The sequence below is a fragment of the Anabas testudineus genome, chromosome 2 (assembly GCF_900324465.2).
Source record: "Anabas testudineus chromosome 2, fAnaTes1.2, whole genome shotgun sequence".
Taxonomy (NCBI): Eukaryota; Metazoa; Chordata; class Actinopteri; order Anabantiformes; family Anabantidae; genus Anabas; species Anabas testudineus.
In genome coordinates, this window is record NC_046611.1 from 32,068,648 (window position 1) to 32,190,543 (window position 121,896).

The 121,896-nt window shown below is 40.3% G+C and overlaps 2 protein-coding genes across 6 annotated transcripts; one reads left to right on the top strand and one right to left on the bottom strand.

Annotated features, from left to right (window-relative positions):
- Window positions 1-19,503: 19,503 nt before the first annotated feature.
- Window positions 19,504-36,552, bottom strand: rnpc3 (RNA-binding region (RNP1, RRM) containing 3). Its single transcript, XM_026364273.1, has 16 exons — window positions 36,496-36,552; window positions 35,811-35,967; window positions 35,658-35,705; window positions 35,381-35,490; window positions 35,148-35,243; window positions 31,443-31,554; window positions 29,490-29,558; window positions 28,474-28,616; window positions 28,154-28,279; window positions 27,629-27,777; window positions 24,936-25,121; window positions 23,238-23,332; window positions 22,936-22,994; window positions 21,368-21,500; window positions 19,877-19,954; window positions 19,504-19,741 (listed from the first exon to the last, which is right to left on the bottom strand). The coding sequence occupies exons 2-15, from the start codon at window positions 35,961-35,963 to the stop codon at window positions 19,886-19,888; spliced, it is 1,548 nt and encodes a 515-aa protein (XP_026220058.1). The 5' UTR covers window positions 35,964-35,967; window positions 36,496-36,552; the 3' UTR covers window positions 19,504-19,741; window positions 19,877-19,885.
- Window positions 36,553-50,287: 13,735 nt separating this feature from the next.
- Window positions 50,288-119,557, top strand: col11a1a (collagen, type XI, alpha 1a). Of its 5 annotated transcripts, none has more exons than XM_026363695.1 (67): window positions 50,288-50,635; window positions 55,898-56,062; window positions 56,383-56,596; window positions 61,082-61,244; window positions 66,444-66,569; window positions 67,889-67,981; window positions 69,223-69,321; window positions 70,706-70,990; window positions 72,915-72,980; window positions 73,248-73,289; window positions 73,396-73,458; window positions 74,873-74,947; window positions 75,086-75,169; window positions 76,106-76,162; window positions 77,316-77,369; window positions 77,485-77,538; window positions 78,187-78,240; window positions 78,344-78,397; window positions 79,123-79,176; window positions 79,559-79,603; window positions 79,802-79,855; window positions 79,939-79,983; window positions 80,566-80,619; window positions 81,288-81,332; window positions 81,509-81,562; window positions 82,706-82,750; window positions 83,261-83,314; window positions 83,435-83,479; window positions 84,875-84,928; window positions 85,057-85,164; window positions 86,011-86,064; window positions 87,363-87,416; window positions 88,383-88,427; window positions 88,591-88,644; window positions 88,846-88,890; window positions 90,727-90,780; window positions 91,341-91,394; window positions 93,636-93,689; window positions 94,024-94,131; window positions 95,686-95,775; window positions 96,968-97,021; window positions 98,859-98,966; window positions 99,048-99,155; window positions 99,385-99,438; window positions 99,565-99,618; window positions 100,275-100,382; window positions 102,499-102,552; window positions 102,656-102,709; window positions 102,860-102,913; window positions 103,435-103,488; window positions 105,911-106,018; window positions 106,394-106,447; window positions 106,547-106,600; window positions 107,574-107,627; window positions 110,002-110,055; window positions 111,302-111,409; window positions 111,636-111,689; window positions 112,108-112,161; window positions 112,794-112,901; window positions 113,936-113,989; window positions 114,085-114,120; window positions 114,213-114,266; window positions 114,368-114,614; window positions 114,860-114,972; window positions 115,380-115,448; window positions 117,744-117,977; window positions 118,116-119,557. In XM_026363695.1, the coding sequence occupies exons 1-67, from the start codon at window positions 50,521-50,523 to the stop codon at window positions 118,260-118,262; spliced, it is 5,436 nt and encodes a 1,811-aa protein (XP_026219480.1). In that variant the 5' UTR covers window positions 50,288-50,520; the 3' UTR covers window positions 118,263-119,557. The 5 variants fall into 5 exon arrangements, with proteins under 5 accessions (XP_026219480.1, XP_026219483.1, XP_026219481.1 ...); XM_026363698.1 differs by lacking the exon at window positions 67,889-67,981 and adding an exon at window positions 68,818-69,003; XM_026363696.1 differs by having other exon boundaries at window positions 55,901-56,062.
- The last annotated feature ends 2,339 nt before the right edge of the window (window positions 119,558-121,896 follow it).

The following is a 121,896-nucleotide window of genomic DNA, read 5'->3' on the forward strand; positions in this document are numbered from 1 at the left end:
TGAGCTGGTCTTTGAATTGCAACCTTCTGCCTTCCCTACTGAACGTGCCAAAGTAGCATATGTTTTGTCTCTTCTCACCGGGCGGGCTCGACGGTGGGGAACCGCCGAGTGGGCTCGCCGAGCTGACTGTTGTGGTTCTTTTCGGGAGTTTGGGCTGGAGTTGACCAGAATTTTTGATCCTGCTAATCCTGCTGTTGAGGCCTCTCATTCTCTGCTCTCATTAACCCAAGGATCTAGATCTGCCATTGATTACATTATAGACTTTCAGACCGCGGCTGCTGACAGTGGTTGGAATGAGGCAGCCCTAATGGACGCTTTCTACCGGGGTCTGTCGGATCGCATTAAAGATGCCTTGACCACCCACGACCCATCCACAGATCTCCAGAGTCTCATGGATCTCGTCACCCGTCTGGACGGGCGGTTCCGGGAACGCCAACTCGAGCGGAACCGTTCCTCTCGTCCCTCCCGACCTACCATCACGCCATCTCATCCCTCGTCATGGCGGACACCTGAGCCTAAGCTGTCTCCTAGCCCTTCAAGGGAGGAACCGGAACCCATGCAGCTGGGTCGATCTCGCTTGACTCCTGAGGAAAGAGAGAGACGCTTCAGAGGTAACCTTTGCCTCTACTGCGGAGCTTCTGGTCACAAGGCACTTTCCTGTCCACTAAAAGGTCGGGCTCAGCACGATTCGGGAGGTCGTTGCTGAGCCACTCCATGGCCTCTCCCTCATCTTCTCGCTCCTTGGTTCAAGCCTCACTGTCTTATAAGCTCACCTCACTTCAGGTCCCAGTGTTCATAGATTCTGGTTCAGATGCTAACTTCGTCGACTGGAAGTTAATTCAAGACCATAATATACCTACTGCCACATTACCTCAGCCTCTTCAGGTTCAGTCCCTTAATGACCGGCTATTACATCATGTCACTTTGCAAACTGCACCCCTTACTCTCACAATAGACAACCATGTGGAGACAGTAGAATTCTTTGTGATCCGGTCTCCCCATCACCCTGTTGTTCTTGGTATCCCTTGGCTCACTACACATAACCCCCAGGTAGATTGGTCTTCGGGTCAGATTGTGGGTTGGTCCTCCCGGTGCTCTTCCGAGTGTCTCAGGTCGGCCGTTCCAGAGCTACACTTGCCTTGCCAACCACCTGAGTCATTTCCTGATCTGTCCAGGGTCCCAGTTGAGTATTTGGACCTTAAAGCAGTCTTTAGTAAGTCTAGGGCCACCTCTTTACCTCCTCATCGGCCATACGACTGCACCATAGACTTACTCCCCGGTACCACTCCTCCTAGGGGCAGGCTGTACCCACTCTCGCCTCCGGAACAGAAAGCCATGGCCTCCTACATATCAGAATCTCTTGCAGCCGGCCTGATTCGTCCGTCTTCCTCTCCAGCCGGAGCAGGATTCTTTTTTGTTGGTAAGAAGGACGGGGGCCTTCGGCCCTGCATAGACTTTCGTGGTCTCAATGAGATAACTGTTAAGAACCGTTATCCTCTCCCTCTCTTGTCCTCTGCCTTTGAACCCTTACAGGATGCCAAGATCTTTACCAAACTGGATCTGCGCAACGCCTATCATTTGGTGCGAATCCGAGAGGGGGATGAATGGAAGACAGCCTTCAACACACCGTCTGGCCACTATGAATACCTGGTGATGCCGTTTGGGCTGTCCAATGCTCCTGCCGTGTTTCAGAACTTGGTCAATGATGTGCTGGGAGATATGCTGAATAAATTTGTCTTTGTTTATCTTGACGACATTCTGATTTTCTCCCCTTCTGAGACCGAGCATTCGTCCCATGTCAGGGCAGTTCTCCTTCGCCTCTTGCAGAACAACCTTTTTGTCAAGGCAGAGAAATGCCTATTTCATGTCCCTACGGTATCCTTCCTCGGGTTCATCATCTCAGCGGGCCAGGTCCAGATGGATCCCACTAAGGTCCAAGCAGTAGCCTCGTGGCCTACCCCTGAGAACCGTAAACAGGTCCAACGGTTCCTTGGATTCGCAAACTTCTATAGAAAGTTCATACGCAACTTCAGTACCATAGCAGCACCTCTCCACCGCATCACCTCCGCCAAAGTTCGCTTCACTTGGAGTCCAGAAGCCCAGCAAGCATTTCAGTCGCTCAAGGATAGCTTCTGTTCCGCTCCCATCCTCACTCTCCCAGATCCCAAGCTCCAGTTTATTCTGGAGGTAGATGCCTCTGACACTGGGGCAGGAGCGGTCCTCTCACAACGTTCTGTCTCAGACCAGAGGTTACACCCCTGCGCCTTTTTCTCCAGACGGTTAACACCAGCAGAACGTAATTACAGCATTGGAGATCGAGAGCTTCTCGCAGTGAAACTTGCTTTGGAGGAATGGAGACATTGGCTAGAGGGGGCCAGTCAGCCTTTCCAGGTTCTGACTGATCACAAGAACTTGGAATACCTTCGAACTGCTAAGAGGCTTAATCCCAGACAAGCTAGATGGGCTCTCTTCTTTGACCGTTTTCAGTTCTCCTTGTCCTATCTTCCAGGTACCAAGAACAGCAAGGCTGATGCGCTCTCCAGGCTGCACAATCCCAGCACCATGACAGAAGAACCTGCCTTTGTCCTCCCTCATTCAGCTCGTCTCGGGGCAGCCAGGCTGGACATCGAACAAGAGGTATTGGATGTTCTGAGGTCTGCACCAGGTCCCTCATCCTGTCCTGAGGGGAGGCTGTTCGTCCCTGAAGCCCTCAGGGCTAAGATCTTGCAGTGGGGTCATGCTTCTCGCCTCTTTTGTCACCCAGGGGCTGCTAGGACCTGCTTTGTCGTGCAACGTAGGTTTTGGTGGCCTACCCTGCGGGCAGATGTCAGAGAGTACGTCGCGGCCTGTCCTGACTGTGCCCAGAATAAACCCTCCAACAGACGTCCTGCTGGTTTGCTTCGCCCCCTTCCTGTTCCACTCCGCCCATGGACACACATCTCTGTGGACTTTGTTACTGGCCTGCCACCCTCCAAGGGCATGACGACCGTTCTCACTATCGTGGACCGTTTCTCCAAGATGGTTCACTTCGTCCCACTTCCCAAGCTCCCCTCTGCCAAGGAAACAGCTCAAGCACTCCTCCAACACGTGTTCCGCCTACACGGCCTCCCCCGCGATGTGGTCTCGGACCGTGGTCCTCAGTTTGTGGCGCGATTCTGGACAGAGTTTTGTCGCCTCCTGGGCATCTCTGTAAGCCCCTCCTCTGGCTTCCATCCTCAGACGAACGGCCAGACCGAGAGGTTGAACCAACAGCTGGAGACGGCACTGAGACTGCTCTGTGGTCGGGATCCTTCCCTGTGGTCTGAGAATCTGGTCTGGGCGGAATACGCCCACAATTCCCTTCCCTCCTCTGCTACCGGACGGCCTCCATTCGAAGTCGTCTATGGGTATCTACCCCCCGTGTTCCCGAGCCTGGACCCTGAGACCCTGGTACCTTCAGCTTCTGCTCTAGTCAGGAGATGTCACCGAGCCTGGCGGCGTGCCCGATTTGTCCTCCTTCGCTCTGTCCGTAGTTACGAGAAGTGGGCTAATAAACGCCGTGCTGCTGCCCCCCTGTATCAACCTGGTCAGAAGGTTTGGCTCTCCGCCAAGGACCTACCCCTCCGGACTGAGTGTCGCAAATTGGCGCCTCGCTTCGTTGGCCCCTTCCCTGTCTCCAAGGTGGTGAATCCAGTGGCGGTCCGCCTGCAACTCCCTCGGGCTCTGCGTGTTCACCCGACCTTCCATGTCTCCCGTCTGAAGCCAGCACTCTCCAGTCGGTTCGTGCCCGCCTCCGGTCCCCCTCCGCCCGCCCGGTTCGTCGGCGGTGGTCCGGTCTACTCTGTCCGGCGCATTCTGCGGTCCCGGCGGCGGGGGCGTGGTTTGCAGTATCTGGTTGACTGGGAGGGCTATGGTCCGGAGGAGCGCTCCTGGGTTCCGGCCCGTCATATCCTTGACCCTGCCTTGATCTCCGCCTTCCGCCGTTCCCTCCCTGGCCAGCCTGGGGGACGTCGGGGGCCGTCCGTTCCGGGAGGGGTACTGTCATGATCCTACAGGGCTTCCTGTCCTGCTTTTAGTTTTGTGGCTGACTTCCTGTTTTTCTTTCCTGTTGCTGGCAGCTTGATTCTCATTATCCAATCACTTCCAGCTGTGTTCATTGTTTTCACCTGGTGCCAGCTCCCTTTATATTCTGACTCTTCCCCTGAGAGAGCTGCCAGATTGTCCTGACCCTGTGTTTGACTTTCCAGCGTTTCTAGTTATCTTGTTTGCATCTGTTACAGACCGGACCGTATTTTCGACCCTGAGTTTTGCCTGCCCCTTTGAAAGACTGTGACTTGATTCTCTTTGCCTTTTCTGGTTTTGGACCCCTGCTCTCGTTTGGACCTGCTCTCCAGCTCTTGCCCCTGTCTATAGTACTGTCTGAGGACGCCTGTTGTGAGTACCGGATCTCCCTCTTTTGTATATGGATTGTGGATGACTGTGAATACTGGACGTGTACCTTATATATCTGTGGGATTTCTCTCTGGCTTTCTCCTGGATTGTTTGTATGTTGTGTGCACACGAAGAGGAGGACCTAATCCACCCAGCTACACCACACTGCCCGGCTAACGTCTCCACTGACCCACCATTGCTCCCTACCCCTGCCTCATCATCAGTTCTCCTCTCTTTATCCATAGATCCACGCACTCTGGCTACCCGGTTCCTGCAATCAGACTCCAACCAATACATTCATAATCTATAATAAAGAGCTTGTTCAACCAACGAAGTCTTGTACTGGCATTTTAATTGGGTTCAACATCCCTCGTGGCGGGTGGTTTCACTCGCCGCTGACAATTGTAGTTGATTGCTTTAAGTTTGCATCACTCAAAACAATATGTAAATTAATTAACTCTAACTTACTAACTCTACAATACAAACAAAGATAGTAAAGCCACAATGTTGCTAATCAAGTAAAGATAACTAATGTCTGCATGTTAAGAAATCTATTAGAATTTACAGTGTAGCATAGATACACAGCCTGACATCTTTATGCAATTGAAATGTCACATATAAAAATGCATTTTTAGGCTGTCGAGCCTAGTATCGCCTTAACTCTTAGCAGCAATGATTTTATAAATTTCTTTACAAATAAAATCAGAAGTATTAGAGAAAAAATGTATCAGATCCTCCTTGCATGCAGCATGGATGGTCTCATTTGTACAACTAGATTCTAGATTTATTTGTAAGACCACGCTCGTACTTAGACTGCTTCCTCCCCGTGGATCATTCTGAATTAATTTCAGTAATTAATTCCTCTAAACCATCAACATGTCTCTTAGACCCCATCCCGACTAGACTCCTCAAGGATGTCTTACCTTTGATCAGTACGTCCATATTAGATCAGATCAATCTGTCTTTACAAATAGGCTACATACCACAGACTTTTAAGGTTGCTGTAGTCAAGCCCCTACTCAAAAAGCCTACTCTGGACTCAGGGGTCTTAGCGAATTATAGACCAATATCCAATCTGCCCTTTATCTCTAAAATCCTTGAAAAGATAGTTTCTAAGCAATTGTATGACCACCTGCACAGCTATAACTTGTATGAAGATTTCCAGTCAGGATTTCCTCTGGCCTGAATGTCCTCCAATTTCCTAAATCTCCTAAATCCAGACAAGACAGAGGTTATTTAGTTTGGGCCTAAAAATCTCAGATACACTACGTCTAATCACATTCTCACACTTGATGACTTAGTATTGGCCTCAAGTAATACTTTAAGAAATCTCTGAGTTATCTTTGACCAGGATATCTCCTTCACTTCATACATGAAAGAAATCTCCAGAACTGCCTTTTTCCACCTGAGAAACATTGTTAAAATTAGGAGCATCCTGTCCCAAAGTGATGCTGAAAAACTAGCCCATGCATTTGTTACTTCCAGACTGGACTATTGTAATTCATTATTAATAGGATGCCCTAATAACTCATTAAAAAGCCTCCAGTTAATCCAAAATGCTGCAGCCAGAGTTCTGACTGGAATTAGCAAGAGAGATCATATTTCTCTCCCACGTTAGCTTCTCTCCATTGGCTCTCTGTAAAATCCAGAATTGAATTTAAAATTCTTCTCACTTATAAATCCCTTAATAATCAGGCTCCATCTTATCTTAAAGACCTCATAGTTTCATATTTTCCCAGCAGAACTCTCTGTTCTCAGGCTGCAGGTTTACTTGTGGTTCCTAGAGTTTCCAAATGTAGAATGGGAGGCAGAGCCTTTAGCTATCAAGCTCCTCTCCTGTGGAACCAACTCCCAGTTCCGGTTCAGGAGGCAGACACCCTCTCTACATTTAAGACTAGACTTAAAACTTTCCTTTTTTTATAAAACTTATAGTTAGAGATGGATCAGGTGACTCTGAACCATCTCTTAGTTCTGCTGATATAGGTTATTGTGCTGGGGGACCTCTGTCTCCCTGTCTCTGTACTTTTCTGCAGGTATCCTCGGCCTGGAGCTGTACATCTCCAGAATCCAGTTGACCTGTCCAGTGTTCTTGCTGCTTGTTGTTATTTTTGTTGCCTGCTGTTCTTGTCTCTCTTCTCTTTCCACTCACCCCAACCGGTCGAGGCAGATGGCCGCCCACTATGAACCTGGTTCTGCTGGAGGTTTCTTCCTCTAAAGGGAGTTTTTCCTCTCCACTGGTGCCTAAAGCTTTGCTCAAATGGGATTGTTGGGTTTTCTATATCATTTCTTGTATAAATATACTCTGTAAGGTCTTAAACCTTACACTGTAAAGTGCCTTGAGATAACCTCTGTTGTGAATTGGCGCTATAAAACTAAAACTGAATTAAATTGAATTGAATTTTCATTTAGGGAGTGAGGCAACATTTCTTTTAATATCTTGACTTCAGATAGGTGAACAGATTATAGAAACAGTATAAAAATAGTATAGTATAGTAAAAATAGTACATCTATAAAGAATAATTACCCAAACCCTTGGTGCCTAAGATGCAGCTGCCTGTCCACAAAGAATTTCCCCAAAGGGATTAATATAATATCAATTATATCATTATTATTATTATTATTATTATTATTATTACAATCCTCCACATACCTCATTGAGCCAAGCATTTGCTATCTGGCTGTGCCTCTTTTTTCATGTCAGTTTTGATAAGAGACCAGTGGAATAGATTACGCTTTTCAGAGGTCTCAGGGGGCCAGCTTGGCTCCTGTTAGAATTCATTTAGTGAGATAGCCTCCATGGATAATCCTTGTTTTCAGAGGCCTGCATTTCTGACAGGTCATTATTGTACATCACACTGGGACCAACAGCAGAGAGCAGCACATCATAAGCAGTGTCTATGCACATACACACACACACACACACACACACATGCTATCAAACATGCTAAACAGCAGGTGAGAAATATCCGCTCGTCTGATGTGTCAGTAGTTCTCCTGCCTTAGCTCTCCATGATCATTACTGTAGCTTCCCAGACTCAGGGCCAAGGAGAGGACTCCCACCACCACGTAGATACAAGGAATGAGCAGAATGCTTGATGGACAGACCCGAAGCCTGCATTTAACTAATAGAAAATGTATGTCACTATCAAAGGAGCAAGAAAGTGGGGGACGGGGTCTCTTTCTCTCTCTCTCTCTCTCTCTCTCTCTCTATCTATCTATCTATCTATCTCTCTTACACACACACACACACACACACACACACACACACACACACACAGTCAGTACCCAAATTTCAGATAAGCAGTTACATACTTACGTCTTACTGTCTCTTACGTTAACTTTTTTTGTTTGTAACAGGATCACACACTGTTTTGGGGTAGACTATTGTGTTGGTCAGCGCTGTGTAGCAAGATAGCGCATATCTCTGCTGCGGATGAGGGTTTACTGAAAACGAGAAATAAATCAGAAGAAGCCAGCCTTTCTGCTGGGAGACAAGTTTTAAGTAAAAAAAGTAGAGTTGGCTATGAACTATTTCAGTTTCAGGTGTTTTTTAGGATTATTTTAGATGTTCTAATTTCATTATGACATATGTTAGACTAATATCAAGTGTATCTTGGATAGAAAATGTGGCAAATGCAGCTATGGGAACAGGTGGAGGGTTTATCTTTAGTGTCAACCATAGCTCTTTTCACATTTATCTTATTGTTGACCTGTGAAGTCTTTATTTAAGCAAACAGAATCCAAGTGTCTGGTATGAGTAGGATGTCCTTTTCCAACCTGCGTACTCTTTGTGAGAGTGTATTTGGTCACAAGCTTGAAATTAAAGGCCTAAAAAGAGAATCAAAACTCTGGCCTTTTTCCTCATCATCCTCCATCCAAAATGAGAACAGACTTCCAGAACGCAAATGTTAGAACCATATGTTTAGCACCGATTCCCACAACCCACTTGTCCTTCGTGTTATCTGAGCACCTGCTGAGTAACTGGCAGTCAGCGATGTGTTTGTTATAAAAAGAGGGCAAGATAGATTAGATAGTGTTATCTGTCTGCCTTTCACTGAAGCGCTATTATGAAATACAGTTGCAAACAAAGGTTTATATGATTGTAGGACATACATCAGTAATTAAAGAAAACATTGACATGGCCACTGTTCTATGTGTTGGTCAATCTGATCCTGTCACACCAGCACAGTTTATGTTTATGGAGTTGCAGCTACCAGGTGTAGTCAACCATGGTCACTAACCGGACATAAAGAGACAAATAAAAAAAAAACCTCTAGAACTTTCAGTACCACTGAATCAATAATTTGTCATTGCCTTGACAGTAATGTTCAAGATGAGTCTACGTATACATATTTTATTGGCTATATACCTTATGCCAATCAAATTATGTATTAATGGAATGTGAAAAGAAAAAACAACATAGACAATACAATTTGACATGGTATGACCAAAAAATACTAGGATTATGCACTCAGTTGTCAGTTTATGGGTTAGTTACAGTACACCTAGCTAGAACTAATACAACAATCTAATGCAGCGAATCCAACAGTGCTTTCTAGACAGTCTGCTTTCCACTACTGACTATCTAATAAAGCCTATATAAAATGTAATAAATATTCGTTGTATTAGTCCTCTGGGTACTCTGGCTCTTATCTAAAGACATGCATGTTAGATTAACTGATGTGAGTGTAAATGTTGGTGTGTCTCTGTATGTCAGCCGTGTGATAGACTGGCAACCTGTCCAAGGTATACCTCAACTCTCACCCAATGACAGCTGGGATTAGCTTCAGCACCCCCTGCGCCCCTAGACAGGAAAAGTGATTTAAAATAATTGATGGATGGATCATCGTATTAGATACAGGTATGAATACATGACACCAGTGAGGCATCTGGAATTGTATTCCTACTAAGACAACATCTCACAAAATAATGATTTCTGATCACTGAAGGCTGTCTCTAACACATAAACACTTCTATCACTCAGTAAATACGTTTCCGTGATAAATGATTTCAGACACAGACACAAACAGGAGCTTAAGGTCTTCATGAAATTGAGCCTCTGAGAAATGGCCAGATGGCTGTTTACTTTTCAGCATTGCAAAATGAATCGCAATTACTCTCGGAGAGGCAGAAAAGAGGGGCTTGCAATAGAGCCAAACACGACTTCACTTGCCCTTTCATAAACTCATATGATTGAGGCTTTGACAAAGACCTAACCTAGCTGTCAGACAGCTGACTGGCAGACAGGCTTTGCTGGAGAGAATGCTTTACCTCCCCAAACTGAGACAGCAGACGGCTCATTGCATCCCTGAAGTCATGTGCAACTGGTCCTCCCCACACTGTGTTGCTTTGCTGGCTAGAGCTCCTAAATAATGAAACAGCAAGGAAGCAGGCTCTACTATGTGGAAGCACAATGGGAGTGTGTGCACGCAAGACCCTGAGTAGTATTAATAAATGACCTGACTGCCATTAAGGAGCATTAGAGGAGAATTTCCAGAGCTAATATTCACAGCTAATTAGTGAGTTCTAGCCGACTGTCTATCAAAACCGTGACAACAGAGCAGAATTACAAAGAGCTGCCATGGGAATGAGTGGGTATCTGGATGGGAGCAATGTAAACAAGTGAGAAATTGTTGATGATGAGGTTCCTGACTACTGAGGGACTATTCCCTGACAGTGCAGAGAATTAAGCATGAAGAAAGGGCACTGTCCCGCTGTGTCACTGAGTACACATCCAGGAGCTGAGGTGCCTGTTGAATGTTGAAACGAGTCCAGACGGTCAACCAGTGAGACTCTTTCTGCAAGGTCACTGCTTCTGAACCTTCCTGGTAATTATTCTTGATACAGGGATTAATATGTAATTCAGGGCGTTGGTCTGGATGACTCTTTTGTTATTAACTTTGCTACAGCAGGAAAACCTTTCAGGAATATTTCAATTCAGTGATTACTTTTGGCCTAGCTGCTGATTGCAAACTGTGCAGGTAGGTTTACTCACCACATTGATTTCCTTGCCAATATTGAGGAGAGAGCTCCCAAGACATATCACCCTGCTGTCTCTGCTATACTCTCTGTAAATCTTATTAGAGATGGAAGCTCCTTCCCTGCACGATACTGAGAAGTGCACAAGGTTAAAAGAAGAGACAAGTTTGACTGAAGTTGAAAAGATGGAGTCTTCAACTTATTTGTGCAATGAGAAGGATTATTACACACTGATTGAAAACATGTATGATGATCCGTATCATGTTAGTAGTACAGTAGGGTAGGGCTAGTGCTTCACTTCAACGCCCAGGTAGTGCTGTGGACACTCACTGTTCACAATATTTTTTTTATTGATATTTTATAGGTAAATGTATTTCTTTATAGAAATGTATATTTATTATTTATATTTCTTTATAGAACACATTTTATTGTATTTAGCTATAGTGGCCGAAAATACTGCCGTAACATTGACATTTGTGGATGGTACTTTCTAACCTCTTCACTAAATTTGAGAATGTACTACAACAGAGGTTAGTTAGAGAAACACCAAGCAACACTATATAACCTTCTGTTCTCTCTTAGTTTGTTGATTTGGTTTTAAGGCCTTCAGTAAATATACATTGTTGTTTATAGTTTGGGGGGTTCAAAAACTACAATTGAGTATTAAGGCCTGTGATGTGAATATAGCCTTCGAGGCTACTGGGTGAACATGGGTTAGGGTTAGGGGATGAGGTGGAGCGTCAATACTGGTACATTTAATACATTTGCCAAGTGTCCAGAAACAGCACTATAAACAAATGTTCATGTTTGCAACCATAAAACTTTTGTTTTTGTGGACCCTGAGCGCCCATTGTAAGAAAAGTAATAGTACTTCTACATATGGGTTACTGTATGTTTGGGCATTTGCACATTTTGTACAATTGTACCTATTGTACAACCCTAGCTTGTACTATAACAACATTCCCCAAAACAAGCCAAGGACAGTGTGCAAAATGCGATCCATAACCACACACATGCACACACCAACTGCTGAGTCAGGTCCCTGTTGGGTGTTAGCTAATGATACCAGCTCATGGTAGATAGATAGCCAGGCTTCAGAGGCGAAGGCCAGTCTGGCCATATTAAAAGCACAACAATGTCGCCATAGCGCTGTTTGGCATGCTGCTCGGCCTCTGTGCGTTAGTCACATAGAGTCACCCGGGGAATACTTCCTACCTCTACTGATCACCGGCCTGCACCTCCTGGCCCTGAGAAATCAACAGCCAGGATTTATAGATTTACCTTAGATTGGCTGTCCCGCATTTGTACCCCCATAAATACTTTTACAGCTTTGCTAATGCCACTTTTGGGAATAAACAAGGTTACGGTGGACAAGATGAGGCTGAGATTTAGTTGGCAACTCGGACAGCGCAGATCAGAGCAATGAGAAAGGAGGTGTAATGTCAGGACAGAGAGAAAGGGACTCGCATTGAGGATGAACACTTTATAGCAATGCAGAGTCGAGCTTTTACATACTGATACAGGCTTTACAGGACTGTGCAATAACTTGTCCTCTCATCATAGTCACTGCATGACTTGTGACAGTAGGTGTCTCACCATCAGAAAAAGCTGAAGTAAAGATGAAGACATCACTCCATTTGCACTAAAGAAACTCCATCTATAAGGCTCCTAATGTAAACAAGCTAAATATACAATCAAGATTAATAAATAAACTTCCTGGCTTAAGTAAGACTGATGACCTTGGTCATATTTCTCATCAAAGTCATTATAGATAAATTATTCAAGCACATTACTTGCCTTCAGTTTTAAATGCTACTCATTCAGACAACTTCATGAAAGTTGCAAGGTTTAAATGCATGAAATATGCATGGTCAAGCCATCATCCTCTTTATAATGAATAAGCATACCTTAGAATTGACACATTTGCTCTGGGAGAGACTTGTAAGACTGACAACCATATATATGCTCCAGAGTTGACTAAGCACTGTGTGTCTGCCCATTATTTGCCCCTCCAAAGTCAGCAGAAGCTCACAATTAACTTAGTGAGGGAGACACCAGCAGTTTATACTGGGTTCAGTTCAAACAGAGGTCAACAGGAGGGTCACTGTCACTGGTCCATGTATATAGCACAATCTAGTTTGTATTGACAAAAAGCTTGTTTAGACTCTAAAAAGATAAATTTTATAAGAATCATAATATTCATAAGAATACCAATAAATGTCTCACCTGCTCACCAAAGCAGCTACAAAAGAACTATGTACATTTGCAACAGTTTTTCTTGCAGCAGCTTTTGGGCTTGTCATTGATTCTATGTCAGTCACCTCAAATCAGGGGAAGATGTAAGAGAGGAAGGGGAGGCAGCTGTTGCCCTCTGCCATCCCTCTCCTGCCCTTTCCTAACCCAACTGATCAGTTCCTGATCAGTTTTATTGAACATAACATGGCAGATCAGACCTGCACAACGATCTGGAGTAATTTTGGACCACTCATCTTCACAAAACTGTTTCAGTGTAGCAATATTCTTGGGCTGTCTGATGTGAATCGCTCTCCTAAGGTCATGCCACAGCGTTTGAATCGGGTTGAGGCCAGGACTCTGACTGGGCCACTCCAGAAGGTGTATTTTATTCTGTTGAAGCTATTCTTTTGTTGAATTACTTGTATGCTTTGGATTATTGTCCTGTTGCATCACACATCCTCTGTGAAGCTTCAGTTGGTGACAGATGGTCTTACATTTTCCTGCAAAATGTCTTGATAAACTCTGGAATTCATTTTGCCATCAATGACAACAATCCGTCCCAGGTATTCTAAGATCAAAAACTTTACACGTTGTTGACTGCTTTTAGTACCGAATCATGTTGCCTTGTACTGTCTGAAGTCGCCTTGGCCACGTCCCCAAGAAGAGGTTCTTAACCTCATTTGGATCTACCTGGTTAAAAAATACTGATAAAAAATAATTAAATAAATACAACAACTACTTGCTATGGTAATGGGAAAAAAAAAATGTGAAAAACATGCACTGTGGCATTTACTCAGAGGAAGTCATTCACCTAGCTATGCTGGACACTCTGCCAAAACCTCATGCCACTGCATTTAAAACTTTCTAGGTCCACCACTGCCATTAAGGGACCCGTACTGTTAAGTTGGTCTCGATGTCATCAGAAAGGGCTGATACATGACTTAAAACAAGCAACAAACATCTAAGTCAAACATACAGAGATAAACACAAAAGAGTTTCAAACAGCGCTTACCGAACACTTACTGAATGCTGGTACTGAATGTTCATTTATTTACTGAACACACCAGTGGGGGCACACAAAGAGAGCAGGAATGGAGGCTGTGGGGGTAGCGACAGATGGCAAATTGAGGAATATTACATCCTGTACTGAAAAAAGAAAGACATAAGAAAAAGATGCACACCATCGAAAGAGGGGACAAGATGAAAAGCTTAAAGCTAAGGTAAAGTCTGAACTAAATGCTGTAGGTGTTAAAATGCTTCAGCGGATGCTCATCAGGTGCATCCCTGCTGCTCTTTTACTTTGATTTTTTTTCTTTGTTTTCATCTTTGCTGACTGCAGTCTAGAAAATAAAAGGTCACCATTTAAATAATACTAAAAGCCAGCACTAAAAGTCTTCAAATGGTTCAGAAGAAGATAAATTGTAATCAAATCCAGGAAATCTCACCACATTGCACCGGTCTTAACTTCTCCTCATTTGCTGACCATCAAAGTCAGTTGAGACTTTAAGGTTCTTCTAATGGCATAGCGATTTGACTCCTGGTTGCTTTGGACCACGTGTTTTGGTGTTCTTGGACTGTAGTGCTGTTATCCACTATCTGACAACAATTTCCTCAAGGGGATCACTAAAGTACAATAGGCCATTATTATAGAAACTCTGAAATAGAAGTGCTCCTTCATATCTGATCTCCCTAAGTGTTGCATGTTCTCTGCTCTAATGCAGGGCCGCTGACTGTGCTCAGAGTTTTAAAAAAAAGAAAACAGTCAGCTGGTTAAGAGGCCTTTTCTTACTGTGCCCCCTTCCTCTGGAACCAGACAGTCTGACTCTGTAAAGGTCTTTAAATCTAAATTGAAAACGTATTCATATGCCATAGCTTTTAACTAATGGCAGTGTTTGTACCTGTTACCCATCACTAGTTAGTGGGTTGGTTTTAGTCTCAAAGAATTCTTCTCAGATGTCTTATTGACAGTGTGGTCCATGTAATTCTGCAGATGAGATTATGTTTTTTACTCTGAAAATCACTGCATTTCTCAAAAGCACATACGCACAGGCTGCTTGCCTCTTCCTCTCCTTCTCCCTTCAGCACCAGGAAGTCATAACATAACATATTGTTTTGTTATTAAGTCTGTTGGATTATCTTTACTTTCTCATCTTTCCACTCACCCCAACCAGTAGTGGCAGATGCCCACCCACCTTAATCCTGGTTTCTTCCATTTGAGATGACTGTTGTGAATAGGTGCTATATAAATTACATATCTCATGGAAATGAACTGAAATAAACACAGTAGTAACAACACAGCAGTGTAATAAGGATTGTCTTTGTACAGCCAGGCTGGGATTTGCGAGCAGTGTTAACAGGACAAAGAAGGGTTAGGGTTAGGTGTCTTTATGATGTATGATGCTACATCTCCATCAGACTGCACTGGCCGCCAGTTGTTTGCCAAAAGACAAATATGAACAGAGACTCCATTCCCCACATTTGCTTAGATATGTATGCAAATGTAAGCTATGGCCCACCAGAGCTCTGTGCTCCCTGACAGCTCCAGCCCATCACTTGCTGCAAGTGATCTCTTCATTAATTCAGTCAGAGCAGGCAACCTCTGGTAACGCTGCTTCACTGTCAGTGTTAATTTCATTCAACAGCTCAATTTCCAGGAAGAATATGCAGCCACTCAGACCAAACGTGAGTTATTATTAACGCAAAAATGTTCAAAGATGTTTCCATTGAAGTGTTGACTTTACACAGCACTCATATCACTACAGTCCCAGTAGTGGCTACATCTCACTTATTTTATGAGCATCTGGATAGAGGTAAGATCACTGCCTTCCATGCGGGAGACTGGGGTTCAAAGCTGTGGTCTACCTGCAGCAGGGGTCCTTGGGCAATACCTCCCTAAGCTTACCCTGTACCTTGCAAGTCGCTTTGGATAAAAGCGTCTGCTAAATGTAATTTATATTTTGAGCTCACTGAGGAATAATCATCTGCTATAATAAGTTACTATCTGCTGGATGTTGTGGTGGTGAGAAAATGAATAAATCATCATAATCAAAAATGTGGACTTTGAATAAAAAAAACATGCATGTTAAAACAGGGATTAAAAAAACACCTTAGTTGCTTGTGTGTGTTTCTGGCACAAACATCAAGTGACTGAAATCTTTCCTCTGTCTGCACCAAATTACAAACAAATGTGTAGAGAAAGATTTTTTGATGAACAATATTAATATGTCTCAGATAAAAATTACACCTCGCTAAGCCTTCTAAAAACATGCTGTTTATGCCATCTATAAAAAATGGAGCATGAGTGTTGATAAATTAGACCTTCTGTTATTCGGTACATTTTGAGTCCAGCATGCAGTAGAAAACTAATCACACACCTTTGATTTGAGCCAGCAGAAGTCTCATATTCTCATCAACAAATGAATGAAAGCTGTTAAAACACCTTAGTTTTAGTAACTTTGATAAAATGATCCTGCTAACCAGCATGCCCAGAAGTAGAGTGTGTGCCTCACCACCCACCCATTTTTAATAAAAATTAAATGTAAAAAAGAATAATTATAAGAAATTAGATCAATTATGATTATAAAATATCATAAAATGTATCATTTGTAATATCCCTATGCAATAATACAATGACTACAATAAAGTATGGTACATTACTGCTTTCACTTACACTTTCCAACAGTTGCCATCCCTGCACTGGCATGAAAGCCAGGAAGAGTTTAGTGAACTCTGTCAGTGAATTTCTAACTCAGCCAACTTTATTTTCAATTGAGTGAAGAAATTAGATTTTCAATAATAAAGAATGAATGATTATGCCTTTTTTATTATTATTATTTATGATGATAATCCTTTGTTTTAGCTTGCTCCTTGTGCCAAATGTTCCACATTTTGTTGTAATCATAAGTATCTACAACATTCTCACTTTGGAAGTGAGGGGCACCAAGGGCGGCCTGTGCCACACCTGGCCACCCTGCTAGCCATAGCTCTGGGTATCATCTGTTTCATTCATGCTTCACAACCACAGGCTCATTCACTGCTGACCCATGACGTCCACAGGCGCATTCTGTCTGGTGATGCTGCCACAGGCTGCCTCAGCTGAACATTATATACAGTTGGAATGCAATTTGGTGAAACCTACAAAAAAAGATATGTTTCAAAGAAGCTTTAAACAGTTCAATAGAGCATAGTGAGGTCATTCTATTACTACACTGAGCACCCTCCTTCATTTCCTACCTCCTATGGAGATAAAGTCAATTTGTACAAAAAATCTAATGTGTGTTTGTAAAGCGGTCCTTGCTGCTTTCTGTAGCTGTGAAATTGTGTGGCTTTACCAACCAAAACCCAAACAACCCAGCAAACAGACTGCAGTGGGATGGGGAATGGACTGACTGACTGACGCAGTTCTTTACACTTGCTTGAGGAAGCATTAAAATTCAGATACAGTAGAAATAGAAAGTTACATTGCACCAGGCCAAAACAAAACCTTGACAATGCTGCACAGAAGCCCACAGGCAAATTCAAGATATAGGTGTCATCAGTGGAAGTGTCTGGAGATACCTTACTGCCTGAAGCGCTCTGACGTTGCCTTGAGTTTTGCTGGTAATAACAAGATTATGAGTAAACAAGGCACTGGGTTTGTACAATAACAGAAAAAAAAAGCCTGATTCATTAAGAGTGACCAGAAAAAGGGGCCACATCTTCTGGCCTGCAACATCTAATGTCCAGCACTGTGTGTATATATACCCATCCCATCCAGCAAAGAGACTGCACACCTGGTTGAACCCAAAATAAGAAACATATTATCATGATATTACTTCTGGGTAGGTGCAGTATTAAACAGAGATGGAGCCAGTGCAGAGGAAAGGCAGAACATACATCTCTATCTGCGTCCACTTAGAAAAGGTTATCTTTCAAATTGCTCAAATGTTACCTGATAAATGTCCTGGTAACTCTCAATATTTCCACTGTGGGTGGCACATTTGTCATCGTTGAGATGGCGGGCAGACTAGGGCACAGATGGGAACTCCTCCCTCACACTGGCGTTGAAGTATGAGCTGCAGGTTGAACCAGACGAGCACATGTGATTGATAACCTTGTGTGCCGGGACCTTAACCAGAGAGAGGCTGCAGCCAACAGCAAAGATCCACAAAAGTAAAATCAGGAGGATTTCACTCTTCACAGAAAACGGAGCTCATGAGATTTTGGAAAGCTATACCTGACTGCCTGGGTTGTTAATCTGTGCATTAAAGGTGCACGTCAGTAGCTTCATATTGTTTTAATATAAGATTGTCTTTTCAGAATACACAGTGCTGCATTTTAGTCCTGAAATTCCAATTAAAGGAAGTTGAGATAACTATGATAGATAATTATTAATTATGATTTTAGGTCAACTCATTGCAACATTCTCCAATTTACTTACTTACTCTTACTTTACTTTGGTAGGTGACAGCGAGGTGCGGAAATGTACAATTTTAACTAACTTCCAGAAACTTTCTCACTTTTCTAAGATGTAATAAAAACTGTTATTTGTGTTAATTAGCTTAAACGTTTATTTATACACAAGTTCAAAGAGAGATTTTCATTATTGTGACTGTACGCCTCAATTGTATTTTGTGGGCATGTGCTTGTCTGTGTCCTATTGAAAACATCGTGAAGAGGAGAAAGGGGACCACAGGTGTGTGAGTGTAAGAAACGAGGAGGTTCTCTGAGTCAGTGTGGATTGATACGTTTAGTAATGAATTGTATCTGCTGATGCCTAAATGCTTTCTATGTGAATTAGCTAGTTAGTTCACTCAAGCCATTAAGTGTTTTAAATGGTTCAAAGTTCTTGCTCGTCAGGCCGGTTGATGAAAACAGCCCCCCGCATGGAATCCAAATTGCAGTAGTTCCATTATCAGTCCATGAACCCCTACATTTTGGGTTGGTCTTGTGGGCACAGGGAGGCCATAGTCACAAAATAACTAAAATTTGAATTGAATTTGGCTAAACACGAAATAAAAAGCTCATTCAGCTCAGGGAAGCCTCAGCCGTTCTGATGCACAATGAGTTGATAATGTGGCATACTGTAGAGTAAAACGTATCACTGAAGTTAATTTATACCATGTTATTAAACGTGAACACTGTTTCACTCTCTGCATGTAGAGACCAAACAAGGAACACCACATATGAATGCTGTGCTTAAATGAATACCTTGATCAATAATTAAGTCAACTTTTATTTCTGTCTTGTGAGATTTAACAAGATACACTGTTCTTGTACTGGTTGCTGTTGCAGTGAGATCCAAAATGTAAGAACATTAGATAGCTCTCCCTTTGTTAATGCTCAGACATCAAACTTTTAATTTGATTTTCTAACTAATACTCTTCCATTATTACTTACACCTAAGAGGACAAAAGCTTATTTAATTTCTAAATCTCCAGATATGATGGCTGTAGTGAGGAGAATCTCACCCTGCAAGGTTTACTCTCTATAATCACACAGATGGGGCCAGCCAGGGATTGTAAAGGTAAGCTAACACAGTCCTAGCAATTTCCCACAGACTGTTTGGTTTGTTTGCTTGTCTCTTTAGGGCTGCGGTTTTCTTTCCACTGTGTTGACAGCCTACCATCTGCTGCAGAGCCAATCTAGATCTCATATACCTTCCCTCGGTCCGTATTTACTCGCCTGTCAGGACTATAAGTTTGGGACTAAAGATGATCAGTTTTGATAGTTTGGCTGAAGTGTACCAGCAAATTGTGGCATATGTTTTATGTTGACACAGAAAGGAGGCATGAACTTTTTTTAAATAAAATAATTTATTTGATAACAAAAGACGACGACGACAACATCTGATGACCATCACCTGAAATTCAGTCAAACAGGGGACAGAACATTGTAAAAACATGGTTAAAACTCCAACATAAGACATGTCTACATTGAAAAAAGGCATTTCTGAGAACAGTCCTTTAAAATCAGCTGAATCCAGGGCGAGGTGTTGTTTTCAACTCCTGCTGTGCTACAATAACTACAAATCAGCTGCCACCACTTTTTTTATTTATTTTTTTTTTCCAAAGGATATGTCAGATTAAGGATACAAATGGTTCTTGCAGGGCCACAAAATCAAGTCTTGGTATCTTGACTAAATGAAGTGTAAACACAAATGTAAAAGAAAACACCATTACAATAATAATTAGGCCTAATCTACACATAAGCACACACTGACATTGTAAAAACTTTATTTTCTTTTTTCAATATTCTCTAGTGCCTCACCCACCTGTTCATTTCAGCGCTGTTTTGGACCTCTCTTGCTGTCTGCATTGTCTTCTTTGGGCCTTGCAGATCTGGCAAATTGCTGTGAATTTGTAGTTAAGGTCTGTTGGCAGCAAAAACTGGGTTCAGCCTTCATCTGGTCACACTGCCAGATTTATATGAGTAGTACATGATAGTATTTTATGTTTTTCTTTCTTCTCGTAACATCACCAGAGAAACATACACGTAAACCAGAGCATCACTGAAGCCCAGGTCCAGCTGCACAGACTGATCACTTACATCGTACAATAGTCTACAGGCAGGGCTTTAAGCCAGAGGGACCATCTTCTTTGTGACACTTGCCAGCTCTGATGAATGTAATGTTGGCTTATAAATAAAAAGTAGACTGTATAAGAGTTCTTCCTGAGGATAGCTCAGCTCGTCAGTCACAGCTCCTGACAGTCACACAGGTGGATAAATTGCTCACTCATGTGACAGGTTAAGGAACAGGAGAGCAGCTTGATATGTCAGGCTGCTGTCTATTCATAAAACATACACTTTAAACTACTAACGTTTCGTGCAGGCTTACTTGATGCTCACAAATCTTTGTAGAGGGGCTATCTGAGGATTGGCAAGTGGCAATGAAAAAATCATTATAGGGAATGTCAACTGGGACCAGATGTCCTATGACGTGTACCAGAAAGAAACTTACTCGACTTTCTAATGCTCCTAGTAGAAGACAGCCTTTAGCTTTGATCACAGCACACATTCACCGTGGCATTGTTTTGATGAGCTTCTGCAATGTCCCAACATTTAGTCATGTATCTTCACTCCCTCTGCCCACAGTGAGGCTGCTGCAGTGTGTACAACCACTGCTCCTCAGACTGCGCTTTTTAAAACCATTGGATAAACAAACCAGGCAGAAACCTAATATGCAGTGTTCTAACTAACACAGCAACATGCAGGAAAACACCTTCATTTAATTCACACTGCCGACACCTCTGATCATTCCTTAAACTCAAACTAACATGATATTGCCAAGTCAACTGGTTACAGGATGCACAATAAAACACTTTTAAAATCAACAAGTTGAGAAACGTGTTGAGATGAGGAAGAGCAGGTGGTGTTTCAATGCTGCCAGAAATTAGTCATCAGCCTCCTGAAGGCACTAAGGGCCAAAGCCAACAACATCTGTGAAGGGGAGTGCTCATTTAATAAAGCATGGCTTTTTATGTTTGGTTACAAGTCATTCTGTGCATCGGCCAGTTCCACTATTTAATTTTCTTATTTGAATTACCTTGACATAATCTGTCATACCGGAAAGAGCATATTGAGGAGCATATTTATCAAAAGACAGCTCTCCTGCAGATTACCTGTTTGCTAGATTACTATTGCTGATAAATTAAAAATACTGCTAAAGTAAATACAATTTTACACAAGTCTGTGGGCAACTCCAACATAAAACCTGGATTTCCGCTACTTCTGTTTCATCTTGTGAGAGGGAATAAAAGGATACAACAACGAGCGGTTTGTCGTAGAGAACGTAGCCGTTGGTTTCCCGCAGGGCTTTCGCGGCACTCTGCTCACTGGGAAGCCCTATGAAGGCCTGCCCTTTCATCCGCCCCTCCTTCATTAACACAATGTCAAACCTAAGGAAGAAAGTAAAGCAGGGATCATTACTCCTCAGGCTTTGTAGTCTCGTTGCATCAACATAACACTGAGCCTATACAAAGTTATAAGAGTGATACATTGCCAGGAAATTCTAATTGCACTGGACAAAACTGTTTTAAGTCAGCCAACAATTGTCATTAAACATTTCCCTTTTCACACTATCAACGTAGGTATTCTAAGTTGTATTTCTTCTAAGATAGGACTCTTTGTCTGGCAGAGGTGCTTGTTTTTCACCGTGTTACATCAGCTCTTCTTTTAACAACACTACTAACAGTATTTGGGAATGGTAGAGACCAGCTGCTTCCGATTTTAAACTTATTCTTGCTTGTTTTACAATTTCAAGGCTCAACAGGTGAAAGGCTCCTATTTTTCACGTTATAATGTGCCAAATATTTTCAGTGGATGACAGTTCTAGCTGGCAGACAGACTAGTTTAGCACCAGGACTCTAACAGGTAAAGACTATGGTTTGGCATTGTGCTGCTAAAATGAGTAAGGGCTTCTCTGAAAAAGGCAGCATGTGGCTGGCAGCATATTTTGCTTCAAGACCTGTAGGTAACAATCAGTATTAATGGGGCCTTGACGTGTATGTATGTAGGTATGTGTATATGCGTGTACATGCATATGCACTTTCTGTACATGGTCTTTGCCTCTGAAACAAACTGTTCTAAACATGTGGCATGTCCGTCCTGGAAGAGGACATGCCTGTTGAAAGAGATTGTTTTTTGTTAGTTTTTCCTTATCCAACAGTCAGTATTCAACAGTCTAAGGACAATGTTGTCATTGTCATTTTTGAGCAGTTTGCCTAAAGCCCTCTGAGGCAAGGTTCACTTTTTTATTTTTGAATTTAATTTAATTTAATTTAACATTATTAAGCAGTTGAGGTTTTTGCTCTGTTTCATCAACATTTGTAATGTGCATCTGTCTATTCTCAGTCAGATGTAGGTTTTAAATGAGTATTTATCTTTTGCAGTAACCCAACTTTTTTGAAACAGGGTTGTATTTATTTGGATAGCACATAAAACATTCACTAATAAGCAGCCGAAATCCTCAAGCAGAAAAACAATTAAGAAACTGGTTTAAAATCTGGACAAACTGTGTTTCTGGCATTCTTGTTTATCACGTACATCTGTGTTCAGTGTCTGGCCTTCTCCTCACCATAGGTGTGGTTTGATGACTCAGGTGAAATATTAATTTCAAGTAGTGCTGATGCACAAACATAAAATGTCCCTCATGATCTCTGCTTATTAATAACACAACACGCAGTCAGCATGAATTACTAAAAATTCTCAAGAGGAAGTGACAAAGTGCTACAGTCAAAAATAGCTCAAGAAAAAAAAAAGATGGGGTGAAGGTGAAGCAGAACATGCCAGCGAGATATAAAGTCGAGATTGTATGGATTTTTGTTTACATACATGTTTCTCTCAGCTTCAGACAAAGGGTTGATATATCTCCCATAGATGTACCTCAGGTCCTGGAAGACAGATAAGGAAGATATATAAAAACTGTCAATACCTGAATATTAATGATAGGTATCTATGTATGCACAAATTGTTTTAATCTTGCTGAAAATGTCAAGTTTAATTTCAGAATTCACTTTAATGAAATCACTATAATACGCTCAATGAATAAATAACAATCTGTTATAAAAATCAAAAATTATATAAACCAAACAAATAAATGGGTGATAGGCATAAAGCTTCACAAATCCACCTACTTTCTCTTCCACTTGCTTTGCAATATTCTTCACGTACAGTCTGCAGGTTGGTTCACCCGGTTCATAATTTTTAAACACAGACATCCTTTTTATCTCTGTGTTAAAAGAGAGAATGAGAGAAGAAAAATGTTATGCAATGCGTATTTTAAAAACAAATACAGACAATTACAGAGATTCTTATACCTATATAAATTTAAATTCAAAGTTTTTAAGTTTCATTCAAGACATTTAAGACTGGGCCAGAGAGGCAGTAAGACGTAAAACATTGATTATTGATCTTGGCACCTATTTTTATGAAAGTTTATATACGAGTTAGACATGTCAGCTGCATGAACAAAATTTAAACCCTACCATGTGGCTTCATTATTTAGGTATGTTGAATTCTTTTTATAACACACAATGCTAGCTTGTAGTTATTTTGTTTATTAAATTTGAATCCTAGCATAAGCAAAATATTGACTTAGGTACTATAAGCCATGGATGGATCACTGAACAGGGCTACTGGGCATAGCCAGCTCCTAAAGAGCCAGAAGGCACCTGGGGTAATTTCCCACTGCAGTTAAGACTACAGTTAGGCTAAGTAGAAAATATTAAGCATCAATGTTCAAATTGTTTTTAGTATGGTCTACATGCCAACCAACACATCTACATAAATAGTGGCCAGTAATCACATTAATTCATTTAAATAGTGAGCCATTTTCCACCCTCATATAGATACTAAAATTACCAGCATGTAGGCTAGATACTAGAAGTATGGATTATAGTATACATATTTAACAGAGATGCTTCAGATAAAATAATACCCATTATTGAATCATGTCTAGAGATAAAATTCTATAATTAGGCCTATTAATTTTACTATCCATTCTATGTCCATCTTCAATACAGATTTCTATTTATTTTGGATCAACCAATCACAGCTTTTATAACAATGTGGTACACCTAGCAACAGGGTCAGCACACCCCATCACTGAGGTATACATTTCTCTCTTTTCCTTGCTTAGAGTTGCCCTGAGAGTTCTCCTAAACGTCTTGCTAGAAATCTCTAATCTTAAAAAAGCAATAATGACTGACATGTAAAATAATCACCATAACAAATAACAAATACAGTAGAGAGAGATGCAGAACAACTACAGTGAGACACAAAACAACCACAAAGAGACAGGAAAAAAGTACAGACAGATCCAAAACAACTACAAACAGACACAAAGCAACTGCGAAGATATGTACACTACCTATAAATAGAACATTACCACAAACCATTTATTTCTGCATCAAGCTGACATGAACCCATATTAACACTGATATGTAATATAATAATAATAATAATAATATATTTACATGTAATTATAAATCTAAACATATCATTAAATGTAGAGTGTCCTAGGAGTCAAATCATGGGCTGCTGTTATTCAGCTTGTACATGCTCCCTCTACAGTAGGTCAAATCATCAATGACCATACATGTTATTTAGATAACAATGTGTTTATTCCACCTAATTTAAAAAGCTCTTTTACCAAGTGACTATGATCCTTTAGACCCACTGCATTAATGCTTAGAATAATGAAATAGCCAAATTAAATTGAATTTCCTCTAATTCAATAAAGACAAAATCAAGAAGCTCCTGCATGATTCTAAAGCTATGGTCAGTTTTATTGCTGCCTGTGCCACTGTGCTGTCCATATAAATCATATTTACCATCTCTGGACAGCCGTCCTTTCTCTAGCTCCTTTCTGGAGATGACGTCTGAGGTGAGATCCTGCTCACTGTCGCTGTGTTCCTCTTGAGGCTGGGATGCTTGGATGCTGGGGTACAGCTTTCCAAAACCTTCAGAAATCTCCCTCTCATGACTGAGAGAGGAAGCAACCTCCCTCTCAGGTACTTCTAAGAAGACATAAAGGATGTTAAAAGACCAATTTAGTAGTACAACAACAACAACAAGAAATGCTGCCACTAGAATATGTTTTAGTTTTTCAGACATTCAGCTGTATTTAGTGGAAATCAGCTGAATGACAAAAAACATAAAACTCTCTCGCTAGCACGTATGCAAGATTTTAACAATAGCAGATAAATCAAACTGAATGTGTATAGCAAATTATCACTTCTACAACATGTATCCTTTTCAGTAAACTAAACCAGCTTGGAGAGTGGAAATAAATCCCCGTTAACAATTAATTTAATATATTGATAGTGACATTAAAACAGAATTTAAACTAAAGATTTCTTTGTTAACATTTATTATATTAAATTGAGGCTTTAATAAATACATAAAAACTTAATGATTAATTAAAAAAAATGTATTCAATTGATGAATAAATAATGTTAAAAGTGTAACAAAGAAGATCGTCCTACAAGCAAGCCACAAGCACATTCAGTCCACTCATGTTTTGCAAGCATGAATGTGACAGGCAGTAGGAAGGATAAGTTTGGTGGACTTTTGAGAAGCACTCACACACTTCGAAGCTGGAATTACTAAGAGCAGTAAGTCTGTACAAATCCAACGAGAGGAAAAAAAAAAAAAAAAACAACTTTTCATCCACATACGGTGTATGTGTAAGTGTAGGTGCACTGGAGCAAGAAGTGCTGGGGAGCTTTTCTGATACACTCTCAGCAGAGAACTAGATCACTGCTTTCAAAATTATCCCCTTCCTTATCTGTCCCCCACCTCCCCTTTTCATTCAAATAGCTTGTTTATCGGATCCTGCACCCCCTGCTTCCCCAAAACAAGACTAATCCAAAAAACTACCTGTCATAGTTTATCTTTCCCTTGCCTTTAGGTAATCTTTTGTGTTTGACTTTGAGATCTGTTTTATTTCTCGGAGAGTTGCCAGGGAGTGAAGTTGTAGCTAGAAAGAAGGGAGATAAGGGAAAGAGGGAAGTGCACAGCTGACAAGTAACACAGGCTGTGCCCCCAATGTCATTTCCTCATATAGATAATAGTAAAACCTTTATGGTGCCAGTTTCTGCTGTGATATAGCACTGTGTAACACTCAGTTCTTGCTGATCTATGCCGGTAAACACTAATGCATAACCTTGTGCTTAAAAAATGCACATTTAAAGCATTTAAATTCCTTTTATTTATTGTGTGAATTCTAGGAAACAATGTTACTAGGGTCTGAAATTAACACCAACATGCAAAGCACCATATTGCAAGTAGATCTTCTGTTTGACAAGTAAATCTCAGTATGTAAATGTCTGTAGCAAAATAATCATGTGATAAAACTCTAAAATGTCTCTACTTCCTTGAGTTCGAGTTCATGAACAGTACAGAGTAGGTCATCCACAAATCTTTACATGTAAGGCATTCAGGGAATGTTTAGGTCATTAGTCTTTTGCAAACATTAGGGGTCTGATTTATGAACATTCCAAATAGCGAGTAATAAATTGCTTGCGCAATCTTGAAAACAGCAGGTTTCTTTGGAGGGCGTTTTGTGGGTTATCTACTAAGAAAAACTGCATGATCAACAACAGGTGCAAACATAGCAGAGGCAACCATATTTAAATTAGTGTTTCGTGTGTTCTACTTGTTAGAAGCTACAGTATACTGGATGCAAGATATTTTGTCTTGGCAGGTATTGTATGTCTCCCCTTATTGTGATTATTTAAATTGAATAGCTCCAAACTTGGATCAGCGGACAGACAATATGTTTATTATTTTTTCTTCCATCCAAGTGTTAAACACACTTTATCTATGCATTCTTGTATTTCTCCTATGCTCTTCCTCAACCAAGTAACAGCAGCCATTTGTGCGCAAGCAGATTTCATCTATCTTTCAAACCTACAGATGCAATTCCCACCACCACACATTTGTTTTCAAATCACATTATGTGTATATTTGCATTTTTTCCTCACTCTATTTTGCACAATTGGGCAGAAATGCTCTAATCTGCATATTTATGAAGGGAAAAGTGCATTATTCATAGTGCGCACTATTTTTGCCCATTACAAAGATGTAGTCCTTAGTGTGCACCCTTAGTAGATCAGTTTGGGCCATTTTTTGCAAGTGTTATCAAATCTGCACTTTTTGGACCAAACCTTTAGTAAATCAGGTCCTAAATGTAAATTTTAGTAATCAAAACTTGAGTTGTATTCTGGCTTTTTAAATTTTTGTTTAAATATAATTATTTTTGTTTTTTATTTTTTATATTATTGATCAATATATTAGAATAATTTAGCTTAAAATTTTCTCTGTCCTCGTAAGTCTGTACAACCTACCTTATTATCTCAAATTACTCAAATCTATGTATCTGTGACACAAAAAAGCAACTTATTATTTTGGCTGTGAAAAGTCCTTGGCTGGTTAATTTACCTTGCAACTTGGCCAAAGGGCCAAAAAGGTGATTTTGGACCTTGTCTATCTTTATGTTAAAATAGAGAATTAGAGCTCTTACCTCTGTCTTCATCAGACTGCACCTCTTGACCTGGCCCACCTCTGACCACTACAGCCGCTACCTCTGGAACCGAAATGTGGAATTCAATTTTCCTTGGCCCAGCAGCCTGGGGCTGCTCAAACACATCGCAGGGGTGCAGCACAGGAGCACTAAGGACAGTACAGAAAATAATTACCTACCCACCCCAACAGCAGCCTCTAAAAAGCATCCACAATAAAGCTGGCTCCTGAGCGGCTTAAGGGTTGAAGATATTTGGTTGTAGTCAATCAGAGGTATATCTCAGTTGGCAAACATATAGCCAGGAGACAGAGAGGTGTGTGTATTTATAGTTTAGAAATAGAGTTTGTGGTCTGTCATTAAGGGACTGTGCACATGTTAGGTCCTGAAACAATAAGTCTCAAAGCCACACAAGGCTGTCTTTATGAGGAAGACTTATTGTCTGGAGGTTTTTTAGCTGCCTGTGAATACTGTCTCCAGATGAGCTATGCGTGAGCACTGTGACATGCATGAATGCCTTTGGTGTACCTCTGAGAGTCTGGTTTGGGAGCATAGAGTAGATCCTTGATCTTGGGCTTCTTTCTTTTTGAAGCTGTTTTTGGTCTCATGGGTCTCTTGCATGCTTGGTTGACCAGGCCCATCAGACGAGCTATCCTGAAATAAAGCAAGCATAGGGAATAAGGGAATAATGTCTACCTTGGACACAAAAAAAACTGTCCACCCACTGAAATTTAAAGACATTTCACTTTAAGCTACTTGTGTTTCCAGAAGCTGTATCGATAACACATTAGTACAGTGGCTCATTTATGCAAAGTTGAGTCATTTCTAATGAGTTATTGTCCCCTCACCTCTCTTTGTCTTCATCGTCTCCACTTTCATACTCTGACTCTTCTCCGCTGGACAGCTCCATCTCCTCTTCTGGTAAAGGGGGGTAGTGAGGAGGAAAAGGAGGGGGCATTGGCATGGGCGGTACAGGAGGCAAGAGCTCAAACTGCAGGAAACAACACAAGATGGCTTAGTTTGTAAAAACAAAATGATTTGCTGTTCATCTGTGGTACGATACATGCTAAACAATTATTAAATAAGATTCACTGGTTTATATCCGCCTGTAGTAATGATCGAATGTATGTATTTAAGCATGGATATGTGTAGAACCAACAGACAATGATTATTTACTATTACTTTTATTTATTTCTTATAGTTAAAGGAATCTGTCCTTAGCAAAAAGCTAAACCATGACCTACACCTACACCATAAAATGTTTTATCAGGCTGCTACTCACAATTATTTTCATCCTTGATAAATATGCTTGATTATTATTATTGTCCCATTTAACTGTCTGGTTTATGTAATGTTAAAGATGTGTTACAAGTACAATTTGGGGTTTCTGCTTGTAGTATGATTTTTAAAATGCAATTGTCAGAACTACTGCAGAATTATCTTCTAAAAATTAACTGGAGAACAAGTATTTTCTGTTCTAATATTTCATTGCAATATATGTACTGTAGATAAAGAATTATAGACAATATGTCTCTCTAGCAAACTTGTACTTTGCCTTCCTTCAGTACAAGGGACTTTGAAAATGGAGCAAAAGCAGCTTAACTTCAAAAGCTGACACATTGGAATGTAACACAATAAAAACACCGTTATCTAGTTTAAAGCATACTTTAAATATTCTATCATAAAATACATTGATTTCAAAAGATATAACAAAGAAAAACTCAGCCAGCATGAAATAACAGGTAATTTTTGACTCAAGTTGTGCATTAGAAGGGGTTTGTATATGTTGTGCATCAGAGGGTTAACATCAAATAACTTCTATGTAAACCAGCAACAAATATGCAGGTCTGTAAGAGAAGCTTACCATGGGAGGCCTGGCAGTGACTGGGCCAAATGGACATGGCAAATTCATCTTGTTCATCAGATGGAGTACCTGTAATAATTGGACATCTGATTATTAAAACAGGATAAGTGTTAGTTGTATCTGAGGATTCATACCATGAACTAGGTGGGAGCAGGTAATTGAAATATACTGCTGATCTCACACACAGTCTGCATATGTAAAACAGATTGCAATGCCTTTGCATTTTCATTTAAAAATACAAGGATCAAGGTGAGATTGAGGCTGAAGTGAGACACCAGCAGTGAGGCAGAGCATGAAGGCCTGTCCTCTGCAAAACACCAGCACCACCAAGATGCCAACACTGGAAGTAGCAACAGTGGGAATCCAGGCAACGCAGCTCCCAGGGAAATGTTAAACCCATAACTCATGCCTCCCACTTATGGTTTATTATTAATACTTGCTCCCCAAATTGAAATTTAAAAGGCAAATGTTTGCTGTTTGATCTTTAAGAGGTTGGATGCAGTGCAAAAACCTTTGGGACACTTATTCCAGAACTGTATTTCCATTTTGCAATATTAATCTAGAGGCTATAAATGCTGCAGCATTAGCATTAGCAAATTCCCAATGTCCAAAAAAATGAAACTATGAATACAGGGAGAACACAAAAAGACGCTTTAAAAGTATTGGAAAAGTGAGGCCAGTTCCTTTATTTTTGCTGTAAAGTGAAAAGTTTGACATCAAAAGATGATTAGAAGACGAAGGTTAACATTTCAGTATTTGTTTACAGATGTTGTTGTCTGGATCCAATACATAACTTAGAAGATAGCACCTTTTGTTGACCCTGCCCCAGAAGCAGCCATGACATTACCTCCACTGTGTTTCACCGAATAGCTCGTATGTTCAGGATCATGAGCAAATTTACATTTACATTTAGTAACTTGGCAGATTCTTTTATCCAAAGGCAGGGTAAGGGTAACAAGATGTTGGAGAAGGACCCACCTGTAGTAGGGGTTCTTATCCACGATCCAGCACTTCCCATCTCTCTTCAAATTTTACACTTTCCATAACTTTGGTAAAAGTTAATTTTGGTCTCATCAGTCTATAAAACTTTATAGGCTAATTTCTGTACTTTCCAGCCCGGCCTTCCTATTCTTTTTGCTAATGAGTAGTTGGCATCTTTTGGTGTCATCTGTACTTGTCTTCATGAAGTCTTCTGCAAACAATAGATTGTGATACCTTTCCTCCTGCCCTATGGAGGTTGTTGCAGATTTCACTAACAGTTGTTTTAGGGTCTTTCTTTACAGCTCTCACAATGTTTCTCTCGTCAACTGCTGTTGTCTTCTTTAGTCTGCCTGTTCGCATCTGTTACTGACTACACCAGTGGTTTCTTTCTTCTTTAGGGTATTCCAAATGATTGTACTGGCTTATGGCCAATGTTTGTGCAATGGCTCTGATTGATTTTTCCATCTTCTCTAAGCTTCACAATTGCTTGTTTTTCACCCATAGACAGCTCTCTGGTTTTCATGTTGGTTCTACCTCTAAACTATAAATGCAGGCAAAACCCAAATCTAAAACGGAGTGTAGACATTCACTTATTTATTGTTTGAATAATCAATGTAACATGACACACTTAAGCAACAAAACACACCAGTCAATCAAATGTTCCAAATACTTTTGCTTACATGAAAAATGGGTGGATTCAAATAAAAGGTGCTATCTTCCAAGTTGTGTATCGGATCCAGAAGTAAAAACCTCTAAATCAAAGCTGAAATGTTGATCTATTGTCTTGTATTTATCTTTTGATGTCAAACCCAAATCTTTTCAGTCTATAGCAAAAGTAAAGGAAATGGTCTCACTTTCCCAATATATTTGGAGGGAAGTGTACATAACACCCTAATGACCAACATCTGCATAAAAGGTGTGCAGGTTGTGGGTAAAAAATAGAATAGCATAAAAGAAGTTGTAGAAGCTCACCTGAACATAAAACTTTGGCACACTCATGAGGGCATGTGTTATATTTGTCAGAATGCCATTAGTAGGTGGTGGATATAAATATTTCAAAGTGGGATTTGATTGAAAGTTCAACCTGTAGGAGAGAGAGTGGAAGAAAAAGACAGAATTGGTTAAAAAGAAACTCTTCAGTTTGCAACTCACTGCTTTAAACACAATACCTCCTTCACTTAGCAGCTTACAAAATAATGCAGGCACATCAATATGATTCAGCCAGTAGGGGTATTCTTTATTCTCTATGACATGCATTCAGCCAACAAAATGTAAAATCCACTCATTAAGGGGCAGTGGGACCGGCATGTCATGTCAGCACCATACCTTGTCCTCATGTAATATTAACATTCAATTCAATTCCATTCCATTCAATGCAATTCAATTTATATGGTGCCAAAAGGTAAGGTTTAAGGACAGAATTATATAGGAAACCCAACAACCCTACTTGAGCAAGCACTCTCCCCACTTGAGGGGAGAGAAAAACTGGGCAGCCGGCAACAACAAAAAAAAAAAAAACTATTATAGTAAAAAGCAAGAATCTGCACAGTCCAAGAGGTAATTAATTAATCCATTGATTTGAAACAGTTCCAGCAATAGTTGACACACTGCTGTTTTACTTTACTTCTTCACAACCCCACAAAATGTTAGAGAGGCATTGAAAATGATCAGTCTCCTGGTTCTAAAGCATGGAAGATAAACATAAAACTATGAACTGCAGTGCTGCTAACGTTAGTCACCAGCGTGGTGTCCAACCCCTGGGAAGACAAGCCCCCAGCTAAAATATTTTATATAAAACATGTCAGATTGATATGGGCTTCAGAGAGAGTTATTCAATATCTTCTAGCAGGTCGACAAAGCAAAGTCTGTATAATTTATAACTGGCAGGTTAATGCAATAAAAGAACTGCTGCTCTGCTTAAAACATCAGTTTCTGGAGGAAACCATTGACAGCACTGCTTCGTTCTTTGATTCCAGAACACATTCTTATTTGAATAAAAATGTCTTTTGACGGTAGGCCAGCAGAATTTTCAACTACATGATATACATGACAAGAAAAATATTACACCTGAAAGGAATACAATTAGGATAGTGCATCCAAAATAAATCATATCAAGGACTTCCCACAAACAATGAGTGCAGTATTAATCCTGATTTATGCTACAAAGTCATATGTCAGGTAATTTCATGTATGTAGGTGAACACTACTAACTCTAAGTTTTATCAAGATCAGAAACACACCAACGGAAATTCTTCATCTCTTAATATAAAGGGAGGGAGAGTGGGTTTCTGTAACTGCAGCCCCATGGACTGTATGTCTTGGAGAGAGGCAATAAAAACCACCTGGTCCGACCAGCTGGTAGGACTGGTGACCTATCGGATGCTCAGTGGTGGCCTGACCATCAAACTAGACATGAGGCCGCTGATTGTCCAGACTGTGGCTCTCAGACTTTCACCCAGGTTTACTGTCAGCTGGCATCTGCACATACACACACTGACAGGACTCTGACCAAGTTTAAAGAGCACATGTCACATGAGCATATCTAATCTTAATTGCTTAAGCTCTAACTGGAGTGAATAATGACTTGTAAACAGTACATCATAATCTCTATGATTACCACACAAGTCAGGATGAGGACAAATAACAGAAAAAAAACATGAATGACATAGTTAGCCAGTTTGTTGGCTGTACAGGTGCTGGTCAGTTTATGTATTTCACTAATTCCATTCAAGAGTAGTATAGAAAACCCCAAATTCAGTATCTCAGAAAATTAGAATATTACTAAAGACCAAAACAAAGAAAGGATCTTTAGAAATCTTGGCCAACTGAAAAGTATGAATATGAAAAGTATGAGCATGTACAGCACTCAAAACTTAGTTGGGGCTCCTTTTGCCTGAATTACTGCAGCAATGCGGCGTGGCATGGAGTTGATCAGTCTGTGGCACTGCTCAGGTGTTATGAGAGCCCAGGTTGCTCTGGTAGTGGCCTTGAGCTCCTCTGCATTGTTGGGTCTGGCATATTGCATCTTCCTCTTCACAATACCCCATAGATTATCTATCTATCTATCTATCTATCTATCTATCTATCTATATACATTTTTTATTGTTTTTTTTAGGCGGGCATTGTTGCCCCTCTAGTTCACCTGTTAGTTTCATTAACACCAAAGCAGCTGAAACAGATTAACAACCCACTCTGCTACTTAACTGACTAGATTAATATCCCAGAAGTTTAACTGACCTAATGCTAAATTCTGAATAAGAAGTGCTCCTTTAATTTTTTAAAAACAAGTTTACATTTGGACATTTCTCATAATTTTGATTTTGTACTTCACCACAATGGATATGACATGAAATAACTGAGCTGTGTAGTGTAGACTATCGACATTAATTTAGGGAGTTAAAATTACTAGTTGTAATACTGTCACTGCCAGTAAAGAAAGTCATCATTTGGCTAAGAGGTAGCAAAAAAACAAAAAAGAAAACACTCAGAGGTTCAAACTGGTCTAATTTACTATTCAACATATGAACATTTGTTAGTTTATTAATAAAACTAATACGCCTGAATGTTGAGAAGACAGCCTAGTTAAAACAAACAACCTGTATGTACAACCTGATCATGATATCAGACTGAACTTATTTCATACTCAAATATATGTCTGGCAAATCAGAAAGCAAAGAGCAAAACTAAAAATACTTTGCAGACAACAGTAGAAATTACACATTAGCAGGATAATCAGGATCAGGAAGCTGCTTCTTAAAGGATTTCACTTTGCATAGCTAATAAACTGCCAGAACACAAGAGGCACATTCACAATTTCACCAAAAGGTGACAAGTTTGCATCCCTTGGCACTGGTGAGCTCAGAAACATCACCAGGCTTATAAGACCAAAGGAATTCCTTCCTTTGGAACAACATAACAAACATGTTTGAGAAGGACAGGATAGAAAAAGATCAACTTGCCCCGTGGGAAGAGAAGAGCATGGAGAAGAAATGGAACAGTTCATGATCCAAAGGAGGATAGGAGGCATAAGTGAGGTAGTATTGTGACATGGCCATGCGTGGCCTCCAAATGAACTGGTTCTTGGTTTTGTCACATCATTGGTAAATACACTGATGATGTGACAGCTGACATAAGCAAAAGCTGGATGAATATGGACATCAAGCTATCCAACCTGTGTAGATTGAAAACTGCTTTACAATGCAGGTGGACATTAAACCTCTGCGCACTCTGACAGCTACCTTAGACTCTTTAAGGCAAAGAAGGGGAATGTTCTGTAATGGTGTGGTCACCTAACCTAAATCCAACTGGACTGCATTTCACTAGCTAAAGGCATAACTGTAAAAAGTGAAGACAGCTGCAATAAAGGCCATTACCCTGTATAATATAAATGTGTTTGTGCACATTTTTTTTAATTTTGGAGGTATATAGATTAAAGGGTCTGTAATTGGCAGTCAACGTCATCATTTCATTTCAAGTCCACTGAGTAAAGAATCAAAAAATTATGGAAACTGCATCCAAATATATACAGACCTAACTTTACTTTTACATTTCAGAAGCCCAGTGTGTAGAGAAATCTCAGTAAGATTTATCACAATCGCAAGTCTGCTTCCAACTCAACTCCAGATCAACTAGAATCTATAACTAGAAAATCCGCATTATGGTACAGTTCATACTCACCCCAGGCTTGGTGCAATGCCGGTCTCTATGAGGGGAATATTTGGTTTGGTTTCCCTTTTCTTCTGCTCCTCTTTAACACCTTTAACATCTTTATTACTATACGGGGAAAAGCAGAGAGAAATGAGTTTCTGCTCTGGCGAGCTAACTAATGTCTGGCTTTATTTCATAAGGAAGTTGATTTATACATTTCCACGCAAAATTATTTGGTGTGAAAGTTAAGCTAAGCAACCAACCTGTCTAACACAGCTGGATCCTTTAATACGGTCACATCATCTTGGCCTTTTGCAAACTCCACAACGAGAGTACAGTCAAGAATCTCTAACTGATGGAGCCTGCTGAGAGCCTGAAACACACATGAAAGGGAGTAAACGCCAAGAAAGACAGGGGAAAAATTAACTCCAACTACATCAGCATTAGCATTAGCATCTTGTGTCTATAAATATATGCATGTACACATGTAGCTTTCTTTTACTATAAAACTGTAAAAACTGCTGCAGAAAGAATACATACCTTTTCTGCTGACTTTTCACTTCTAAACGTAGCAAAGGCTGCATGTTTCTGTGCAAATTGTTAATATCTTGTAAGAAATCAGTGGAAACAGTGGAAACCAAATCAAGTGAATTTCATAATGTTGTCACAAGGTGTCAGTGAGACACAACCTACCAGACGACCGGTGTTTGAGAAGACCCTGACAGATTCAGCTCCAAAATACTTCAGGAGGTCCTCCTTCTCGTCCTGGCTGAGCTCAGCTGGTAAGTGGCGGATAAGCAGTGTTTTACTGCCATTTGCTTGGACTAGCTCCTCATTTTGTTCCATTATACTGCATGTAAGCAGAAAACTGTTAGAACTTTTAACTTTTAATGAATGTCTTCACCAGTCTTTGTGAACAGAACATGTGCTTATTATTACACAGGATGACTATACTGTAAGTATATGTAAAATATCACAAAGTGCTGAGTAACAGCTATGACTAAAAGTATGGCCACGTTAAAACTGAAATAATACATTTTTGTAATTATTAGTTATTACATTAAAGTTTAGATGCATTTATCTGGTGGACACAACTATGTGGACGATTTAGCCCTTTAAAGACAAAGTTTAGTGGTTCTGACCAAAACACAGTTCGACGTGCAGAACCGTACTAACACCACAACAAGCTAGCGCCAACCTTAGCGTTAGCTCTTTTCCAGTCCTTCACAAAAGCTAACTTAAAATGAAATTACGTTAATTCTTCATCTTTTGTTTCTCTGTTGTAACTCTACATGTAAAACGTGTTACATGTAGTTCACAACGTGAACAGTTTAAACACAATTTAAAGCTACATTCCGTCATTTCATTGCATACTTGCCTCCTGCAATAGCAACTAATCCACTTCCGGCTGTCTCTTCTTCATCTGTTAATAACGACACTACCGCCACCTTCTGGACTGGAGCAGAAAAAAATGGGTGTTCTGGAGCAGGCAGCGAATAAAGCCCAGGTTTTCATGTGGGCATCTGGATATATAAAGACTCACTTAAAAACAGTGAACCCCTCTTCTTTCTTTATTGTTCTTTAGTGTTCTTCTATCTTATATTTAGTAAATGTTGCCAGGTGGATTTTGGGTACTCACCCTTCCCAGTGGTCACATGCAGTTATTAGGCCTGTAGTACAAGGAAAATGCCCTAAAAACATAAACATCTTGAAATCTGCTATCCTGTCCACCAGATAGTAATTTCCATTTTTACACATTCTACATTTTCTCTACATTTTGGTTTGCCCCCTGTAACACTGTCCCCACTGAAGACCTCATTTAATTCCCCACCCTGTTAAAGCATAAAGCTGAGTCTCATGTGGTGCATGTTGAAGTTTAAATACAGTCGTGACATCCCTCCCCAGGCATTTCACACCCACTCATCTTGTTAGAACTGAAGAAGCCTTTTTGGATGACAGGTGAAATGTCTTCAGGAACAAATCAAATAATTTCCTTGACCTACCTTTTCTTTGATAACATCTATACTGCGTTGATTTTTGAAGTAGTATAAAACTGTACACAAAGTAGTTCCAGTAGACAGTCCAACACATTTCAGGTTTAGCCAGCAGGTGTCAGCCTCACCATATGAAATAACAGAGCATCATAGCTTTTCAGAAAACTGTAGGTTAAAATATTTTCAGTTTCCTCTGTCATCAACAATATATTAAAAAATCCAAACTTCAATGTATTTTATTACTAACGTCTACTACTAATGCTGCCTCTATAATGGCTCCTTCTCAGAAATAAAAACTATTTGATTGTTCATTGTCTGACAGAGATTTGAAGGGATGAGGACTGTGGCCCTAATGCTAATCTGTTACTACCACCAGGACCAGTTTGAGAAGGCCTGTCCTTCTTGCATCCTGCTTTATGAAGGCCTTCAGCTTCCCATCCCCACCCCCACCAAACTCTCCCCTACACTTCTCGAGATGCTTCCAAATTCCTGGCCAAATGAAGCCTTTTCCTTAAGGAGCGATGCAAGGGCATTCCTCGTCAGGGGGACACAATACCTCCTTTCACCATGGCCTGGCTCTGAAATTTCACAGGTGATGGGAGGGTGCAGCAGACACTTGATCCTCCTCCTTCCCCTCGGACGTAATGCGTCAGAGTGTGGGAGAGGAAATGGGCGAGAGATGCTGTTTGAAAATGTGGCGGCTCTAGAGAGAGAGAGAGAGAAAGAAATAAGATGAGCAAAAGGAACAGCAAGATTTGAGGGATAAGCTTTAGATATCTGATATTCTGTTCTAGTAAAGCTTTATATTTGACAACATTCATGACACACATCATCTCTGCTGTCATTGAGAAAATTGACACTGACGGCATCCCAGCACATTATTAATAAAATTCCAATTCCAACCCATATATCATCATGAGATATGCACAAATGTAGAGATTTTTTTCCTTCTTTCCAGAATGTTTGTAGATAATGCTCATTTTATCTGCTCTTTCCACTTCCCTGACCCTCAATTAGCTTAAAAAATAGACAAATAAATATCATGAATTGGATGCAGGAGCTCTACATACATATTGGACACATCTACTTATTGTAGACAGTACAATAGATAGTTATTGTTCCCATATACCAATATACAACTTCAAACTCCAATGCTTTAAACATGCCTTTATTTACAGAAGCCACCTTACATCACCTCACTAAATTAATCCAGCAAACATAACAGTTGCCAGGTAACACATCCAGCAGACACTGAGCAACATTAGCATTCATTCAAATGTTATCAGGCCAGTGTTCATGTGACAATATATGATCAGAGCAGCTTCAGGTAAAAAAAAAAGGTGAAAATGTCCAAAACGTAATATGAACAATTCAGAATTCTGTTGAGAATTTGATAATGAAACATATGGCTGCTATAACTCACGCCACTCTCCAGGACAATAGGTCAGAAGGTCAGAGGTCAGAAGGCCCACATTGCCACAACTAAGCTTCAGGGATCATGACATTATCCTGAAAAATGCATTGTTAAATTGTGTATTTTCTCTCTATGACCAACAACCTTTTTTTTTTTTTTCTCCCTGAACGTTATGTGATGTGCCTTTTCAGTCATCGTAATTAGGCATAGAACTACATTGTTTCCTATAGGCATTTTCTCAAACTGTGGACCAATGAGGATCTAAACTTCTTTTGTAACACTTTAAAGCTTTAAGTGAATCAACAATTTCTTGATATTAGTGGTGGTTTTGAGAGGTTCACATCAGCAGGTGTTTGTGATCTCGTGACCAGCAAATTGAGTCAAGTAGCCAAAGTCGCTCTACCCCACACTTCCAGTCAGGTTTACCTGATTAGACTCCAGGTTCGACAATAAAGTTTATCTTTATCTTTTATCTTTAATAACTGATTCCAATACCAACCTTAAATGAATGCTTGAATGGTGCATTAAATATCAACAATGGTTTGTAGTTCTAAAAAATTGCTTTGTTAATAATTAACACTTGAACAAAGATCTGATTTCAAGGTACATTTTTACACAAATGCAAAAATTCCAATCCAGGCTTTTACTTGCTACTGTGTAAGTATACTAATATAATGATGCTAAGTTTCCAGACACAGTTCTTCACCTGCTTATTCAAAATGGTTGCCACATGAATAATGTCAACACTCAAAAATCTGTTCATGTCAGTCCAGTATTTCTTCTCCTCCTGGTTGTCCACAGAAATACTTTCCAGCGATATTCTTGTCTCAGATGAGAAACTCTGGCAGCTACACACATCAAATCCTGTTTGTGAGTTTGAGAGATTTATTAATAAAAACCTCCTTTGTAGGTTCACAGCTGATTTGCGGTAGCCACTGCAGTGTGGCTTATAAAGAAACAAAACAGCTTACACTGAATATTAGTGGACCGTGAAGAAACAACGTATAGTCTGTTAGAAGGTTTGAGAATCTCAGGTTCTGCACCTTCAACGGGCTCCTACAGTCCTGATGAACTCCCAGAGTTCTGTGTGTGCCCTGACTGGGCACCAAGGGAGGGCTAATACATACTACACAGTAAATTCAGGTCATGGTCAGGCTGTGAGGCTTTAAATGGACTCTTTCATGATTAGAGCAGTGAATTTAGCAATGGGGGCCCCTGTGGTGGGATAGTGTGTATTTCCAGTAGCCTAAATGGAGACTGTTCTGCAAAACCTGAGTCCTGAGTTTATCATTACTCCATGAACATGTCACAGAGTCTCACTGGAAAATAATTTGGGGTTTACTTACTGGTTAAGCTCAACTCACAGTTTAAATGATTAAATAAAGGTGTGAGGTTTGTCTCTCTTACTGTTTTCAGGCTTTATTCCTTCAGCAGTGACTCCAGCTTGTTTTAATATAGCATTCAGAGGAGGCAGCTGCATCCCTTCCTCTTCCTCTCTGCCTAGTTAACACAGTGCATGTGTTTGACAAAGTCCACCTCTCGGATTGGTGTGGAATGCCGGTACATAGTGACTTGGCCTTCAAGTCTGTTCTTCACTCCCTCTTTGAGAAGTCGCCCTTCAGTCAGACCATTCATGACAACAGACCTGTACAAGCCAAGCTAATTGTTTGAGCAGCATATTTACTATGTATGTTTGCACAGAGCTGTGACTTTCACAGTGACTTCGTCAAATTAAGAGACCAGTCAAAAGTTGGCCATCAAGCGGGCTGACTTTATTACATTTTACCTCTTACTGTCAACATGACTTTTACTTACCCTTATTATTGTGTTCAAAGGTTACAATGTGTAGGAGTCTATCAGACGTACACACTAAAACTACAATGTATATATATATATATTCTTAAATATATATATATATATATATCCATATAAATTCTCTTAATATATTGGTGCCAGAGCAGCTACTAAGCTCTATCTTGCTTGATTAGGTAGAACTGTCCCACTGTAGTGTAATACTATTTTAACCAGCAACAGTCACACCATGCTGTTTGTATTTGTTTAATTCATGTCAGAATGGATGTCAGCTACAGATATGCTGTCAACAGGATAAGCCCTGTGAGACTTGTGAGTACAGATGTGCCATGTTGTAGGTATTAATGTGATCATTTCATCAGGATTTGATTTATGCAGCAGTGGTTATTGTATGATTCTGTTTCTGTAAGTAAAATACTGGTCATGTTTTGCATGCCTTTTTTTTTTTCCATCTGAACAATTTTTTTATTAATTATGTAACTAACCTATAGACTTTAAAGGATTAAAAAAGTTGATTTCTGTTTTGCTCCTAAACCTAAAAGCGACCTGAAAAAGAGAGATGTTGTGTTTAAGCTGAATATTCAGAAAATAACAAAGGTTTATAATGACGGGAAATGAAGGATTCTGGTTCTGAACTAACCTTTCATTCTCAGGAGTCCCTACAGTTGATCAGAGCCCAGGCTAAGTCTGAAATAATATGAATTGTGGTTAGTCTCTGTTTAATCAGCACCTCCCAGCCAGTATTTGATAGATGGTGATGTCGATGAAATGGTAGCCTGTTCAGCTGACATGATATGCAGGTTCAGCATCAACTGAAAAGTGCACAAAATAGAAATCAGACATCAGGAATCAGGTTACACTTCAGTTTAGTGCTAAAAGTAAGAACCCTGAGCACTAGTCAGTCTCATATCCTGTTTTCAATCACTGTCTGAAAGCGAGTGAAGATAGCAATCTTCTGTAATTCTACAGGTGAAACTGAATACCAGATTCCTCCATTTCAGGATCTGTGTAAACAGACAATTTATGTCTGGCTAGTGTGTACACTTCTGCCCTTAACAGCCTCTCTGTGTTTAATGGTAATGAGGGCCCTCTGTTAATACATCCTGCACTCCCATTGGACAGGCTAAGACCAGTTCCATGTTTATCCATCCAGTCTCTTCCTGGCCACGTATGAGCAAGCTTGATGGAGAAAGGTAGGGAGTGTGCAAACGATGTTACCCACTCTGAAGGAAGATTGCCGAGGGTGAGGGGAGGTCAAGAAACCAGGTTGAAGGCAGAATGTGAGGAATGTTGCTTGCGGAACTTTACACAGAAAATCGGCAACCACAGCAAGATACCATCTAAGGATTTGCAGAGTAATGGCTCAGGCTCAGAGTTACAGGATGAGTGATATTAACGAGAATCCAGGCCCAAAAGTAAATTCACGCCAAATGCATGAAGTTGTTTGAAGGGGTGCCATTCAGAGAGATCTGCATTAAGGAGGCTCTGCAGTGAATCCTGAAAATAAAAACAAAATGTTGAAGATGACATATGATTTTTATTATCCAAGACAGGATTCTGCTAAGAAAATTACTGTTCCACATCATAAATGTGGACATGTAACTCAAATCACCTGCGCTTGAAATGGGTTCTGAGGTTCAAGGAGACCACAGAGGGTTTTGACTGGGACTTGTGGTGTGTGATTTTACACTAGCCCGGACTAACCTTGTCATTATGATTCACTCAGTCATGTAGCGTGGGATGTGACCTATTTCACCACAAGTACAGTGCTCTGTAAGCTGCTAACATACTTACAGCCACAATGTTCAGTAAGTTGTGTTGGTAAGGTCAACATTTGCTTTTTAGCACAAATACAATTTACAGTTATAAACCTGAATAGATGAAGACAGGCATAACAAATGCAGATGCTTCCTTACATGTCCACTGCATGTTTGATTATAGCAAATAACATGAAATTGTTGGATCATAAGGATCAAAGTTCATTGTTATGGGCCAGATGTCAGGAGCTAAAGAATTAAAGACTTGCCAGTGTTAGAGTAGGAACAATGACTAAATTAATCAAGGCGGTCAGAAAATATGTTCATATGGTCAATAACATTCTCTTTAGAGGGAAGGGTCACTGAAAATCAATGCAAAGTTGTTCTGAGTAATCACCTTTATCTGTGGTGAAGCATTTCTCTCCTGATGAGAGTGATTGCTTCTAGGATGACAACACCCTAATCCATAGGACACAAGGGGTCTGTTAACAGCTTGATGAATGTGACAATGGGAGCACCTGCGGAGGATTCTGGATGGACATTTTAGTGTTCTATACCATCATCATCAAACACCAAATGAGAGAATATCTTTTGGAGGAATGGTTTTCCACCCCTTCACTAGAGGTCAAGAGACTTGTAGAATCTATGTGTGCACTTTAATAAGACGTGCTTTCATTTCTTCCTTTCCCTTAATTTATTATGTTAATCTTTATGTGGAGATCTGATTAGCTTAGCAGGTTCATGGTTATACTGTAAATGTACTGGAGAAATTAAACAATTGACATGATGATGGCACTATAAAAAGTCAGGGGATTAAAATTAAATTGGAGGGACACAGGAATATCTGAACCAATGTTTATGGTAATCCATGAAATCTCTACATAGAAATTTCTGTCAAATCTAACGTCAACATCAGATAGTGCAAGAAGAAAGGTCTAGAGATCACGTAAAGCAGGGGTGTCAAACTCAATTGCACAGGGGGCCAAAATCCAAAACACACTTTAGGTCGCGGGCCGAACAGGATAAACATTTATTGAACACACTAAAACTTTTAAAACTTAACTTTTTTTAACATAAACCTTAAATAACTTATACTATTTTGCTTTCTATAAAAATATATCCTGTCTAAATTATACAAGTTAGAAATAAAGTAAACATTAAAAGAAGAAACATTCAAATTTCTTTAATCTTATGTCATTTTATATAAAAAAATAACTTAAATTTTAAATATCCCAAAAGATTTCACTGTCCATAAAAATATATCCTGTCAAAATTATACAAATTCAAAATGTGAACATGCTGCATCACAAAACCTGGAAATATAAATAAAATTTGTGCTTGTCAGCAATAACAAATCAAATCATTCAGTCTTTGCTCTTCAGTCATTTTATCAGAGCTGCATCTTTTGTTGTCAACAGGTTCATTTATATTTGTTGTGATGTTCTTGTTGTGGAGATTCTCAGGATGGACTGTAGGTTCTCACCAGTGAGACGACTCCTGTGTGCTGTTTTGTTAGTCTTCATCACTGAGAAGAGCTTCTCACTAAGATTTGTGCTACTAAATATAAACAAGGTTCGAGCCTCATGTGGACGGAGCTGGGACATTTCTGCGGGAATGGAGTGAATAAACTGTGCAGGTCCTGCAGTGTCCTACTTTACCTTCAGTCATTACACTGCAGCTCAATCAGCTCCATCTGAATCTGCACAGGTGAAGTTTCCACATAGATGGTAAAATGATTTTCTTGTTCGTCAAAGTCACCAAAGCTCCGTGAGAACTCAGTTTATCAGCAAAGTGTGTATTTGTGAACACCGCTGTAACGATATGGTTCAACATTACTTGACATCCTGAAGACTAACTTCATAATAACTTGCAGCATCATAAACTAGACTTGATTAACGTGGAATGTGTTCGGCAGCTGAAGCGCTGCATTATGGGATCTGTAGTTTATTGTGTTACCAGCGCTTCATGTCGCCATTAATAACAATGACAGAAAATATAGAAAAGATCTTGCGGGCCGGATATAGTTACACGCCGGGCCGGATGTGGCCCGCGGGTCGTGAGTTTGACACATATGACCTAAAGCATTGTATCCATATAACCAAAGCCCTTAAAATTCATCCTCTGGGTACCATCGGTATCTGTATCTAATTTCATAGGATTCCTTCCAGTAATTTTGGAGTTGTAGTCTGGACAACCGGCATTGATAAATATGATGTGAAGAATCCCCCTAAACATTTCATAATCATCCTGGAGAAAAAAAAGTAGACAAGATAATTGCAAATCTTTCAACTTAGTCGAAATTTACAATTCCTAAAAACTCAATCAGCTGAGCCACACTGCCCTCACTAAACTGTTAACTATCTCTCTAATGCACCTCCCTAATGTTCACTGGGCCACTTGACAAAGAGAGGCACATGTCAGCAGCAGGTGTCTTCCATTTTTGCTTTCATAGTAGGAGGAATTCTTTAGAACGCTACAGGTCATCAAGAGATCAGTGACTGTATGTATGTGTATAACAGCTTTGGTTGTTGGTGATGAACCTACAACGGATTCTATTGCTTTTGAAGTACTTGTAGCCTAGTTATATTACCTTTTATTATAACTATAATAGTAACTAATAGCTCACCAAGATTCTGTAATGATGATGGGATCAGACCTCTGCGTAAAGTCTTCTCTATGGTGGCCAATCCATGTATGAAAATGATGTGCTCCCTGAACCACTCTTTCACAATTTGAAAATATATCAATATATCAACAATAAATCCTGGTAAATGTAATGTAATGTAAATGGAAATTAATTAGCAAAAACATACTACATTAAAAATGTAGAAAAATGTGATGTAGAAGTTGATGTATTGTTGAGGAGCTCAACGTGTTAGTATTTGAATGTTGAAGTTTCTTTAAAGCCTGAAGATAAGATGATGTATCACTTGAAGCTGAAACTCTGAAAGGACAGTATAGACACTCTTTGACACTCTTTTACACACACTTTGTCTGCAGATATGCAGGGACATTAGAAGGTGGATATCCAAACTGAACCTCAAGCTGTCAAATGCCTGCTCTGTTTAATGTTGAGTGGTGGGCTAATGTTTTGACCTTTAGGACACATCCGGGCAATACTAGGAAAAATACAGCACACACTCAACTGCGCTGCACTCGGTTTGGGAGAAAGAAAATGACAAAGTAAACATTTTTAATTGTTCATCTAGATTGATGAAAAGAGAATCCTGCATGGTTTCATCCAATTAAGTTTTTTGACAATTTCATCTGGTAGTAGTAGAAGAAAGTCAGACAGGAAACATGAGAGACAAGAGCAGCTTGAACCAGAGAGGTTCAAGCTGGACTTGAACCAGAGCTGCTGTGTTATTATTGTATGTGCTGTAACCATTCAGATACTAAAGCAAACAATTACCACGATTCTTCTTTATTTAGATTTTTCTCTCTACATCTAATAGTTCAAAGTCAGTCATCTTTGTTTATTTAGGTTCTACAGTACACACAAGCACAGCTTTTGCCCCATCATAGAGCTTACAAATTTACGGAGTTGGGGGTTATTGTCTCTTCCAGAGTTTGTACACATATCTTTTCTACTGAACATACTAAATATGTATTGAAAAGTCTTATTCCCCTTCATCCACTGCACATTACAACATTGTGCTGATTTACAAGTAACACCGAATGGCTGTGGCTCAATAGGTAGAGCAGTTGAAATGATGGGATAACCATGTAGCATGCAGTATCTGGACTGAACCAGCAGACAGAACAGGTCATGTTAGGGCACAAAACTGTCTTGACATAATGTAAAATGCTTGGTAATGCTTGTATACATCCTTACAATCCTAAGCCGTCAGACAGGAAGTCTTACATATAACATGCATCCAGACTCAACCACATCAAATGCCTACAGAAGCACACACACCCTGTCATTTCATAATATGAATAGTGACATACATTGCACTTACTACAGAGCATCACTCAGCCAGCCTGCGAACCCAGTATTATGGGCTTCCATTTGAAGGCCATGGTAGTTCAGCCGCCCCTGTGGATGCAGACTGCACACTGTCACAAGACAGTTCTCAACAAGCCAGTTACAGGGTGGGAAGGAGACAAAGACACATGTGAAAAGTAGCTTTGTGAATGAGTCTTGACTCCCACTGCCCACAGAGCAAACCACATCATCTTGTCTAGAAATTTAACCTACTCACACTTTGAATGATTCTGATTAAATCCTTGTCTCAGCCATTACCAAATCAAACAGTTTCAGATAGATGTTACATTTGTCTTTCCTCAAACGTGAGCTATTCAGTGCTGCTGGTGTAAGTGCTTAAGCCTATTTTCTGGTTGACTTGTAAATCTTCTTGTGCAGGAGTTAAGATAGACGGTTCCTTTATTGACCTATCAACACACACATGCAACGATAGCTAGGGACAGTTAAGGCCACCCACCCTCATGTCACAGTTGCCCTTTTATCTCCCCATTCAGCCAGTGTGATTCACTGCAACAGGCCACCTAAGATCATATTTCCATGACCTATATAAAAGACTTTTCTTCTGTGTCCTAATATGTCAAATCTGTGAGTTGAACAGTGTGAACTTCAAACTTTCACCTGTGATAGTGATTGTGCATCAGTGTATTTGCAGTCTGTTTTTTAACAGCCACAGCCTCACATACAGATGTCATGCAACTCCACATTTTTGTCCCAGGAGGGCTCACTGGAGATCCACGCCAGCCAGGTGGCACAAAAACACTGCTCTACCTGGCACTGACATTTTGTAAACTTTCAAAAGCTCCAAAAACATAAACCAGATTTTTATTATATGGCTGAGAATTGCAGTATTGGAAATGAATTTTCTAATAGAAATGCCTTCTACAGCATAAATATAACAGTAATTATCAAGGCAGCTCACACAGAGCAGTGCCATTACTTTAGAGCAGCTTAGATATTCTACTTTTGTCATTTCAGACCACTCAGCTACAGTGTGCCCAGACAGAGGGACCTCTGTGATTTAATGAGAAACTTAAACACTTTGTTGCTTCCTTTCTTTTTCTTGTGTTGTTCAATCAGGCTGCTTTCCATTACATGTGAAAACTACATTCATATTGTGTTTTAGAGCAGTGCCATGACAGTTTGTAAATCATATACTGATCATATAATTATTTTAATCTGAAGGCTGTATTAGCCAAGCAACAAATTCCAGATTCCACCTACACCATATCCATGCACTTGTCGTCTTGAGCCATTAGAGCCATCTGAAAATAGAGACAGCATTTAGCCAGATGTTATTTCTGGTGTGCTACATGATAGACCACACTGAAATTACAGGTTTGCAACTGGCAGGGTACAACCTGTGACAACAGAGAGTCATTTCTATTGCAAAAATATATCCCTCTAAAAACCCAAATGCCAAATCCTTAGCATAGAAACCTTCAAACAAATGAAGCCCTGGTTTTCCCATGACCACCTCTAATTACACCAAATTGGGTTAGGCTTCTAATAAAAGTGTTTCAGCCCCATGATGGCTAAACTAACCAATTAATATAAGATTATAAAGTGTGCTTATTCTTTTGAAATAATGTGGTAGCCAAAAATAATGTTAGTGAAGTGAAGGAACTTTTTCTTGCTGATTTTAGACAGAGGACTAGATTGAGTGTGGAGAAAGAACTCTTTATACTCCTGGGTGCAGAGTGTAAACACTGACAGACATTGGACAGTGGTTGGCTCATGTATGCCTGTGAAAAGTGCTTGTGTTTTTAGACCCTGTCAAGTAGAAGCAAGTAAAAGAACTATTCTTATTTTTAATTATATGATACCTAGTAAATGTGTCATACAACTTGTATATAAAATAAATATCAGATTTAGAATCCAGGTAACATGTTTTTTGTTTTTTTCAGCATTCTCCTTTGTGGTGATTTCCCAAAGAATTGCCCAAAACACTCTTGTTCAGCAAGAAAGCAGTTTAAAGTAATGTGTGATTGTTGTATCTGGTAGTATAGCATATAGTATATTTAGCTTATTATAATTATTTTGGTGTTGGCGTAATATTGGTATTGGCTCTCAAAATCTTATTTCAGTCAGGCTATAGTTAAGTAATGAGGTGTTTGTTTATTACAGAACAGAATGTTAATAGCACTTGGGATAATTGGGAGAGCTGAACAACTACTGTATATAGGGAGGACTGTTCAAATAAAGAGCTTGGGTATTGCTGGTGCTAACTTGTATTGAATGAAAACACTGGTCACGCTTTCCTCTTGCTATCAGCCAAACTATGAAATATCTTGTTACACAATGTCATGGGATTTTATCCCTAACATATGACTATTGGAGAAATAACTTCCAGGACATACCATAGGTGCCCTATCAGATACAAAGTGTGTGTTTAAAGCATGAATTAAGGAGATAAGTCAATTTTAAGGTGGTGAAATATCAGAACCAGCTATTAGTTGAGCTAGATGATAAGTGGCTTAAGCATATCTAGCCTAAACAAAAACAGTGTAACTGCTTTGGCAACAGCTTTAATGCACAATACAGTACAGGGAGGCTTAAGCAATCCTGCACAAGTTATGCCTTACTGGGATTTTTAAAGAAAGCAACTGTCCATCATTCACAACCTACAGTACAGAATCATTAATTATAACTGCGACAAGAGTGAGCACTTCAAAAGAGATTCTTCATCCCTTGTCTGGCAGCATTTAGTTGGCTTGGTTATCTCTTGGTTTTAGGGCCATCTCATTAGTGGAGGCCATACCAAGTTTGCACAATGGCTGATTGTCATTAAAGTCACAGCCGATAACCCGTACATGCACATACTGGGGGAAAATATCTGAGACAGCATATTCTGTATGTTTTTTTTTAATATAGTGTGACTGATTGTCACAAATCTTAAATTCTGAAAGTGTGAAAAGGAAAGTATTTTCCTTGTAATCCTGTTATTCTACAAGCTCCTGATACTAATCTGTAACTGCTGCTGCTACTACTACAAGAGCTGCAGTTACTACTGCATATCTGTTTATCTTTACTTCATCTTCATATTACATATATGAAAACAGGACCTTTAGCAAAGACATTGTAGTTTATTTAGTTGTGAATGCACTGGCAGCTTTTTCTGAAGGTAGGGAGAATGTGCTTTGTTCATTGTCCAGTATTCTCATTCCATAGGAAATCAAACCAGCAAACTTCAAATTGTGAACTTCACTGCCCCTGAGGCTACCATCTGCTGCTGTCACCCTACCATTTTTCTATGGCACTACTCATTGCTAACTGCCATGTCATTACTATCATCTCCTAGATACTAGAAATGTCAACAAGATGTCTTAATTCCACAACTGTAATACTATGAATCAACTTCCCTTGCTTTCTGAACTGCATTTTGTACTGATAAGAGGACAAGGTTTGCTCTCTGCTACTGCGCATCCAGGAGGAGCATCCAATACTGTTTGGCTGGAAACAGGCTGAGTCTGGCTGACCGGGTGGACGACGAGCTGGCTGACAGACAGAGTCTGGTCAGGATTCATGCCTTCTACTGGAGTGAGCCAAGAGATACAAGGAGCTCACTGTCCCCTGGAGTGACCCCTGCTCCTGAAGGGAGTCCCTCATCCCTTTGCAGTCACTCCGTATGGTCGTACCACAGTATGTTTTAGTCAACTAGCTACTGTGTCTTGTTTCACGATATTCAGACAGTGCTTTCCAAGTGTGAGCCACTGGGACCAAGTGGAATTATCTCACTGTGTTGGCAGATGATTGAGTTGCTCTACATGTAGGTAGCTTTTAAAAGCAAAGGGATCCTGTACACCTAATCAGTGATCAGGGAACTCACATATTTATATTGACATTTAAATGAGAGCTGATGTATAAATAATATATATATAATATAATATAATAGTCAAATAATGAATACTGTAATATAGTAGCAAGTAAATCAAATGATTGTATGGAAATTTCTCAGACTGAGGAGTACCTATATAATCTATATCACAGAAATGCTCTGGATGCCACTTTTACCGCTGTTCTTTGCCTCTTTCCTCGGAGGCAGGGGGACTTGGGGGGCGCTTTACAGAGCTAATGGGTGGACCCGAAGGAGAGTTTCCAGCCCCGTGATTTGCTAATCGGGGGCTGGTTCCCTTGTCATTTCCCTGTAATCGTGGCTCTGGTTTGTGGAGCTTGTCCAGCCCTCCTGTCCGCGGACGCATCAAGTGTATCAACTGCACTGTGTGCGTTTTGGTTAAAGCCCGGCTACCTTCACTGTGGAGGGTGGGCACCAGGAAGGAGGATCGGGGGCCTCGTTTTGGCTGAGAGAAGAGGCTAAATCCCCTCACTTATGGCTTTTTTGTAGGAGAGTTTCCATCGTCATTTGGGATTGTAGAAGGGACGTCAATAAGAAGCACCTGAAGTCGCCCGAAAGTTTGATCACTTGTGGGGGCGACCGACCATGGAGATGCAAAGGTGGTCCACAAGGTGGAAAACGAAAAGGTGGCTTATGGATTCCTCTCTAACCGCATTCATCACTTTAACCCTGGTTCTGCAGGCGACCAACGTCAGAGCAGGTAAGAATCTCAAGAACCGAACCTCTGTAACGAACTTTATCCGAAAAGGGGGACGGAGCAGGGACACCGAAAGGAAACCGGGTAACTGATGGTAGAGGACGAGTGATTCGCGAGGATACAGCGGCGTCCTGTTTGGTTCACTGTCAGATATACACGTGCTTTTGTCCTGTTTCACAATCAAAGTAGTTGCATTAAGACGAGAGTGCCCCACAAACCCGTGTGACTCAGCGGAAGGCATTAACATAAAGCTTAGGCACAGTTACATCCTACCTCACCACTGTAGTGAAGAGGACGGTTAAACCCCGATCTACATGCTCCCAGGAGGTGGTTAGTTCAACTGCACACATTTTACTGAGCTAAACAGTGTATTCAGTAACGCACGGTGTACCGCGGGCTGCTTTTACGCATGAATGGAAACGTCCCAAAGATTAAACACGTCGCTGCAGAGCCGCTGGTATGTGCTTCTAGACATCAGGGATACAGAAAAGCTTTACCTGCTTTTTTTAGGATTACGTTAGAATAAAAAGAAGCTCTTTGCCTGAACTGTGGTCCACTAGGTGGCTGTGAACCCGGTTAGCAGGGTGGATTACTTCAGCCAGGTGACATCGGACATTAATAACATGTCTAGAAACGCTGAACTGCGGTAAAACCATCGATCCCACTCCCATTAGCGTGTCATTGGATGTGCTGTTTGGTTAGGCTGAAGGTATATTGGGTTGTGTGATGTTGTCTTATACTACAGATCACAAAGAAGCGGTCTCTTCTTAAATGGATGCTGTGGATGTAACGCTGCAGATGATCAAGTTAAGCCGCTCCTGTTAATAGAAGGTGATGAGATACAGCATTAGTGTCATGATTAATAAGAAGTAGTGAAGTGCGTTTTTCCAAAGCCAATGGGGCATCTGAGATCTGTCTGTGCAGAGCTCAAAGCCTTTGTGTGTCTGCCAGGGGCTAAGTGGTCAGGCATGCTCACCCTATCTCCACAGTGCCCTGGTCCACACTGAAGCCCAAAAGTTGGTTTGTAGAGCCCCCACGCCCCCTCCCCCTTTCCTTCCTGGTGCCCAGCTCTTCCCCTCAACTTTGCACTTAGATGTTTGGTCAACTGCAGGACAAGGCTGTGTTGTATGAGCGGTGGGAATTCTTCCCCTCTAAGTACTGAGCAGTTATTTGATGATGGTCCTTGTTGCACTTCCCTATGATTTCAGAGCCTTCAAAGAGCAGCTCTGCATAAGGGCCTAGCCTGCAGCCATAATGACCACAAGTCACAGGGTTCAGGATTACACTGGTCTCTCATCTTATCCTATAGTCACATCTATGGCGATTTATTATTGCATACAGATACAGGCAGATCTGGGAAACTTTCTGTGTCTCCAGATTGTCAGTTTTGTCAGATGGAAATTCAGCCTTGTTATTTTAAATAGGAAGCATTTATTTTTAGTTAGTGCTGTGGGTTTTGGAAAGATATCATTAAGGTCAGCAGTCCGACATCTCAAACTTTTAACCAAATGATTAGTGAAGTTCAAGCAAGAAGTTAAAGGAGTTTCATTTTGATTGTTTGTGTCAGTTTTTATTCATTTATCACTTGACATTTTAGTGTGACACGATTACCGTCATGTGTGCATATATGCACTTTTCCCAACTCATTAACACCTGTCACTTTTGAAAAAATCTTAAGTATTGTGCTGCAGGCTCTGTGAACCAGTGTCTCAGTAAGTTTTCTCGTGAGTTCTTTATGGCAGTCAAATCTGTTTCTGCAGGGTGCCCTCTCCATCTTGCAGTGTACAGACATGTTTCCTCAGCCCCTGGGGCGCAGGTTCAGATGTGCATTCCAGCAGACAAAGTTAGCATTTTCAGAGCCCTCAACCAAGACCATCAGCTAATCAGCTCCTTCCAGGACCTTGTGCCCTGTTAAAGCTGTCACAAATTTACAGTTGTTGTTGGATCACTTGGAGTTTCACCTATCATTTACATGTACATTTGATTTAGTTTTTTGGCAGATGCTTTTATCCAAAGAGACTTACAAGTAAAGTACAAAGCAGGAAATATCTAAGCCAGTCAGTTTCTTGGGGTATAAGTGCATTTTTTTATTTATTCACTTTTTTAAGGTTTTAAGTGCAGAGAAAGGTTTGGAAGAGTTCTGTTAGTCTTCCTGGTAACTGGAATTTTGCTGCAGCTATGAGTGGCTACCAAGAGAATTCTCTTTCTATTATATGACCTGTGTGGATTTTGAAATTGGTTTAAGCACTACATGCAACATACTCTGATATTCACACAGAGGCAGGCAGTAAAAGGATCTCATGAAAGGAAAATAAAAGGGGCAAGACTGGAGGGAAAAATGCTTTGAAAAACTGGGTAGGTCTCAATGAAGTTTCCTTGGTATGACACCAACATAAAGCCGTCTTGTTTTAGCCGGCAGCATGGTAGAAGGTAAAGGAGGGAGAGAGGGAGAGCGCGAGAGAATCGGGTATGCATAGACATTCTGGCTGAAGTTATTATTAGAGTCTCAGGGAGCTGCAGGTGAAAAGGTCCTCCTCTGTTTACCAGCCAATTTCTCCTTTCTGTAAAGATGTATAATAACACAGCAGGAGGGAAATTGTTATTGTATCAGTAGCTTACGTACTGTGCAATAAGTGATGAGCAGCTTTTGGCATGAAAAAAAATGATGTTACATTATCTCTTAGATCACGCTGTTTACATCCATGTACACCTGTGAACATGACGGAGATGATATCAAATTAGTCAATCTGTGTCTTATGGTAATGTGTCATAGTGCTTCTCCTTTCCCTGCTTGCTACTGCAATTTGCATAATGATATTTAGATGTTCCAATAACTGAAACAGAGGCAGTCTTGACTGATTGTAGGATGGTTCGATTTTTTTCTCTCCTCCAGACTTCGGCACATCCATCCATCCACGCCACCCGAGTTCTGTTGGTGGCTACAGTATGTGGCCTGTTTGCTTAGCCCCGAGGGCAAATTCTCACTAGCTCATCACATGCACTCTTGTTAAACATGTGCACACTCATTTGGTCACCTTAATGGATTGGTCAGTATTGACGTTTTCTCAGCACGTTGGTGTGAGGGTCATAGCCAGGCCAAATTGCCACATCTGGAACACATGAGTCGCGTAGTTTGAACTGAAAGCAGCCCTGCAGGATCTCCCGATGAGATCCGCACTTCACTCTTCAAAGTAAGTAGCTGGTTCAGCCTCAAAAGCTACAAAGAAGGCTAAGTTGTTATTAGTGATGTAATTCCTACAGAGTAACAACTGATCTTGTTTTTAGACAAATTAACCAATCTTGTTGTCCTGTGAGCTCTCTTTTGAGCTCTCCGGCGGCTTGCCAGTGAGGACACTTATTCATTCTTATGTTCAATCAGTATTTGCAGTTTTTCCTACAGATTGGAGCACACCAGGTCTCTTTGTGAACCTTCATTGTGACTGCACCTAGTGCATTGCAGATGCTGTATAAGCTGCTTGGAAGAGAGCAGATGTAGACCAGGCCTGACAAAGTAACCTCAACATATTCATTCAGTATGTTCAGATTCTTGCCTGCCATTAAAATTAAATGAAGACTTGGTCTGCTTGGTCTGAATAATGTGCCCAAATGACAGTGTGACTATCTGATGATCTTCTAGAATCCATCTGTATATGCAGTGTATGTCCTCTAGAGGTAAATTCATGTTCAGCCAGAGACCTGTCCCCAAACCAAATGCTTTCCTGAACAGAACAATATGGGATCTTAATTTGCTTCTCCTTGCTACTGCTGGAGTGTTAAACAGAGAGTGTTCAGAACAACATTGGATATTTTTAAAATCCCCTTGTATCAAAAAGTGAAGAAAACCTGTAGAGTGATTTAACCCTTACATACTAACACAAAACAGTAGCGTTGGAGCCATCAGAAAAGAGGCTTGCTTGTTCTTTCAGACTTGCTTTTTTTATCCTACAAAAACACATTAGGGACATTGAACAGTCTGCCATTGTACTGCCACTTTCAGATACTAGTATGTCCTGTGGAGTGAAGTGAATGTATTTGAAGCTTCCAAATGTGGTTTTATTCATAACAACCCTTTACTTACTGTATTTCCATTGACATTGTATTGCAAATGGTGAACTATAAAAAACTGAATACAGTCAGGGATGTACTGTATTGTTGGGATGTGATGAACAGGTTCTTTTTGCACGAACTTTTCAACTTTTAAATGCAACAGAGGGCTGATATACTGCAGCACCTTGGTCTCTCTCCTATTGTGTTCACCAAGCTAAAGGGTGTTTTGATAAAGATACATAATTATAATGCTTTTCCATGGGTCTCTATGAGCACGCTCGGGTCACACAGGCTCCTTTATGTAAAGTGCATGAGGTTGAAGAGAGTGGAAAAGCCTTATTGGGGTAAACCTATCCAGGTGTTTTAGAACTAAATCTGTGTTGACACATTGTTCATTATATTCTTTAGTTGGTCTTGACTGAGACGTTTCCTCTCTCTGAGCCTGTAAAAGGCAGCATTCCCCGACTCAACAGTAGACATTGGTTATTGTTATTATATGTCGAACTTCTGTCCAGTGTGCAGCTATTCACCTGCATCTTTGTTGAACCAGTCGTCAGGGGTTTGTTGGCCTGTGCGCAGCCATAGCACATACTAATTGAGACTCTAGCCTGAAAAGGGTTGGCCAGAAGGAGTTCACCTACTGTCTGATAGCTGTCAGCTGGCTTTTCTGACTGGTTAGAAGAGTGAGCCTTGCTCACCGACTTCACAGGGAAATATCTCTGCACTGTTGGTCAGTGAGTCTGTGTCTTTGATCTCTCTGCATTAAAATATGTCAAGACTGAAAGTAACTAACAACTGACTTACATTTTTATTAAGTTATGTACTGTAGCTTTATGGCTTATATTCCTTCTGTGACCCTTAAGTTCTTCATAGATACAGTAGATGTGTCGTGATACTGTGACAAATGGCGACACATTTGTCATAACATAGAAACAGTACTGGTACCAGAGGGATATGATGGCTTGATATATATGATATTAATATTAGTCATGCAGTGACACAATTAGTGTTCTTAGTCCATTTAGCAGAACCTACCATGTAATAACCTGAAAATGAAATATGTTGCTCAGCTGTTTATTCACTTTCACTTTATTCATTTTCAAGAGAGATTTTGTTATGTCTATGCATAATGACAATAAAGAATTCTTATCTTATCTAATATTGATGCACCAAAGCACACCTTTAGCCTAACCGATTTCCTATTTGCTTTCTGACCAGCAGAACCAGTGGATGTCCTAAAAGTATTAGAATTTCAAAATTACCCCGAAGGAGTGACACAAACATCAGGATTTTGCACAAACCGAAGAGATTCAAAGCCGGACTCAGCTTACAGAGTTGCCAAGCAGGTCCAGATCAGTGCCCCCACCACCCAGTTATTCCCTGGTAAGACACCTCTCCTCCTCTGTGTAAAGAAGTGTTTTTAGTATGTTTCAAAAGTGTCCTTTAACTGTGGATTCTACTCCCGATTGTGTCTGAGTAATGCTAATTACTGATTTGATTATTTCTGAGATATAAGAAGCAAGGACAAATGATTTGGTCTCTCTAAAAGAAAAAAATTGAGCCCATATAATCAAGAAATGAAACATTTGCAGAAATTCACAGTACGATATTACAGCGACACAGTTTTTGATTACTCAGTCATGTCAGAAATATCCTCTGTCACAACAAACCTTTAACATCTTTTTCACTGCTCCTTTGTACAGGAGGTGTTTTTCCTGAGGATTTCTCCATCCTGACCACAGTGCGCCCCAAATCTGGCCTCCAGTCCTTCTTGCTTTCCATTTACAATGAGCAGGGAGTTCAGCAGCTGGGCATGGAGGTGGGGCGCTCACCCGTCTTTCTGTATGAGGATCAGACTGGCAAACCAGCCCCAGACGACTACCCCCTGTTCAGTACTCTCAACCTCTCTGATGGAAAGTATGTCCAATCTCAAAAATGCACTCACATAATCACATGCACACTCAGACTCACGTTTGAAGCTAATTCAGAAGGAAAGTTGTAGTATGCAGGGAGGAGAGGAAAAGTCATCGTCGGTGACCAAGGTTTAAAGCGCTCCTGTACATGGTTTGCTAATGTAATTGGACATTTGTGAAAAGCTGGAATGGATGGGTTTCGTATTTTGATAACTTTTCCCATGTGGAATGATTTCAGTTGCATTCTGATAACGCTAAAACCAGTTAAATAACCAGATCTACTAAAACATTCACACACTTTGCATTTAGGCACTTCTGCTTTGCGTTGACTTGTTCTTCTTGACAGAAGCAACAGAACAACCCAGATCTTCCTATTGTTGCACTACACGTGCTCACCACCGGATTATCTGTCCCATCAGGGGTCTACAGGCATAGAGACAGGTCAAAGACAGGGAGACACTGAACTATTGGGGCACAGCAGGGACTGCTATGGGCAACCTGACCTCATCCATGAACTCAGTGCCTCTGTTATTTGAGAGAGGGAGTAAAAGGATGAAGGGAATTGGGCAGTCCTACACTTCCTTTTTAGATTCTTGGATTACCTCTGTCAACCAGAAACAGCTCACCTAACCTTTTAACATAAACCTGATTATCTTTTAGAAATACCAGAATTCTCATTGAGATCTTCAGTTTAGCTGATATAAACTCATGTGCTGGAGCAGGATTGAATAAATACACAGACAGAACCATTGTTAAATAATAGTAATAAACTACTTGCTAATTGAGGACAGTTTGTTTTTCACTTTGGTAGATTCCTTAACAGTCTAAGATCAGCAGTAACTTTGCTTTATGTGCAGGTCGAAGCAAAGAGAAAGCGTTAATACTCCCAGAGTTGTGTTAGTCCTTTAATCTGTTTTGACCAGCATGTACTTTTTGTGACCCATTCTTTAAGGATTTTTAGCACTTGCCCTGGATACATTCCAGCTCCAGGCTTCATTTATATTTTCAGGGACTCCAGCTTAGTCAAAAATCCCTGTGGATGTAGTCTCTGTTACTAAGATGCATACACCAAGCTTGAACAGAAAGGCACAATGAGGATATTGATGAGGTAAAAAGAGCATTATGCCTTTCTTTATAGAGAAGGGAAGGATTCCTAGTGAGCTGTTACAGTGCATTCTGTTGGTCCTATGTCTTTTAAGCTCTTTAAACATGACCAGCCTTACCTTCCCATTTCAAATACAGTGTTACTCTTTTTCTTCAGATCACAATTTACTTCAAAAGTTAAAAAAATTGTTAAAGCCTGTTGAAGTCAGTTTGTTTTTCTGCCATATAAACTGACGTGTAATCCTTCCTGTTGCACTGCTAAGCCTACAGAATGCTTATTTTTCTCTCGGCGCCACTGCCTGCCCTGGATGATTCTGTAATCAAGAAACTAGCATTGTTTTCTTTAATAACAAAATTTACCATACAAATCAGATACTGCATATCCCTGCACCTGTGATGAATAAAGATAAATGCATACATAGGTATCTTGAGCTGCCATGGTGTCAGGTCTCATCTTCCACCTGAGAACAATGTTTTGACTGTGTGTCTCCTGCTCTGGCAAGCCAGGCCTTCCTGGATGCAGACACACACTTTTCACAATGTTCACCATGTCTGTCATGCCGAGTAACCCAGAAGGAGGATTAAGTTTGGAGTTTAATGAGTGTAATCCTGTGTTAAACAGGGCCAAAGTGTGGGGGCAAGAATGTTGTCCACCGCTGCCTGGTATGCGGTAGCCTTTAAGTGCAGTTGCGAGTGGTCCAGAGTTGAAGGAGGTGTCAGACTCACGTGTGACCCCAGTTAACACTTTGCATATACAAACTCCATTTCAAGAAAAGTTGTGATTTCTTCTGAAAGAAAAACTAAAGTAAGTTTTAAATAGTTTAAAATAGTAAACAGATCTGGAATGCAGGCAGGTAAGTCAAGCACACACACTATACTATGAAGAACATGCACACATATTATATACAAGCCACCCATGCTGTGGGCACTGATGCACTCCTTTACCATCACAGATGGTGGATTTTGCACTTTTTGCTGATGAGCAGTCTGGATTGTCATCTTCGCCATGGAGAACCCAATGATCATTTGTCCCAAATTCAAGCTGAATCATGGACTTGTCTAACCACAGAATAAATTTCCACTGTCTTTCAGTCTATCTGACACAAGCTTGGACTCAGGATACTTGGCAATATTTCTGCAATTGTTTGTCTTGTGTAAGAATTTTAAGTTGCATTTCTGGATGCAAAAACTGACTGTGTTAAGTGACAGCGGGCAACAAAAAAAAAAAAAAAAAACAACTATACAGGTTGGTTCCCAGCCAGACCTACAATCAACATAGAGTCTTCACTGGTTGTCCCCACTAACTCCAAGTGAACTTTACTGACCACATATCTGTAACAGGAGCAAGCAGATTTAGCCCTTTTCAACATCAGAGAGATCAGACCCTACCATTGGGACTATGCAACCCAACTCATTGTGCAGGCACTGGTTATATCTGCTACAAGCATGCACTATCAAACCTCTCCAGATGATCCAAAATGTGACAGCATGTGTCATTTTTGATGAACCAAACAGGACACCTATCACGCCACCAGATATCTGCACTTTCTGTAGCTTCATACATCAGGTTTAAAGCCCTGACCCTTGCCTACGGAGTGGTCAACTCAACTGCACCTGCTTACCTAAACTCCCTCATCCAGGTCTATAATCCTTCCCACCCACTGTTCTCTACCAATGAATAAAGTCTAGTGGTCCCCTCACCTCCCCTCAAAAGATCCCAGGCTAAGCTTGTAGGCTCAGTGGTTCCATGATGGTGGAACGAGCTACTAAACTCTGTACACTAAGCAACATTGTAAATTGGAATTCTATAGCACTTATGTAATGTTTTTCTCCTTGACTTATAGTGGCAAGAATATAAATATGTGAACCTTTTGAAATTTTGTGGTTTTCTTCATTCCCCACTCTGCATTGCACATCGTTCAGGAGTAATTTTACCCTACTCTTCTAGGCAGAACTTTTTTAGCTCTGTCATATTCTTTGAATGTCTCATGTGTTTGGATTTGGCAATGCCAAAACCCAGATTTCATTTTTCTGAAGCCATTCTGTTGTGAACAAAGTTTCAACTGACATACAGACATTCATAATTATCCTGAAGATTTTTTAATACACTTGGGAATTCATCTTCCTCCCAATCACTGCAAGCTGGCCATGCTCAGATGCATCAAAGTAGGCCCAAATCATGACATTTCCTCCACCATACTTTACAATTGGGGTGATGTCTTCATGATGTTATGCAGTGCTCTTTTTATGCCAGATTTAGTGCTGTGTGTTCTTTCCAAATAGTTCAGTCTTAGTTTCATCAGTCCACATTTTGCCAACACTGTTGTGCAGTGTCAATGTGCTCTTTCACAAACTTCAGGCGTACAGCAATGTTCTTTTTAGTGAACAGCAACTTCCTTTTTTGAGGTCATTAGCCCAAGGGTTTTGAGGTTATTATGATTGCAGGGAGTAGACTGTACACTGTAATTGTATTTCCATAATACAATAAAATTGGTCAGTGAAAATAGGTGGCAAATCATAGTTCTATTAGAAGTGCTGATAAGGCATCCCTATAATCAAACATGGCAATGACATTTAATCAAATATCATGTTATTTCTGTTATAATTATATTTAAATCCTTGAATACTAAAAGTCATTTAAAATAGTTTGAGCACTCACACACCGATGGCAGAGCTGCTATGCAGCTGATCTGACTGACCGGGGGAAACTTGGGGTTCACTGTCTTGCCCAAGGACACTTTGGCATGTGACACGACAGCCGGGAAGCAAACCACCGATCCTATTATTGACAGACAACTGCTCTAACTAGTGAGCCACAGCCACCCCGAAATGTCAGTGTACAAAAAAGGTTGTTTCAGCTGTTACTGGTGAACATTCATTCTGTGAGAATAACTGGACTTAACTTGTTGGTTAAAGTGCTTTTTGTGGCCAGTTTGTCTACTCGGCCAAAGATTGATTGTAAGGGAACACGCTCCTCTCTAACGCCCTTATAAGGTGAACTAAAGGTTTCTGCGATGCCAGAAAATTCAGTGACACAACTTTCTTTAGGGAATTTGGGTCTCTTTTTATGGTTAATGTTTTCATTCATATCAAAAATGTAAACTTATATACTAAATAAGACCTGCAGTGCTTGGCTCAAGAAGCTCCTGAAGTACAGAGTGACCTTCTGTCAACTACACCTGCTATATCAGTGTGTCAGATACATATTTAATGAACATAAACTTAGGCAAATGAATGCATTAGACAGATCTCAGTATCTAAAATGCATTACTAAAATGTTGATTCATGTATCATTGTAGTAAAATGATCCTTTTGTCTAGATGTAGTCTTTTCCAATGTGTGGCCTATTTTACTGCTTACCTGTCCTTTTTATGTCTTTGACCAGGTGGCACCGTGTCGCCATCAGTGTGGAGAAGGAGATGGTAACTATTATTGTAGACTGTAAGAACAAGATCACCAAGCCCCTCCCCAGGAGTGACCACACTTCCATTGACACCAATGGCATTACCGTGTTTGGCACCAGAATTCTGGATGAAGAGGTTTTCCAGGTAATGTTTTTAGAGATTGTCTGAATGTCTCCATTGTGATTTCTTTTCTTTTTTTTAAGGACAAGTTGCCTATTTGGCCTCCACTGCAACGTTGCTCTTTGCTGTTATTATCAAGTGTAAACACTTTATCCCTATTCCCTTATGCTGAAATGGCTAAAACCTAGAAGTTAGAAAAAGAGGTTAGGATCCTGCCATGTAAGCATGTGTAACTGAACTTTAGAAATGTAAGCCTACTGTTTTTAGAACAGGTCAGTACTAAGATTTGAGATGCAATGGATACATGAGAGAGCATTGATGCTGTGACTGTGACAGTTGCCTGTAAGCTCTGCTTTTTGGACACTGGTAAACTTAGAACCTGTATGTGGGGGTTATTACCCTGACACAACTGAAGAACCCTGTTCATCAGAATCTAAAAAACAATACAATACTACAGTTTTGTCAGAACTGTTTCTAAGTATGTTTTGCCTTCAAAATATCATTGTCTAAGGGATGCTTTCTATATATAATTTTTTTTAGATTTTTAGGTATTTATTTGACTTTTTGCTTTGAGGCACAGTTTATACAGACGTGGATGCTGGCATGGGGTCAGGCAGTTGTAAATAATGGCAAAGGTCACTGAAAGGCTGTATGGATGGTTGTGTTTGCTTGTGAGAGTGCTGGCTTGTTTATGGGCAGGAGGAAGGATTGGTCTTTATTTAAATGATTGATGCTGCTACTGTTTTAAAGTCACTTTTTGTGTTCTAGCATGCCTTGCCATCACCATGGCCACCAGAGGTCTTGGCTGCTAAATATATTGCACATTGAATCGTTGTATTTATTAACTGATAAAGAGTTAAATAAAAAAATGGACACTATCATAGGTGAAGTTAGTGCATAATGTACTCAGGGTTTATGTCAGTAGCAGACAAGGATTACTGTGTCATATCACAAAACAAAGAAGATCTCTGGATTATTTTTAGATAGTTTTATAAGATGTACTTTAAAATCTACTGTCAATTTAGATTAGACTTATGAGAGGGCACTGAAGCCAGCATTGGTATGAAACTGTGTGTCCAGTCGGAGGTTGGAAGGGCTGAATGTAGGAGCAATAAGTCAGCTAACAGCGTCTTCTCTGTGTGGTTTTTGGAACAGATCTCCTGTCTGTTCTCTGTCCCTGCTCTCCTTAGAGATCCGAAGGGGCTGATGCATGCTGGGATGTACAGGGGAAGGAAATACCACGACCTTGTGCATTCAAGCCAGTGGTTATAATTAGTTGCTAAAGTCAGTTTTGCAAAAAGCTGTGCCCAGGAAATGTTGGACCTTAGCAGATTAACCATCAGACCCCCTCTTGAATATTTCTATTAGCCACTGTGTTTGAGATCAGCAAAATATGTGTATATGTTAATTTTATTCTCAGAAACGCATACGTTTGGACATTTACCTGGTGCTAGCTTACCTGTCTTTACCATTTCTTCCAACTATAATATTTTCCTCACATGTTAACCACTGTGGTAGGTGAGGTTGTGACTTGCAAGGGTACTTAATAGTACATTCAATAATAATACTATTGCATTCATTTGGTCTGCTAATCAAAAATGTTCACAAGCATTTTTCATAAGAGTCTTTTCATGCCATACCTGCCCCATGGTGGAGGCCACCACTGCCACAGAGGGATCTGATTTAGATGAATGGAAGTCTTTCATTGCCCAGCCAGGCCTTCCTTGTTTCCTCATCCCTCTCCTGCCTCCATATTCTCCTTTGCTCGCCACCACCTCCTTCTCCCTTTACGCCCTCCCCACCTTGAAGCCCTCCTACCATGCCAAAGCCATGAGACGGTCTATTCATGCCTGGCTGACAGTACCTGTCTGAATCAGGCTCCTGCACATACATGCCTGCCTATTCCCTCTATGCCTGGGTAGCAAACACTCATCAGTTGGACTAGGTTGAAGATAGTCGTAAAAGACTGGATAGTGTCATGTGTCGTGCTGCTTATGCCCCCAGGATTATCAGAGGAGTTTTTGTGCATAGCAAATTAGTTTGTAGTGATAGATATTGTTTAGCTACTCTGCAAGCTGGATTGCTCATAGTAATAAATGTGGTACAGTTGCTGTGAGATGACAAATAACTTTATAGCTACTTTTTTATAGAAAAAAAAACACCAACAATTTTGTATGTTTTGTGTTGGCTTCTTTAATGCAGTATATACTTTTCTTATCTACTGTAGTTAGATCTGTCTCTTCACTACTTGTGTTTGTCTGTGTTATAAATAAAAGCTGCTTTTTTCATTCTCCTGGACTCCCCACTGTACTTTATCGACTGTGGGACTGACTGATTGCTGTGTGGGGCTGTCTAATTACGGTTTGTCGTGCTGTAACTAAAGGTATGTTGCCATGGGCAAAGGTATGTCAGAGGAACTATGGTGATGACGACATGTGTTTTGATTTGGCCAGTGATGCCTTGCCATTAATTACAGCATAGAAATTTAGTAGAGAAAAGACAAAAGGACTAGATATAACAGGAAAACTAAACAGGACTGTGTAATGGTCACTTAAAACTGCAACTTGTCTTTATACAGCCACTCTGTGGAAATCTTTTACCATGCTGTGCTGTGACCTTTGACCACTTCCAGTTATATTTATCTCTCATGGTGCCACTTTGGTCAGGATAAGGTCAGTATGGCTAGTGCATTTAATAAAAGATGGTTCGTAGTAAGGTCAACAAATACATTTCCCTGTCCCTGTTTTAGAGGTGAACACTACAATCTAAGAATACTTAACCAAGCAGTGGATATAGAAAGTAGAGATTAGTATGTGGATTTCTACAAGGATTCACATGTCTCAGCTGTTGATTTTGACCTGACTTCTCTCTTTCAGCTTCCCTTTTTTTCCTCGTTGACCTCTGGCACGGCAGTCATTAACACACAGCCCTGTTTCTGGGCCTGTTTCTGGGCTGTACTGTAACCAGCAGGGGCATATTTTGGAGCTCTGGCTTTGCGCCAAGTTGCCAGAGGCTTTCATCCCAGCAGTCCACAATGGAAGACAGGCGCAGGCCTCTGTATAACTCCCCCCAGGTGCTTCCCAGCACAAAACATCTTTTACCACCCCAGCTGCTCTCTCTAAAGCCCTGCCTGCCTGTCTGTCTCTGGATCCTTATGGTGTTCCCTTTCTGTGCTGACATCAGTTTCTCACTTGTGAATTGGTTCTTGTTTGAGCTGCAGTGTTATATATAGTAATATAGTCAAATATACAGTAAATAAGCATGTAATTCATATAACCGGTCGCTGATGATGTATGTATGTGTCACATGTTGTCCACATCCTCCTGTTAAATAGCTAGTTTCCTAGTTGTACCCCCTGGGCTAGCAGTTGAACAGCATATTTGTGTGCAGACGGGTGGCTCTCAGACATGGACTAATTAGAGCTGACTCTATGCTTTAGGGTTCAAGCATTGACTGTTGGTCTTAGGGTGACACATGAGGTAATACATGTCAACTTGACTCAGCAGAAGGCTTGATCTCTTTTTCTCTGTCGAGCCTTCCCAAACACACACCTCAGCTGAGCCCTTTCTAGTCTTGGCACACTTGGTTTATTACTGTCCCCTGCACAGTTTGGGGTTCAGTTTTCTCTTTTATGGTCACTATGACAAGTGTTTTCAGTGTGGTATTGAATCAGATATGGCACTTAATGTCAATAAAAATACTATGTCAATGCAAGTGCAGAAGTGTTTCTGCAGAAAATTTCTACTTGTAGCCTGGCCAGCTGGACGTATTTCAAACATTACCACATCACTCACAAGTTTTACCTGTAGCTCAGTTGTTAGGAAGGTTTCAAGCTGTAAGAGTAAGATGGTTATATAGCTGTATTCAGTTTTGCAGCTACTGGACATGTAATCCCTGCAGTATAGTATGCAGAGAAGTGCTATGACAAGCTCACTGAACCAGAAGATGGATAAGATAAGATCAGGTAATTGTCAGGCTAACACTGGGCCAGAAAGCCTTGAATGTAGTGACTGACAAAGCAAGGCAGTCCTGGGCACAAGTTATTGTACAGATCTGCTGTCTTACTTGTGACTGTCGTAATGAACTTATGAACTTATAATGAATAATTTTTGAAATGCATTCAACCAGTGCATGAAATCAAAAAGTTATTGTACAACGCAGCCAGAAGCACATGGTGAGGCATCTCTTGTCTGTCAAACTGAAGCTGTGCAGTGAGAAGCTGATAGATGGCTGTACTGACACAAAGAGCATTGCTTGTTTTCTCATGGAACAAGCCTTGGCACATGCATGTTTATACTAAGGTTGGTGTTAAGGTAGATGTAGTTTTTGAACAAGGAGTATGAACACACACACACACACACCCACACACACCCACCCACCCCCACACACACATACACACACATACACATTCTCTCCACAAGTTGAAGCCTGCTTAATTTCTCTAGGGCTTCACAGTCAATCTGCATCACTCTTTAATAAAGTGCCCGAACTGACACAAGTGCATCAGGATTTTACCTCTGGGGTCACCTGTTGAACATAAACTAACCAAAGACACACACACTCTTCACCCACCCCATTAAGGGTAAAAGGAAAAAAGTGTGTATTTATTTTTCTACTTAATATTTTGTAAAAAAGTCACAATATATACTATAGAATAACATTTCATAGAAAGCTATGAAAATACATACACAATAAACAGTAACGCTTAAAGGAAAACCAAGGACTAATTGAAATGACATCTGTAATACAAAATATAAGCCGAATTTATGGTCTTGCTAGTTGTTAACAGTAAGAATGATGTCTTTGACTGTAGAGAAAAGCAGACACATAGCCCTACCAGGTGTTGCTTATGCCTTGATGATACATGTTTATTTGATTTCCTGAGGTAAACCTCAACGCTGATAATAATAATTTTCCCAGTGTCTGTCCCAGTGTTTCCTCCCTGCACCATGTGGGCTCAGTAGGGTGTGCGTCCCACTGTTTAATCACCAGAGGGTGGGAATTTACTGTGCCAGACTCTATAAGTGTATGGGACACACAAGATCACATCTGTAATTTAAGATTTACATGCATGCCCTCCTGTACACAGCGTAGGAGCAAGATGAGACATGAGCTTCTTGTCAGTAAGTCTGTGTAGCCTTTTCTTGTCTGTTGCTAAGCTGAGCTGTCACAACACATGGAAATGGCTCTAACTACTGTATGTATATTTTCTGTTTCGTGCAGGGTGACATCCAGCAACTTCTGATCGTGGCTGATCCCAAAGCAGCATATGACTACTGTGAACATTACAGCCCAGACTGTGACACTCCCCATACTGAATCCCTGCAAGCCCAGGAGCCAGAGAATGAGGTCAGCCACACCAGGGAGAGTGGGGGAGATTCCACAAAGTATTGGTCAAGGGTCGTGATTTGTTAAAATTGTCTAATAGGGGGAATTGACAGGCTTCACTGATGTCTCTGATGTGCACTGTTTTATGTGTACATGCCTCACATATTTAGTCTCCAGTCAAGTTGCAGACACTTTGCAGTGACATCAGCAAATGTTGGGGCTGAACATTCAGGTATTCAACCCCTTTTAGGTAACTCAACTAAATCATCCCTGGTTCTACCAGTTGGTTTATGAAGTTACACACTTAAGTTAAATGTAGTAGAACTACATCTGTTGTAGAAGGTCCAAGTACTGTTGACATCCACATTTTTTACAGATACATTTGCATCATTCAACCCAATTAGGCCTCCTTATAGAAATGTTGCAAAACAAACCAATATCAAGAAAGTCATTTTGTTCAAAGCAGCTAATAGGGCCACCTATTGTGTCTGTCTATTCACTTCCTCTGTGCCTAACATGGCTTTTTAAACTTGAGGAGGCAACATAATGTCTATTAACCCCAGCTGCTTTTTTACCTTTCATACATTTCATGTTAGTAAAGTGTGTCCAACATGAAGTGATAAACATTTCCCACTAGAAATCTGCGCTTGGTAATAATATAAGGAACTTCTATAGAATCACACAACTAATGGAATGTGCTCTTTGTTTAAATCAAACCCCTTTAGTCAGCAAAATGTAGAGCAGTGAACATAAATGAAGAGCATAATTGACATGCTTTCTGTGAGAAGGTTCTAAAAATGCAGCTGGTATTGTTGTCTCGACAGTTTTGCTGTTGCTTTCCTTTGTTTTATGAGCTTTTAAACAGCCCATCTGCTTAAATGCTTGTAGGCTTGTAAGACCCACATGACTAGTTTTTACACGTGTTTACGTGTTTGTTCACCATATTGACACCATTATTTGACTTAGCAAGTCTTTGGTTGTTTTGTGATCGTAATGGTGATTCTTCATCATTATCATTAACAGTAAACCCTAAAACATCCATATCTTATAAATACACACTACACATTATTATACTACAAATTGTGGCATCACACTGTTTTAATATTTTTGTGATACTATTTGTATAATACCAAATGATGATGGCATAAAACTATTTGGCTTTAACTGATTGGAGATGTGGCATGCTGTTGATGATGACATGTGCTGTACTGTATGTACAGTGTATAGCATCATCTTCTTGCTGAAAGAGAACTCTGCATCCTTGATGCTAAGTCTAATGCTGAAACCTCTCCTGACCCCCTCCCCCCTCCACCCCCTCCTTTTTGTCTCAACCTCTCTAGTACACTACTGATGATTTAGATTATACTCAGTTCTATGATTACTCTGAGGGAGCTACAGACACCGTTCCAACTGATGAGTATTCTGAACCACAGGTAAATGAAAAAAGGAAAAGAAAAGAACAAGATGTGTTTCGTGTATTGTCTCTTTTTGTCACCCAGCCTGTTCCTCACTTTGTCTTGTGTGTGTCTGCGTGTCTCAGTGTTGTGTTTACATGCACACAAATACTTGGGCAACTGCAAATAACCAGCTTTATGGTGATATTTTACTGTTATTTTTAAACTGTTTCTGCAGAAGTATCAAAGAACGACACATTGAATGATTGCCCAATTTCTTGATCTGGTTTCTCACAGCAGAGGTAGAATAGTGTGTGTGCATGTCAACAAACACAGTGTATCAGTCCTCTTTGTATCTGTTTTATGAGCCTGCTGCATCCTCTCACTGGGGGAATTTACATTTCAGCATGTTGTTAAAAACTATTGTTTACATTATGGGATGTCAGCTACATTTTACTTTACAGATTTGGAAGTCAGTCTAATTACTGTTGCTATGTTAATGCTCCGCAATAGCTCTAAGTGTTGCTGAAAGGCGAACCCTCTGTGTTTTGTGTCCTCTGTGTCAGTCCCAGATTGATACCAACAGAATGTATGTTCTCAAAAGGCGCAGTCCTCGATTGTTGTACAACACCCTTTCCACCCAACTGTCACATAATGTGAAGGTAGTATTTAACGTAATCCAGCTGCAGCTCTTGTAGTTGGTGTAGATGATTGACATATGAGAGGACACCATGCAGGCTGAATACTGTACACGGGCTCGGACAGTTGAGGTGGTAAAGACTGTACAAACGTTGCAGATTGTGCCTTTAAAATATTTCCACGTCTGAATGTTCCATGTTTGTCTTGGTGTTCTTTGTCGCCGCAACCTCTTCCAGAGAAAGAAACGTAGTGTCGCCATGAAAAAGAAGAGGACCAGAAAGTCCCTCAGTAAAACTAAGGCCAAGCCATTAAAGTTCTTCTCTGGCAAAAAAACACCGGCTAAAAAGTTTGCCGCTAAGAAGAAGCGACAGATTCCAGGCTACCAGGCCACAGCGCCTGCACGACCCAGAGGCAATTTTAGGGTAAACATCGACGTTAAGGAAAGACCAAATCCCATCAAGATCTTCCCATCCTGAATTCTGAAGGGAAAATCTGTGATGGCAGACCTCCCTAACCTCTTCTGTGTAGAAGTAGCAGAGTCTGTAGCCAGCTTGAGAGCCCCCCTAGCAAATAACCTCTGGTTGGGGTCTTTTGTGTTAACCCTTGCTTTATTCTTCTTTCCTTTTTTCAACATGACTCAGCTAAACAGTGTAGAAGGAGATTACAATACAGACATTGACTACGGAACTGTAGATGGTACTCAAACTCAGTCGCCCTTTGCCACAAGTGGACCCTACGAGGTAATTTTCATCTTCATTTTCCTCTACCTTTAAAAACCAGTGTGTTGAGTGTATTGGGAAATGTGAAAAAGGAAGATTTGACCCAAGGATGCAGCTGGTATGACAAAGACACAACCATTCAAATGAATCGATGTGTCTTTTTTTTTTTTTTTTTAATATAGAAAAGCTACAAACCACTTGCTCCACTAAATACATAAATGATAAAATAAATGCAGTGGACATCGTAGAGGGCATGTGTAGCTTTAAATGTTTCAGTTCAGTGTTGGCCCAGTCTGCAGATTTAGTTAGTTCTCACCGTGAGATGAGACAGTATGGACTGTCTGGATGGATCGCAGAAGAAATGAGACACGAACAAGCTGTTCCTGCCTATGCTTGCTGTACTGTACCTTAATAATCAGAAAATAAAGAGCATTGTTTTGAAAATGTGGCTTCAACAGTCACTGCGACCTGCTTCTAATAGAAACCACTCAGGCCTTTAGTGAAGTAATATGTTCTTTTACTAAGAGAAAATATGTTTCTGATATTACAGCCTTTGCTGTTTGCTCAGATTTGTTGTCTCAGTGACTCTTGTGTACTATGCACACAAAGGCTGGAGAGTTGACAAACTTGCAGCCTCATCCAACATCATGAGAAGCTGATGACGGCAGAGTCTGCCACTGTGCCCTGTTGTCCATCACATCATACGCTTGGTTATGATCACTAGTTCTATTAATTATCTCCAAATGAACTATGATCAACAAGGCTCCTCACAGCCAGCTATCAACATGCTTTTCCTACTGCACTGTCTGACAAAGTGGATGTGATTATTCAGGCAGTTTCAAATGTATCATTTGGCAAGATGGAGTACAGGAAATATTAACCACATAGTGCATCCATTTTGTTGCCCTCCAAAGCTAAATCCACAGATATCACTGTCTGGAATGAAATAAAAAATGTGCCAAGTGGTTGCAGTACTTGTTGCAGATACACAGTACACAGGGTGGCTCAAAGGTTTTCTATGAAAATTGAATTACTTCTCTTCAAATTGAAATTTCAGTTCTGTGTATCTGCACAACTACTGCAGTCTGATGCTAAATTTGACGTTCATGCTCATTTCTGCCTGTCTTTACAGTATGTAAAAAAAATGGCTGACATAAGTCAGCACAGTAACACTTTATTTATTCCTTTGTGACTTATTGATATTGATATTCTGGGAATACATAAGGTGTTATCATCTCTAATATGATTTGATGATTTAATTAATATGACAGTGTTTAGTAAAAAAAAATGATTTGCAATCTGCTTTAATAACATCTAACCTTAGACTGTTCTCCTCAGTTGCTTAACTAACTTCATTATTTGCTCACCATTACCTCCCCCTCTTTGCTTGGGCAACACCTAAAAGGCTGTGGAGGAGGATGTTGTCGGTGCTTACGTCACCAAGGCTGCTCCTGTCGCTCCTGAGCACACCGCTGTCCCAGAAACAGCAGACAACTTGGAAACTGGTGCAGAAGGATATGACTTTAAGGAATATGACCTAAAGGAGTATGACTTGGGCGAGGTAGACAACAGGTTGTATGATTATGGGGCTTATGATGAGTACGGCACGGCCCCGCCCAAACCCACAACAACCCACGATGACGAGGTGGGGCCCGGGGTTGCCGCCGAAACTGACGTCTCTGAGAGCACCGTAAGTATCACACCCCCGACCTGGTGATGGGGTGTCTGCCTGAACAGCACGGGTTAGCCACTTTGTGTGTCTTGTAGACTCACTTTGTCTTAGTGCATGCCTTCCTAGTTGATTGCTTGGCATAGGAAATGTGTCATTGACATGCTGACTGCGGGGTCAGTAAATGCATTCTGTGCTCGTTGTGATTCACTGGCAGGTCTGATGGGGAGGTTGCATGTGTCTGTGTTACAATGGCATAACCCACCTCCACCTGCACTCTTAAAACTCTCATCCTAGCGGACTGTACAGGGTGCCCAGACGGAAATGATTCACACTTACACATTTTTATTTTCTGCACACGCACCCTACAATCAGCCCAACCTGTGCCCTGTTAATGAATACTTTATTGATCTCCTTGTGGAAATTATGTACATGCTGCCCCCTCTGCATGTACTTATCTTTCAGCAATTGGATGTCATTTTAACAAGCAGACTGTCCATGACATACCCCTCGTTGCATGCACAACAATTACCCTATAACCATTAGGCAGATTGCACATTGCATACCCACTCAAACACAGCTGTGATGAAAATTTGATGGTTTCCTTTCTCCCTTTTTTGTCTAAACTCTGGAAGACTGTCTTCCCATACCAACAGCTTGTCACAGTCTATGATCTAGTTAGTGTAAATATTTAACATATATCCTTCTCTCCACTTGGTTAAATTTACCCACTGAACAGCATCAAACACCATTTTGTGTATGTGTGCCTTTGGGCATTGTTACAATGTGAGAGGAAGGTCTTTCTTGATCTTGTATGTACAAACCACCCGCCTGCCTGCTCACAGACAAACCTTACCATGTCATCCTACATTCTCAATCTCCATTCTCAAACACACACGAATACACAAGGTAGATGGACTAATTCACTTCGACCAATGAGACCACAGTGTTCAGCAGTTTACGGTGGCACTTGAAAAGTTGCAAATCTTTTTTTATCTTTCTGCATAAATATGACCTCGACTGTGATCAGATTGTCACAGATTCCTAAAATTAGACAAAAGACACCAAATTAAATGAATGAGACAAAAATTACACTAATATCATACATTTTTTATTTATTTTATGAGTGAATGTAAGAGGTCCTGCCTTATTTAAATAAAAGAAATGTGTCTTCACTATCAAAGTCTGATCTTGACAACCCAGGTTTATAGAAGTGTGTCATGACTCGAACAAAGTAGATTTTCCTGGAGGAGAGTTGCTGATACTAATCAGGCTGGAAATAAAAAACTATTTCTAAAGAGTTTAGACCTGTTGATTGTCAGGTAAATTGCGTACAAAGGTAGAACATTCAACAGCAGTGCTACCCTCCAACCAATGTGAGATCTTGTAATTGTTAAGGGGAGCACAAGGGTAATGTTTTAGGTCATACAGAACTGCAGAAACTTTTAAGTGGTTTACAAACTTTAAAGTACCACTACAATAACATTTTGCTATTTGTAAAATAGCACAAAGAACACAAAAGATGATGCTTGACTTCAGAAATGTGAAACTGTGCATTACAGGCAATGACATTTATTCTCTCACTCAGAAAATGATTTGGAGTTTGCATGACAGTTCCAACCTGTCAGTGCTAAGTAATGTTTTATTTGGTCAGCATTAGCCACACTGCACAAAGGCAGTGCAATGACAGCATTGCTCCATTTCAAGCATATAGAGGTTTATTCTTGCTGAATATGACTAACAATTTTCCTGTTTAGTTATTCTTTATTCACTTCCTGCCTCTGACATAACTGCAGTAGCTACTGTACAGCAAGTGTATGAAATTGAGTATACTTGATCGCACAGCCTTTTAACCCGCTGAACTGCCTCCTCAGTCATCCATTCACCTGTGAACTATAACTGCTGTGTGAAGAATGTTACCTCTGTGCTCTCTTTGTAACTGCAGGTTGCTGGGGCTGGTGGAGCCTTTGGGCAGAAGGGAGAGAAGGGTGAACCGGCTGTGATCGAACCTGTAAGGCTCAAAAAAACAAAGTTGATGTCATTTCAGTGCCAGTCGAAACAATCCTGTTTACTGACTAAGCTGTCTTTTTGTTATTTGTCTTTTATTGAAAAATAGCAAATTATGGAAAAACACTTTTAATCTTTGATTTCTTTTAAAATTGATTCAAATTGCTTCAGATCTTTACCCGAAGTTTGTTGATCCCCCTGAACCTGGCTGTAGTGTGTCTGCAGCACAGAACACCATTTGTGTTGTGTAACAATGCGCTTGCGTTTATAGGGTATGCTGATTGAAGGACCACCAGGACCCCCTGGCCCATCTGTGAGTATATTTTTAAAAAAGAAATAAGTCAGCATTTTGCATGTGAGTGTGATTATGTGCCATAGTTATCTGTCATGCTGGTGGTCTGCTGCCTTTGTTCTTATAGGGTCTGCCTGGTCCCTCAGGCCTACAAGGACCCCCAGGCCCTGCTGGAGATCCTGGTGATAGGGTAAGTTGTTATTTACACCCCCGCATTCATTTTTTAAATATAGTGTGTGTTGCTACAAAAAAGAAGGTGTCATTTCATTTGATGCAGGGGTGTCTCAGACTCCTAAATAGACACTAAAGTAAGTGAGAGAAGTGTGGTATTGTTAAGTCATGTAATGCATCAATATTAAAACAGATCACATAGTGCTACATACAACAAATGTTTATGGCTGTCTTGGCTTTGTCATGTTGTCAGTTTAGATAAATGATGCTATGGGTGATGGAGTGCAGGAGAGTTGTGCAGCGTGTTTTAATTTTAATTGATATGAGGCTGACACTTTGCTACATGTGCATTCTCATGAGAAAAAAAGTCATGAAACGTAGTCACCAAAAACACACCAGAAACAAACTTTTATTATTGCAATTATCTGATAGGCATCACTGACTATAGGCAACAATTAATTGTGTATAAAAGTTTTTTAACTGACAAGTGTCTAATACTGTACAAATAGCTTTATCACCCTAAAACACTTACAAAGTAAAATAGGAGTAACCTTAGCAACAGTATTAATTCACATGATTCGGCCAACCTTGGTTTAAATTATTACCCATATAATATATTATAGGCAAGCTGTACAATGCACTGTGAGGAGTCGCAGGAAGAGAGAGCCTTAATTTCCTTCCTTCTATTCATGAAAAGTGTTGTGGCATATTTAGATTTTTTAAAACTATATATTAATACTTAGTATATAATAGTTACAACATTGAGTGCAAAAAGAAAACCCTACAGATCAGCTATTTTGGTCACTTATGTTTAGAACATAAGAAACTATATTTGCTTTGGGTTTCCCTTGGTAAGAGGCTTCTATATTCAACACTTGTGAATATGTGAGGACCCACTGTGTTCCACACACACACACACACACACACACAAACAACACTATGCACCAGAACTCATGCTGCAGGATATTGGTTTTGGACTGCACACAGTAGTGTGGTTACACATGGGCAGGCTCAGCCTATGTGTGTACATTAATCGTACTAACAAACAGTGTAACTTCACTGTTTGCTGCTCCATCTGTATGTCCATGTTTGGTTTCTGTCAAAGTGTGTTTCCTTTCTTATGACTGCCACCATTCATAACATATGGATGCATGTGTCAGTACATTTTTTCATTTTGTTTACACTGACTTTAATTAAGCTACAGTACCATATAGTTTTCCAATTCCAAAATTTAGATATAACATATACATTGCATACATACAATATGAATATATGAAACATATGATCTGAATGTAATAATGAATGATTTCTGAGGAGCCTCTAGAAGAAAAAGAAGAATCTCCACCACCTTGCCCTATCTAAATGTTCTTTTTTCTTGTTGAGTTCATCTTACACATTTTATTACTCAGGTGGTGTCTTTTCTGTTTTTGTAGGGTCCACCTGGTCGTCCTGGTCTGCCTGGTGCTGATGGTTTGCCAGGGCCTCCAGGTACCATGCTAATGCTGCCAGTAAGTGCTCAGATTAACACAACAGGAGGTCATACCAGTCACCTTTCATCATATAATTCCACAACATGGGTAATTTGTGGTATACTGATAAGTGATGAGCAACAGAATTCTATTTGAATGTGTGGTTGTGTTCAACAGTTCCGTTTCGGTGGGGATGGAGAGAAGGGTCCAGTGGTGTCAGCCCAAGAAGCCCAAGCCCAGGCCATACTTTCCCAGGCCAGAGTAAGTACACAATTAAACAAGACACAGGAAGTCCAAAGGCTACAGACAAAGCCCCACCCCCGCCATTCTCCTGCCACACAGCTGTAGGGAAAAGGAGGCAACTGGAGAAGGAGATGGCATTTTGGCTCTCGGCCTGCGGGTGGTCTCAACCAACAGGTGCAGAAGAGGCCTTTATATGTATGTGGGAGAGAAGTCGAGCAGTTAGAAGAAAAAGAGAAAACCTGTACTTGGCATTGCACATTACTCACACTCACAGACACTCACATTCAGCCAAGACGCCAAACGTGTGATTCAGATTTTGGTATATTATAGGAAGGAACCAAGAGCAGTAATGATATCTATGATATGTGTAAAATGGGATCTGGTGAACTCATGTAATTATTGGCAGATAAACATTTTAAAAAACAAATGAAGGATTTTTATTCAGTATGTAAGAAGATGAGCAAGATATGCACAGTAGTTAGAATGAATAAAGCCATGCAGAATCTATATGCTAATCTTTTCATTCCTTCTGTTTTGATATTTATAAACTCACTTAGGTACACTTGAGCAGTCTAATGCAAACCAATACAGCAGGTTTTAATTATTCAGTTTTTAAGTTAAAATTTTTTAAGGTGATAAATCAACTATATGGTTATTATTGAGGTCATAATAGGTGGTGGAGTTGTACTGGAGTGCCTGATGTTAGAAGGTGGCTCTAATGTTTTGGCCCCTCACTGACATGAATAGGGTTTCCAAAACATTGATTACCACAATGCATGCAAAGAGAAAATCTAAACAACATTCAATTTGTGTTCACAAATGTTCTCTAAAAAGTTGAAACATGGCATATGGTAACAAACCTGTACAGTACGTTTGTGTGCTGCAAAAGTGGATAGGTAGATAGATTTTTCAAAGACGTTTGATGATGTTTTTGTTTGTGTGGCTGCCCTGCAGCTGGCTATGAGGGGACCACCCGGACCGATGGGTTTGACGGGAAGATCAGGGCCAGTGGTGAGTTTTTTTTTGTTTGTTTGTAGAAAATCTGCTCTTTACTGTTTTGTCTTTGAACAGATATTTATTATCCAGTCTACCATACTTGCATCAGATCAGAGTGCCATATGCACGCTGACCTATTATAATGCTTACTTTTAAGCTTCATTGTATGTGATTATTTACATTTTTCTGAAACAGCCAATTCTGTAAAGGAACTCTCTGTTGTTACTGTCATTTAAAGAAAACATGTCTTTATGTCTATTTTGTCTTTTTTGTTTTAAATTTACTGATGGACACAAACAGCAGAAACCAGATTAGTTGTTTTAAAAAGTTGACAGCACTTGGTGCCTCAGTGGTCACACTGCAACAGTCGGTTTCCAGATTTCATTCATGTTGCCCCTGCTCCCACCCTCAACCACCTCCTGCTCTGTCTTGGGCTTGTTGATACACGACCCACTATTTATCAGCTGGAAAAAAGTCCCTCAAAAGACATGAAGAATTACCTTCTGTTAAAGCTGCTCTTCACAGGCAAAAGGCCAAGTGTAACAATCTGAAAAGATACAACAATAATTAGAAACAATGAACAGTAGATGAGATAAAGAATCTGTGGCGTTTATCTGTCACTAATGTGCTTCTCTGAAATATTTCCCTTCTTGATTGAGTATCTGTCCAAAATCCAGCTTTGTCCTTGTCTTTGTCTGCGTGTAATCACCAGCTTTGAGTCCACGCTTGTCCGCAGACAGATTGCAGTACGCAGTGTGTCCCAAGTCTCTGTCTAGTCCAACAATCCAGAATTTCATTTTAGACCTACATATATACCAAAAGACAGAAAGTTATTGTGGGTGCATCTCTTTGAAATGCAACCTTTGGATGTTTAAACCTATTTAAGCTGGTGCTAATATTTGAAATGCTAGAAACACATTTACATGGAGTAAATGAACAGCATTTATAGAATAAGAAAAAAATCTATGTGTTGAATTGCATGCACTTGAGTTCACATGTAATGTGTGAATCTCCAGTAGGAGGAATGTGTAGAAATATTTTTTCTTCAATGGACATGTGCGGTTGAACATGGTGAACATCGCCATCTGCTGTTTACTTTTTACCAAACTTCAGGTGTCACAAACTGAATGAAAAGAGTCCATGTTTGGTTTGTGCTTTCTCTCTTTAGGGTCTGCCTGGTCCTCCTGGACTGAAAGGTGAAGGCGGTGACCCTGGACCTCAGGTGAGAACAAACTCATGCTAATAAGGATGCATAAAAACATCCCTCAACTTCTACTGTAGGCCACTTCTAAAGTTATTTGGTATGTTGGTCACTGAGTGGTGCTTCTGTTTAACAGGGTCCCCGTGGCATCCAAGGGCCTCCAGGACAAACAGGCAAACCCGGCAAGAGGGTGAGTGAACTCACCGACCTGTTGCACCGTCACTGCACTGTGTGTTTGTTGTTGTGCGTCTTGTGGTCACAGCTCAAGTGCTGAGAGGCTTATTTCCACTTCAACAAACAATTGCTTGATATGTGCTTAAAGGCTTGTGCTGCCTATAAATCCTTGGATCAATGACCAGGCAGTTAATCTGTCTGAAAATGCCAAAATGTGAAAATTGGTTCTGGATGTAGTGCACAATTAGTGTCACAGCTCAGTCACTTTTCAGGGCCAAACATTTTGACCTGATTGCTTCCTAATAAACATAAACCAGACGTAGCGTAATTAATAACGCAAGACTGATTCTTTAAGATAAATGTGATCAGAGATACTTAGACTCAGCTAATAATGCATCACATTAAACTTTCCTTGCCTCCCTGTCTGGCACATCAGAAAAAAACGACATAGAGACTGATGAGAAGTGCTAATAATAAGAATAAGAAAAATCTGAGTAGCAACAGAGTAATTTCCACTTAGCTGTTCCATGAAATGTCTCTACAGTTTTCTTAGCAAACTTACAAAATGCTTTAGGATAATACAAGAAGCCACTTCTTCAGTCACAAAGTTCTTTTAAAATTATCTTCGCTATATGTATGTAATTAATATTTCTATCGTTTTAAGGGCCGTGCTGGTGCAGACGGTGCCCGTGGCATGCCCGGAGAGCCAGGCTCTAAGGTATCACATCCCAAAACACACATCAACACACATGTTTTGTTTAGAACAGATATTTGGTGATATATTGTATGGTCTGGTGACCTCATGTGCTCTATCTTTACAGGGTGACCGGGGCTTTGATGGACTCCCCGGACTGCCCGGTGAAAAAGGACACAGGGTGAGTACAGCATGGTGGATGTCAGTCAGGTCAGTTTGTCGGAAACCTGCTTCAAAAAAATATATAGTTTGTGATTTCACAAGCAGCTCTATGGTACTTCACTGTTGCTCATGAATTTGAACACTTGTTTTGAGAGTAGGAAGGAGCTACATTTGAAAAGAATCCTTACAAACAACAGACTTTTACTTTGCCTGTGAAACAACTCCTCCTCTCCTCTATGTTTTCAAGCTTTTGAACAAATTACTCTTGGTTCTTGTAACAAGTCACAGAACTGGCTTTCAGACAAAATCCCTCAGCTATTGGGGATTTACCTTCTTAGATTACTGCTTAGATTTACCAAAGAGTTGGATGTCTTTCAAAAAGCAATAGTTTTGTACGTAAGGAAACATATTTGGCCACAGTCACCAGTCACATTTGGAATTCCAATATGTAAATCTTTGTTTGCAACTAGGTTTCCAAAGTTGACAAAACTCTTAACTTGAAATAATTGAATAAGATGTTATAGTTTGTTTCATTCCACTAATCCATCCATTATCCAAAGTAAAGACATGTAGGAGGTATGGCGCAGAGTTTTTAAAATAAAAATACATACACATGCAAAGAAAATGGCAAAATGATATGTCCAGTAATATTTTTTAGTTAATTAGTTTTAATGACGTCAGTGATGATTAACTTCTACTCAAATCTTGTCTCTCTCTCACTTTCTTTCAATTTGTCCATCTCAGGGGGAGCCAGGGCCAATGGGACCCCCAGGTGCCCCAGGGGAGGACGGACAGAGAGTGAGTACTTCCTCTATGAACTTAACCCTGAGTAACAATAATAAAGTTAAGCAAACCATGCTTAGCTGAAATGAACCATCTTTTACATCAGCTGTGGTCTATCAGTTCAGTCGTCAGGCAGCAGCAACATCCAGGAGGAGACTGGGAACTGGGGAGAAGGGGGTTTGGTGTTTGACCCTTTCTCTCCTTTGTAACTAACTCACTCACTCACCCTCCACATGCCTCCGCTAATGGGGGGATGTTGAGATTAATCCCAGACTTATTCATGCTTTCAAGAGCTTATGATTATTTGTATTTGTAAAAATGAATCAGAAAGTGCAGCTCTTTACTAAAGCCCAGTTCAATTAATCTTATCTGGCTTTTTGTCTTTTTCTTCCTTCAGGGCGAGGATGGAGAGATCGGGCCCAGAGGATTAGCAGGCGAGAGTGTAAGACTTGTCTTCTGTGTTATTTTATCATGCCATCCCAAACATATCGGTCTCTCTCCTATTGCTTACAAGTTATATCTTATATCTGATCTCTCTTTAACAAAAGTGCCAACAAGGAGACAGGTTTTCTCTACTGAAAATGTTTTATCAATATAATGAACATATAATGAATCTCATCTTGTTTCTAATTGCTCACAGGGTCCTAGAGGTTTGCTGGGTCCTCGTGGTCCTCCAGGACCTCCTGGAGCTCCTGTATGTACCATCACCTTTACCTTTTCACAACACTTCCTGCAATTGATAAAAGCTGTGAGTGTTTTCTGATCTGTCCCCCTTAGGGTGTTGCTGGCGTTGATGGGCCTCCAGGTCCCAAAGGAAACATGGTAAGATGGTCCTCTCTATAGTCTTTGAAATGTTGCTTGTTGATCAGGGCACCGCAGTGGGGTTAAAGGTCATTCCAACATCCAACACAAAAGAGGCTGATGTGTTGATTCTTTGCTGAGGCCTAATTTCTCAACCACAGCTCTAGTTAGTTAAGAGGCAGTGATGTGGAAGCAGATGAGGCTGTTTCAAGGGAACAGGTATTTTAACAGTTTTAACTGGACTGACTGAACTGCAAATCAGTCCCTTAACACTAAATAGTATGTATTGCTGACTTTATCCCATTCTTTGGTTTTGGTCAGTACACTAAATTCACTCTGCCCTACTTTCCATCCTATTTACATTATTTCTAAAGAAAATTCACCATAGAAAACCAACGTTTGGTGTATTGTTTCAGTTTTAGTAAGTTTTTCACATCAGCAGGACTTTGATTCCACTTAGCAATAAGCAACCAGCAAATACAAACATATTTCACTTAACTTAAACACAAGGTTTGGTGTAGTCAGCCTGATTGTTGATGTGGCAGCATTTAGAACTGATTCACTCTTGTGTCTAGTTTTTACAGCCTCTACATTTTTTTCCAGGGACCACAAGGGGAACCAGGCCCACCTGGCCAACAAGGAATCCCAGGAACACAGGTAATGGAGAAATCGCATTACCTGTGGCAAAAACAGCACATGCAGTGCAGATATAGGCACCATGAAGTGGCCACAGACACTACTGGCTCTACACACAGAGAAAAGCTGATTTTCTTTGGATTTGTATGCTTGTGAGCTCTGGAGATGCATTTGATGAAAGAAATGCACAGCTGAACAGCAGCATTCCTGCAGCATGGCGTGATGTTGTTTGTCATCCCAGGCACAAAAAACAATGTTGTGCTATTTTATGTTCAATTTGAGAACCCAAAGATGACAAGATGATTCTTAGATGATGTCTCAGTTTGCCTCACTGCTGCCCACCTCCCCCTGAAGATATGAAAAGCATACACAAACATTCTTAAATATTTTTCAAGGGTTATTTCAGGAGGGGGGGGGGGGGGGGGGGGGGGTCTATTTGAAAGCATCTTATTCATATTGGTGGTTGAATTCCTGCAAAGCTGCCATACCAGTGCCCTAAATTACCCTGTGACATAAACATTCACAAATATTTAGGATGTGGTTCCATAAGGCTTCTGACAAGGCTCAACATTCTTTCACCAGCTAACAAACTCTAGGGTTTACCCAACCTGTGTGTGACTATGTGTTTGAACATGCTTATTGTTGCTGTAGCAACAGACTCTCATGACTGTCTTTGTGCCTCTGCCTAGGGTCTTCCTGGTCCACAAGGCCCCATTGGACCACCTGGAGAAAAAGTGCGTTCCCTTCTTTTTCCATCAACATTTACTGTATATGAATGTGAAAACAGTAAACTCATAACATTAAGTACAAGACAACAGTCAGTTGCAAATTGATTAGACAATAATAATCAGTATTAGTCTTTGTGTTTGTAACCTTTGTTTTTGTCTCTTATCATATTTTTCTCATGCAGGGACCTCAGGGCAGGTCGGGGTTGCCTGGACTACCTGGAGCTGATGGCCCTCCTGTGCGTGCTTGTATCACCTACATACACTATATCAGTTTTACACACAATCAGAAGCGTAACACAACTTTGCTGCCAGAACATACATCTGAACCGCTGTTCTGTCTCACACTATGCTGATCTCTGTTCACCGCATCATTAAAACCACCAGAATCTAATCTTGCAGCTGGATGGTGTATATAATGATAAAGCACAAGGCTCTCTATCTATCTATCTATCTATCTATGTATATATATAAATAGATATAGATATATAAACCAAAACTTTCAGTATAGCTTTACTAGTTATGTAGTTTAAACTATATGTGTCTGCTTAAGTTAAGTACTGTAAAATGTGTACACACAGTGTTACACTGTGGCTGTACGACAAACGCAGAGGCCAGCAGTGCAGGGGTTGGTCAATGTCATTCTTCCTTCTGTGCCCTTGCCTTGACAGATGTGTCAGTTCAAAAGGCAGGCAGCCCTTAGTTGCCTTCAGGCCCTTGAGCCTGATGATTTACAGCCCAGTACTTCAACCTCACACATCAAATTGGAAGTGCCATGTGTTCACAGCTTCTGTATATGTCTATGAGGGTGTGTACCGACGCTCACCTGTGGATACTAGACACCACACAAATTGGCACAGAAAAGTTTCAATTTCTTCCTTTGTATTTGCTCTACTGATATCTGACTTCTAGTGTTAGTTTTCCTCTTGTGTTTCCCTTTTAGTCACATCACTATGCAAAGACATGCACAACATCCCTCTCACTGAGTTGCACTCACCGAACTGACACAATGACATGTTTCATACAGAGGAGTAGGTGGAAAATCATGTTGGGGTGAATCAGACAAAATGATTCTGATCCACCATTTAGTGTGGATTACACACTGCTCAGCTTTGATTTGAGAAGGTGAAAACAGGTGTGTGTTGTTTAAAACAAACGGAGCCCATTACTTTAACCAGTTAGGTCATCTCTTCACTGGTTTGTTATCTTGATTTATTTCCCATTGTGCTACAGCAGCTGTTTGGGTCAACATGTTAATTCTAATTCAAACTAAATAATTTAAAATTTCAGTGTCACATGAAATAGTTGAGTATAACAACATGAATAACATGAGTTTGTTCATTATGTTGAAGCTTTAACCCCCGTGACTGTTGATTTTACAGGGTCATCCTGGTAAGGAGGGACCACCCGGAGAGAAAGGAGCACAAGTACGTGTTGGTCAGCACATTTATTTGCATGCGTGTGTGTGTGTGTGTGTGTGTGTGTGGGTGTGTGTGTGTGTGTGTGTGTGTGTGTGTGTGTGTGTGGGTGTGTGTGTGTGGGAAAATGTCCCAGTCCAACTTCTAGAATAGAATGATGTCATGTGGTTGCTCACACTAGAGAGGCTGTAGTCTCTGCTGCACCAAAACTCTTTTAATATCCATTTTATTATGCAAGTACTTCACAAGCTAGAACAAAAAGGAAGCTGCACTTTACAATAAGTAGATTTGTACCACGGTAAATGTGGTTTAACAATGTTAACAAACTGTAAAATTTAACTCATTCAAATATACTGCACAGACACATCCTAGTCCAGATGTAAAACTGGACTGAATATAACTGGAGAACATATTTGTTCATACTGATAAAGAGAAGCTACATTGATAAGCTATTAAACACATGCAATGGTACATTACATTTCTTCCATACTCCCCTCAATCACACTTTCTCCTCTCCAGGGTCCACCAGGTCCACAGGGTCCTATTGGTTATCCTGGCCCTCGTGGTGTGAAGGTATGATTTCTGCTTGATTGTTTTTACCAGTTAATGACTAGTTAGTCCAGTTCTTACTGGATTGCACATAATTGTATTAAAGTTTGTAATGCTAATTCATCTTTATTTCCTGTTGAACAGGGTGCTGATGGTGTCCGTGGTCTCAAAGGGTCAAAGGGAGAGAAGGTATACACATAAAATAAACTAAACAAAATAACTAGTCGCCACAGCATTTCTCAGTTGTTCCTTCCAACTTACAGCTAAGCAATCAGAATAGGTTATGAATCAGGAAATATTTTCACCTTTCAGTTTTTGTATCTAAAACTGCGGCTGTCTGCCTGCACTCCCAACTTTGACTCTTTTGAGTAGACAGCTGCTGTAGCCTGACAGCACCACGCAGAGGTCAGTTGAGAGGCTTCTTCAGCTGAGACTTTGCTGGAGTGACTCTTGATCAGTTTGTAAATCCGGAGCTGTCTTCCTTAAGACTTTCAGTTTCAAAGAACACTGCAATCCATCTCCAGTGCTTTTGAAGTGTTCGACTGCGCGCGTCATGGTGTAGAATCTAAACTAAGCTGCCTTATAATATGCATGGCATTTATTTAAGATCAATAAAGTTATGCTGCTTTATCAAATCCATTACCTGGCTGAAGGGTATTGTTCTTACTACAGTGACAGGTATTCATATCACTCTTTTATTGAATTATTTATAGACAGAGACTCAAAAGCCAAAACCTTGAGGAGAAAGGGTTTGTTATGAATAAAGCATGTGCTTTTCTTCAGGTGTGTGTATTTGTGTGTGTGTGGTCTTCATGGCTGGTAACAGACATACTCTGTGCTGCATTATGCATCAGACAGGTTGGAAAACATGGACAGGTGACAGACCAGAAAAAGAAAGTGTCAAAGGAAAGACACAGGGGTTTGGCTGCACTGAATAGTGGCCCTTCAGCATCTATTTGATTCTGTTCATCAGAGTTAACAAATCTGTTGCACTTCACAAAATGGTTATTTGGTTCATTGGATTGAAATGTGATCCAGTTTAATGTGGTTGTACTGAATGCAGTATCCTTCATTTTAAAAATGTATGCTTCCTGATCATTACATATGCTTTTATTGAATTCCTCTGTATATTGCAGAGGAACATTAGTTGGGTCAAGTACTTTACATAGAGCGCATTTAACTACTACTGTCAGCAGCTCTTACCTCTGAGTGCTCTATGCACATGCTGTTCCACCATCTGGCCAGCAGAGAGCAGCACCAATCCTGTGATCAGCACAGAAGCAGGTTGAGTTTAAAACAGATGCTCAGTAAAGATGTCTGGAGACTTTATATGTTTTGCAGTAAAATACAAATGCAGTCCATTATCAAGATTAGTGCTGGGAAATAAATATTACTGTATATACTGAAATAGCATTGTAGCTCAGTTGATAGAGCAGTTGACTAGTTGGTTGACTCCCGGTTCTTCCTGCACACATGCTAAAGTGTCCTTCAATAAGCAATAATTTCCTCTTAGTGATCATTAAAGTTTAATTCCAAAAGGTTTACAATGATTAAAATGCAATAACTTATTTTATCTGTTATTAGGGTGAAGATGGTTTTCCAGGTTTCAAAGGAGACATGGGAATCAAAGGAGACCGGGTGAGGAGCTTGACTGAAATAACATCAACTCAATAATAACTTGCTCCATGTCCAGTGTTGCACTGAGCCTCTGCATAGAAACACTGATGTCAGCTCCAGATTGTTAAATGTATATGTTTGTGTTAAAGGGTGAGATTGGCCTGGTTGGGCCCCGTGGAGAGGATGGCCCTGAGGGTCCCAAAGGCCGAGCTGGACCTACTGGAGAACTAGGTCCCATTGGCCCTGCTGGGGAAAAGGTACTAGGGCTTGAATGGTGGCATGAGAATCAGATCAGGGCCTGTGTTAATCAAACACCTCTAAATCCCTTCTAGAAATTGGGATGAAAATTACCTTAGGAAGAAAAGTTATTTCGAAAGACTCTTACTCTTTCAGGGGGAGGGGTAGGACAACTCCTAGGAAGGAGTGTGAAATAACTTAGATCAGCAAAGTATTCTAGTGACGCCTCACACTTTATCTGACAGTGGAGGTTTGTAGTTTTAGACGGTAGAAAATTGAAATGCCAAAATCAGCACCAGTTTTCAAGTGAAGGCTTCATGGGTATAGAAAAAAGCTTAGGTAAGAGGAAATAACACAGTTATTAAAAGCTGTGGTAGTATGACCAGTTCTATTTGAGTAGTGAAAAAATAAAGGATTCTGTGTGTGGCTGTAAAACTGATCACAGTTTGAGTTATAATAGTCCAAACTGACAGTTGTGACAGGTCCAAATCATGACTTTTGCAAAGCTGCATCTTCTCTATTTAACGAGAAGTGATGGAGCAGTGACAGTAAGTATTCTTCTTTTTTCCAAACGGGGACTTTGGATAACATTGATGTCATTAAGTCTTAGAATTAGTGCTCTGTCCTCCTAACCAGTTAGGACACCTCATTCTTTGTTGGAGATGGGAGTGATTTTCTTAGTCAGTTGTTACTAAGTTGTTAATAAAATGCTCTTACTTCTAAAGCAAAAATGCTTCTGTAATTTTCTGCCCTGAGACAGTTGATGGATATGAGCTCTGGATGGATTTTTGCTTTGTTTCTTTATCATTGCTGTTTTGATGAACTTTTGCGTCGCTTTACCCACGTTTGTGTTTAATGTTTCCCAGGGGAAACTTGGTGTCCCAGGATTGCCAGGGTATATAGGAAGACAAGGACCCAAGGTGAGTTAGTGTCCTTCTAACATTGACTCGGTCATTTCTGAATTATTCTGTACCAGTCAGCCAGAGTCAACTGGACAGCATTATGAGTTCATGTAAATATATTGTATACACAACACACTCAGGTGGTAAGACGGACTTTGATCAGAATGAGTAGAGATGGATTTTTTATAAATACTAGCTTTGACCTGTTGCTAAAGTATGCAACATAAGCTACACTGTAGCATTAGAATGAAACTCAAGATCAATAAACTCCACTCAGCCCTCCCTCTTTGTGCTTTACTGTGCTGTTGTGCTGTCTGCTACGCTCCACCACACTCTGCCCTGTGCTTCAGGTAGTTGTCCAGTGAAATTAATATAAATGAGAATGCTCCAAAACTTAGTTTTAACTTAGTGAATATCTCTGCTCTGCTGCCATTGTTGTTCAGTGAGTCTGACTTCACAGAAAGTGTTGACAGTGACTCTCCACAGTAAGGTTTTGGAACATATTTCTACTAAAAATATAGTACTCTATAGAAAATGGTTTTGGCTACACTCTGTGTGGAGGCCGTAGTTGTGGTTTCATTTGGTGTTTGGTGAATCATACAAATGCCCTACCTTTAGTGCTGAAATTGTTCAGTTAAAGAGGCAAACACATAAATAAGATATTATCTTTTATCATTATTAATAATGTAGCAGTGCTGTGTGAAGATCTGACATTTGGAGAAAGTGAAAGTTTGTCATTGATTACATTTTTATTAAATATTCCCAATGCAGCATCTGCTGAGGTGCTGCACTGTGGGTAAGCTGCTTTTTAATCCCCTGTTCACAGAGTTTGTCTGAAAAAAATGATCCTGTCACTTTGTCTTGTGTATTTTCAATAAAGCATTCTGTTATAAATCCTCCTGTGTGTGTGTGTGTGTGTGTGTGTGTGTGTGTGTTCAAATCATTTGCGTGAGGAGCCTCCTCTCTGCAAGCTTGATGAAAACACCAGAGTTTTGGGAATTTGAATGTTATTTAGACAAACCAGCTTTTACGTATTGCATTATGAATTTTACAGCTTGAAGGTGTTCATTGGGTTGATAGTTGTATCCAACTAAAGTTGAGACGTTTTTAAAAAAACAACATAAATAAATGAGGAAGTAGTTGGTTTCATGATCATCAAACTCATGACAAATTCATGAAATTTTATATAAGGCCCATGGTGTTAGCCATGTGAAACTAACTGAAATTGACACCCAACAGCAGTGAAGTGTTGAAGAAACCAAATGAGGGCTCATTATAATGCATGTCTTGACCCACCTCTCTTTTTTTACTGACAGGGCTCGAGAGGTTTCCCCGGGTTCCCTGGAGCCAATGGTGAGAAAGGTGCCAGGGTAAGAAAACATTCACTGTGCCTGTTTGTATATGAAAATCACCACGCCATCATACCCCTACACAAAGAAAATTGATTTCTATTATAAGAGGCATCTGTCTGATGACTTGGCACAAAAAATAACAGCGGCAAAATCAATGTTGGGGAGAGAACAAAAGATGTGCACACAACCGGGCTCTCACTGAGCCTCTCTGTGCATTCGTAGGCTTGAAAAGCTAACATGCACTTGAGAAGTGTTAAGAAATACAGTAGTTGTAGGTACATATTTTACTTTGAACAGGTTATTATGAAATTACCAAACTATGACCAGCTTACACGGAGTCCCCGGATACCTGCCAAACTTCAGCACTCTATACTTTTCATAAAAAGAATGTTTGACCCATGTTTAGAGCCAGAAAGCCAGTCTCACTGCATTTGTTGGCTCTTTTTACTGCTTTAGTTATTTCTTATTTCAAGTGGAAATCAGATTAATTCAGTTGTTAGCTGGTATTCATAAAGTGCACACTGTGTAGCTCCAGTATGAACAGTTTTTCTGGTAGGTAATTCAATACATTTACTCAAGTACTGTATTTAAGTAGAGTTTTACTGTTGTTTACTACAGTGTTGCCATTTTACATCTGCTTTTACTACACTTCAAATTTAGAGGCAAATATTGCCATATATATATATATATGTGTGTGTGTGTGTGTGTGTGTGTGTGTGTGTGTGTGTGTGTGTGTGTGTGTGTGTGTGTGTGTGTATGTGTGGGAATACCATACTTTTGTACTTCAAGTACAATTTAGAGTAGCAGTACTCCAGTAAAGAATTCCAGGTGGTACTTTTTTTAGGCAAGTACTTGCATTTGTACTAGAGTAGTAAGTACTACAACCTCTGCCTACAAAGAGATGGTAAATCACATGAGTAGATATTTTCTGTCATCAGCACTAAAAAATACAAGTGCATAATCTGCTGTCTTTTTATCTAACAGGGTGTTGCAGGCAAACCTGGTCCAAGAGGGCAAAGAGGTCCAACGGTATGAACCGCTTTATTAAAGAACTAGAATAGTTTTAAAGTGGTCTTTAAAATATGCATCATAAGCGTTTGAAGATTTGATATCATGAAACTAGACTCTTGTAAAATTGTAGATAGAGTAAATAGTTTGTTTTTGACTCAAGACATTTTCCTCACTTTTCCAGGGTCCTCGCGGTGCTCGAGGAGCCAGAGGGCCAACTGGAAAACCAGGTCCCAAGGTACAAACACACCAGAACACAACTCTCACCATGGATGTAGGACTGTTACAGGGCAGTGCTTTATCTCGCCGTAAAGAACAGTGTTTAAGATAAAATAACCAGTAGCTGATAAGTAAAATCATGAACCATTCAGACCCATGTCAAAGACTCACACTGTAAAACAACTTCTAGCATTAACTGGTAATTTGTTGTGTGTTGCAGGGCACATCAGGCAACGATGGTCCTCCAGGCCCACCTGGTGAGAGAGTAAGTCAATAACACACTGTAATACATGTGAAAATAACAACTACTATATATCAATCAGCTTGTTGCTGTTAAACTCCACTACAGGGGATGCATTGACCTTCAAGTCTCATCAAAAGTGCTCTAAGCATAATAAGGTTGTTAAAAAAAAGTGAATAAAGAAGAAACTCAGAGTCACTGAAAATCTGTGGCTCTTTGCAAGCAGTCCTTTTGATTTGGCGTGTGTTTAAATTTCCCACTACAGTATATTAAGTCAGCCTCTGTCTTTCTTGGTTCGAAACAGGTGAACAGACATTGCGGTTAGATTAAGTGGCACACGGTAGCATGGTTTTACCTTAGTGCTAAGTTTGTGTTTCTACATGAATCTAGGTCTGTGTTTTCTCATTCTTTCCCTCTGTCATTCATTCTCAACACATTGCAGTGTTTTCAACTGATGTGCCAACAGAAGAGAAAAGAAAATGGTCCATTAATAGGATTTTGTTATCGTGCAATGAGGTAGCCCCAGGTGGCTAACTCAGTTGCTTTGCAATAAAAGCCTCCCGGTGGTGGCACCTTATTTAATAGCTTTCATTAGATTTTGTTAGATTTCCAGTGGTGTTTTGCAGGGATTTGATTTTGCTGTGTAACGAAGGAGATTTAAAACATTGACTGGGATCTAAATGAGAGTCCAAAGAAGGTGTAAAGCAAGAAAGGCTTTAACTGTTGAGCACCTGCAGCAAAAACAGATTTTATTACAATTCTGACAAAGTAAGGTGAGTTTGTCAGTAATCAGACCCACACCCTCCAAAAATAAAAAAAGATTGTAGTGTAATCAAACATTGTACAGTAGTGGCACCTTTTGTGTTCCACATTGCCAGGAACAGAAACTTACACATTCTGCCTCATTAAAATAGTCACATATCACAACTCCAGCTTCCAACTGGAAACATAAGCATTTGCAGAGTTCACTAATACTCACCTGTGTAGTAATACTTTGTTTGTGCTGAGGTTCTGTGCTTTGATCTAAACCCTGAGAATTTTATATTTAAAAATATAACATCGGACATGAGCACATCTTCAATCAACTGAAGTTAGCATAGTTAAAAAGCCTGGCCTCAGTCCTGCGGGGAATCCCTTTTTTCAGAACACTTTGAAGCACTTGAAGCAGATGCTTCTGACCTTTGAACTACGTGATTCTAAGTGGGTGGAGTTCAGTTTGCAGAGATTTAAAGTTCTCAAAGTTCTGCTGGTCATGAACTAGTGAAAAGTAGATATCTTCACACACACTGAGCAAATGGAATAACAGATTGCAAAGAAGATCAATTTGCAATTAGATAGCTTACAGGTGGTTTATATTTACCTCCCTACATCTTACAGCCTTGTCACCCTAACACTACACTGTCTTTCCAAAAGCAAATGTTATTGTTATGTTGTTATTATTTTTCAACATACTTCAACATGTAACAGTTGCATATGAGCGTGTAAATATATATATATATATATATATATATATATATATATATATATATATATATATACTGTAATTAAGCTGCTATCAACCCATCATTAAGAATACAAACTGAATTGTTAATTAAATCAAATTAATATTTAGCCGTTTTAGAATGAGCATTAATTTAGTACTCTTATTCGACCAATCACATTTTCATCAGTTTGAAGCCAGAAATATTCTCTTAATTACAATTGTTTTGTAATTTCTTGTATAGAATGGCTTCAGAATAAATTCTCAAGCTTCTCTGGCATTAGTCATGATGTCCACATAATCTCCATCCAACTTTTTAAACCAAATTATAACTTGATTCTTTGTGCATCTCTCATCGTCTTATTCTTTGCTAATTGCAGGGACCCCAAGGACCTCAGGGACCAGTGGGCTTCCCTGGACCAAAAGGCCCCCCTGTAAGTATTACTGCACCCACAGTAGGTATGATGTGGTATGTAGCTAGTTCCTCAGGTTCTGTGTCTACACCCTTATCGTCTTTCCTCTTGTCTCAACAGCAAATTAGCCTTGTTTGCAAACATTATAAGTCACAATTGATTCAATTTGGTGAAGTTCATGAGGTGAAGTATTATATAGCAATATCCGTAATTCTGTGCAGGGATCACTAGTCTAAGTGAGGCAGTATCCATTTTCTCACTCCCCAGTCTAAGCGGGAGACAAGTGGTAATTTCCACCTATCGATTCAGGTTAGATTCACAGCTGGCTCTCAGCCCTCAGCCAGTGATGTTGTTCCTCTCATCAAAAAAATACAACCTGTTATTTTTTCATTAGTGTTCCATTAGTGTAACTTTGCCATTCTGGAAATGATGTGTGTACTGGATATAGCACCTTCAAAGCATTTGCACAATACTGCAATAATACAATTTAAAATAAAGTATATTTTTAGCAGTGTTGTAGTGTCATTTGATGAATGTCTCAGTTTACCTAGTGTATGTGTATTTTATTTTCTGCCTAACAGGGACCACCTGGAAAGGATGGGCTGCCTGGCCACCCTGGCCAGCGTGGAGAGACGGTGAGTCCTGATAGTGCAGTCACTTACGTGTGTGTCTTTAGTTAGACTCAGCCTCCAACTTTATGTCAAGTGTAGAAACATAAGGTCTCACACGGATCTAGAAATTAAACAAGATTTTTAATTTTTTACACGCAGACAGTCCCATTTCCACAGAAGGTTCAAATAAGAGTGTGACACCTCATTTACTAGAGAACTGGAGAATATATAGATGTGCACAACATGAATTCAAACATTATTCCCTAGGACTATATAAAACGTATTTTTCAAGCTCAATATAGTCCTGCAAGAATTTGCTTTGTTGTGATGGTTTGTAGTCATAGTCAGACCTTTTCAGCTCTTATTCTGCAAAATGCCTCTCGATTGCAGGACAGATCTGATCCACCCAATCAGCGGGCCGCACTTGAATTGAGGCCCCTACCCTCCCACGCCACTCCGCTTTGTACCTCTATTGCTTTTGCATGCAAGCGGGGATTACAATCAGTGATACAACATCTCAGTGGGATGCAAAAGGGGCAGACTCCTGAAACAAAACCAGGAAAAGCCCTTGTGAACATTGCCTATCATTGCTTGTCTCTATTCACACACTCAACAGACACGCACACACAAACGCACACACAAAGCATTCTGTCTGGGTAAATCCAGATGAGTCAGATTCATATCTCACATCACAAGACATCAGGGAGCCGGGGACCAATCTGTTTCTGATGGAGCTTCTTTCTTGTTGTTTCTTTGGCTACTTTGCATATATCCAGTGAAAGAACACTGAACAAAGGTTGTCCACATGCAACAAAGTAATGAGCACTGATAACTGATGTATAACCTACACCAACGGCCATAAAATTTTGATTCAATCACAGCTACAGTAGTTGCATTCCTCCTCTCTCGCCTTTGATTCCCCTGGACTTGGTATGCATCAGTGCACCTTGCTTTGACGAGGCTCAGAGGGCAGTAAATTCTACTAAAAGCTTGACAGATCATCGCCCCTATCATTAAAGCTTCCATTTCCTGCCTGCTTCTTTCCTATAGATAACCGTAACACACCACAGATGAGTGCATCCCTTGCCTTTGCTGCTGCTCAAGCGACAATGATAGAGTCTTCATTAAGGTGTTTACGGCTGTAGATTTATGCTCTGATGAACAGGTTCCACAAGCATCCAAGATGAGAATTGATCACAGCAATAAAGATGTTCAAATCCTCCCAGCCCTGGCAACACAAGTTGAATTTGAGGAAGTGCAAATAGAGATTTGAGTTGGTGCCTCTGAGTCAGGGTGATGCTGTAACAGCGAGACCTGAGGGTTTCTGTTAAATAATACATCATCATAAATCACAACACACATAGTGATCAATAGGCCTGGAGTCACAAGACAACCAGGATCAGCTTTGGAAGAGCTTGGATTTGAGAACTTTGTTGTACGATAATAAACTGGTTGGGGGATTCATTCTGCCCAGTTGTTCACTCATGTAATTCTGTCATAAAACATTATATATTTGTACAATCCATCAGCATTTACCAACTCAAATTTGGCAGCTATCTTGCTGTCAGATTATTAAACATTTGTTAATGTTTGTTTCCTGCTATGTCAGTTTGCTTGGTAGCTGCCTACTTACCATCACAGAGGGTTAATATTTGGTAAATATACTTGGAAGAAGACCTAAACAAATGCAAATTGGATTGTTCTTACTCTGGAAGACAGAAGTTCATCTGATTGTGCTGCAGCATTGCAGTCGATGTTGAGCTTGTTTTTTTTTTTTTGCTTGTCCTTTTCTGCTGTTTGAATCTGCTTAAGCTTATCCAGAGGGAGTTACTGCATTGTAAATCAGCCACACACTGTGAATATAAACTTATGCAACAACTTTCCTACAACATATTGTACTACTTTACTTATTTTAGTACATCTTTTAGCTTTTAGAGGATGATTGCTGTTTTACTGGTAGTAGTTAGTATTAGTGGGTTGTTTTTTGTTTGAGCAAGGTAGTCTTATTACTTTTAAATGAACATAGATCTCCATCCATCTTCTTCCACCTGCTGCAGCTGCGGTCTAAGCAGAGTTTCCCAAACTTTCCTCTCCATTTAACCCTTCCCCCTGGGAGCTAACATGGACGGAGATAGGGTTTGAACCAGGACAATTCCGCATCCACTACTCAGATTTGAATGAATAAGATAATGTTAGATTAGTCTTTCTATTGTTATTTTGAAAAAAAAAAAACATATAAATAAGACTTTATGATCTTTTTTTTAGGGTTTCCAAGGAAAGACTGGTCCGCCAGGTCCAGGAGGTGTTGTTGGGCCCCAGGTAAGAGAAATATATTGTGAAAGATAACATTGTTTCAGGCTGATGTCTTGAGAACAGAGTAATTCCACTCCATTTCTGTGGAAACATATTGAGAACAGCTTTATGTTATTGTTAAGCAAGCACTGTGGTATTTAAAAGATACCGGGCACATCTTAAAAATAATCATTAAGGAGCTTTTTGAACCTCTAAACAAAATGTCTTATTTTCAATTTATTTATATGTGTTTTGGATCGTCAGTGACTCATGGGCTGTGAAGTATTAATACAAGCTACTAGTAAAATAGGCTTTTAATAATGTCATTATTTGATGATCCTGTCATGACTTCTCACTCCAGGGACCCACTGGAGAGACTGGCCCCATTGGAGAGAGAGGCCACCCTGGACCTCCCGGTCCACCTGGAGAACAGGGTCTTCCAGGTGCTGCTGGCAAGGAGGGAGCTAAGGTGTGTTGAAAGAAGAGAGGCAAATTTACATGAAGTCATTTGGCAGATTTTTTTATCTAACATTTCATGAGACATAAGAAGGGGAGAACAAAGATTTTCTTGTTTTACATCTGCACAATCTGCAGAGTTAGGCTGCTGATCGAGCAGAGCTAGGTAGTTAAATGACGACATATTACTTCACACTAGACATGTTAGGAAAGAAGGAATGAAAGTTGTTAAGGTTATTCCCACAAACTCATCATCTGAAAAGCTAACTTTCATGTGAGTGGTCTGGCTCTTGTTTTTGGGCAATATTAGATTCCTGTTAGTTACAGTGACGAGCTGAACTAGGGAGGGTGATGGAGGGATCGACAGCATAGAAGTGGGATTCAAATTGAAGTGCGATTGCAATTCCTGTACATTATTTGATTTTGCAGACAGCCAGCTGCATTCACAGCTCAATAAATTACTGGATTGCTTAAATAAAACTGAGAGAAAACACTGATAAATCTATAGCAACAAATTCACCCAGGAAAATAGCGTGTGTAAATGCAAAAGCACCAGACTTACCACCAGTCCCTGTGCAGTGCATGCAGTACAAGACTTCAGCAAACTACTGAAGATGCTATTGCTGAGATTTGGGGAGAACCTGGCTACATTCACACTGCCTGGCAATTGAGTGCCCATTAGTAGCAGACAGCAGCCATTTTGTAGAAGTATGGGCTGTTCCAACCCGACCCCTAGACGCATGGGACCACTCAGCATCCACTCCCTCAAACCCCCATGTCTCCTGCTTTCATTTTCTTCCTGTCTTCCCCAAGCAGACAGTTTAATCAAGTCCATCGGCTAACTCCAAACCATCCGCCACTCACATCCCCACTTTTCTCCCTGCTATACTCTGTGGCCTGTGCATCTGTATGCCAGGGACACTTTGTGGATGCCTTGGCAGCAGAGCCTAAATCCTCTTATACCTCTCAAGCCCACACTTCTGTGCCTCCCTGTTTGCAGATAAAGTCAGTCTGCCAGTAGAAAAAAGAACGAAGCCAGAAGTAACTTTTACTGAAGTCAAATATCCCCATTTGAGAGATGTGGTATACAAGGTGAACCACACAATGAACACAATCTGTGTCTTTTGTAGAAACGTAGAGCTCTCTCTTAGCCAAATCGTGTAGTTAGTTACTTTAATGCACAATTGCTAAAACATACCTAAAGTAATGAGTATGTGTACTTCAAAGAAATAACGGGTTTATAGAAATGTATTAGGCAGTAATGTACAGCATACAAGCTACAGTAGTATTGCATTTTATAATAGCATCTCTATACCTTGGTAGTCTGGTATTGTCTGCAGTTGTTGCTCTTTGTCTGGCAAGGCTCAGTTGCTTGGATGGGCATAATTCAGTTGGGCAGACCACAAGTACTATTCTTGTTCACTCCTAATAATGTTCAATAGTTATAGTAATAGCACTGTAACTCTACCACTTGAGGAACAAAGCATGGCCTAATAGATATTAATACTGTTGTACTGATGCAACATAATATGAGTTACATTAACAAAGTGTGTGATTTTGTGTATAGGGAGATCCTGGACCACAGGGATCCTCTGGGAAAGACGGTCCCCCAGGCCTTCGAGGCTTCCCTGGAGAGAGAGGTCTTCCTGGCGCCCTGGTAAGAGATCCCCTCCGCCTGCACCTGATGATTGCAGCTTCTCTTTAGCTGTGTTCGGTAGTAGAAAGTACCAGAACATTACTTTATAACAAATGAACAAGCATCTATCTAGAGCTGTTCACTTCATTAGAGACACCAGCCTTGGAATTCACTCCTGGCAATCAATCTGGTGCAGAGGAAATCCAAAGCGACATCTCACAAATGAACAGGCGTGCCTATGCATCGCTCGACCAGCACTGACAAGACTGTTTTAACCACTGCAATGCATCATGGGCCTCGATTAGAGAAGTAGGGAATTGTTGGTTAGTAATCCATTTGTGAAATCTTTCCCTAGTTTAACTCGGGGACTTGTATGGTTTTTCATATTTCAGTTGCAGCATTTCTGGGGGCAGAAATGTTATTTGTCTATGTATGCATTATTTACCTAATAAATTATTAAGTGAGAAATGTTGCCAATTAGGCCTTGGCAGCTGGGAATGAATATACTGTAGGGAGAGCTGGTATTGTGCTGCCTACATCCTCAAGGTCAGTCAGCACCACTGCTTGTTTTGTGCCATTGTAATTTACTTCAGCACACAGCCACAGACAGCACACACTCATTACATGCACACACTACTCTATGCACACACACACACACACACACATTTTGGGCATTGACAAACACCTGTGCATGGAACATAGTATATAGTCCCCTGTGCATATGAAAAATAAAACACAAAAGCTTGCATGTGAAGACCAAGATAGGGAAGAATGTACACTGTATATGCAGCCGTATCCACGCATGTATACTTGTGCAGCCAACTTTCCCGGGTGACATGAAGATCACATTTATAAAGCATATGTTATCATATTTAGACATGTGAAAAGTTACTTTTTTACCTATTATTGATGCTGGATTGTTTTCTCACATACTATGTCTTTGGCCCTCTGACTGATGCCGCTGGTTGGCCAGGATGAAAATGTCAATAGTAATAACATTTCCTAGAGCAGTGCTATGAGGTCAAATGCACTTAGAGAACATTTTAGTGGTGTCTGGCTGATGTTTAAAACTAGCAAAGTAGGACCAGGCTGGATTGGCATCTAATGATGTTGCTGTTGAAATACAGGCCTGTAGATCAAATACAGGCTAATTTAAGTTATGGAGTCATGGATGTCAGGAAGTCCTCATGTGCTGTTTCCTTCTTTTCTCCAGGGTCCAGCAGGTCTGAAAGGAGGAGAGGGGCCCCAAGGTCCACCTGGTCCTGTTGTAAGTACACTTTTACCTCAGATCAAAGCCTTGGGAAATCAACCTTTTTGAAAAGTTTATTATTTGGATTTTTACATTGTATTTGTGATTTGTTTTGTGATTTGTGTTATTCATTGTGTATTTCATACTTGGGGGTTATGAGGTTATGCTGCTTATGCCAAATGTTACCTTCTGTGCCATCTTTATATCTGCTTTCCTTTTGGCATCACTTCCAGGGAGGGTTCTGTTCATTTTAGGCTCTCAAACATGTGAGAGAAAGGTTACATTTATTGATTTGTTTAACTTTTATTTTCCCAGGTAAAGTTCGATGAGCAGTATGCAGCTGGGCATTGCTGCAATTTCATGAATGTATACACACTACTGGTCCACAATAACAGCTAGGTGAAGTGTCTTGCTCAAGACACATCACAGCTGCTTGGGTTTTCTTAAACACTGCAGGAATTAGAGAAAACTGTAGAACGACTGTCACAGTTAACAGAACTGTTAACAAGAACTTTTGTCATGCATTACATACACGTGTCTTAACTCATTACACCATTGTGGTCATGTCATTTGAATGTTATTTATTAATTTTCCAATCAAAAGTGTAATAGGGTTTTACCTCATCCCACTGCACGCAGCGATTTGTCATCGAAGCGATCATGTGCTGGAGTAGCTGGGTATCAAAATGGTTTGCTCTGTTGCCTCCTGGCACACAGACTCCAAACAAACAAACACAACAAGCCACACAGCTGGGAGAACATCCATATGGTGCTTCATAGTATCTAGTCATTCGTGCTGCTCCCACACATCCCTCATCAGTCTCAAAGTTTGCCTCGTGGCACATTGGCGCTGCAGTGTTCTCATTTCTTCTCAGATTGTCACAATGGCTCTAGAGGTCCATCAGAAAACATTAACAATAAAAAGTAGATTAACATATGGTTAGCAAGTCCTGTCACATTATAGTTTTTCTTATTCCTAATCATCACTTTTTTTCCTTTGTGGTGTTGTTGTTTTTTCTTTGCACCCATGCTATTGAAGCAGTAAATAAAAAAAAAAAGGTTTTTGCATTACTTCAGGAAAAACACAATAACTAACCTAACACAGACCCACAGGCTGGGGTGAAATGGCCCCACCCCCCTCTGCAATAAGTCTTTCTCATTGTGTTCCTAAAATGGCAATAGGTACAGTTACAGGCCAATGACTTTTTGTAGCAGCCACAAACTTAAAACACACTTGTCTATTACAATAATAATAAAGTTGGTTGATTATATAGAAATCTCCAGCTGGAGATTTCATCTTTATATAGTTCAGACTTTAGAACAGAGTGGGATGGGAGAAAGAGAGGCAAAAAAAAAAACAGTCTAAATCTGTATCTTGTTTTTATGTTGCCAGGCCGTGACTCCAGGGAGCATAAAATTACATGTACATGCAGACACATAGAGTGTTGATTCAGTGCAGCAGAGATAAAAAATGTTTACCGTCGTTCGCTACCATGTGAAGTAGCTGTAGCTGTAGCTGTATGGGAGCACTGATACACGACAGCAGCCTCTTTAAATCAGAAATGCTTTTTCAGCAGCAGGAGTGAGCTGCTCACAGCTCAGAGAGTCACCAAGATGTGAGCTCCCTGACAGCAGATAATATTGGCTGCTTTCAAAGAGCTGCTTTATTAGAACTTAAAAGCCACCTGTTACTGTGTGTTGCTCCTGCTGTTTTCTCAGTACCCTTCCAGAAATAGTTTGTGTATAAAGATGTTTTGATCCATTAGTGGGAGAACTCAGAAATACAGTGTCCTTTCTTTACAGAATAAACAAACCTGCCTTCTTCCCTTTAACCTCTTTCTCTCTGTTTCGCACAGGGTTCTCCCGGTGAGAGAGGTCCTGCTGGTCCAGCAGGTCCAATTGGCCTGTCCGGTAGACCTGGTCCTCAGGGTCCACCAGGTCCTGCTGGCGAGAAGGGAGCACCTGTAAGAATTTTTTCTCATGAGCAGTTTCTTTATCCTCGACACACACTCTTTCCAAATTCAACAAGTGTTGTTCTTCTCTAGGGTGAGAAAGGGCCTCAAGGCCCTGCTGGGCGTGATGGGGTCCAGGGACCTGTTGGTCTGCCTGGGCCTGCTGGACCCCAGGGTCCTCCTGGAGAAGATGGTGATAAGGTCAGTCATGATGCTTGTTTCGTCTCCCTCAGTGATTTTGTTTGTTAAAGTTCCTTCTACTGAGCTGACAAACCTACATCTCCTCTGTCACGATGATAGCTGCAGATAATGAGTTATTGTGTTAAGCTGAAGCTTTTCAATGATTTTTATTTCACGCTGACATTTAAAGAAGAAGCTAAGCTTATCTGAGATAATTGGCTGTGTATGTGTGTGTGATTATTTATCCCAGGGAGAGGTTGGAGAGCCTGGCCAGAAAGGAAGCAAAGCTGACAAGGGAGAACAGGTGTGTTTCCTTTTTCCACGCACATTCACTTGCATTCCAACAGAGCTGTTTACATGTCACAGAGTAACACCTGAGTGGTTTTGGCATTTATGTGATTATTTTGGTATTTGTATTTTTTACTTCCAGGGGCCTCCTGGTCCAGCTGGTCTCCAAGGTCCCATAGGTGCCCCAGGCCCTGCTGTAAGTACTGTCCAACTTCCCTGTCTTCCATGAATGAAATTTCTCTAAAACACCATTAATGTCGAGACCGCACCGTCATAAACTTGACAGAAGGGGAAATAGGTGGAGGCTAGATGAGCATATCTCATAGTATCTCTAAAGCAGACAATACAGAAAGGTCAGAGTTTTAAAATTAAAATCAACTTATTTCCATTTATTACATGTACTTCATACATTGCTGCAAACAGTAGTGATTCTGTTCCTATACATTTAACTTTAAGAACAGTCATACCTGCCCTCACGCGTGGCCTCCCCTCTGGTTTTACCAAAGTCATCTGTGCAACAGGATTTTTATATTGCCACCTTTTAACTACCTGTGCTGATTGTTTGGTGTTAAGCACCTCCTCCATCCGTATTTCACACAGTACCTGTCATAGTACCCTGAGCTATGTTCAGCTGCTTCACATTTTCACCGCTCCTCCCCATTCTAAATTTTATATCTTTTTTTATATTTTATTATTTTTTTATGACTAATTTAGCATATGGCCCTTTGCTAATACTAGCACATTTACAGTGATTTTCCAGAGTTTGTGGTAAGAATGAAAATAAAGACAAATATAAGATTAACATTCAGTAAAAATGTTAAAGTTGAAAATGTGTGTATGTTGTCCCCTCAGGGAGCTGATGGAGAGCCCGGTCCCAGAGGTCAGCAGGGTATGTTTGGACAGAAGGGAGATGAAGGCCCTCGAGGCTTCCCTGGACCACCTGGTCCCATCGGTCTGCAGGTTAATACCATTCAAGCATCTTATAGAATGGAGGATTGACTATGTAGTATTCCTGTTTGTGTCATGCAGAATAACAGACAAACTTTACCTCTTCTATACATTTATAGTGGCTTTTCTTTGCATAGTGCTACATAGTAAATAAAAAACTTTTTAAGATAAGCATTTAAGGCATATTGGGTCCAGACCATGAATTAGCACTGTTTATACATGCAGAGGTAATGACAAATGGACAGCAACTGGACATGATCTACACACAGCCATTGCAATATAGGCATTTGCCAGTATTGTATTTTACTGTCCGGTGTCAAATCAGCCCAGTTAGCATAATTTATTATTCAATTTTGTCTGCGTCGGTTTCATCATTCATATATAGTCCACTACATTCAGTGGCACCACACTGGCCTGGGTGGATGTCCCACCACTCTGCATGTGACTAAATATGCCAGTCGATTTACAATGAATTCACAACAGCACTAGTCCATGTGTGTAATGCTTCATCATCAGTAGCTTTTTTTGTTATTCATTAGTGCGTTGTAAAATAGACTCACACATTCACTACTACCACACATTCAAGGACATTGTTTTTTGATTTAAAATGATGCTTAACACAAACACACATTTACACTCCAACTCCACTTAATAATGTTTTACCATGATAATAATCTAATGATGTAGGATCTTTCCTTTGGTAGTAGTCTATTTGTTAAAAATGATCTGTTATCTTTTTAATCTAAATACACTAAGTGTGTGCTACAGATATAGGGTTCATTGTCTTAAAGAAATTACATAGGCTGCTGCTCATCTTTCTGATGTACTATCAAGGTACTACATTTGTATTCAATGGACTTTTAACTGGAAGTACTTCACTTCCCATCGCGATTCCATTAATTGCACGGACTGACCTGCTCCGATAGTCCGTTTCCTCATTGAGCACATTCACCATGCACCATAATTAGCACAACTGCTAATGATCTCAGACTAGAGGAGACCTTTACACAGATGAGATTTCTCAGCACGGGCCGAATAAGCATGCAGCTGCACACATTTTGCTGTGAAATATAAGTACGAGGGTTAGAGAGAAGTAGAGCAGAAGACATTTACATGATTGTGGTGTTTTCTCCATGCTGGCATGTATGTATTGAATTGAGATGGTTCATCACACTGACTCCTTCCAGCTAAGATTTTAGAGGAAGAGAGAAAATTTTCAACGACAACACACACATACGCACAGTCAGTGTTGGTGTAAGCACATGCAGAGGAATTAAATCTTTCATCTCCTTCCATGCAACCTTACACCTTACACTGATGACAAACTTTGACTTTGACTCAATATCAGGCACTTCCTTGTGTGTGTGTACACAAGGAAAGGCATAACGGACTACAGCAGTTTAATCACAGCAATTATAGGTACAAATGTCAGGGATGAAACGTGCATATAAGGCATTGATCACTCTGCTTATTTAACATGTGATGGATCTATAGCTGCACCTTTTGAGTGAACAAGAAGAAGTTGATGCAATTTAAAACATTGTTGTCAATGTTTGGACATATTGGTGTAGAATAGCAGAATAAAATCATCTCACCTTTTCCTCAAGAAGATTCAGCTGCTGTTATTTGTCACTGCTATGTGTGGAGATGTGTGGGCTGTACACCATGCAGTCACTAAGTAACTATTGTAGAAAGTCTAGTTAAATCAGGCCTTTTAAAGATATAAGGTTATATTTGCTTCAAGTATAGAAACATCATAAAGTGTACAGTTTCTGAGGCTTATATTGCTCTGTAGTGCTAGACTGTGAAGGACCATCTCGTAGACTTACCCTTGACCTTGCTCAGCACATACTCATTGAATATTTTATTGAACAGATAATAGGACCAGACTGCAGTTAAAAGATGGTTTTAGGTGATTCATTCATGCACGTTCTGGCTCACAGATGTATTTAATATTTCAGTGCATCACTCCAATGTACTCCTTAAATTAAACCTCAAGCAGCAACAGCTGGTAACAGCACAAACACATTAAAATCATTAAGAACACTGGTGTTCATTCAACAACACCTCATGTTCGTAATATTTTTTTCTGGTGATATAATTGTTTGTTTATTTTTCTCATTGTCAGGGGCTTCCTGGACCTCCTGGTGAGAAAGGAGAGAACGGTGATGTTGGCCCCATGGTAAGAGAGATAGCTGCATCTAATAATTATTAATTAATATTTATTAGATGTGATTATTCTTAGAATATTTAGTACACCCTCTTACTGTATCTCATTTCTGCAGGGTCCTCCTGGTCCCCCTGGTCCCAGAGGTCCTCAGGGTCCTAGTGGAGCTGATGTACGTATGTCTAATTGATTCATCCTGTGTATATTACAAATGATCTTTACCATGTAAGACTGTGATAGATTGTTAACTGTGGCTAAAAGTGGCTCTACGTCATGAATGTTATTCTGAAAATCCCAGAAACATTGTCTTGTCCTGCTACAGGGTCCACAAGGTCCTCCAGGTGGTGTGGGTCCCATGGGATCCGTGGGTGAGAAGGTAAGAGTCAGGACATTGCACTGCGGGGTGTCCTGCCTGCCGAGCTTGATGTTGAGCACTGGAACTGAAATGCTGCGGGTCCATCCCACCCAGCTCACTTCAGCCTGCCCAGCTGCCACTATTGTTACCGCCCGCAGGCTGCTCATTTTGTATGCCCAGGCTTTTTGTCTGAGCTTTGACACTGTTAATGACTATTTTACAACACTTTTAGCAAGATTCGTCCACTATACAGCCATTTGGCAGACAGCAGCACTATAAATACTTAATGCTGCACCACGGCTGTTAAAATGACTCTGGAAAATGAAACATGAAGGGCTCCCAACACTTTAAGAGGGCAGTATAGTAACTTTTAACAGCCTTATAATCATCTACAATTATAGACTTTTGTTGATATTAATAACAGTGTTAGTATGTTCAGACTATCTTGTTAAAGTGAGTAGATATGTCATTTTGTTCAAATGCTGCATCTAAATTTGGTTACGGGACACTAACCTCAGGCACTGACATTTGTCTAACCACAGGGTGAGCAAGGTGAGGCCGGAAACCCAGGATCACCCGGAGAGGCTGGAACTGCGGTAAGTAAGCTCTACTTTTGTTTTTCTAGTTTGTCAAGCTCCATTTTATGTTTTATGTTTATGCATCTTAATGTGCAAGAAAGTGTATGTTTGTACACGCTTAATCAGTTTCTCAACCTTTAATGTACCACCAAGCCACAGCGTGAATATTTTTAAAGCTCTAGTTTCACTTCACCTAATGAAGACACCACTAATGTTGGTTGTTAAGGTGTTTGTGTTGAGTAACATCAACAGCACTTATTTGTAGGTCATCCACAGGAAAACAGCTGTTTAATTGATACCTTTATGCAAATATAGAACTAAATGAAATCTGATCTTCTTCAAAGTGACATTGTGTTTTCATCACAGCAAAGGTAATTGCTCCTCACGTTGAGGCCTGGTAGTTCACCTCAGCATGGTTCTCCTGCTTTGCACCACATGTCCACATGGGGTGCTCATCCAAATAGAGCATGTTCTCAGACTCTTAAGACTTAATTACCAGGAGGACACGTATTGTGCTTCAGTCCTAAAGAATAATGATTGTAGCCACCATGCAGCGTGTTGGCATCAAAACAGCAAATACTCAGTACAGCATTTAACCATGGATACAAACAGCAGTAGAAAAGACTTTACATGTAAGCTCTGTTCAATACCATGTATTTGAATAGCTGTGATTATATCATTAGTATTTTACTCTAAGTTAATTCTAAGTTTTAAGTTAATTTGAAAAGGTTCTTAAAGACAGCATGTTAATTACCACGTCCATATGTTTGCTTATGTTATTGCCGAAAAGAGATTTATGACATTTTGATTAGCGTTTTTAACTTTTACCGTCATCGATGGCTCTGTTAGCTCTGCTGCCTCATTTATCATTTACAACAGATTAAGAAATGGCCTATTTCCAGTGGGAGTGGCTGAGCAGCGTGATTACAAGCATTCATAATGTCCCCAGCAAGTGCTGGTGTCAGTGACACCTCCAAAGGCAGTGTGCAACTTATCATAAGCACAGACCTAATCTGTCTTTTATAGCAAAGTATTGATTTCACTAAAACAAAGATAACTCTAATTATTGCAATATACTGTACTATATTTCCTATTATTGATACAGTCCAAACAGTTCCTACTAATTAAAAAAAGAGTTTAATTGAGTTTAATTTTAGATACAGTATGCAATGGTCACGAGAATTGTTGCAAATAGATTTTTAATATTTGACTTAGCTAAGAGCTACATTTGAACAGAAACAGGAATTAAACCTACACATTGCTTTACCACAGACATAATCACCTAAGCTGTGTACTTGTGTATTACTTTTATCTGCTACTTCATACATACCCCACCTTCAGAGGCAAATATTGCACTTTTACTCCACTACATTTATTTAATAACTGTAAGTATTACATATTTCAGTGACAGTTTTACTGTATTTCTTCCTGAAATTCACAAACTATTCTGCAGTATATAAAGAAATGCTAATTCTAATCAAAACAGTGTATCGGCTGTTAAGATAAGCTTCATGTTTACCAGCTGCAACATTTATTTTTTATGAGATAATACTTATTACCTATACTTCAGTACTGCTGCTGTTACTTATGTAAATGTTCTGAGCAACATACACACAAAAACTGTGTGTGTGTGTGTGTGTGTGTGTGTGTGTGTGTGTGTGTGTGTGTGTGTGTGTGTGTGTGTGTGTGGCCTCAGAGCTGTATATTTCCAGAGTGCAGTTAATGGTCCTATCAACCTGCCCAGTGTTGTTGTTCTTTTGTTGCCTGCTATTCTGCTATCTCTCCTCTTTCTGCTCACCCCAACCGGTTGAGGCAGATGGCCGCCCACCCTGAGCCTGGTTCTGCTGGAGGTTTCTTCCTCTAGAGGGAGTTTTTCCTCTCTACTGTTGCCTAAAGCTTGCTCAAATGGGATTGTCGAGTTTTCCTTCTAATTATGTATACAGTTATATTGTGTACAGTCTAGTACTTTAAACACTGTAAAGTGCCTTAAGATGACTCTTTTGATGATTCTTTTGTTGTGTTGAATTAAATCTCTTTTCAAATCAGCAGCAAACGACAAAATCTGCTAAAAAAAAAAAGTGCTTTAGGGTTTCAACCAAAAGAGGAAGAGTGCACCTTTGTATCTAAACCTTTGTGTAGTTGTCAAAGTCTCTGGCAATAACAGATTGTGGAGGGATTAAAGAAAGTTATGAAAGTCATGTTCAAAATGTTTTACTTGCTTTCACCAATTCCATCAATAGTTTCTTAATTTTGTCAGTGTTTAAAATCCTACAGATTGCACCTTTTTGAGATTACAGAGACACAATAAGACCTGAAGAGCTTGGTGTAGACTCATTTCACATCATCAGTGTGTTGGCAACCAGTTTAGTTCAGTGTAGACCCTCGCCCCTGTTGTGACACAGATGTAATGAATGCCCTTCATCACCTCCAACCACTACAGGGACCCAAAGGTGAGAGAGGAGAGAAAGGAGAGGCTGGCCCCCCTGGAGCTGCTGGACCCGCTGGTGCCAAAGGCCCCCCTGGAGATGACGGTCCAAAGGGCAACCCTGTAAGTCTGCCAAATTCTCTGAAAACCTGCAAAGAAGCTTTTCCCATGCCTACTCACACAGGCTCAGAAAACGTCCCCACAGCCTTGAGGCAGGCTATTTTATCCTAGAACATATTCAGGGGCTAAAAATCCTTTTCATTGAGGGAGATTATATTTTATTCCTGCATGCTAATGGAATGCACTGAGGCCTATCCTTATGGATTTGCAACATCATCATTAAGTCCATCAAACTGCTTTGAATAGGTAAATTACAGGATTAAATCACTGTCTAAATGACTAACCATGCCCTTAATACCTGAATCCAGGGAAATTACATCTCACAGCCGCACCACAATTTTCTTTTGCTACACTGATACATCTCATTTCTTTCTTTAGGGTCCTGTTGGATTCCCTGGAGACCCTGGCCCTCCTGGAGAGCCAGGTGTTGCTGTAAGTATAGAATCATGATCAAAATGCAAAATTGCCCCCATACAGTTTAACATATTTCTCTACATCTACATCATCTTAATCTACACCTCTCCTTTACAGGGCACTGATGGAGAACCAGGAGAGAAGGGAGAGGATGGTGAGGCCGGTCAGCAAGTAAGTTTTCACAGTATTTGGACTAAACTAATGAGTACTAACTGAGTATATCATATACTGCAAACAGTTCACTTGAGGGATACTTTGGAATCACATAATGTAATGTAATTATTTAAACAATCATCAGCTTTGTCACTTGAATATATCTGAATATATCTTGTGTATTTTGTGATGTAGCAGGGCAGCACAAGTTTCCCTGCAACAAAAACTGTAATTATATCCAGTCAGTAAATAATTCATACTGCAACATTTTAACTCGTGATATTTACTTCATACTCTTGGGTGTAGGGTAAATGGACTTATCTGCTTTGCAGATTCATTAAGTATGATTAGAAATAAAAGCCAAACAGTAATGTGCTGGCCCTGTGTAAAGCACAGCAAAACACGACTCTTATTAACATTTATGAATGTAAATGAGTCTTTATCACTGCCAAAAAAACAACAGAAATATTTTAACGGATTCATGAATGGTAAATATTTGAGTTTGGTTTATGATTCTGATTGCAAGCTGAAATGTATCTCTTTTATACCAGATATGTTACATTTGGTATAAAAGCTCACTGTAGTTTAACAGGGAAACAAATGTATCCTTTGTTATATTTGTATTTACATAGACAACTGTGGACTCTCTGCTCTGCCTTCACTTTATAATACTAAAATGACTCAAATTAATGCTCTGATTGCTTGCAATTAACTCAGAGATAATTGCACGAGCGTCTGAGGGAGCCCAGTATGTATCATTTTAGGCAGTCCAGTTACTCATCCAGCTTTGGGTTTTGGCTTGATTCTTCTGGACTATCCTGGGGTTGGACATTATAAAAGTGTCAATATGCTGTGTGTGTTATTATCCTTTTGGCAACAGGAGATTTAGTGAAACAAGCTGTGCTTTCATCAAAATTCTAATTATCACTGACTTCTTCGGTAAAAGAAGCTGTTTTATTGTAGAGTTTGTTGTTTCCTTGTTTGTTTTCAGGGACCTCCAGGTCCGTCAGGAGAAGCAGGCCCACCTGGTCCACCTGGCAAGAGAGTAAGTCTGTGCTATTAAAACTCATTTTACTACAGTATGTGTGTGTGCTTCTGGCAATAATCCAAGATTGGTCCATGAGTTGTTTTCATATGAAATCTCTTGCAGCGAACTTGTGTGAAATGTCTTTGCCCCTATTTTAAAACAGATGAAAGAAGCGTGTATCTGTTGGCATTGTATGCCAGCTCCTTTTTTTTCAGACTAGTATCCTGCCTCGCCTTGCCTTACAACAACTCCTCCTCAACAACCTAATCTCGGTAGTAAAGCAGGAGAGATTCGTTTTCATTAAAAGCAGAGTGGGGAAAACACAGTGGGGGATTTAAGGGGTCAAGGCGTTGTGCCGTCTGCAAAGAAAAGCCGCCTCAAAGCCTGCTGAGAAAGGAACGTCAGGATGTGAAAATCATAAATCAATTTCTTTTTCATAGAAAGAAATCGAAAAGGCTTACCAAAAAAAACAAAAAAACAAAAAAAAAAACCAGCTGCTGGAAAATTGAGCAGTGGGTTTCAAACTCCTTTACCTGTGTGTGGCAGTGGGAAGCAATGAAGACAAATACATCAGGTGTGATACATTATTGATCCACGACTGTTTGACTGGCAGAAGGACAAACGTGTAATGTGGACATAGTGAAGAGAAGGCTTGGCTTCAGTACCACAAGTCAGTCTGCTGTTTTAAAAGTGCTTTATAAATAAAGTTGACTTGACTTGACTTGACAAGCAAAAAACATAAAATAGTAAGATAAAAAAGTGTGATCATCGAATGTGCTGATTGTGATGTGGATCTCATCACTAAGGAGCTACAGCAGGCTCAACTTCTTAGGGCTGAATCCGACTTCAGTTATACACAAAGATTTGACCTCAGGAAAAGTTTGTTGTAGATGTCCACTCTCACTCTATCCCGATCTCCTTTTGACTGTTTTTCTTTACTCCATCAAATCCCGTTTTTGAATGCACAGCCCAAATGGAACATTAACATATTTCCAAAGCTCAACGTCCACATGAAAATGAGTCGCTATTCTCCTGAATGTGAAGGAAAAGTCACAATATCAAGTGATTGAGTGCATTTTAAAGGCTCCAAGACTCAGTCCACTGCTAAAAAAAACATGTCATGCATTTTTAAAACCGGGCTTGATTACTTTGCTAATATGGCCAATGAAATTTACATTCTGAGGATTTAGCATGGCATCAGCGTATGCTGCACCTAAATGGCCTGGGGATTATGGCAAGGAAAAGGGGCTATTTTATCACACAGGGCTTTTTAATCTCGACAGGTTGCTGTTCTGAATGTATAATTCTACATAGAGGGTCATTTAGGATCTGTTGTGTCTCCTCAGCCTGTATAAATTGGCAACAATCCTTAAATCTCCTTGTAGCTTAGACTCTGATTCTGAAGTCAGTTTTGCGTAGCTACAAATTTAGGTTCATTTGATGCGATGTATTCAACTTTGCTTCTTTAAAAGCAAATATATAATAAGTTATTCACCTCACTCTCCTTAATTCTTATTTTACATGGGTCCAGGCAACTCTCTTTCAGTTACTGATAGTGATTTTATTCAAGAAAGAACAGTAATAAACCATGTCATACAGCCAGTCCTGCAGACCCAACAAAAAGGTGGTCTGGCAACCTTGACAAGAAGAACACGACCAGCACGTTGACTCGAGCTGCTGTATATCGAGCTACAATTGAAATGGCTCTTTGTACTGATCAAGAGCCTGCCTCTTCAACACCAGTAAGAGGTGCACATCAGGAGAAGATGAAAGCTCCAAGACAGGAAGCAAGCTCGCATTAGAGGCTCTCAGTCAATAGCACTCAGGCTGCATTCGGCCAGATCAGAGTGGGATTTGAATGGAGCGCTGTTTTGAAGAGAGACGACTCAGAGGTGCAGTTGAAAGAAATCGTTGCAAGCCTGAGAGATCCCAACCAGAAAGAAAAGACAACCTTCTGTCCCTTGGCATGACTGAAAAAAACTGTGTGTGTGTGTGTGTGTGTGTGTGTGTGTGTCGCAGCTTCACCCATTGTATGTTTGCATGTGCAGACAAAGGCACAGCAAAGCCATTTAAATAGATCTTGACATAACTGAAGTAGTGCACATTCAAGGACATTGGATTATCTTCCCTGTTCGGACCCTAACAGCACCCACCAAGTATTTATCAGGCAAGACAATTGTTCAACATGAAATCTAATAATAAAAGCTGAAGTCCCAGTCAGAGGGTGCTGTTGGTCACTGCCTGTTTGTCTGCCAGCTTGCATACAGCATTTTGACTACTGCTGTGCTGCCTGGTCTCTCAAACAGTCAGTTATGAATGTTTACTTGTTTGTGCAGTTGTGTTGATGTTGTGGTGAAATGCTAAACCTGTGTTCTGCTGTCCTCCTCCTTAGGGACCTCCAGGAGCTGCAGGTGCAGAGGGCAGGCAAGGAGAGAAGGGCGCTAAGGTAACAAAAGTCAATTCATCTTTGGCACAGTGGAGTTGTCTTAGCAAGTCCCTTAAACACACACACACACACACACACACACACACACACACACACACACACACACACACACACACACACACTTCCCTTCACCACATCTTCACAATTGTTTCTCCCTCTTGAATTAAAAGCACAGAAACACAGAACAAATTAAATTCCCACCACAGATTAGATGGAAATTTATGGACGTGGCCTATTTGAGCAAAACAAAGATTCACCCATTCTTTCATTGAGCTCTGGCTTAATGTCAAGACGGACAAAAAAAGGAGACAAAGCTATTTATGTGGGGCCCTCGGGTCCTCAAGGCTATCATGCATTTCCCCACTTGCTGATATTTCTCCTGAGTGTGCATTTGATTTACACCATTCTCCAGGTGTAAACTCCTTTAGCATCAGTTGGCATATCATAATTTATTATTTCATGGCAACAGTATTACCCTGTCTACTGTATGTACTAATACACGTGTTCTGTATCTGCATTGTAAGATAATCACTTCTTTTTATATGCTGAAAGCTATACCTTACAATTAGATTATGAATGCAGCAGTAATACATTCAGTGAAGCAGCGTCTGGTATGCAGGAAGCTTGTAATCCGGAAACTTGCAGCTTCAACCTGATTTCCTATATCCATGTGTACTGTCGAGCCTGTGTGCACATCACTGTTTTCCACATTACAGTTGCACTGGCCAAACTAGTTTTTAGGTAAACAACTAAAAACACAAGAGGAAGTTATACCATCTGATCTGGACCTTATCTGGAGCAACTGGAGAACCTTCACTCATTTGATAACTTGTCCTAAGAGTCTCTGTTCACTCGATCTACACACGGTGGACTGTCTCAGCGTAATTTAAAAGCAGCGTAGTTTAACAACATGCTGCAGCTGAATTCTAATTAAAAAAAGTGTTGTTCATGTGCTGCAGAGTTCAAATGTTTCAGCTTATCTTATTCTTATTTTATACCTTCACCAAACTGTAGAAATTGTTAAATGATTTAGATTTTTTATGAAATACCAGATATGACTCTGTTAATGAGCTACAGTTTCAGCGTATTTTTCGTCAGTCACTGAATATGTATTTTCCAGCCACCACAGGGGACAAACTGAAGACTTATTTGTTATGACTTTGAAGCTCTTCCAAATATACAACTGGATTCCTGGATCATATCACTGTATATTGTTGGACTTAAACTTCTGTATATCCACATATAGGGTGAGGCTGGTGCAGAGGGTCCACCAGGTAAAACAGGACCCGTTGGACCCCAGGGACCTCCAGGAAAACCTGGTCCAGAGGGTCTGCGTGGAATCCCCGGCCCCGTTGTAAGTCTGAGCTTCCCATAAAAAGGGACTGCTAAAGCATGATGATAGACTTCATGCAATGATCAATACTCCCATTTGGCTTTTGCTTTAGTTTTGCTTGTTTATTCCAGCCCACTTTTCCTGTGTTTGGGCTATTAATCATTGTGCTGAGCACAGAAAATCAATGGCAGGTCAGAGAAAATACAGCAGGCTATAATTCTTACTACAACTGAATGGCTTTTCACAGGGTGAACAAGGACTGCCCGGCGCCCCAGGACAAGATGGTCCACCTGGTCCCATGGTTAGTATGCGGAATATCTCTCTCTCAGTTTTTACCTATGCTGCTAGAGTTGGAGTCATTGGAAGGTGTATTAGATCACCTTTGACCGAGTGGGGCTCGGAGTGCTCTCTTTCTTCAGTCAGGTTATTCCAGACCTCTCCCATTGTACTGAACATACACAGAAAATACAACATACAGAACACACACAAAATCTGGACTGTCCCCATAAGTCATAACTCTATTACACGAATGCTTCCTTCTGCAGTTTTTTCTGCTTCTCTCTCTGTATAAGGGAGGATTTTGCTGCCTCTTCTCTTGTTCTGTCTCATTTGGACACTTCTTGTGCTCTCAATGTCTTTATTGTCCAGTTTGCTAAATAATTTTCATTTTATATTTTCTTTGCAAAACTGAATTTGTACTTTCTGCTGTTGTTCTTCAGGGTCCTCCTGGTCTTCCTGGTCTTAAAGGTGACCCTGGGTCAAAGGGTGAAAAGGTGAGTGTTGCCCTTTTTCGTTGTGCTGAGAGTGAAAGGAGTCTTTAAACAGTGAATTTTAACACAGATTCACTTTAGTTGACACACAGACACAACTTCAACGCAAAGCTTGTTCGACCAATAAATGATCAAAAGCAAAACACTTTTTTGAATTACGAAGCAGCGTTAATACCAGTGCAGGCTTATGTTAACAGTTAAGAAACCAAATTAGTTTGTGCTGTAGCTGCTGGAAGAGAAAACCTCTTAACACGATTGTATATGCAGCAAAATGTGATGTATCACTCTAATCTGTCTGATCTTGCTCTTTTCTTCACTGCCACTGTCAAATTTGCTGGTGAAATATAACTGCAAAGGATATTCAGACAGCGCACATTACTCTATCTAAATTGCCTCCCACACGCTGACATGATGGTTTGAGAGAGAGCAGTTTAAAATGCAAACAATGGAGGCAGCGTATTGTGTGTTTTTACCGCTGTAAACCACCGGGCCTGGTTAGAGCTCATCTATTTTAGTCTTTATGCTTTTTCTTTGCACCCTCCATAACCTACCGTGCATGTTTTATTTTTCAGGGGACATTGCTGTAATCTTTGATTGTTCTTCACGTGTGTGCTCATTTGCTTTCGTTCCTGCAGGGTCACCCAGGTTTGATCGGTCTGATCGGGCCCCCAGGTGAGCAAGGAGAGAAGGGAGACCGAGGTTTGCCCGGGCCACAGGGTTCTCCTGGCAGCAAGGGTGACGGCGTAAGTGATTGATGACTCCATTCCCACACTGGCCCTTCACCTCTTGTCATTATTCTGGCCTATTACCCTTCCACTCTGGCCACAAGTCTATCCTCAGTCGCTTACTGTTGACTAAAACCCACTGTGTCAGACATCCACAGCGAGCAAACATTCCGCTTGGTTCTAGCTTTTGACTCACTGGATTATTTATTGAATTGTTGAATGTTTAAACTTTCTAAACACTTAGTTTCTATTTTATCTCTGAGTTTTGGTCTGACTGGATGGATGGAATTCTTATTTTCCAACCCTAACACTCCACGTTTCCTCTTTACCACTTGTTTCCATTGTTGATAACTTCTGTGATAATATAATATTGTGGAACACACTCATAAGAGGTCCCTGCTGAGCTACAGCATTAAAATTAAACTGTTTTTCCCAACCACTGAGCCCTGAACTCAGAAGCAGCTCTGAAAAAAGGTAGAAACTCATGACAGCCTTCATCCATTTTTAAATAAACATTGCACCATGAGTGAATATGGGATTCTGTCTTGCTGTGGCCCTCGGCCTGCCCTGGCTCAGTGATTTAAGGTGATGGGTTGGATTAAGTATCTGAAGATTACGCCTAATGAAATTGTAATGTTCCCTTTTGTCAGAGCACAAGAGGCTTCAGAAGTTTTCACTCAGTTTGCCATTCTATTTCAGGGCCTGAAAATTGGCCTTATATCATCCGACTTTATTTCCTAGCAAAATTGAGCTGGAAGATTGTGAACTGCTGGGTGCAAAGAAACAACACAAGTGCGGTGTTTAGCCTCCTCTTGGTGACTAAAATAAAGACTTCCTCTCAATCTCTGTTTATAAAAAAATCACTGTATTCAATTTCCATGTCCGTCATCGTATTCTAGCCTTTCCATTTCACTCATCATTCAAACCTCACAATAATACTCATGTCTCCGATGTTTCTTTAATATATATATATATATGTGTGTGTGTGTGTGTGTGTGTATATGTATATATATATATGACTTCTGCTTCTGCTTTCATCTCGTCTATCACAGGGTATCGGTGGAGCTGCCGGTCCTCTCGGTCCCCCAGGTCCCCCTGGTCTGCCTGTAAGTCTTTTACTGATTCAGTCAGTCATTAGCATTCTTCACTGCAGCTTGAATGACTTTGTCAAATTGCTGAGCTTATGTCCTTTCTCATGCAGGGTCCTCAAGGACCCAAGGGAGCCAAAGGTTCAGCTGTGAGTAGAATCAATATTTTTTGAGGTGTACCATCACGCTGATGATAATAATAAAGTGTGTATGTTAAAAATATGTTTCATGTTTTTCCCAGGGCCCTGCTGGCCCAAAAGGAGACACTGGTACAGTTGGTCCTCCTGGTCCTCCTGTGAGTATTTAAGACCACTGCTATTGCATCTCTTTCCACTAAGTAACACCATCCCCACTCAATCGGACAGACATATCAGAATCTAAACAACTCTCCTGCAGGGCCCACCAGGTGAGGTCATCCAGCCCCTGCCCATCCAGTCACCTAAGAAGACTAAGCGCTCCACCGACATGCAGTCAGACATGACCAGTAACATCATGGACTATGGTGAGGGCATGGAGGACATCTTTGGCTCACTCAACAACCTCAAACAGGACATTGAGCGCATGAAGTATCCCATGGGTACGCAGAACAACCCCGCCAGAACATGCAAAGATCTGCAGCTCTGCCACCCTGAGTTCCCTGATGGTGAGTGGAATCAAAGCAGGAGAGTTTAGCATAAAGAGAAACACTTATAGGGACTTTGCTGTTTAGCTGGGTCTAGAATTGATCATATCTTCCTTTGGGCATAATAACACCTTAAAAAATGTATACTGTATCCTGCAGTACGTTAGCCATGAGCATTAGCAGTAAATAACTTTTGAGCTGATAGAAACTGAGCTTTAGCATTTTCTTTGGACACGAGATGTTTGACTGTGCTTGGTTCTCCTCAGGCGAATACTGGATTGATCCAAACCAAGGCTGCTCAGGGGATTCCTTCAAAGTGTACTGTAACTTCACTGCTGGGGGCGAAACCTGCATCTATCCAGATAAGAAGTCCAATGGAGTAAGTGACACAGGATTTGTGCCCACCAGATGAATGACTGTCTGTAATCAGGGTATTGAAGAATCATGCTAACAGACAGCAATGCACTGGACTGAATCTGTCAAAGAGGGACATTTGTTTTGCCAAGCTTGTACACATCCAGTATCCGCTTTGCAAACAACACAGAAAGCACCAACAGGCAAATCCTATACAATGATTGTATGGAGTTTGGGAAAATTATATTTCAAAGTTTTTTAAACAACAAACGTTCATCTTTTTCTCCAAGATGATAAACTTTGATGCTGACCTCGAGGGTGTGCTTTATACAACCATCTTTTTTCCACATTCACTGCTCAATTTAGAACAAAGTATAAAACCCATCGTAATATACATCATTAATGTGATCTGTTTGGTTTTGTTTTTTACAGGTAAGAATATCCTCATGGCCCAAAGAAGTCCCTGGGTCATGGTTCAGCGAATTTAAGCGTGGTAAAATAGTAAGTACTCTTTCATCTGCATCCTCCACCTTGCTGCACAAAGCAGGAACTCCTTCACTTCGTGCTGTACTAAATGGATAGCACCATCGCCCCTATTTTTCCTGTTCCAGAGACTGCTCCGTGCAAAGTGGCGAGCAGCTGCTAATAGACTCAAAAAGCAGCACCACCCATGAAATTGTGAGGCAGTGACCCATAGTTGCTCCACATAAAGAAATCCCAAACTACCTAATGGTTAGAGAGTATCCATATTTTAGCAAAGCTGGAGCAGAGAGAATTTCAAAGCACAAGTAACGTGCCTTTTATCATGAACAGGATAAGCTTTTATTTAAAACAAGTCCTTTTGAACCAATGCCTCATTTTAGAAACATTACAGTTCTCACACTGTCCTACATACAGAACAATACATCAATAAAACATTACAGAGGATTCTGGCAGAATACCAATAGTCTTTACACTGGAACAGTTAAAAATGTCTCTGTAAACACCAGCCGCCGCATCCTGTAGTCAGAAATGAAAGAAACAAGTTTGTCCTGCTTTATCAAACTGGTGTCACACTGATGTAGTCTGTTTCCTCAGAGAACAGACTTTAAACGACTGACTGACAGAAAGTTTTATAGCTTTGTGGGTTCAAAAGTAGAGTACATCTTCTGATGCCAAGGCGAGAGCTCTTTAAATGTTCGTTTTTACGCAAGGTTCACACAGAGTTAATATTCCTGTCGGGGGCAATTCAATTCAATTAAATTCAATTAAATTCAATTCAATTCAATTCAATTCAATTCAATTCAATTCAGTTTTATTTGTATAGCACCAATTCACAACAGAAGTTATCTCAGGGCACTTTACAGTGTAAGGTTTAAGACCTTACAGAGAATAATTATACAAAAAATGATACAGAAAACCCAACAATCCCATTTGAGCAAGCTTTAGGTAACAGTGGAGAGGAAAAACTCCCTTTAGAGGAAGAAACCTCCAGCAGAACCAGGCTCATAGTGGGCGGCCATCTGCCTCGACTGGTTGGGGTGAGTGGAAAGAGAAGAGAGAAAAGAACAGCAGGCAATAAGGACAACAACAAGCAGCAAGGACATTGGGCAGATGAACTGGATTCTGGAGATGTACAGCTCCAGGCCGAGGATACCTGCAGAAAAGTACAGACAGAGGGAGACAGAGAGGAGGAAACACAACTACAGGAGAGAGAAGACACAAAGTTAATGACATGAAATGGTGGCATTTGCATTGATATAGGAGAAAAGAGAGAGGAGAGGAGCTCAGTTTATCAGTAGAGGTCCCCCAGCAGATTAAGCTATATCAGCATAACTAAGAGATGGTTCAGAGTCACCTGATCCATCTCTAACTATAAGCTTTATAAAAAAGGAAAGTTTCTAGTCTTATATGTAGAGAGGGTGTCTGCCTCCAGAACCTGAACTGGGAGCTGGTTCCACAGGAGAGGGGCTTGATAACTAAAGGCTCTGCCTCCCATTCTACATTTGGAAACTCTAGGAACCACAAGGAAACCTGCAGTCTGAGAACGTAGAGTTCTGCTTGGAAGATAAGGAACTATGAGGTCTTTAAGATAAGATGGAGCCTGATTATTAAGGGATTTATATGTTAGGAGAAGAATTTTAAACACAGAGGTGATCTGCACAGCTCTTGTTTTTCTTTGGCTAAAGGGTATTAAATAACATATCTATTAAACTGAAAATAAAAGAAGGAATGGTACATGTGGTACACAGTAATCACACAGATTACTGTGTGATTTTCCTCTTTGATTAATTACAATAATTAGGCCATGTTTGAATCAAATAACTTGCTGATGTAGCAACTTTACATGTTGCTAGATGTAAAATAGTTGGGCGATGTTTTATTAAATTCCATTCCAAGATGGAAGCCTAAATTAAAACCAGTAATCAATGTGTGAAGAAGAAATTAGGCTGAGAACAAATGCTCGGGTCAGACTGTACAATAAGGCTGTAACCCTCTGCTACCCTGCAGATCTGCTCTTGTCTTCCTCTCATTCGTACTTCTGGGTTGTAGAATTTCTAGAGTTTACATTCAAAACACTTCAAGCTGGTGAAAATAATCAGAAGAGCTGTGGAACATGATCCTTTATATTTTGGACACTTTGTCTTTAGGCTTTCACACTAAACGGGGGACGTGCAGTCAGAAGTAACCATGTTTACTTGTTATGTAGGATTGTTTCTTTATACCATAGTTTTACATATTTCTTTGATATTTTCTTGTATTTTAGTCCAACTAAGTGCTTATACTTAACTTTTTCCTCTTTCTTTGCCCTAGCAGCTTTCCTACATTGACGCAGATGGAAACTCAATAAACATGGTGCAGATGACCTTCCTCAGACTACTGACAGCCTCAGCCAGGCAGAACTTCACCTACCACTGCCACCAGTCTGTGGCCTGGCACGACGCCACGAGCGACAGCTACAACAAGGCGCTGCGCTTCCTGGGCGCAAACGATGAGGAGATGTCCTATGACAATAACCCTTACATCAAGGCTGTCTCAGATGGATGTGCGGTAAGTCGTGTCCTCAGATACTGTTTGTCCTTTGACTTTTCACAGTAACGTGAGAATCTCAAATTACAGTATTTACAGGTTTCTTTTGTGATATGGGTTAACCTAGCTGGTCTGACTCTCTCATCTCTCTTGTTGCAGTTGAGGAAGGGCTATGGAAAGACTGTGATGGAGATCAATACTCCTAAAATCGATCAAGTTCCAATCATCGATATCATGCTAACTGACTTTGGGGACCCTAATCAGAAGTTTGGGTTTGAAGTTGGGCCCGTCTGCTTCCTTGGCTAAACAAAAATGAAAAACAAAAACAAAAAAAGAACTTGATGGGGCCAGCAAAGAAAGTCAAGTTGAGACATCTTGGGTACCACCAAACCCCATTTCTAGCCCCCCACCCTATGCCACATGCAAGTTTTGAATAAGAGATGGTGTAGCAAACATGTCTTTCCACGTATGTAACCCAGGAGAATACTTTTTGCCCTCGTAGGGCTCGAACCACATGACCTAACCAAGTTACGGAGCAAAGGTGAAGGACATTTGAACACGTGGCAGAGGAGGGTGAATCGGTGGTAACCAGGTGAGGGGGTCGGCAACATACGGGGACACAGACCTCCTCTCTGGGCTCTCCAGGTGCTGTATGAAAACGACTACAATGGTGCTTTTACAAAACACACAAAAGTATAAAGAGGTGCTAAGAAGGTGTATTTTGATAATTATATTAAAAACTGTAATTATTATTTTGTACAATACTGTTATTTCTGAATCCACTTTCAAAACTTGCATGTGTATCAGATTCTGCTTCTGGCGCTTTAATTTTAATGTTGGTTCAGAGATATGCAGCATAACTTAAAGAATCAATCAAACACATTTGAAATTCTGCTATTTTTATGTCCAACACGTACTGTGTACCTGTCACAAAACTAATAAATTGAGCATTCAAACAATCCTCTATTGCTAAATTAGACTGTATGCCCTTTGTATATATTGACAGCTTGAGGTTATTTGCTGTTTTGCCCTTTGTGGCCGTAGGTGAAACACCTGGAAGTATCACACCAGCACGTATAAGACAACATCTCCCACTAATGTTGTGATCCTGTGCTAGTAGGAAGCAATCATGGCGTTCATTTTTCTTTATTTAATTCTATTTGTTGTTTTTTTTTTCTGTTTTGTTTTCCGACAGGCTCTTTATTTTGGTTGTATACCTCAAACTTTCTTGATAACCTTTAAGATGCAAGGATGTTATGCCCTGTATATACCTTGGTTAAGCAATTAAGTTTATATATTTTGGGTGGGGATTTTTTAAAGAGAGAAATACATTAGACATCCACTGTTCAGATCCTTCTGTGAATTCAATGAGAAGCCCGCGAGGTGACCCATTTTTGTAACTAAAATGAGAAAATGTTTTAATGTGCTTTTTATAGTTCATTTAAAAAATTAAAAACTGGATTCAGTGAACTGAATGTCTCAATGGTTTATGGAACATGACTTTGGAGTAGACCTACCTGCTGTACATGTCACATGCTTTAAATCAAACATATGTTCATTCAACTAAGACTCTGGGCTGGTGCAATTCCATCTCTCTTGAAACCAATAAAGTACCATCTTACAATCATTTCCGTTCATTCTGAGTACAACGTCAATACATTGTCACTTGCTGTATATGTCCTTATTCATTCAGAATGGGAGGGGGGATTGACAGAACCCTTTTATACTTAACCTGAATTGCAATAATAGAGGTTGAGCTCCATTATGTAGGATCCTTCTTTTACCATCTCGGAGTTGCCTGTCAGTGTTTTGATTGTTTCTACTGTACAACGTGGAACTGCCACAGTGGGCACACAGCGAAATAGGAAATGTGTGACAGTTTTGCACAGCTTGGTTGAAGAGAAGATGGTGCTGTTGATGACTGTAACAAAGCACATCAACAGAGGTTTGAGACGAGGCTGTTTTCACACACGCAGCGCAGATTGTGCTAATTTCACATAGACGTGATATTGCTGTTGAGTTTAACTTAAAGAGTGAAGCAAAGTGGACAGCTAGCCATCTAGCAGTACCTCCAAACCTCATAGATGTTTAATCCATGTAAAGTTCATCATTAACTGTTTTGTACAAGACTATCGGTTCTTGATTTCTTGGGTCTTTGTAGGTTTACCAGTCTTTATCCGTTGGAAGTGACAGGTCACACTATCATCCATCTTTGGAATGACGTGTGTAAATTGTTTTGAAACAGGATGTAAAAAAAAAAAAACACAAAAAATCAACTCATCTAAGTAAGGGAGGTTTTTAAAAAAGTCATACTGTTCCTTTTTTTAAATAAAGCTCACACACAATGTGTTTCCAACACCTTTGTTGCCACCAGATCACTCCAACTACTCTCCCATCCTTTTAAATTTAAGGAAATAAAGGCCTAATTAGTATTCAGCCCTCCCGTGCCTCCTTGAAACAAATGTTAGCGCTGGCCTGTGTCACACTTCAAAGGACTGACCAGCACAAAATCTTTTATTTCACCCTCAAAGAGCGCAAACGAAATCCACATAATAACAACTGACAAGTCTGTGTGGAGCAGCAAAAGAAATGGACTTTGTATTTTCTTTTGATCTGCCTTTCTTTGGAGTGGGGGTCTTTGTAGAGAAGCGACCAAAGAGAATACTCATGTGGAACCACACACACGCACACACACACACACTTGGGGGGGAAAACAATCAAGAAATGTTCACAGCGGCTTCGGAGGAGAATTTAGCCGCACACTCACATTTCTTTCAACTTGCTTTCTTGCTTTAACAAATAACTGTGTTTGTCTCAGGAGATTGCCTGCATCCTTAATGGGTCTTTTTACATATTCAGGACACAGACTTTATTTAAATGAAGCAATCAAACTTACATGAGTTGTTGTGAGAGATCATAGCAATAATCTCCTACATTATCATATATATAAGTGTCACTTTTGCTATTCCTGATCATCATCGGATAAAACAATATCAATAGTGATTTAAGGTCAGGTGATTTCAAGTATATCCCCTTTGTAAGAGCCTCTAAACTTTTAGTCCTTCAAACACAGCAGAGAGTGTCAGCTATGTGGAAAAAACATTCCTTATTAGTAAGTGACTGATGAAAACAAAACAACAAACTACCTGGCTGAGTGACGATACAGTGCAGAACTACCAAGACAACAGCCTGTGAGCGGCGTAGAGAAGATATCACTGTAAAAGTGCTATGTTAAAATGTCAAGTGGCAAAAACTAACTTTGAAATTACAAAAGAAATTCCACACTGAGAGATTTCTGAGATTCGACTCCAGCAGCTCCATGTAATCACACGAATTGTCAGTTTTATGTCCTCTAACGGCTGCCATCAAGATCACTGTTACCAGTTTGATGTAGGGGGTCATGACTTAGAATGACAACATATTAATATGCAGGTTATACATTTTTATCAAGGGGTACAGTATCTACAGGACATTTCTTGGTGCCTCAGCGCAGAAAAGAAGAAAACCCATCAGTGACTGTCCAAATTGCTCCTCGATTCTTCTCGATTAGAGGATGTGAAAAGACTATGCAGCACCCTGTAGGGGTCACACTGGCACCTTACAGTCACAGTGGGATTTAAGTGAAGCTGAGATACTCATCTGAGACAAGGGAGCAGCAATCCTCCATTTGGACTCGCCGCAGAACAATCAAGCTCTCTTTAAATCACCTTCAACTACAGTGCAAGGCCTTTGTCACACCCAGTGTCTCAGCTCAGAAGTGATTTTAGAAGAGACCACACAGGTCTAAATATGACTGACAGGCTGAGATGAGAATAGGAGTGAAACGCAACACAAATATCCTAAATAAATGTTTGAAAATCACTGTTAAAAAAGAAATGATATTATTATATTATGCTGAGACACTGGTTATTCCAAAACCACCAGAGTTTGGCTTAAAATA

Bases quoted from the DNA above. Each gene is read 5' to 3' on its own strand.
- col11a1a (XM_026363698.1), top strand. From the start codon at position 50,521: ATGGAGATGCAAAGGTGGTCCACAAGGTGGAAAACGAAAAGGTGGCTT. The intron at 93,690-94,023 runs GTAAGAGAAATA...TTCTCACTCCAG, and splicing joins GAGGTGTTGTTGGGCCCCAG to GGACCCACTGGAGAGACTGG. The intron at 113,990-114,084 runs GTAAGTCTTTTA...TTTCTCATGCAG, and splicing joins CAGGTCCCCCTGGTCTGCCT to GGTCCTCAAGGACCCAAGGG.
- rnpc3 (XM_026364273.1), bottom strand. From the start codon at position 35,963: ATGGAACAAAATGAGGAGCTAGTCCAAGCAAATGGCAGTAAAACACTG. The intron at 25,122-27,628 runs GTAAGAGCTCTA...ATGTCTTCTTAG, and splicing joins GCAGTCTGATGAAGACAGAG to AAGTACCTGAGAGGGAGGTT. The intron at 21,501-22,935 runs GTATGTAAACAA...TTTCTTCCTTAG, and splicing joins TCTGAAGCTGAGAGAAACAT to GTTTGACATTGTGTTAATGA.